At 49.8% G+C, this 144,179-nt stretch overlaps 1 protein-coding gene across 2 annotated transcripts; it reads right to left on the reverse strand.

The window, feature by feature from the left end:
- Positions 1 to 29,051: 29,051 nt before the first annotated feature.
- mrps15 (mitochondrial ribosomal protein S15) lies at positions 29,052 to 97,799 on the reverse strand. 2 transcript variants are annotated; one of them, XM_070898521.1, is made up of 10 exons: positions 97,623 to 97,799; positions 96,847 to 96,903; positions 95,715 to 95,790; positions 79,448 to 79,496; positions 73,371 to 73,455; positions 71,807 to 71,865; positions 68,587 to 68,778; positions 56,625 to 56,714; positions 32,617 to 32,783; positions 29,052 to 29,141 (listed from the first exon to the last, which is right to left on the reverse strand). In XM_070898521.1, exons 1-9 carry the CDS (start codon positions 97,744 to 97,746, stop codon positions 32,688 to 32,690), a joined length of 828 nt encoding a protein of 275 aa, XP_070754622.1. In that variant the 5' UTR covers positions 97,747 to 97,799; the 3' UTR covers positions 29,052 to 29,141; positions 32,617 to 32,687. The 2 variants fall into 2 exon arrangements, with proteins under 2 accessions (XP_070754622.1, XP_070754623.1); XM_070898522.1 differs by lacking the exons at positions 29,052 to 29,141; positions 32,617 to 32,783 and having other exon boundaries at positions 56,478 to 56,714.
- Between the last annotated feature and the right edge of the window lie 46,380 nt (positions 97,800 to 144,179).

Raw genomic sequence — 144,179 nt, forward strand, 5'->3', positions numbered from 1 at the left:
CTAGACTACACTATGCTCTGTAGGCCGGCTTCCCATCTTCCACCCACCATAAACCTGAGCTCATCAAAAATTTTGCTGCCCGTGTCCTAACTCGCACCGTGTCCCGCTCACCCATCACCCCTTGTGCTCGCTGACCTACATTGGCTCCCAACACCTCAATTTCAAAATTCTCATCTTGTTTTCAAATCCCTCCATGGCCCTTGTCCCTCACTATCTCTAATCTCCTCCAGCCCCACAACCCCCTGAGATCTCTGTACTCATCCAATTTTGGTCTCTTGTGCATCACCGAATTGCACCACCATGGTGGCTATGATTTCAGCTGCCTGGGCCCCAAGCTCTGGAACTCCCTCCCTAAACCTCTCCACCTCTCTTTCCTCCTTTAATGAGCTCCTTGAAAGCTATCTGTCCTGATATCTCCTTGTGATCTCGGTGTCAAATTTTGTTTGGTAATGCTCCTGTGAAGTACCTTGGGACGTTTTACTGTATTAAAGGTGCTATATAAGTGCAAGCTGTTGTTGTGGAGGGAAGTCTTACCCTGCGGTTTGATCCAGTGTGAAGGAAGGTGCTGAGTGGTATAACTGAGATCTTGCTCATTCATTGTGGCCCTAAAATTCAGAGTTTGGCTTTGCATGGAGCTTCATACAGACCCCGATCCCCGAGCTTCCAGAACCAGACTAACCCGACAAATTCTCATGCTGTTGTCCCCAGATCGACAGGTACTTGTTGGTGATCCTGAGAATCAGACCCTGCCCAGCATCCTTCAAATCAACACCAATCCATAAGCTCATAGGACTATTTAGGAGCAGTTAAGAATCATCAGTCTGATTGCATCATTCCTTTTTCATAGCTTAAGCCCATCCAGCCTCCACACACAGTATGGAGTTGGTGGACAATGAGCAGGAACCATGGCTGATTTCCCCCTCCCTAATACAGGGCCAGAGACCAAACTTAGCTCCCCTGGTGCCATTGGAAGTGAGGTTGGATGGTGAATTGAACCTTTGTTCCCCCGGCTCAGCCCTTCAGTACTTGTGACCAATGGATCCAACTGATTCGTTACTTAATCTGCTGTTGGGGCAATTAGAGGTGGGCTCCATTGTTCATATTGAGTGTGTGTTTACCCTGCTGCCTCTGTGTGTGGTGGGGACACAACCAACAGCTAAAACAGGTTATCTGGTCATGATCGCATTGCGGTTTGTGGGAGCTTGCTGTGCGCAAAATGGCTGCCGCGTTTCCCACATTACAACAGTGACTGCACTTCAAAAGTACTTCAATTGGTATAGGATCAGAGTCAGAGGGGGAGGGATAGGATCAGAGTCAGAGTGGGGAAAGGACATCGGTACTGAGTGCTGATGAAAATTGATTGAAGACTAATAATCACACTAATAAATGGGAATTACAACCTTTATTTTGATATGAAGCAGATTTGTACGTTGGGTGGAGAGTTGAGAAGTACTGAGACAGCCTGTGGAAAGCCCGGACAGGCAGCAAGTGTGTAGGAGGAACTGCCCTGCTGTTTGAGCCAATCTAAAGGCCAGTGGATACTTTACTGACAATGAGGTGAGCTGTGCCTGTTTATTCTATCTGTTCATTGTGGCCTCAACTTTCAACTTAGCTTTTCATTCAACTTCACAGGGATCATGATCCCAGAGCCTCCAGAATCTGAGGAACAGGAGGAGGCTGTTCAGCTCCTCGCACCTGTTAAAAACATAAGAACCTAACAAATAGGAGCAGGCCATTTGGCCCTTCGAGCCTGCTCCGCCATTTAATAAGATCATGGCTGATCTGATCATGGACTCAGCTCCACTTCCCTGCCCACTCCCCATAACCCTTTATTCCTTTATCGCTCAAAAATCTGTCTAACTCCACCTTAAATATATTAAATGACCCAGCCTCCACAGCTCTCCATGCAGAGAATTCCACAGATTTACAACCCTCAGAGAAGAAATTCCTCCTCATCTCAGTTTTATCTTGAGACTATGTCCCCTAGTTATGATTTCCCCTATGAGTGGAAATATCGTCTCTGCATCCACCTTGTCAAGCCCCCTCATTATCTTATATGTTTCGATAAGATCACCTCTCATTCTTCTGAACTCCAATGAGTATAGGCCCAACCTACTCAACCTTTCTTCATAAGTCAACCCTCTCATCTCCGGAATCAACCTAGTGAACCTTCTCTGAACTGCCTCCAATGCAAGTATATCATTCCTTAAATATGGAGACCAAAACTACACGCAGTATTCCAGGTGTGGCCTCACCAATACCCTGTACACTTGTAGCAGGACTTCCCTGCTTTTATACTCTATCCCCCTTGCAATAAAGGCCAACATCCCATTTGCCTTCCTTGCTGTACGTGCATACTAACTTTGTGTGTTTCATGCACAAAGACTCCCAGGTCCCTCTGTACTGCAGCACTTTGCAATTATAATTTGCTTTTCTATTTATGCCAAAGTGGATAACCTCACATTTACTCCCCATCTGCCAAATTTTCCTCCATGGAATGTTCCTCCATTCAATCAGATTATGGCTCATCTGTACCTCAACTTCATTCATGCGCCATAGCTCCATATCCATCGATACCCAACAAAACTCTACTGATCTCAGTCTGGAAAGCTCCAATTGTTCCCAGCATCCACGGCCTTTTGGAGTGTTCCAGATTGTTCCAGATTTTCACTACCTTTTTGTGTGATGAAGTGCTTCCTGTTTTAGTTTTAAGATTGTGTCCCCTTGTTCTGGATTTCCTCATCAGAGGAAATAGTTTCTGTCATACCTACTGAATCCTGTTATCATTTTAAACACCTCAATCAGATCACCGCTCAACCTTCTAAACTCCGGGGAATACAGGCCTAGTCTCTGCAGCCTGTGCAATGCAGTGAATGTGTGCATGGTCTGCACCGTATAAACAAACCATCAGGTTTTAGGGGCCCTGATTAAAGGCACTGCAGCATAATGTCTGGTGACTGTAAGCTCACTCAGGTGCATCCTAACCCATCTTTATGCCAGCCCAAGAGTGCCTGCATGACAAAGATACCCAGCTTATATACAGGTGACCAAGCCCACATGCGTCCAGCCCGATGACCTCCGATCATGGCGCCCTCTGGTGTCTGGTGACCCCCAAGCATTATTACATAACACACAACAACAACACTTCCTTTGGATAGTGCCTGTAATGTGAAAAAAACCTCACAACGCTTCACAGGTTGATGTCTGGTAAATGGACCCCGAGCCACGAAAGAGAGGTTAGAAGAAGTGATAAAAAGTTTGGTCAAGAAATGGATTTTGAAGAAGTTTTTAAGGACCAGAGAGACAGAGGGAGTTAGGGAGGTAATTCCAGATTCAGAACCCAGGCAGCTGATGGCTCTGCCAGCAATGCTGGAAGGGAGAGGGAATGAACAAGAGGCTGGAATCATAGAATTGACATAGAATCAACATTTCCATGCGAGAGCGAGTTCCACATTCTCACCAGTCTCTGGGTAAAGAAGTTTCTCCTAAATTCATTATTGGATTTATTGGTGACTATTTTATAATTGATAGCCCCTAGCTTTGGACTCGTTCACAAGTGGAAACATTTTCTCTCTGCCTACCCGATCAAACCGTTCCATAATCTTAAAGATATGTCAGGTCACCTCTCAGCCTTCTCTTTTCTGGAGCAAGTGTTCAACCTTTCCTGATAGCTATAACCTCTCGGTTCTGGTATCATCCTTGTAAATCTTTTTTGTACCTTCTCCAGTGCTTCTATATCCTTTTTATAAAATGGAGACCAGAACTGTGCACAGTACTCCAAGTGTCAATCAGGGGAAAGTGTTTGGTCTGTCGAGGAAGAGGGTATAGAAATGGAGATTGCCGAGGTAGAGTGGGGTAAGGTCATGGAGGGATTTACAGACAAGGAGGAGGATTTTAAACGTGAGATACTGGGAGGCGTTGAAGATTAGTGAGGATGGGGGTGATATGTAGGACAGGGCAAGATGGAGATTGTGCAGGGCAGCGGATGGGAGACTGGGATGCACAGTGATGGGGTTGCTGAATCTAGCAGATGACATAGGTGCATGTAAGAGTTTCAGCTGCAGAGAGGTTGGGGTGGAGGTGGGACCAAGCGGTCTTGCTGATGGAGAGCAGAGGAGGTGTGAAGCTCAGCTCTGGATGCCGAGGTTGTGAATAATCAGTGTGGATATGGGAGTTTACATGAAGAGTGAAATTGATGAAGTGGACAGGTTAGGGGTGAATTCAGAGACGAGGGAGCGAAGGGAATTGATTTAAAGATTGACGACACCAAGTGTGAGGAATTAAAGCCTAAGTACCGAGCTATCCAAGTGACCCAGACTGGACGGGCCCCTGTCCGCCCCGAGTTAGCTGATCTCGGCAGGGCTAGCAGTGAGGTCTAAAGTGGTGTCACCACTGGGCCAGGGTGGGGAAAAAAAATCACCCAGCATCCCGACTCCTGATCGCTCCTCAGTGCAGAGAGACTGGAGAAGCTGGGGTCGTTCTCCTTGGAGCAGCCAAGGTCAGGGGAGATTTAATAGAGGTGTTCAAAATGATGAGGGGCTTTGATAGAGTAAATAAGGAGAAGCTGTTTCCACTGGCAGTGGGGTCGGTAACCAGAGGATTCAGATCTAAGATCATTGACAAAAACGACGGGAAGCTGAGCAGAGAGTTGTTGTGATCGGGAACGCGCTGCCTGAAATGGCGGTGGGAGCAGATTCAATAGTAACTTTCAAAAAGGAATTGGATAAATATTCAAATGGGAAACATTTTCAGGGCTATGGGGAAAGAGGAAGGGATTGGGACTAATTGGATAGCTCGATCAAAGAGCGGCACAGGCACAATGGGCCGAATGGCCTCCTCCTGTGCTGTAGGATTGCGTGATATGAAGATCAGCTGAGGGCAGGATGGAGTTTGCTGTGATGTCACCAAACGTGGACATCCTGACACACTCGCTGCCACAGGAAGACAAGGCTCTTGGGGAAGGATTGGGAGTTCAGCTGCTGCCGATGGAACCCTCGCCTAATAAGAACACATTCATGGTGGGAGGATAAGAGTTTATTTACATAAGAATATAAGAAATAGGAGCAGGAGTAGGCCATATGGCCCCTCGAGCCTGCTCTGCCATTCAATAAGATCATGGCTGATCCGATCATGGACTCAGCTCCACTTCCCCGCCCGCTCCCCATAATCCTTTATCCCCTTATTGTTTAAGAAACTGTCTCATTCTGCCTTAAATTTATTCAATGTCCCAGCTTCCACAGCTCTCCGAGGCAGCAAATTCCACAGATTTACAACCCTCTGAGAAGAAATTTCTTCTCATCTCAGTTTTAAATGGGCAGCCCCTTATTCTAAGATCATGCCCTCTAGTTCTAGTCTCCCCTATCAGTGGAAACATCCTCTCTGCATCCACCTTGTCAAGCCCCCTCATAATCTTATATGTTTCGATAAGATCACCTCTCATTCTTCTGAATTCCAATGAGTAGAGGCCCAACCTACTCAACCTTTCCTCATAAGTCAACCCCTTCATCCCTGGAATCAACCTAGTGAACCTTCTCTGAACTGCCTCCAAAGCAAGTATATCCTTTCGTAAATATGGAAACCAAAACTGCATGCAGTATTCCAGGTGTGGCCTCACCAATACCTTACATAGCTGTAGCAAGACTTCCCTGCTTTTATACTCTGCAATAAAGGACAAGATTCCATTGGCCTTCCTGATCACTTGCTGTACCTGCATACTAACCTTTTGTGTTTCATGCACAAGTATGCCCAGGTCCCGCTGTAGTGTGGCACTTTGCAATCATTCTCCATTTAAATAATAACTTGCTCTTTGATTTTTTTCTGCCAAAGTGCATGACCTCACACTTTCCAACATTATACTCCATCTGCCAAATTTTTGCCCACTCATTTAACCTGTCTATGTCCTTTTGCAGATTTTGTGTCCTCCTCACACATTGCTTTTACTCCCATCTTTGTATCGTCAGCAAACTTGGCCAAGTTACACTCGGTCCCTTCTTCCAAGTTGTTAATATAGATTGTAAATAGTTAGGGCCTGGTTAAGAAGAGGTGGCCGTTTCCCTTACCAGCACTATCCAGAGTGGTTATGCAACTCACGAGCCATTCGACATTGTTCACAGGGGCCACAAAACAGCATCATCAAGGCATCGTTACAGATCGTTCCCTGTAACACGGAGAATAGGAATCAGAGACCATCCTTCTTAACAACACGTTACCTGGAAAATGTGCATGATATTGCGAATGCACCAACATCTCACCCGTGGCCAATTCTTCACAAGTATTGCTGAGCAGTTCATGCTGGTAGCTTTTGAACCATGGAAGGAATCACAACCAGGTCCAATCCCGCTTTCACTTGTCATACACACAGGGGGTACTGGATCACTGCACAGTATTAGGAGCAGCAACCCTGACTGATTTCTCCCCTCAGTAACCCAATTCCTGCCAACTCATCACAGACCAGGGAGTGAACTTGACACTTCCAGGTGTCTTTAGCCAATAAGTCATGGGTTTAACTAGCCTAATTGTTATCAGAAATGTTGAGATATATCCCAGTGATTGGTTAACCCCAGTAACAATGGCTTTGCATGAAGGGGGCTTGGTTGTTAGTCATCAATTCATGCTCTTACCCAAATCTTTCTCCTTTTCCTAACCATTAAATACAAGACTCTTCAGGAACAGGTGATGGACATTACGGTCATTAGATAGATCAACTTCAACTGTCCACCTTCTCACCCTGTCCCTCAACCCAACCTTCTCACCCTGTCCCTCAACCCAACCTTCTCACCCTGTCCTTCCACCCAACCTTCTCACCTTGTCCCTCAACCCAACCTTCTCACACCTCCCTCAACTCAATCTTCTCATCCCTCCATTAACCCAACCTTCTCACCCTGTCCCTCAACCCAACCTTCTCACCCCTCCCTCAACCCAACCTTCTCACCGTCCCTCAACCCAACCTTCTCACCCCTCCCTCAACCCAACCTTCTCACCCCTCCCTCAACCCAACCTTCTCACCCCTCCCTCAACCCAACCTTCTCACCCCTCCCTCAACCCAAACTTCTCACCCCTCCCTCAACCCAACCTTCTCATCCCTCCCTCAACCCAACCTTCTCACCGTCCCTCAACCCAACCTTCTCACCCCTCCCTCAACCCAACCTTCTCACCCCTCCCTCAACGCAACCTTCTCACCCCTCCCTCAACGCAACCTTCTCACCCCTCCCTCAACCCAACCTTTTCACCCCTTTCAACCCAACCTTCTCATTGTCTCCCTCAACCCAACCTTCTCAACCTGCCCTTCAACCCAACCTTCTCACCCTGTCCCTCAACCCAACCTTCTCACCGTCTCCCTCAACCCAACCTTCTCACTCTGTCCCTCAACCCAACCTTCTCACCCTGTCCCTCAACCCAACCTTTTCACCCCTCCCTCAACCCAACCTTCTCACCCCTCCCTCAACCCAACCTTCTCATCCTGTCCCTCAACCCAACCTTCTCACCCTGTCCCTCAAACGAACCGTCTCACCCTGTCCCTCAACCCAACCTTCTCACCCCTCCCTCAACCCAACCTTCTCATCCCTCCCTCAACCCAACCTTCTCACCATCCCTCAACCCAACCTTCTCACCCCTCCCTCAACCCAATCTTCTCACCCCTCCCTCAACCCTCTCACCTCTCCCTCAACCCAACCTTCTCACCGCTCCCTCAACCCAACCTTCTCACCCCTCCCTCAACCCAACCTTCTCACCCCTCCCTCAACCCAACCTTCTCACCCCTCCCTCAACCCAATCTTCTCATCTCTCCCTCAACCCAACCTTCTCACCCTGTCCCTCAACCCAACCTTCTCACCGTCCCTCAACCCAACCTTCTCACCCCTCCCTCAACCCAACCTTCTCACCCCTCCCTCAACCCAATCTTCTCATATCTCCCTCAACCCAACCTTCTCACCATCCCTCAACCCAACCTTCTCACCATCCCTCAACCCAACCTTCTCACCCCTCCCTCAACCCAACCTTCTCACCCCTCCCTCAACCCAACCTTCTCACCCCTCCCTCAACCCAACCTTCTCACCCCTCCCTCAACCCAACCTTCTCACCCCTCCCTCAACCCAACCTTCTCACCCCTCCCTCAACCCAACCTTCTCACCCCTCCCTCAACCCAACCTTCTCACTCCTCCCTCAACCCAACTTTTTCACCCCTCCCTCAACCCAACCTTCTCACCCTGCTCCTCCCTCAACCCAACCTTCTCACCCTGTCCCTCAACCCAACCTTCTCACCCCTCCCTCAACCCAACCTTCTCACCCCTCCCTCAACCCAACCTTCTCACCCCTCCCTCAACCCAACTTTCTCACCCCTCCCTCAACCCAACCTTTTCACCCCTCCCTCAACCCAACCTTCTCACTGTCTCCCTCAACCCAACCTTCTCACCCTGCCCCTCAACCCAACCTTCTCACCCTGTCCCTCAACCCAATCTTCTCATCCCTCCATCAACCCAACCTTCTCACCCTGTCCCTCAACCCAACCTTCTCACCCTGTCCCTCAACCCAACCTTCTCACCCTGTCCCTCAACCCAACCTTCTCACCGTCTCCCTCAACTCAACCTTCTCACCCTGTCCCCCAACCCAACCTTCTCACTGTCTCCCTCAACCCAACCTTCACACCCCTCCCTCAACCCAACCTTCTCACCCGTCCATCAACCCAACCTTCGCACCCTGTCCCTCAACCCAACCTTCTCACCCCTCCCTCAACCCAACCTTCTCACCCCTCCCTCAACCCAACCTTCTCACCCCTCCCTCAACCCAACCTTCTCACCCTGTCCCTCAACCCAACCGTCTCACCCTGTCACTCAACCCAACCGTCTCACCCTGTCCCTCAACCCAACCTTCTCACCCCTCCCTCAACCCAATCTCATTCTCACCCCTGCCTCAACCCAATCTCATTCTCACCCCTGCCTCAACCCAACATTCTCACCCCTTCCTCAACCCAACCTTCTCACCGTCCCTCAACCCAACCTTCTCACCCCTCCCTCAACCCAACCTTCTCACCCCTCCCTCAACCCAACCTTTTCACCCCATTCAACCCAACCTTCTCACTGTCTCCCTCAACCCAACCTTCTCAACCTGCCCCTCAACCCAACCTTCTCACCCTGTCCCTCAACCCAATCTTCTCATCCCTCCATCAACCCAACCTTCTCATCCTGTCCCTCAACCCAACCTTCTCACCCTGTCCCTCAACCCAACCTTCTCACCCTGTCCCTCAACCCAACCTTCTCACCCTGTCCCTCAACCCAACCTTCTCACCGTCTCCCTCAACCCAACCTTCTCACCCTGTCCCTCAACCCAACCTTCTCACCCTGTCCCTCAACCCAACCTTCTCACTGTCTCCCTCAACCCAACCTTCTCACCCCTCCCTCAACCCAACCTTCTCACCCGTCCATCAACCCAACCTTCGCACCCTGTACCTCAACCCAACCTTCTCACCCATCTCTCAACCCAACCTTCTCACCCCTCCCTCAACCCAACCTTCTCACCCCTCCCTCAACCCAAACTTCTCACCCCTCCCTCAACCCAACCTTATCACCCTGTCCCTCAACCCAACCTTCTCACCCTGTCCCTCAACCCAACCGTCTCACCCTTTCCCTCAACCCAACCTTCTCACCCCTCCCTCAACCCAACCTTCTCACCCCTCCCTCAACTCAACGTTCTCACCCTGTCACTCAACCCAACCTTCTCACCCTGTCACTCAACCCAACATTCTCACTGTCCCTCAACCCAACCTTCTCACCCCTCCCTCAATCCAACCTTCTCACCCCTCCCTCAACCCAATCTTCTCATCTCTCCCTCAACCCAACCTTCTCACCCTGTCCCTCAACCCAAACTTCTCACCGTCCCTCAAGACAACCTTCTCACCCCTCCCTCAACCCAACCTTCTCACCCCTCCCTCAACCCAATCTCCTCATACCTCCCTCAACCCAACCTTCTCACCCTGTCCCTCAACCCAACCTTCTCACCCTGTCCCTCAACCCAACCTTCTCACCCTGTCCCTCAACCCAACCTTCTCACCGTCTCCCTCAACTCAACCTTCTCACCCTGTCCCCCAACCCAACCTTCTCACTGTCTCCCTCAACCCAACCTTCTCACCCTGTCCCTCAACCCAACCGTCTCACCCTGTCACTCAACCCAACCGTCTCACCCTGTCCCTCAACCCAACCTTCTCACCCCTCCCTCAACCCAATCTCATTCTCACCCCTGCCTCAACCCAATCTCATTCTCACCCCTGCCTCAACCCAACATTCTCACCCCTTCCTCAACCCAACCTTCTCACCGTCCCTCAACCCAACCTTCTCACCCCTCCCTCAACCCAACCTTCTCACCCCTCCCTCAACCCAACCTTTTCACCCCATTCAACCCAACCTTCTCACTGTCTCCCTCAACCCAACCTTCTCAACCTGCCCCTCAACCCAACCTTCTCACCCTGTCCCTCAACCCAATCTTCTCATCCCTCCATCAACCCAACCTTCTCATCCTGTCCCTCAACCCAACCTTCTCACCCTGTCCCTCAACCCAACCTTCTCACCCTGTCCCTCAACCCAACCTTCTCACCCTGTCCCTCAACCCAACCTTCTCACCGTCTCCCTCAACCCAACCTTCTCACCCTGTCCCTCAACCCAACCTTCTCACCCTGTCCCTCAACCCAACCTTCTCACTGTCTCCCTCAACCCAACCTTCTCACCCCTCCCTCAACCCAACCTTCTCACCCGTCCATCAACCCAACCTTCGCACCCTGTACCTCAACCCAACCTTCTCACCCATCTCTCAACCCAACCTTCTCACCCCTCCCTCAACCCAACCTTCTCACCCCTCCCTCAACCCAAACTTCTCACCCCTCCCTCAACCCAACCTTATCACCCTGTCCCTCAACCCAACCTTCTCACCCTGTCCCTCAACCCAACCGTCTCACCCTTTCCCTCAACCCAACCTTCTCACCCCTCCCTCAACCCAACCTTCTCACCCCTCCCTCAACTCAACGTTCTCACCCTGTCACTCAACCCAACCTTCTCACCCTGTCACTCAACCCAACATTCTCACTGTCCCTCAACCCAACCTTCTCACCCCTCCCTCAATCCAACCTTCTCACCCCTCCCTCAACCCAATCTTCTCATCTCTCCCTCAACCCAACCTTCTCACCCTGTCCCTCAACCCAAACTTCTCACCGTCCCTCAAGACAACCTTCTCACCCCTCCCTCAACCCAACCTTCTCACCCCTCCCTCAACCCAATCTCCTCATACCTCCCTCAACCCAACCTTCTCACCCTGTCCCTCAACCCAACCTTCTCACCCTGTCCCTCAACCCAACCTTCTCACCCTGTCCCTCAACCCAACCTTCTCACCGTCTCCCTCAACTCAACCTTCTCACCCTGTCCCCCAACCCAACCTTCTCACTGTCTCCCTCAACCCAACCTTCACACCCCTCCCTCAACCCAACCTTCTCACCCGTCCATCAACCCAACCTTCGCACCCTGTCCCTCAACCCAACCTTCTCACCCCTCCCTCAACCCAACCTTCTCACCCCTCCCTCAACCCAACCTTCTCACCCCTCCCTCAACCCAACCTTCTCACCCTGTCCCTCAACCCAACCGTCTCACCCTGTCACTCAACCCAACCGTCTCACCCTGTCCCTCAACCCAACCTTCTCACCCCTCCCTCAACCCAATCTCATTCTCACCCCTGCCTCAACCCAACATTCTCACCCCTTCCTCAACCCAACCTTCTCACCGTCCCTCAACCCAACCTTCTCACCCCTCCCTCAACCCAACCTTCTCACCCCTCCCTCAACCCAACCTTTTCACCCCTTTCAACCCAACCTTCTCACTGTCTCCCTCAACCCAACCTTCTCAACCTGCCCCTCAACCCAACCTTCTCACCCTGTCCCTCAACCCAATCTTCTCATCCCTCCATCAACCCAACCTTCTCATCCTGTCCCTCAACCCAACCTTCTCACCCTGTCCCTCAACCCAACCTTCTCACCCTGTCCCTCAACCCAACCTCTCACCCTGTCCCTCAACCCAACCTTCTCACCGTCTCCCTCAACCCAACCTTCTCACCCTGTCCCTCAACCCAACCTTCTCACCCTGTCCCTCAACCCAACCTTCTCACCGTCTCCCTCAACCCAACCTTCTCACCCTGTCCCTCAACCCAACCTTCTCACCCTGTCCCTCAACCCAACCTTCTCACTGTCTCCCTCAACCCAACCTTCTCACCCGTCCATCAACCCAACCTTCGCACCCTGTACCTCAACCCAACCTTCTCACCCCTCTCTCAACCCAACCTTCTCACCCCTCCCTCAACCCAACCTTCTCACCCCTCCCTCAACCCAAACTTCTCACCCCTCCCTCAACCCAACCTTATCACCCTGTCCCTCAACCCAACCTTCTCACCCCTCCCTCAACCCAACCTTCTCACCCCTTCCTCAACCCAACCTTCTCACCCCTCCCTCAACCCAACCTTCTCACCCCTCCCTCAACCCAACCTTCTCACCCCTCCCTCAACCCAACATTCTCACCTCTCCCTCAACCCAACCTTCTCACCCCTCCCTCAACCCAACCTTCTCATCCGGTCCCTCAACCCAACCTTCTCACCCTGTCCCTCAAACGAACCGTCTCACCCTGTCCCTCAACCCAACCTTCTCACCCCTCCCTCAACCCAACCTTCTCATCCCTCCCTCAACCCAACCTTCTCACCATCCCTCAACCCAACCTTCTCACCCCTCCCTCAACCCAATCTTCTCACCCCTCCCTCAACCCTCTCACCCCTCCCTCAACCCAACCTTCTCACCGCTCCCTCAACCCAACCTTCTCACCCCTCCCTCAACCCAACCTTCTCACCCCTCCCTCAACCCAACCTTCTCACCCCTCCCTCAACCCAATCTTCTCATCTCTCCCTCAACCCAACCTTCTCACCCTGTCCCTCAACCCAACCTTCTCACCGTCCCTCAACCCAACCTTCTCACCCCTCCCTCAACCCAACCTTCTCACCCCTCCCTCAACCCAATCTTCTCATATCTCCCTCAACCCAACCTTCTCACCATCCCTCAACCCAACCTTCTCACCATCCCTCAACCCAACCTTCTCACCCCTCCCTCAACCCAACCTTCTCACCCCTCCCTCAACCCAACCTTCTCACCCCTCCCTCAACCCAACCTTCTCACCCCTCCCTCAACCCAACCTTCTCACCCCTCCCTCAACCCAACCTTCTCACCCCTCCCTCAACCCAACCTTCTCACCCCTCCCTCAACCCAACCTTCTCACTCCTCCCTCAACCCAACTTTTTCACCCCTCCCTCAACCCAACCTTCTCACCCTGCTCCTCCCTCAACCCAACCTTCTCACCCTGTCCCTCAACCCAACCTTCTCACCCCTCCCTCAACCCAACCTTCTCACCCCTCCCTCAACCCAACCTTCTCACCCCTCCCTCAACCCAACTTTCTCACCCCTCCCTCAACCCAACCTTTTCACCCCTCCCTCAACCCAACCTTCTCACTGTCTCCCTCAACCCAACCTTCTCACCCTGCCCCTCAACCCAACCTTCTCACCCTGTCCCTCAACCCAATCTTCTCATCCCTCCATCAACCCAACCTTCTCACCCTGTCCCTCAACCCAACCTTCTCACCCTGTCCCTCAACCCAACCTTCTCACCCTGTCCCTCAACCCAACCTTCTCACCGTCTCCCTCAACTCAACCTTCTCACCCTGTCCCCCAACCCAACCTTCTCACTGTCTCCCTCAACCCAACCTTCACACCCCTCCCTCAACCCAACCTTCTCACCCGTCCATCAACCCAACCTTCGCACCCTGTCCCTCAACCCAACCTTCTCACCCCTCCCTCAACCCAACCTTCTCACCCCTCCCTCAACCCAACCTTCTCACCCCTCCCTCAACCCAACCTTCTCACCCTGTCCCTCAACCCAACCGTCTCACCCTGTCACTCAACCCAACCGTCTCACCCTGTCCCTCAACCCAACCTTCTCACCCCTCCCTCAACCCAATCTCATTCTCACCCCTGCCTCAACCCAACATTCTCACCCCTTCCTCAACCCAACCTTCTCACCGTCCCTCAACCCAACCTTCTCACCCCTCCCTCAACCCAACCTTCTCACCCCTCCCTCAACCCAACCTTTTCACCCCTTTCAACCCAACCTTCTCACTGTCTCCCTCAACCCAACCTTCTCAACCTGCCCCTCAACCCAACCTTCTCACCCTGTCCCTCAACCCAATCTTCTCATCCCTCCATCAACCCAACCTTCTCATCCTGTCCCTCAACCCAACCTTCTCACCCTGTCCCTCAACCCAACCTTCTCACCCTGTCCCTCAACCCAACCTTCTCACCCTGTCCCTCAACCCAACCTTCTCACCGTCTCCCTCAACCCAACCTTCTCACCCTGTCCCTCAACCCAACCTTCTCACCCCTCCCTCAACCCAACCTTCTCACCCGTCCATCAACCCAACCTTCGCACCCTGTACCTCAACCCAACCTTCTCACCCCTCTCTCAACCCAACCTTCTCACCCCTCCCTCAACCCAACCTTCTCACCCCTCCCTCAACCCAAACTTCTCACCCCTCCCTCAACCCAACCTTATCACCCTGTCCCTCAACCCAACCTTATCACCCTGTCCCTCAACCCAACCGTCTCACCCTTTCCCTCAACCCAACCTTCTCACCCCTCCCTCAACCCAACCTTCTCACCCCTCCCTCAACTCAACGTTCTCACCCTGTCACTCAACCCAACCTTCTCACCCTGTCACTCAACCCAACATTCTCACCGTCCCTCAACCCAACCTTCTCACCCCTCCCTCAATCCAACCTTCTCACCCCCTCCCTCAACCCAATCTTCTCATCTCTCCCTCAACCCAACCTTCTCACCCTGTCCCTCAACCCAAACTTCTCACCGTCCCTCAACCCAACCTTCTCACCCCTCCCTCAACCCAACCTTCTCACCCCTCCCTCAACCCAATCTTCTCATACCTCCCTCAACCCAACCTTCTCACCCTGTCCCTCAACCCAACCTTCTCACCCTGTCCCTCAACCCAACCTTCTCACCCTGTCCCTCAACCCAACCTTCTCACCGTCTCCCTCAACCCAACCTTCTCACCCTGTCCCTCAACCCAACCTTCTCACTGTCTCCCTCAACCAAACCTTCTCACCCCTCCCTCAACCCAACCTTCTCACCCGTCCATCAACCCAACCTTCGCACCCTGTACCTCAAGCCAACCTTCTCACCCCTCTCTCAACCCAACCTTCTCACCCCTCCCTCAACCCAACCTTCTCACCCCTCCCTCAACCCAAACTTCTCACCCCTCCCTCAACCCAACCTTATCACCCTGTCCCTCAACCCAACCTTCTCACCCTGTCCCTCAACCCAACCGTCTCACCCTTTCCCTCAACCCAACCTTCTCACCCCTCCCTCAACCCAACCTTCTCACCCCTCCCTCAACTCAACGTTCTCACCCTGTCACTCAACCCAACCTTCTCACCCTGTCACTCAACCCAACATTCTCACCGTCCCTCAACCCAACCTTCTCACCCCTCCCTCAACCCAACCTTCTCACCCCTCCCTCAACCCAACCTTCTCACCCCTCCCTCAACCCAACCTTCTCACCCCTCCCTCAACCCAACCTTCTCACCCCTCCCTCAACCCAACCTTCTCACCCCTCCCTCAACCCAACCTTCTCACCCCTCCCTCAACCCAACCTTCTCACCCCTCCCTCAACCCAACTTTTTCAACCCTCCCTCAACCCAACCTTCTCACCCTGCTCCTCCCTCAACCCAACCTTCTCACCCTGTCCCTCAACCCAACCTTCTCACCCCTCCCTCAACCCAACCTTCTCACCCCTCCCTCAACCCAACCTTCTCATCCCTCCCTCAACCCAACCTTCTCACCCCTCCCTCAACCCAACCTTCTCACCCCTCCCTCAACCCAACATTCTCACCTCTCCCTCAACCCAACCTTCTCACCCCTCCCTCAACCCAACCTTCTCACCCCTCCCTCAACCCAACCTTCTCACCCCTCCCTCAACCCAACCTTCTCACCCCTCCCTCAACCCAAACTTCTCACCCCTCCCTCAACCCAAACTTCTCACCCCTCCCTCAACCCAACCTTCTCGCCCCTCCCTCAACCCAACCTTCTCACCCCTCCCTCAAATAAACCTTCTCACCGTCTCCCTCAACCCAACCTTCTCACCCTGCCCCTCAACCCAACCTTCTCACCCTGCCCCTCAACCCAACCTTCTCACCCTGTCCCTCAACCCAATCTTCTCATCCCTCCATCAACCCAACTTTCTCACCCTGTCCCTCAACCCAACCTTCTCACTATGTCCCTCAATCCAACCTTCTCACCCTGTCCCTCAACCCAACCTTCTCACCGTCTCCCTCAACTCAACCTTCTCACCCTGTCCCTCAACCCAACCTTCACACTGTCTCCCTCAACTCAACCTTCGCACCCTGTTCCTCAACCCAACCTTCTCACCGTCCCTCAACCCAACCTTCTCACCCCTCCCTCAACCCAACCTTCTCACCCCGCCCTCAACCCAACCTTCTCACCCCGCCCACAACCCAACCTTCTCACCCCTCCCTCAACCCAATCTTCTCATCCCTCCCTCAACCCAATCTTCTCATCCCTCCCTCAACCCAACCTTCTCACCGTCCCTCAACCCAACCTTCTCATCCCTCCCTCAACCCAACCTTCTCACCCCTCCCTCAACCCAACCTTCTCACCCCTCCCTCAACCCAACCTTCTCACCCCTCCCTCAACCCAACCTTCTCACCCCTCCCTCAACCAAACTTTTTCACCCCTCCCTCAACCCAACCTTCTCACTGTCTCCCTCAACCCAACCTTCTCAGCCTGTCCCTCAACCCAACCTTCTCACCCTGTCCCTCAACCCAACCTTCTCACCCTGTCCCTCAACCCAACCTTCTCACCCTGTCCCTCAACCCAACCTTCTCACCCTGTCCCTCAAGCCAACCTTCTCACCCTGTCCCTCAACCAACCTTCTCACCCCTCCCTTAACCCAACCTTCTCACCCCTCCATCAACCCAACCTTCTCACCCTGTCCCTCAACCCAACCTTCTCACCCCTCCCTCAACCCAACCTTCTCACCGCTCCCTCAACCCAACCTTCTCACCCCTCCCTCAACCCAACCTTCTCACCCTGAGACTCAACCCAACCTTCTCACCCTGTCCCTCAACCCAACCTTCTCACCCCTCCCTCAACCCAACCTTCTCACCCCTCCCTCAACCCAACCTTCTCACCCCTTCCTCAACCCAACCTTCTCACCCCTCCCTCAACCCAACCTTCTCACCCCTCCCTCAACCCAACCTTCTCACCCCTCCCTCAACCCAACATTCTCACCTCTCCCTCAACCCAACCTTCTCACCCCTCCCTCAACCCAACCTTCTCACCGTCCCTCAACCCAAACTTCTCACCCCTCCTTCAACCCAACCTTCTCACTGTCCCTCAACCCAACCTTCTCACCCCGCCCTCAACCCAACCTTCTCACCCCGCCCTCAACCCAACCTTCTCACTCCTCCCTCAACCCAACATTCTCACCCCTCCCTCAACTCAACATTCTCACCCCTCTCTCAATCCCAACCTTCTCACCCCTCCCTCAACCCAACCTTCTCACCCCTCCCTCAACCCAACCTTCTCGCCACTCCCTCAACCCAACATTCTCGCCACTCCCTCAACACAACCTTCTCACCCCTCCCTCAACCCAACCTTCTCACCCCTCCCTCAACCCAACCTTCTCAACCCTCCCTCAACCCATCCTTCTCACCGTCCCTCAACCCAACCTTCTCACCCCTCCCTCAACCCAACCTTCTCACCCCTCCCTCAACCCAACCTTCTCACCCCTCCCTCAACCCAACCTTCTCACCATCCCTCAACCCAACCTTCTCACCCCTCCCTCAACCCAACCTTCTCACCCCTCCCTCAACCCAACATTCTCACCCCTCCCTCAACCCAACATTCTCACCCCTCCCTCAACCCAACATTCTCACCCCTTCCTCAACCCAACCTTCTCACCGTCCCTCAACCCAACCTTCTCACCCCTCCCTCAACCCAACCTTCTCACCCCTCCCTCAACCCAACATTCTCACCCCTCCCTCAACCCAATCTTCTCATCCCTCCCTCAACCCAATCTTCTCACCCCTCCCTCAACCCAACCTTCTCACCCCTCCCTCAACCCAACATTCTCACCCCTTCCTCAACCCAACCTTCTCACCGTCCCTCAACCCAACCTTCTCACCCCTCCCTCAACCCAACCTTCTCACCCCTCCCTCAACCCAACCTTCTCACCGTCCCTCAACCCAACCTTCTCATCCCTCCCTCAACCCAACCTTCTCACCCCTCCCTCAACCCAACCTTCTCACCCCTCCCTCAACCCAACCTTCTCAACCCTCCCTCAACCCAACCTTCTCACCCCTCCCTCAACCCAACCTTCTCACCCCTCCCTCAACCAAACTTTTTCACCCTCCCTCAACCCAACCTTCTCACCCTGCTCTTCACTCAACCTTCTCACCCTGTCCCTCAACCCAACCTTCTCACTGTCTCCCTCAACCCAACCTTCTCACTGTCTCCCTCAACCCAACCTTCTCAGCCTGTCCCTCAACCCAACCTTCTCACCCTGTCCCTCAACCCAACCTTCTCACCCTGTCCCTCAACCCAACCTTCTCACCCTGTCCCTCAACCCAACCTTCTCACCCTGTCCCTCAACCCAACCTTCTCACCCTGTCCCTCAAGCCAACCTTCTCACCCTGTCCCTCAACCAACCTTCTCACCCCTCCCTTAACCCAACCTTCTCACCCCTCCATCAACCCAACCTTCTCACCCTGTCCCTCAACCCAACCTTCTCACCCCTCCCTCAACCCAACCTTCTCACCCCTCCCTCAACCCAACCTTCTCACCCCTCCCTCAACCCAACCTTCTCACCCTGAGACTCAACCCAACCTTCTCACCCTGTCCCTCAACCCAACCTTCTCACCCTGTCCCTCAACCCAACCTTCAAACCCCTCCCTCAACCCAACCTTCTCACCCCTCCCTCAACCCAACCTTCTCACCCCTCCCTCAACCCAACCTTCTCACCCCTTCCTCAACCCAACCTTCTCACCCCTCCCTCAACCCAACCTTCTCACCCCTCCCTCAACCCAACCTTCTCACCCCTCCCTCAACCCAACCTTCTCACCCCTCCCTCAACCCAACCTTCTCACCCCTTCCTCAACCCAACCTTCTCACCCCTCCCTCAACCCAACCTTCTCACCCCTCCTTCAACCCAACCTTCTCACCCCTCCCTCAACCCAACATTCTCACCCCTCCCTCAACCCAACCTTCTCACCCCTCCCTCAACCCAACCTTCTCACCGTCCCTCAACCCAACCTTCTCACCCCTCCTTCAACCCAACCTTCTCACCGTCCCTCAACCCAACCTTCTCACCCCGCCCTCAACCCAACCTTCTCACCCCGCCCTCAACCCAACCTTCTCACTCCTCCCTCAACCCAACATTCTCACCCCTCCCTCAACTCAACCTTCTCACCCCTCTCTCAATCCCAACCTTCTCACCCCTCCCTCAACCCAACCTTCTCACCCCTCCCTCAACCCAACCTTCTCGCCACTCCCTCAACCCAACATTCTCGCCACTCCCTCAACACAACCTTCTCACCCCTCCCTCAACCCAACCTTCTCACCCCTCCCTCAACCCAACCTTCTCAACCCTCCCTCAACCCAACCTTCTCACCGTCCCTCAACCCAACCTTCTCACCCCTCCCTCAACCCAACCTTCTCACCCCTCCCTCAACCCAACCTTCTCACCATCCCTCAACCCAACCTTCTCACTCCTCCCTCAACCCAACATTCTCACCCCTCCCTCAACCCAACATTCTCACCCCTCCCTCAACCCAACATTCTCACCCCTCCCTCAACCCAACATTCTCACCCCTTCCTCAACCCAACCTTCTCACCGTCCCTCAACCCAACCTTCTCACCCCTCCCTCAACCCAACCTTCTCACCCCTCCCTCAACCCAACCTTCACACCCCGCCCTCAACCCAACCTTCTCACCCCTCCCTCAACCCAATCTTCTCATCCCTCTCTCAACCCAATCTTCTCACCCCTCCCTCAACCCAACCTTCTCACCCTGTCCCTCAACCCAACCTTCTCACCCTGTCCCTCAACCCAACCTTCTCACCCTGTCCCTCAACCCAACCTTCTCACCCTGTCCCTCAACCCAACCTTCTCACCCTGTCCCTCAACCCAACCTTCTCACCCCTCCCTCAACCCAACATTCTCACCCCTCCCTCAACCCAACATTCTCACCCCTCCCTCAACCCAACATTCTCACCCCTCCATCAACCCAACCTTCTCACCCTGTCCCTCAACCCAACCTTCTCACCCCTCCCTCAACCCAACCTTCTCACCGCTCCCTCAACCCAATCTTCTCACCCCTCCTTCAACCCAACCTTCTCACCCCGAGCCTCAACCCAACCTTCTCACCCTGTCTCTCAACCCAACCTTCTCACCCTGTCCCTCAACCCAACCTTCAAACCCCTCCCTCAATCCAACCTTCTCACCCCTCCCTCAACCCAACCTTCTCACCCCTCCCTCAACCCAACCTTCTCACCCCGCCCTCAACCCAACCTTCTCACTCCTCCCTCAACCCAACATTCTCACCCCTCCCTCAACTCAACCTTCTCACCCCTCTCTCAATCCCAACCTTCTCACCCCTCCCTCAACCCAACCTTCTCACCCCTCCCTCAACCCAACCTTCTCGCCCCTCCCTCAACCCAACCTTTTCGCCCCTCCCTCAACCCAACATTCTCACCTATCCCTCAACACAACCTTTTCACCCCTCCCTCAACACAACCTTCTCACCCCTCCCTCAACACAACCTTCTCACCCCTCCCTCAACCCAACCTTCTCACCCCTCCCTCAACCCAACCTTCTCACCCCTCCCTCAACCCAACCTTCTCACCCCTCCCTCAACCCAACCTTCTCACCCCTCCCTCAACCCAACCTTCTCACCCCTCCCTCAACCCAACCTTCTCACCCCTCCCTCAACCCAACCTTCTCACCGTCCCTCAACCCAACCTTCTCACCGTCCCTCAACCCAACCTTCTCACCGTCCTTCAACCCAACCTTCTCACCGTCCCTCAACCCAACCTTCTCACCCCGCCCTCAACCCAACCTTCTCACCCCGCCCTCAACCCAACCTTCTCACTCCTCCCTCAACCCAACATTCTCACCCCTCCCTCAACTCAACCTTCTCACCCCTCTCTCAATCCCAACCTTCTCACCCCTCCCTCAACCCAACCTTCTCACCCCTCCCTCAACCCAACCTTCTCACCGTCCCTCAACCCAACCTTCTCACCGTCCCTCAACCCAACCTTCTCACCCCTCCCTCAACCCAACCTTCTCACCCCTCCCTCAACCCAACCTTCTCACCCCTCCCTCAACCCAACCTTCTCACCCCTCCCTCAACCCAACATTCTCACCCCTTCCTCAACCCAACCTTCTCACCGTCCCTCAACCCAACCTTCTCACCCCTCCCTCAACCCAACGTTCTCATCCCTCCCTCAACCCAACCTTCTCACCGTCCCTCAACCCAACCTTCTCACACCTTCCGACAACCCAACCTTCTCATTCCTCCCTCAACCCAACATTCTCACCCCTCCCTCAACCCAACCTTCTCACCCCTCCCTCAACCCAACTTTCTCACCTTGTCCCTCAAGCCAACCTTCTCACCCCTCCCTCAACCCAACTTTCTCACCTTGTCCCTCAACCCAACTTTCTCACCTTGTCCCTCAACCCAACCTTCTCACCCCTCCCTCAACCCAACCTTCTCACCCCTCCCTCAACCCAACATTCTCAGCCCTTCCTCAACCCAACCTTCTCACCGTCCCTCAACCCAACCTTCTCCCCCCTCCCTCAACCCAACCTTCTCATCCCTCCCTTCTCATCCCTCTCTCAACCCAACCTTCTCACCGTCTCTCAACCCAACCTTCTCACCCCTCCCTCAACCCAACCTTCTCACCCCTCCCTCGACCCAACCTTCTCACCCCTCCCTCAACCCAACCTTCTCACCCCTCCCTCAACCCAACCTTCTCACCCCGTACCTCGACCCAACATTCTCACCGTCCCTCGACCCAACATTCTCACACCTTCCGACAACCCAACCTTCTCACTCCTCCCTCAACCCAACATTCTCACCCCTCCGTCAACCCAACCTTCTCACCCCTCCCTCAACCCAACTTTCTCACCTTGTCCTTCAACCCAACCTTCTCACCCCTCCCTCAACCCAACCTTCTCACCCCTCCCTCAACCAAACCTCCCCCCCCTACCTCAACCCATCCTTCTCACTCCTCCCTCAACCCAACCTTCTCACCCCTCCCTCAACCCAACCTTCTCACCCCTCCCTCAACCCACCCTTCTCACCCCTCCCTCAACCCAACTTTCTCACCCCTCCCTCAACCCAACCTTCTCACCCTGCTCCTCCCTCAACCCAACCTTCTCACCCTGTCCCTCAACCCAACCTTCTCACCCCTCCCTCAATCCAACCTTCTCACCCTGTCCCTCAACCCAACCTTCTCACCCCTCCCTCAACCCAACCTTCTCACCCCTCCCTCAACCCAACCTTCTCACCCCTCCCTCAACCCAACCTTCTCACCCCTCCCTCAACCCAACTTTCTCACCCCTCCCTCAACCCAACCTTCTCATCCCTCCCTCAACCCAACCTTCTCACCCTGTCCCTCAACCCAACCTTCTCACCCCGTACCTCGACCCAACCTTCTCACCATATCCTTCAACCCATCTGACATCTTCTCACTGTATCTCTCAACCCCATCTTTTCATCGTGTCCCTCAGTAATAATCACTTGCATACATATAGTACCTTTAACTTAGAAAATATCCCACGGTGCTTCATTGAGGTGTAATCAAAAGAATGGACACTGAACCAAAGAAGATATTAGAGGAGGTGACCAAAAGCTTGGTCAAAGAGATAAGTTTTAAGGAGGGTCTTAAAGGAGGAAGGGGAGGTAGAGAGGCATAAAGGTTTAGAGAGGGAATTCCAGAGAATGGGATCTCGGACGCTAAAGGCACGGACGCCAATCATCGAGTATAGGGAGGAAAGGGATGCTCAGGAGCCAGAGTCAAGGATCAGAGAGTTCAGCGGGGTAGTGTTGTTGGGCTGGAGGAGTTTATAAAGATAGGAAGGGCAGTGGCCATGGAATGATTTAAACACAATCTTAGCAATTTTAAATTTGGGGCAATGTGGGACCAAGACCCAATGTAGATCAAAAGGACAGGGACCACGGGTGAGCAGGACATGGTACAGGATAGGATACATGCAGCAGAATTTTGGATGAGCTGAAGTCTACAGAGAGTTGAGAATAGGAACATTGAAAGAGTTGAGTGTGAAGGTGACAAACGCATGGATGTGAGTTTCCGCGAGAGATGGGCAAAGGCAAATGATGTTAGATGTAGAAGTAGGTGATGGAAAGCATATGGAGTCAGAAACTCAGCTCGGGCTCAAAATAGGACAGCAAGGTTATGAAGAGTCTGATTTAGTTAGAGGCAGTGGCCAGGGAGAGCGGTGGGATCAGTTTTCAAAGGGAGGGGGAGAGGACCATTTCAAATCTCAGCTAACATGGGTGCCAGGAAGGGAAGTTGGGTGGTCAGCAGTTTAGTGGGAATGGGATCAGGGGAGCAGGATACGAGCCTCATGTATGATGTGAGCTTGGAGAGTACATGAGGAGAGAGAGAGAGACGGGTTCAAGGGCTAGGCCATGGGGAGGGAGAAGGAAGGGATCCCTGGAAGTTGTGGGGGGGGGGGGTACATTTTTTGGGGGGAGAAAGGAGAAGGGAGGAAAGTAGCAGAGGCAGCTGAATGAATAGTCTCATTCTTACTGGCAAATGTGCCCATAAGCTCATCGCACTTGTTGTTGGAAATCTACCCAACCCACCCACTTTCTCACCATATCCCTCAACTCCAACTGCCTGCCTTATCACCCTTAAATAAAGGAGACGACAAAGGTATGAAGGCAGTTGGCTAAAGTGGACTGGGAAAATAGATTAAATAGTGGGATAGTTGATGAGCAGTGGCAGACATTTAAGGAGATATTTCATAACTCTCAAAAAATTTATCCCACTGAGAAGGAAAGACTAAGAGAAGGGATCACCATCTGTGGCTAACTAAGAAAATAAGGGAGGGTATCAAATTGAAAACCAGGGCACACAATGAGGCCAAGACTAATGGGAGGCCAGAGAATTGGGAAACTTTTAAAAGCCAGCAAAGAATGACTACAAAAATAATAAAAAAAGAGAGAAGATATATTACAAAAGTAAACTCGCACAAAATAGAAAAAGATAGTAAGAGTTTCTACAGGTACATAAAAAGGAAAAGAGTGGCTAAAGTAAATGTTGGTCCCTTAGAGGATGAGACTAGGGAATTAATAATGGGGAACAGAGAAATGGCAGAGACTTCGAACAAATATTTTGTATGGTTTTCACAGTAGAAGACTAAAAACATCCCAATAGGGGATAAAGTCCTTGGTAAAATAACGGGACTAAAGGCAGACAAGTCCCCTGGACCTGATGGCCTGCATCCTAGGGTCTTAAAAGAAGTGGCTGCAGAGATAGTGGATGCATTGGTTGTAATCTACCAAAATTCCCTTGATTCTGGGGAGGTCCCAGCGGATTGGAAAACTGCAAATGTAATGCCCCTATTTAAAATAGGAGGCAGACAGAAAGCAGGAAACTATAGACCAGTTAGTCTAACATCTGTCATTGGGAAAATGCTGGAGTCCATTATGAAGGAAGCAGTAGCAGGACATTTGGAAAAGCATGATTCAGTCAAACAGAGTCAACATGGTTTTATGAAATTTACTGGAGCTCTTTGAGGATATAACGAACAGGGTGGATAAGCGGGAACCAGTGGATGTGGTGTATTTGGATTTCCAGAAGGCATTTGACAAGGTGCCACATAAAAGGCTACTGCACAAGATAAAAGTTCACAGGGTTGGAGGTAATATATTAGCATGGATTGAGGATTGGCTAACTAACAAAACAGAGAGTCGGGATAAATGGTTCATTTACTGTTGGCAATCAGTAACTAGTGGGGTGTCGCAGGGATCGGTGCTGGGGCCTCAACTATTTACAATCTATATTAATGACTTGGATGAAGGGACCGAGTGTAATGTCGCCAAGTTTGCTGATGATACAAAGATGGGTGGGAAAGCAAGTTGTGAGGAGGACACAGAAAATCTGCAAAGGGATATAGACAGGCTAAGTGAGAAGGCTCAAATGTGGCAGATGGAGTATAATGTAGGAAAATGTGAGGTTAACCACTTTGGCAGAAAAAAATAGAAAAGCAAATTATAATTTAAATGGAGAAAAATTGCCAAGTGTTTCAGTACAGAGGGATCTGGGGGTCTCCTTGTGCAGATACAGCAAGGAAGGCAAATGGAATGTTGGCCTTTATTGCAAGGGGGATAGAGTATAAAAGCAGAGAAGTCCTGATACAACTGTACAGGGTATTGGAGAGGCCACACCTGGAGTATTGCGTACAGTTTTGGTCTCCGTTAAGGAAGGATATACTTGCATTGGAGGCAGTTCAGAGAAGGTTCACAAGGTTGACTCCGGAGATGAGGGGGTTGATTTATGAAGGTAGGTTGACTCGGTTGGGACTATAATCATTGGAGTTCAGAAGAATGAGAGGTGATCCTATCAAAACATATGATAATGAGAGGGCTCGACAAGTTGGCGCAGAGAGGATATTTCCAATCATAGAGGAAAATAAACATAGGGGATATGATCTCAGAATAAGGGGCCGTCCATTTAATACTGAGTTGAGGAGGAATTTCTTCTCTGAGGGTTGTAAATCTATCGAATTCTCTGCCCCAGAGAGCTGCGGAGGCTGGGTCATTGAATATATTTAAGGCAGAGATAGACAGATTTTTGAATGATAAGGGAATAAAGGGTTATCGGGAGCGGGCAGGGAAGTGGAGCTGAGTCCATGATCAGATCAGCCATGATATTAAATGGCGAAGCAGGGTCGAGGGGTCAAATGGCCTACTGCCCCTATTTCTTATGTTCTTTGTCCCTCAATCTGTCTTCTCTCCAGATGTAATTGGATTGATCCTTGACCCCACTTACAGGGTCTGCTTCACAGGTAATTTATTCCACAACTCCATTACCCTCTGGGTGTAAAGGTTGCTCTTGACTTGCCATTCTCCACACATGCTTCATTCATCCCCTATCAGTGTGAATTACTCCACATTTAAATGTCTACTTCACAGATTGGAATTTTGGAGCTGGTGAAAGAATTAACAAAATACACCCCAGCAAATTGTTCACTGTGGCTAAGGGTTAAAGTATCCGGTACAGATTAGGAAGTGAGACTTGCATTTATATAGTGCCTTTCACGACCACCTCAAAGTGCTTTACAGCCAATGAAGTACTTTCAGAGTGTAGTCACTGTTGTAATGTGGGAAACACGACAGCCAATTTGCACACAGCAAGCTCCCACAAACAGCAATGTGATAATGGCCAGATAATCTGTATTTGTTATGTTGATTGAGGGATAAATATTGGCCCCAGGACACCGGGGATAACTCCCCTGCTCTTCTTCGAAATAGAGCCATGGGATCTTTTACATCCACCTGAGAGAGCAGACGGGTCCTCGGTTTAACGTCTCATCCGAAAGTGAGCAGTAAGAAGGGAATCAGCAGAGCTGGATCATCCAATGATGTGGAAGAAGGGAAAGCAGACAGTATAAAGGGATGAGGGGAAATTGGGCTGAGGTTCTGGAGTGTGAGAGGCTGGAGGGAACGTGCGGGGGGCGGTGGTACGTGGCTTGATCCATCAAATAGATAGGTCACTTATGTGCTAATAGGCCAATCTGAAAGCAGGGTCTGGCAAACTAAGGCTCACTGGGACATGGGTGAGAGCCTCCACCAAAGTCTTCGAGGTTGGGGTTGGCCAATTTAAACTTATTTTTAATAGAAAAATTACTAACTAAATCTAAGCAGTACAATTGTGGAAAGATTGGCACAGAAGGCACTCTGAGATTGGTGAGCATTGAAAGATCTGGGTGGTCCTGGATATCAAGGCCCCTAAACATTCCACTGTCAGAGGTTACCTGCCAATCGTTGGCCCATTCTGTACCGATAGCACTCAGAGGCACCCTGACCAATCTCCCATGTGCGATCCAATCCCAATCAAGGCCAATTTACACCCAAATTCAAAATCTGAACAGCCATTAATGCAATGATAGGAGCTGGACACGGTCAGTTTGTGAAGTGCTTCATCATCCCTCAGAATGGACAGAGTTCTGTGATGAGCCGAATCACAGGTCAGCACCTATGACTGCAGCATTGGAACATTTCCACACAGGCATGGGCAAATATGCATTTGCACGGGGCTTGCGTCAGTCGGTGTGTGGGTCCGGTCCAGTCAGTGGGTCCGGTCCGGGCCGGTCAGTGAGTCCGGGCCGGTCAGTGAGTCCGGGCCGGTCAGTGAGTCCGGGCCGGTCAGTGGGTCCGAGCCGGTCAGTGGGTCCGAGCCGGTCAGTGGGTCGGGGACGGTCAGTGAGTCCGAGCCGGTCAGCGGGTCCGGGCCGGTCAGCGGGTCGAGGCCGGTCAGCGGGTCGGGGACGGTCAGCGGGTCGGGGACGGTCAGCGAATCCGGGACGGTCAGCGAATCCGGGACGGTCAGTGAGTCCGGGCCGGTCAGCGGATCGGGGCCGGTCCGGGCCGGTCAGTGGGTCTGGGCCGGTCAGTGGGTCTGAGCCGGTCAGTGGGTCTGAGCCGATCAGTGGGTCCGAGCCGGTCAGTGGGTCCGGGACGGTCAGTGGGTCCGGGACGGTCAGTGGGTCCGGGACGGTCAGTGGATCGGGGCCGGTCAGCGGGTCCGGGCCGGTCAGTGAGTCCGCACCAGTCAGTGGGTCGGGGCCGGTCAGTGGGTCCGAGCCGGTCAGTGGGTCGGGGCCGGTCAGTGGGTCGGGGCCGGTCAGTGGGTCGGGGCCGGTCAGCGGGTCCGGGCCGGTCAGTGGGTCCGAGCCGGTCAGTGGGTCCGTCTGAGCCGGTCAGTGGGTCTGAGCCGGTCAGTGGGTCCAGTCCGGGCCGGTCAGCGGGTCCGGTCCGGTCAGTGGGTCTGGGCCGGTCAGTGGGTCCGAGCCGGTCAGTGGGTCGGGGCCGGTCAGTGGGTCCGAGCCGGTCAGTGGGTCGGGGCCGGTCAGTGGGTCCGAGCCGGTCAGTGGGTCGGGGCCGGTCAGTGGGTCCGAGCCGGTCAGTGGGTCGGGGCCGGTCAGTGGGTCGGGGCCGGTCAGTGGGTCTGGGCCGGTCAGCGGGTCCGGGCCGGTCAGTGGGTCCGGGCCGGTCAGTGGGTCCGTCTGAGCCGGTCAGTGGGTCTGAGCCGGTCAGTGGGTCCAGTCCGGGCCGGTCAGCGGGTCCGGTCCGGTCAGTGGGTCTGGGCCGGTCAGCAGGTGTGTGTAAGGCACTTTGGGAGGACCTGAGGTTGAGAAAGGCGCTATATAAATGCAAGTCTTTCTTTCAATATTAGGACAGGTAACCAAATGCTTGGTCTAAGAGCTAGGATTTGAGGAGAAAAAAGGACTTGCATTTATATAGCGCCTTTCAGAGGCGGGGAGGTTTAGGGAGGGAATTCCAGAGGTTAGGGCTCAAATAGCTGAATGCACGGATGCCGATGGTGGAGTGAAGGAAGTGGGGGTTGCACGAGGGGCCAGAGTTGGAGGAGTGCAGAGATGTCGGACGGTTGTAGAGCTGTTGCGCCTCACATTCAGTCCACATTGAGATGAGATCATCCAGTCATTCCACACTGACAGCAGAGTGAGGACACCTTCATACATTCAGCCTGAGCTGCATACTAACCCAGGCCCCAGAGGTGAAAGGGCACTGCAAAATAGTTTGCGTCACCTCAGCAACAGAACGAGCTGGGGAAGAGTGCAAGGAGCACTATCACCTACCTCAATGTTGTACGAAAGCCTCATGTGAGTTCTCAGGGCAATCAGACCTCCAGGCAACATGCCCAGGCAGCAATTCTCTCCATAATTATGGGCTAAAGTACAGCTCAGAATGGCGGGGCAGAAGGCACCAAGGAGACCTGTGGGAATAGACATTCCTCGTTGAGTATACAGCGACTTTTGAAGCCTTTTCTTAACCTGTCTCCAGATTCAGCCAATATCACAGGTCCTTCCCCACATGCCTCTGTTAGGGGCAGGAGGGGGCCTTCCCCTCCCGGAAAGCATCTCGGTGTTTAGAGATGGTCAACGAGAGAGTGTCAGTATTTAAAGAGGGTGCACAGGAGTGTGTCAGTATTTACAGAGGGTCCATAGGAGAGTGTGTCAGTATTTACAGAGGGTCCACAGGAGAACGTAAGAAATAGGAGCAGGAGTGGGCCATTTGGCCCCTCGAGCCTGCTCCGCCATTCAACAAGTTCCTGGCTGATCTGATCATGGACTCAGCTCCACTTCCCTACCCGCTCCCCATAACTCTTTACTCCCTTATCGCTCAAAAATCTGTCTATCTCCGCCTTAAATATATTCAATGACCCAGCCTCCACAGCTCTCTGGGGCAGAGAATTCCACAGATTTACAACCCTCTGAGAGAAGAAATTCCTCCCCATCTCAATTTTAAATGGGCGATCCCTTATTCGAAAACTATGCCCCCTAGTTCTAGATTCTCCCATAAGTGGAAACATCCTCTCTGTATCTATCTTGTCGAGCCCCGTCATTATATTATGTGTCTCAATAAGATCACCTCTCATTCTTCTGTACCCCAATGAGTACAGGCCCAATCTGCTCAACTTTTCTTCATAAGTCAACTCCTTCTTCTCAGGAATCAACCTAGTGAACCTTCTCTGAATGGCCTCCAATGCAAGCATAACCCTCCTTAAATAAGGAGACCAAAACTGTTGTGTATCTGTAAAGCATGCACTCCCATGTTCTGCCACCAGGGAGCTCATCCCCTGAAATCCCAAGGGATCCCACCATCCCTTGGGAGCACTGTATATAAGCTGGCCCCTAAGGCCTGTTCCTCACTCTGGAGTGTCTTAATAAAAACTGAGGTCACTGTTACTTTAACCTCCCTGTGTGCAGTCTCATCTGTGTTAGGAACACAATAAAAACTGTACACAGTACTCCAGGTGTGGCCTCACCAATACCCTGTACAGTTGTAGCAGGACTCCCTGCTTTTATACTCTACCCCCTTGCAGTAAAGGCCAACATTCCATTTGCCTTCCTGATTACTTGCTGTACCTACATACTAACTTTTTGTGTTCCATGCACAAGGACCCTCAGGTCCCTCTGTACTGCAGCATTTTGTAATTTTTCTCCATTTATATAATAATTTGCTTTTTTATTTTTTCTGCTAAAGTGGATAACCTCACACTTTCCCACATTATACTCCCTTAGCCTGTCTATATCCCTTTGCAGATTTTGTTTGTCCTCACAACTTGCTTTGCTTTCCCACCCATCTTTGTATCATCAGCAAACTTGGCTACATTACACTCGGTCCCTTCATCCAAGTCATTAATATAAATAGTTGAGGCCCCAGCACTGATCCCTGTGTTTACAGAGGGTCCGGGGGAGTGTGTCCGTGTTTACAGAGGATCCGGGGGAGCGTGTCAGTGTTTACAGAGGGTCCGGGGGAGTGTGTCAGTGTTTACAGAGGGTTCGGGGGAATGTGTCAGTGTTTAGAGGGTCCGGGGGAGTGTGTCAGTGTTTACAAAGGGTCCGGGGGAATGTGTCAATGTTTAGAGGGTCCGGGGGAGTGTGTCAGTGTTTAGAGGGTCCGGGGGAGTGTGTCAGTGTTCAGAGGGTCCGGGGGAGTGTGTCAGTGTTCAGAGGGTCCGGGGGAGTGTGTCAGTGTTTACAAAGGGTCCGGGGGAGTGTGTCAGTGTTCAGAGGGTCCGGGGGAGTGTGTCCGTGTTTACAGAGGGTCCGGGGGAGTGTGTCAGTGTTTACAGAGGGTCCGGGGGAGTGTGTCCGTGTTTACAGAGGGTCATGGGGAGTGTGTCAGTGTTTACAGAGGATCCGGGGGAGTGTGTCAGTGTTTACAGAGGGTCTGGGGGTGTGTGTCAGTGTTTACAAAGGGTCCGGGGGAGCGTGTCAGTGTTTAGAGGGTCCGGGGGAGTGTGTCAGTGTTTATAGAGGGTCCAGGGGAGTGTGTCCGTGTTTACAGAGGGTCTGGGGGAGTATGTCCTTGTTTACATAGGGTCCGGGGGAGTGTGTCAGTGTTTACAGAGGGTCCGGGGGAGTGTGTCCGTGTTTACAGAGGGTCTGGGGGAGTGTGTCAGTGTTTACAGAGGATCCGGGGGAGTGTGTCCGTGTTTACAGAGGGTCCGGGGGAGTGTGTCAGTGTTTACAGAGGGTCGGGGAGTGTGTCAGTGTTTACAGAGGATCCGGGGGAGTGAGTCAGTGTTTAGAGGGTCCGGGGGAGAGTGTCAGTGTTAATGCCCGATTAGTAAAACAGCAATTATTCCATTACTAATTTTGAAAGAGAAATGCTTAGTGACAACTTGCAGCGAATGTGGTGTTGATGTGCAGGATTCCTCGCCCTGTGTCACACACAATCTTACATTCTGGGGCTGGAGGCCCTTCCTGTTGAGGGGGTTTCCTGTGGGAGTTCAGTGAGGCCCTCACTGCTACCCCGCTGTGACACCGCACCGGCTGAATTCAATGCCCCGCGGAAAAGTGTAAGAGCCACCCGATCAATGCACATGCTTAAAGTTGCTGTCTCCATAGTAACCGAGGCAAATCTAGCTTACCCTGCAGCTCCCCCTCCTCTCGCCCCACCCCTCCACCACCTCTCATCCTGCTCCTCCACCAGCCTGCCCCTCCCCCTAATTCTCACCATGCCGCTCCCCTGACCCACCCCCCATCCCTCCTCCTGCCCCTCCCCCTTCCCCACCCTGACCCCTGGCCATGGCCTGACCCTCGCACTGACCCCACCCTGACCCCTGGCCATGGCCTGAGCCTCGCTCTGACGCCACCCTGACCCTCGCAGTGACCCCACCCTGACCCATGCTCTCTCCCCCTGCCCTGATCCACGGCCATGGCCAGACCCCCGCACTGACCCCACTCTGACCCCCTGCCCTGACCCACACACTGACCCCCTGCTCTGACCCCCGGCCATGGCCTGACCCACGCACTGACCCCCGGCCATGGCCTGACCCTCGCATTGACCCCATCCTGACCCCCTGCCCTGGCCTGACCCTCGCACTGACCCCACCCTGACCCCTGGCCATGGCCTGACCCTCGCACTGATCCCACCCTGACCCTCGCAGTGACCCCACACTGACCCCCTGCCCTGACCCATGCTCTCTCCCCCTGCCCTGATCCACAGCCATGGCTAGACCCCCGCACTGACCCCACTCTGACCCCCGGCCATGGCCTGACCCACGCACTGACCCCCGGCCATGGCCTGACCCTCGCATTGACCCCATCCTGACCCCCTGCCCTGGCCTGACCCTCGCACTGACCCCAGCCATGGCCTGACCCTCGCACTGACCCCACCCTGACCCGACTCCCTGCCCTAACCCCCGCCCTCCCCGGCCCCACACCATATCTGGTACTTACAGATGGGCACATTGTCGCATATACTAAACAGTGGCGTGCTCCATGATCCGGTCCCTATCAGTGGGGGACGGTCAGTCACAGGCTGGTGGGTGATTACGTTTGCCATGTTCACGACCCCTGATACCTAAGGGTACTTGCAGGAAAGAGCGGACAGGGTCTCCAGCGGGCTGCAAAATCAATATGAATGGTTACACTGGGCGAACGGCACAGATAACAGCAGAATAACACCGTTCATTTCCAGAAGGAACATTCACAGGTTCTCAGTTCCTTTTGTTTTAGCAGGACAAGATGACCAATGCAACAACCGCGTTGATGAACAAGTCAACGAGCAATAGGTTTTGACACCAAACACAGAACGAAAGGAGAAGAAGTTTTGCCACAGATCGTGCAGTCAGCCCCTGGAGTGGACTGGAGCAGGGCAGCTGCTGATTGGTGCTCTGGCTGGTCCAATAGTATGACACGTCAAAGGAGATACCCTGGGCTCCGCCCTCATTAGTGACACCATCACAGGAACCAGAATGCAAGGTCACCCAACCCAAGAATGTTCTGAGAAATCTGTTCACCTTTTAAACCATCTCGGTCAATATTTCTACTGGGGTTTATAAATAGGGGCACAGAGTACAAGAAATGGCCAATTTGTACAGGGCACTGATTGGGCCACAGTTAGATCACTGCGTGCAAGTTCGGGAGCCCCATTCGAGAAAGGACACTGAAGCCACAGAGAGCGGACAGCGGAGATTCACCAGGATATGGCCAGAGACAGGATACTAGTGTTCTGAGGAGAGACTGGAGATACTGGGACTGTTTCCGCTGCAGCAGAGAAAGATAAGGGTGATTTAAGAGGTATTTAAAACGACGAAGAGTTTTGATAGAGTGAATTGGGAAAGCCTATTTCCTCTGGTTAGGGAGTCAGTGATGAGGGGTTAGCTAGTTAAATTGTCACTGACAGAATGAGGCGAGAGACTAGGAGAAATTTCTTTACAGAGATTATGGAGTATGGAATGGTTTCCTACAATCAGTAGTTGAAGCAGTGTGTTATATGTTTTTTTTTGAAAAATTGGATAAATATTTGAAGCAATGGAAGATACAGGAATTTAGTTTGGTATTGATACAGGGCTCTGCAGTCCGTGTGGTGAAGGTGCTCCCACAGTGCTGTTAGGGAGGGAGTTCCAGAACTTTGACCCAGCGATGATGAAGGAGCGGCGATATATTTCCAAGTCAGGATGGTGTGTGACTTTGAGGTGGTGGTGTTCCCATGCGCCTGCTGCCCTTGTCCTTCTAGGCGGTAGGGGAGGTGGTTTGGGAGGTGCTACCAAAGAAGCCTTGGCGAGTTGCTGCAGTGCATCTTGTAGATGGTGCACACTGCAGCCACGGTGCGCCGGTAGTGGAGGGAGTGAATGTTTAAAGGGGTGGATGTGGTGCCAATCAAGCGGGCTGCTTTGTCCTGGATGGTGTTGAGCTTCTTGAGTGTTGTTGGAGCTGCACTCATCCAGGCAAGTGGAGAGTGTTCCATCACACTCCTGACTTGTGCCTTGTAGATGGTGGAAAGGCTTTGGGGAGTCAGGAGGTGAGACACTCGCTGCAGAATACCCAGCCTCTGACCTGCTCTTGTTGCCAAAGTATTTATGTGACTGGTCCAGTTAAGTTTCTGGTCAATGGTGAACCCCTGGATGTTGATGGTGGGGGATTCGGTGATCGTAATGCCTTTGAATATCATGGGGAGGTGCCTAGATTCGCGCATGTTGGAGATGGTCATTGCCTGGCACTTAGGTGGCGTGTAACATTCGCGCCACACATCAGCCCAAAGCTTGAATGTCATCCAGGTCTTGCTGCATGGCCCAGTCTGGCAGCTATGTCCTTCAGGACTCAGTCAGTAGTGGTGTTACCAAGCCACTCTTGGTGATGGACATTGAAGTCTCCGCCCAGAGTACATTCTGTGCCCTTGCTACCCTCAGTGCTTCTTCCAAGTGGTGTTCAACATGGAGGAGTACTGATTCATCAGCTGAGGGAGGGCGGGAGGTGGTAATCAGCAGGAAGTTTTCTTGCCCATGCTTGACCTGATACCATGAGACTTCATGGGGTCCAGAGTCAATGTTGAGGACTCCCAGGACCACTCCCTCCCAACTGTATACCATTGTGCCACCACCCCGATGGGTCTGACCTGCTGATGGGACGGGACACACCCAGGGAGGGTGATGGAGTTGAGGAGTAAAAGCAGTGGCAGCAGCAAGAGGACAAAGAGTGGCCCAAGACTGGACTTGAATTAAGGCAGCAGGGAGGCTTGGATTCAAAAACAACAACAGGAAATACAGGAGAGCATGCAGGTGATTGGTTGGTGAGTATTACAGCTTTTCTTTGCTATCTAAGTTAGAGAAGGGGGTTAAGTTAAGAGCTGAGAAACTGTAACTTGCTAGTACAGGTTGAACCTTACTAATCCGGCACCCTCGGGACCTGGCCAGACAAGAGAATATTCCGGACCATGGGAGGTCACGCTGACCCCCAGACTTAACGGGTATTGCTGAGCTGGGGCTGGCTGCTCCTCCTCCTCTTCCCGATGCCTCCAGCGCTCCCTCCAGGGGCCGGTCACTCCGCCCTCCCCCGATCGGGTCGGCGCAGAGAGGGAATGAGATGCGGCGACCGACTGAGGCACATGCACTGTGCAGAAGGCTACTGCGGGAATGATGCCGGACCAAAGAGTCCCGGACTAGAGGTTCCTGTAATTACTAAATTAATAATGTAAAACTGCTAAAATAATTGAATAAAACTAAAATATTGATTGAATAAAAGCTTTAATTAATGAATTAATAAATAAGACAAGGTTAGACATGGCCGGGCAGGTGGTGTGTGGTAACTGTAGCATGTGGGAGTTGGCAGAGAGCATCGTGATCCCGAGCGACCACATCTGCAGTAAGTGTCTGCAGGTCGAGGAACTTCGGCTCAGAGTTGACGAGCTGGAGTCTGAGCTTCAGACACCGATGCATCAGGGAGGGGGAGAGTTACCTGGACACTTTGCTCAGGAGGTAGTCACACCCCTTAGGTTAAGTAGTACTTTAGAGTTAGTCGGTGGTCAGGGACAGGAGGGTGTGACTGCGAGTCAGGAAGGTATGGGGACCCAGGATGCAGTGATGGAGGAGCCTGAGCCCTTGACCCTGTTCAACAGGTACGAGGTATATGGTACCTGTAAGGATGAAGAAAGGGACTGCAGGAAGGATGGGCAAACTGACCATGGCACCATGGTACAGAGGGCCATCCAAATAGGGAGAGAAGGAAGGAATGTCATAGTGGTCGGGGACGATATAGTCAGGGGGATAGATACTGATCTCTGCAGCCGCGACAGGGAGATCCGGAGCTGGGTTGCCTGCTCAGTGCCAGGGTTAAGGACATCTCCTTGCGGCTGGAGAGGAACTTGGAGTGGGAGGGGGAGGATCCAGTGGTCGTGGTCCACGTAGGAACCAAGGACACAGGTAGAGCTAAGAATGAGGTTCTGCTGAGGGAGTTTGAGGAGCTAGGGTCTAAATTAATAAGCAGAACCTCAAAGGTAATAATCTCTGGATAACTACCTGAGCTGCACGCAAATTGGCATAGGGTCAAGCAGATCAGAGAATTAAATGTGTGGCTTAAAGAGTATTATGGGAAGAAGGGGTTTCAATTCATGGAGCCAGTACTGGGGAAAGAGGGAGCTGTTCGCGAGGACGGCTTTCACTTGAACCGGGCTGGGACCAACGTCCTGGTGAATTGAATAACTAGGGCTGTAGATAATGCTTTAAACTAACGATGTATCCATTTACACTGCACTTTGTTTGACAGACAAGCGACAAGCCCCGCCCCTGTCAAGCTCCCCCCCCTGGCCGAATCATTTCATGCATGTGATGCCGAGAAGCAGGACCTAAGGCCCCAACTCTGTCCTCCCCGGCTGGCACGAGAGCGGTCCTGGACCCGATAGCGAGAGAGACGCTGTGGGGGTGGGGAAGAGAGGGAGAGAGGCTGGGGGGGGGGGGGGGGGTGTGGGTGGAGGGGAAGAGAGGGAGAGGCTGGGGGGGGGAAGAGAGGCGCTGGGGGGGGGGGGGGGGGAAAGAGAGGCTGGGGGGGGGGAGGGGAGAGAGGCTGTGGGGGGAGGGGAGAGAGGCTGGGGGGGGAGGGGGGGGAGAGAGGCTGGGGGGGGGGGGGGAGAGAGGCTGGGGGGGGAGGGGAGAGAGGCTGGGGGGCGGGGGAAAGGAGAGAGGCTGTGGGGGGGAGGAGAGAGAGGCAGAATGGTGAAGGGGGGTGGAGAGGGGCGTTTAGCCCTGATAATAAAGGATGGCATAAGGGCAGTGGAGAGAAAGGATCTCGACTCGGAAGATCAGGAAGTGGAATCAGTGTGGGTGAAGATCCAGGAATAACAAGAGGCAGAAAACACTGGTGGGAGTAGGATATAGGCCGAACAGTAACTATACCGTTGAACAGATTATTAATCAGGAAATAGTAGGAGCTTGTAACAAAGGTAATGCAATAATCGTGGGGGATTTTAATCTTCATATAGACTGGACAAATCAAATTAGCAAAGGTAGTCTGGAGGATGAGTTCATGGAATGCATTCGGGACAGTTTCCGAGAACAATACGTCATGGAACCAGCCAGGGACCAGGCTATTTTAGATCTTGTATTGTGTAATGAGACAGGGTTAATTAGCAATCTCATAGTAAGGGATCCTCTGAGGCAGAGTGATCAGAATACGAAGAATTTCACATTATGTCTGATAAGTGACTTGCCTAAGCCCAAAACTAGAGTCTTAGACTTAAATAAAACCAATTACATAGGTATGAAGGGAGAGTTGGATAAGGTAGATTGTAAAAATAGATTAAAAGGTATAGCAATAGATAAGCAGTGGCTAGCATTTAAAGAAATATTTCATAATTCTCAACAAAAATACATTCCATTAAGAAACAAAAACTCCACAGGAAAAGTGAACCATCCGTGGCTAACTAAAGAAGTTAAGGATAGCATTAGATTGAAAGCAGAAGCTTATAATGTTGTGAAGAATAGTAGGAAGCCTGAAGATTGGGAGAGTTTCAGAAACCAGCAAAGGGTGACCAAAACATTGATAAAAAGGGAAAAAATAGACTATGAGAGAAAACCAGCAAGAAATATAAAAACAAATTGTAAGAGCGTCTACAAGTATGTAAACAGGAAGAGAGTAGCAAAAGTAAACATTGGTCCCTTAGAGGCTGAGGCAGGAGAAAGTATTATGGGGAATAAGGAAATCGCAGAAACGTTAAACAAATATTTTGTATCTGTCTTCACAGTAGAAGATGCAAAAAGCATACCTGAAATGGTGGGGAACCAAGGGTCTAATGAGGGTGAGAAACTTAATGTAATTAATATAAGTAGAGAAAAAGTTTTAGAACAACTATTGGGACTAAAAGCCGACAAATCCCCTGGACCCGACGGGCTACATACTTGGGTTCTAAAAGCGGTGGCTGCAGAGATAGTGGACGCATTGGTTTTGATCGTTCAAATTCCCTAGATTCTAGAATGGTCCCAGCGGATTGGAAGGTAGCAAATATAACACCGCTATTCAAGAAAGGAGGGAGAGAGAAAACAGGGAACTACAGGCCAGTTAGCCTGACATCAGTTATTGGGAAAATACTGGAATCCATTGTTAAGGAAGTGGTATCAGGGCACTTAGAAAATCATAACATGATTAGGCAGAGTCAACATGGTTTTATGAAAAGTTTTATAACAAATTTATTAGAGTTTTTGAGGATGTAACTAGCTGGGTAAATAAAGGGGAATCAGTGGATGTAGTATGTTTGGATTTCCAAAAGGCATTCGATAAGGTGCTGCATAAAAGATAATTACACAAGATAAGGGATTGGAGTTAATGTATTAGCATTGTGGAAGCAAGTCATCCTCGTTCGAGGGACCACCTATGATGATGATTAGCATGGATAGAAGATTGGTTAACAAACAGAAAACAGAGAGCAGGGATAAACGGATCTTTTTTAGGTTGGCAGGCTGTAACTAGTGGGGTACCGCAAGGATCGGTGCTGGGGTCTCAGCTATTTACAATCTATATTAATGACCTAGATGTACCTAAGTTTGCTGATGATACAAAGCTAGATGGGACAGTAAGCTGTGAGGAGAACACAGGCATATAGATAGACTGAGTGAGTGGGCAGTAAGGTGGCAGATGGGGTATAATGTGGGGAAATGTGAGGTTAGTCACTTTGGTAGGAAGAATAGAAAAACAGAATATTAAATGGTGAGAAATATTTAAATGTCGGTGTTCAGAGAGATTTGGGTGTCCCTCGTGCAAGAAACACAGAAAGCTAGCATGCAGGTATAGCAAGCAATAAGGAAGGCAAATGGCATGTTGTCCTTTATTGCAAGGGGGTTGGAGTATAAGAGTAAGGAAGTCTTGCTACAATTGTACAGGGCCTTGGTGAGACCGCACCTGGAGTACTGCACACAGTTTGGGTCTTATCTAAGGAAGGATATACTTGCCTTGGAGGCGGTACAACGGAGGTGCACTAGATTGATTCTTGGGATGAGTGGGCCGTCTTATGATGAGAGATTGTGTAGAATGGGCCTATACACTCTGGAGTTTAGAAGAATGAGAGGTGATCTCATTGAAACAAACAAGATTCCAAGGGGGATTCACAGGGTAGATGCTGAGAGGTTGTTTCCCCTGGGCTGGAGTGTCTAGAACCAGGGGGAATAGTCTCAGAATAAGGAGTAGGTCATTTAAGACAGAGATGAGGAGGAATTTCTTCACACAGAGGGTTGTGAATCTTGGGAATTCTCTCCCCCAGAGGGTTGTGGATGCTCAGTCTCTGAGTGTCTTCAAGGCTGAGATAGATAGATTTTTGATGTCTAGAGGAATCAAGGGGTATGGAGATCAGGCAGGAAACTGGAGTTGAGGTCGATGATCAGCCATGATCTTATTGAATGGAGGAGTAGGCTCAAGGGACCGTATGGCCTACCCCTGCTCATGTTTCTTATGTTCTTATGATAGATACTGGGGAGAGAGTGGGGCAGTGGGATTAGTTTGGGATTGATACAGGGCTATGGGAAGAGAGTGGGGCAGTGGGATTAACTTGGGATTGATATAGAGCTATGGGGAGAGAGTGAGGCAGTGGGATTAGTTTGGGATTGATACAGGACTATGGGGAGAGAGCGGGACAGTGGGATTAGTTTGGGATTGATACAGGACTATGGGGAGAAAGCGGGACAGTGGGATTAGTTTGGGATTAGGCTAGCAAAGAGCTGCACAGACACACTGGGCCGAATGGCCTTCTGCTGTGCGGTAAGCGTCAAAGGTTCTTTGGCTCTCTGTTTATATTTTTCAGTGCACAATTGAGGGGAGTGGGCACTTTCCCACCTCCTTTCTCCGTCCTGTTTATTGAGTGGGAACAGTAGGTGAATAAAGCGGCTTACGCCATCTCTGAGCACACGGCCATCACACAGAAGGGCGGGGCATCGGCAGAAGGGCAGAGGAGAGGACAAAATGAGACAGAACCTAACAGGGAAAGTCCATTAGCATTCCCCACACCCCTGCTGGGTCCTGTACACCCCCCCCCCCCCCCACTGCCACAGGGTCCTGTCCCCCACCGCCCCCCACTGGTACTCTGTTCCACGATTCGATCACCCTCCTATTAAATGTCTAAATTCCATATTTTCCATTGACACCTTTAACTTTAAACTGCCCCTGGTCCACCAGAAGACTATCTTCGATCCATACTGCTGAACATGTTCTCTGGGGTAGACTATCTTTACTCAGTGCTCTATGCTCAGGAACCAGCCTTGTTCTCCTTCTCTGGTGTCCTGCCAATAACTCGATAGTCTTTCTGTAAAACGGAGCCCTGCTGATGTGACAAAGGCAGGTGGATCTGAAAGCTGAAAGCTCAGCTCCTTGAGCCGTGTCACAGCCCGAGCTCTACATCCCCACAGCACAGCACCGTGGTACAGAGTCGCTTCTCTCTGGGGAAGTCATTGATATGAGGAAGGAGAGAGGGCGAGAAGCAGAACCCGCAAACACTGAATTACAGTGAGGAGGAGGAAACGCACTGCAATCAATCGCCAGATGACAGGATGCAAATTAAGACCAACCGGTGACAGCAATTCAACAAGGGCCGTTTAACCTTTCACAATATTTTAACCACAGACCTCCTAAAAGGACTTAACATGACAGCTAATTTGCACACAACTCTTTTTGTTGGAAACAATAAATTAAACAATTACATCAAGTGCCCCCTGATCTGGGGGACACTCAAAACATTTCTCAATGCCTTTTTGTGTTTTTTTTGTTTTGTTTTGTGTTTTTTGTTGGGCACTAAAACACATATATATATATATATCTACACAAGTGCCCCCTATAAAAGGGGAGGACACTAAAACCTGGCAATTAAAACAAGTTAAACTTTAAAACATATAAAATCAAATTAAAATTTGTTTGCCGGGGGTGATGATGCACTCCAGTCCCTCCGGTGCCCAACTCTCGCGGAAGGCCACGAGCGTACCGGTGGACACCACGTGCTCCATCTCTAAGGACACCCTGGCCCGGATATACGCGCGGAAGAGAGGCAGACAGTCGGGCTGAACGACCCCCTCGACCGCCCGCTGCCTGGACCGGCTGATGGCACCCATGGCCGTGCCCAGGAGCAGTCCTACGAGGAGGCCCTCGGACCTAACCCGGTCCCTTCCGCACAGGGTGCCCAAAGATCAGGAGTGTGGGACTGAAGTGCAACCAGAAATTGAGGAGCAGCCCCTTTAAATAATGAAACAGGGGCTGCAACCTCGCACACTCCATAAAAACATGGAACACGGACTCTTCCAGACCACAGAAATTGCAGGCGACCTGGGAGCCCGTGAACCGGCTTAAAAATTTGTTGCACGGGACTGCTCCGTGCACCACCCTCCAAGCCAAGTCCCCGATAAATAGTGGGAGGACTCCCGCGTAGATTGCACTCCATCAGGGACCTCCGCCTCCTCCGGACGGCAAGATGGTATGCCATGGCGTGTCTGGACGGCAGACGAGGATGGCAAGGTGGAGAGTGTGCAGGAGCAGCCCGTATAGGAAACCCCTCCGCGCAGAACTGAAAGGCATGGGGGGATTTCCCCGAGGCGGCTCAAGTTGTGAGGCGCTGGCTCCCGAGGGAGGTTTCGGGGCTTGGCGCCGATGAGGAATTGTGTCTGGATGGGGGTCAGTTCGGACGGGATCTCCCCACGTGCCTGAGCCTCCTCGACACACATAACGGAGTCAGGGCCCAGCGCCGTTTTTAGCGACTCGATGGCATCGGCCGCACAGCAGACATCGGCCCAATTTAGACGCTGTGCCAGCACGTCTTGCGCCATCCAGCCCGCTCCTCCGCCATCGAACAGGTTCCTGACCCTGGTCACCTCGCCAGCCACAGCCCTCTCGTCCGCCTGCCACCTAAAACCTCGGTCGTGGAGGTATGGATTCCCGAGCAGTGGCTCCTGCAGGACAGCCGTCACTCCAGCCGGTGGAGAGCTGCGCTTGGTGGAGACTTTGTTCCAGACCCTGATGAGTTCCTGGTAAAAGACAGGCAGCCCCTGGACGGTGGTCCTGACGCCCCCCCAGGCTCACAAACAGGAGCTGCGTGTCGTAATTGAGGCTGTATTGCTGGCGGAAGAAATACGTCGCCAGCGCACGCCACCTAGGAGGGGGCTCGACGTAAAGGTATCTCTGCAGGGTCTGAAGACGGAAAGTCGCTAGCTGGGTGCTGACGCACACCAACGACTGACCGCCCTCCCTAAGCAGGAGACTCAAGACCGCGGCAGAGACCCAGTGCTTCCTGTTGTTCCAGAAGAAGTCCACCAGCTTCTTCTGTATCTTGACGACAAACGCAGGGGGAGGGGTCAAAGTAACCAGCCGGTACCACAACATAGCGGCCACCAGCTGGTTTATGACTAGCGCTCAACCCCTGTAGGACAGCACTCGGAGCAGTCCTGTCCAGCGCCCGAGGCGAGCGGCGACCTTGGCCTCCAGCTCTTGCCAGTTCGCCGGCCAGGCTTCCTCGTCGGGGCTAAGGTAGACTCCCAGATAGAGGAGATGGGTCGTGCTCCAGGCAAAAGGCCTGAGCTCCTCCGCCACTGACCCACCAGGAGTCCGGAACATTTCTCCCAGTTGATCCTGGCGGAGGATGCAGCCGAGTAAATCTCCTGGCACGCACACATCCTCCGCAGGTCAGCGGGATCCTCTACCGTGAGGAGCACGTCATCGGCGTAAGCCGAGAGGACTACCTCCACACCCAGCCCTTGCAGAGCCAGTCCCGTCAACCTCGTCCGCAGGAGGCGCAGGAAAGGCTCCACGCAAATGGCATATAAATGGCCGGACATGGGGCATCCCTGGCGCACCCCTCTCCTAAAGCGAAGGGGCGCAGTCAAGGACCCGTTAACCTTAATCAGACACTCCGCGGCAGCGTACAAAAGTCGGATCCGGGCGCCGAAATGCGTCCCAAACCCGAAAGCACGCAGAGTTCTGAACAGATAATCGTGATCCACCCTGTCGAACGCCTTCTCTTGGTCGAGAGATAGGAAGGCGACCGACAGACCAGCCTCCTGGGAATAATGGATCAGATCCCGGACCAGATGGCTAATTTGCACACAGCAAGCTCCCACAAACCGCCAGGTGATAATATGGTGTAGATATAAAAACAGAGAATACTGGAAATCTCAGCGGGTCAGGCAGCATCTGTGGAGAGAGAAACAGTTAACGTTTCGGGTCGATGACCCTTCGTCAGAACTCAAGTATTAAGTATATGTTTTAAATGTTGGTCGAGGGATAAATGTCCAGGACACCAGTATTAAATAATATTAATACGGATGAACAGACACAAAAGCAACAATAACACATTGCAAGAATGTGCAGGTGGTGATCCAGCAACAGCTCTGGCTCCCCTACATTCCTGCCTTCACTGTTGTTCCTACTCACACCCAGTGCACTCTGCCTATTGAATAATTCGCCATTCAATGAGCAATCAAACTGCAGCAAGTCAAGCAAACATATCACTCCCATTGATCTAAGAACATAAGTCGGCCATTCAGCCTTCTCCGCCAATCAATTCCATCATGCTTGATCCTAACTCCAACTACCCGCCTTGGCTCGGTAACCCTTAATGCCCTTACAGAACAAAAATCCATCAATCTCAGATTTGAAATTATTAATTGAGCCCCAGCTTCAGCAGCTTTTTGGGGGAAGAGTTCCACATTGCCACTGCTCTTTGTGTGAAGAAGTGCTTCCTGACATTAACTACTTAACAAATGGTTAACATTTTCTCTGCAAATGTCACTATCCACTAAACAGGATTGAAGCGGACTGCCGATCCAATCCCTCTCGCCACACGTGCTGACGAGCCCACACATCAACATCAGTGGCTCCGTTTTCATATATAGCGTCAATTGCTCATTGGATCGAGCCACATCCGTGCTCGCGCCTCATTTAAACCCCCCGAAGGGGCGCAGAGCTTGGTGATGGCGTCAAAGAATGCTGAAAATGGCCGCATCCCGCCGTAGCTATGTGTGTGGTAGGCAGGAACTGGCGCTAGCCCTGGCAGGACTGATGGTCTGTGCCAGGGTTTATACTCCACACCAACCTCTTCCCACTTTAATTACCACTCCCCACCCAGCATTCCCTCACCACTCCTGGCACTAAAAGAAAGATTTGCATTTATATAGTGTTTTTCACGTCTACCAGATGTCCCAAAGTGCTTTACAGCCCATGAAGTAATTTTCAAGTGTAGTCACTGTTGTAATGTAGGAAATGTGGCAGCCAATTGCGCACAGCAAGCTCCCACAAATAGTAATTTGATAATGACCACATAATATGTTTTTGTTATGTTGATTGAGGGATGTATATTGGCTCAGGACACTGGTGGTAACTCCTCTGCTCTTCTTCCAAATAGTGCCATGGGATCTTTTACATCCAACAGAGAGCAGACAGGGCTTTGGTTTAATGCCTCATCTGAATGATGGTATGTCCAACAGTGCAGCACTCCCTCAGCACTGCACTGGAGTGGAGTGTCAGCCTAGATTTTTGTGCTCAAGTCCCTGAAGTGTGTCTTGAACTCACAACCTTCTGACTCAGAGGCAAGAGTGCTACCCACTAAGCCACGGCTGACCAGATCAAAACTGGCCTGGGAATTGGGATGGACAGAGAGCTTTGATCCCTACGCAATATTAGTCCCTCAACAGCCTCATTTTTAGGTACAGTAGGGACACAAAGACAGGGCTGGGTTCGGCTGCGATGTGCTCATGGTTAAATAGCCTAGTAATAATCTTGGGTTTGGGAACAAGATCCCAGCAACGGGTCCATAGTTATAGTGTCTGTCATGGCTCAGTGGGTAGCACCCTCACCTGAATCAGAAGGTTGTGAGTTCAAGACACACTTCAGGGATTTGAGCACAAAAATCTAGGCTGACACTCCCAGTGCAGTACAAAGACTACTGCACTGTCGGAGGTGCCGTCTTTTGGATGCGAAGTTAAACCAAGGACCCGTCTGCTCTCTCAGATGGAGGTAAAATATCCCATGGCTCTATTTTGAAGAAGAGCAGGGGAGTTATCCCTGGTGTCCTGGCAAATATTTATCCCTCAATCAACATAACAAGAACAGATTATCTGATCATTATCACATTGCAGTTTATGGGAGCTTGCTGAGCACAAATTGGCTGCCGTGTTTCCCACATTACAACAGTGAATGCACTTCAAAAAGTATTTAATTGGCTGTAAAACACTTTGGGACGTCTGGAGGTCATGAAAGACGCTATATAAATGCAAGTCTTTTCAGGCAAGGAGGGGAGATATTGAGACATAAGTAAACCTTACACAGCAAACAATTGTAACAACAGATTCTTAATCTGTAAAACAAAGTAAATCACTCACTTGTCAGAAACAGGAATTATTTCTGTGAGCCAGAAGCCTGTGATCAGGTCGTTTAAATGTAGGAAAATGGAAGTGAGAAGGAGAAGTAATGTGATTGCATATGGGCAGCAAAACACCGCCCTCACTAACCCCGCTCACGGGCTACTGACTGACTCCCAGCATGTGATTGAGCAATACTCAGTCCCACTCTCTGCTCTTACTGCTGACTTAAGAGTATTGGGCAAAGGCTACAGGACACAGAGTGAGACGGAGTGAAACAGAGAGAGACACAGAATGAGACAGAGGGAGACACGGAGTGAGTGAGAGAAAGACACGGAGTGAGGCATGGAGTGAAACAGAGAGAGACAGAGGGAGACACGGTGAGAGACAGAGTGAGACTGAGAGTGAGACACAGAGGGAGAGAGAGACACACAGAATGAGATGCTGAGAGTGAGACACACAGTGACACAGTGAGAGTGAGACACACAGTAAGATACGGAGTGACAGAGGGAGACACACAGAGACAGAGTGAGACAGAATGAGATGCAGAGACTGAGAGTGAGACACACAGAGTGAGAGTGAGACAGAGACACAGAGGGAGACACAGTAAAACTCAATCCATGACACACTGTAAGGATCAGTGTAAAACAGTGTAAGATACGGTGCAAGATGCTCCAACACACTTCTTTCTTTCTCAATGGACAAGGTGACATTAAACAGTAGGCAGGAGGCTGGCCACGGTGAAGGAGCAATGCATCTCCACCTTTCCCACAATGCGGAGACATTGCTGGCCATCGTGGGAAGGGGCATTGTGGAGGACATGGCCACTGGCAGGGCTGGACCCATCACTGAGCATGATTTCTTCATACCTCATCCACCTGCTCATTTTTCCTCACCCCACACACACTGCATGACAAGCTGCAGATGCTGTCAACACATACAGTTCCCTCTCTCCTCTCCCCACACCACAACCTAATCCTTGTCCCTTTTCCATTTCCGATCACCAGGGTGTGAAGGCTCCTCATCCAGTGGAGGAAGATGACGAGAGTCATGATGAAGAGTCTCCATCACTTGATCTTACACTCACAGCTCAGATGCTGACACTCCACGTATTTTAGAGGATAGGATAGAGGACAGGATATGGGAGTGTTCTGCATGTGGTGAGACACCGGGCACAAGTGCACGAGCCAGGGCGTGGGGAAAGGATATTGTTGATGTCAGCTCGTTGGAGGGTGAGGTCGCGCACGAGTTCCGCTGCAGAGGAGTCAGATGAGGACTTCGATGGGCTAGGCTGCAGCAGAAGGTTGACGGGTGAACATAACCAAATGCTTGGTGCATTGGGAAACCTGCGTCAAGAGCATGGAGGAGTCGGGCATCAACTTGGCACAGGGCTTTGTACAGAGCTTGGAGCCCATCCTTTCCTGCATGGAATGGGTGGTCATCTTCATCAGCACAGCCGTGGAACCAACGATGATGCAGTGTCTGATGGCCGATGTTACAGCTTCCATTGCAGCTCTGACTGCTGCCTTAGAATCTCAGATTACTGCCTTGGAAGCTCATTCCAATCCACCCTGGCTACAGGAGTGGTGCCGGAGGACTGCTAACATTGTATCTCTGTTTAAAAAGGGAGAAAGGGATAGACCGAGGAATTACAGGCCAGTCAGCCTAACCTCGGTGGTGGGAAAATTATTGGAAAAAATTCTGAGGGACAGGATAAATCTCCATTTAGAAAGACACGGATTAATCAAGGACAGTCAGCATGGATTTGTTAAGAGAAGGTCATGTCTGACTAACTTAACTGAATTTTTTGAGGAGGTAACCAGGAAGGTTGATGAGGGTAGTGCGTTTGATGTAGTATATATGGATTTTAGCAAGGCTTTTGATAAGGTTCCACATGGCAGATTGGCCACGAATGTAAAAGCCCATGGGATCCAGGGCAAAGTGGCAAGTTGGATCCAAAATTGGCTGAGAGGCAGGAAGCAAAGGGTAATGGTTGATGGGTATTTTTGTGACTGGAAGGCTGTTTCCAGTGGGGTTCCACAAGGCTCAGTACTAGGTCCCTTGCTTTTTGTGGTTTATATCAATGATTTAAACCTGAATGTAGGGAGTATTATTAAGAACTTTGCAAATGCTACTAAAATACGCTGTGTGATTGATAATGAAGAAGAAAGCTGTAGACTGCAGAAAGATATCAATCAACTGGTCAGGTGGGCAGAACAGTGGCAAATGGAATTCAATCCAGAGGTAATGCATTTGGGGAGGACTAACAAGGCAAGGGAATACACATTAAAAGGTAGGACACTAAAAAGTGTAGAGGAACAAAGGGATCTGGGAGCGCATGTCCAAGGTAGCAGGGCAGATAGATAAGGTGGTGAATAAGACATACGGAATACTTGCCTTTATTAGCTGAGGCATGGAATACAAGAGCAGGAAGGTTATGCTTGAACCGTATAGAACACTAGTTAGGCCACAGCTAGAGTACTGTGTGCAGTTCTGGTCATCACATTACAGGAAAGATGTGATTGCACTCGAGAAGGTACAGAGGAGATTTACAAGGATGTTGCCTGGACTGGAGAATTTTAGTGATGAGGAAATATTGGATAGGCTGGGTTTGTTTTCTTTGGAGCAGCGGAGACTGTGAGGAGATCTTATTGAGGTGTATAAAATTATGAGGGGCCTATATAGGGTGGATAGGAAGAACCTATTTCCCTTAGCAGAGGAGTCAACAACCAAGGGGAATAGATTTAAAGGTTGGAGGTTGGTTGGAGGTTTAGAGGGGATTTGAGGGGACATTCTTTCAGCCAAAGAGTGGTGGGGTCCAGAGCTCAATACCTGAAAGGGTGGTAGAGGCAGAAACCCTCACCACATTTAAGAAGTACTTGGATGTGCACCTGAAGTGCCGTAACCTACAGGGCTAGGGACCAAGAGCTGGAAAGTGGGATTAGGCTGGGTAGTTCTTTGTCGGCCGGTCTGGGCACCGTGGGTTGAAATGGCCCCCTTCCTTCCTGTTAATTCCTATTCTATGATTCCATACTGCCATGCAAGCGGTCCCTGAAGACTGTCTGTGGGTACAGGCTCCTGAGGTCTGAGAAATGGTCCACGTTGTCCAGGGCTGCGCTGTGGATCTTGATGACTGGAGTGAGCGGTTCCTCCTGCACCTCGGAGGTGTGCAAACGCACCGTAGGCGCGAGTCTGGCTCGTTGGGTAGCCATGTAGCGCCTGAAACACGGGAGCTACGCAGCCTATTGAAACAAGCAGAGCTCAGAGTATGAATATAAAGGAAAGTATTAATGAAAATAGTGATTTAATAAAGTTTGTTAATATAATATCGCTAATGATTTGTCTTTATATTGCAGTCAAGTACACCAGCTCCAAGTAAAACTCCTCGCCTCTGAGTCAGAAAGTTTTTAATTCAAGTCCCACTCTAGAAACTTGAGTACAAAATCTAAACTGACAGCCAGGTGCAGTATTGAGGGAGTGCTGCTGCACTGTCAGAGGTGCCACCTTTTGGATGAGACGTTAAACCGAGTGTCTGCTCTCTGACGTGGACGTAAAAGATTCCATGGAACTAATTTGAAGACGAGCAGGGGAGTTATCCCAGGTGTTCTGGCCAATATTTATCCCTCAATCAACATAACAAAAACAGATTATCTGATCATTATCACGTTGCTTTTTGTGCGAGCTTGCTGTGCCCAAATTTTCTGCCGAGTTTCCCAGATTACAACAGTGACTACACTCCAAAAGCAACATACTGCGGATGCTGGAATCTGAAATAAAAACAGAAAATGCTGGGAATCTCAGTGGGTCAGGCAGCGTCTGTGGAGAGAATGAGTTAACGTTTCAGGTCGCTGACCCTTCGTCAGAAAGTATTTAATTGGCTGGTCAACACTATGGGTCCTCCTGAGGTCATGAAAGGCGCTATAAAAATGAAAGCCTTTCTCTCCTGTTAACTTTTAACCTTTGTTTTTTAAGTAGGAAGGTATGAATCTTAAATTGTAACGCCTTAAAATAACTAATTGAGATTACAATTGTACAGCCAGAGCCATACAGCAATCCTAAGATGGTGATTATTGAACTTTTGAACTGAGAACTGACCCTTACAGCTGATAGAAAGTGTGCCTTAATGGGATGAGCTAGTTGGAGCTGTGCCAATGTATGCCGATCTCCGAGGCTGAGGGAAGTGTAATCACTGAACTGTGACTGCAAAGAAACTAGTTAAAGAAAAACATCTGTGAAGTCATTATCTTTCTAATTGAAGAGCATGTAGGGGAGGAGAGGATCAGGCTGGTGCTGATGGATGCAGATTCACATGACTGATCAGCAATTAAATGTAACAGGAACACAATGAGCAATAGGATTACAAGAATAAGGAGTCACACTGATCTCATTAGCTCAACGGAGAAGGAGCTGGTTCGTGAGGAACTCTGCTTATAACCCAAATTATAGATACATTGTAGGTTTCTTGTTAGTTTCTCTTTACATGAGGTGGAACCTGCACTGTGGAGAGGTGCTGATGGCGAGGTCGGATGGGTAGGAGAAAGGGATAAAAAGCATCAAATTGCAATGGGATTTTGGATTTGACCTGGGAAGATTGAGTTCAAGAAATTGTAACACGAGAGGGCGTTTTCTCAGATAAATATGTTTGGCTGTAAATACTTTACCTTATTTGGAGTATTAAACTTTGAATCAGTGAAACTTTGCTTCAACTCATTGAAACATATCTACCCAATTGATGTACAGTGCAACAATATGAGCTCTCGCTGCAACTCTCATTTTTTTTTTACTAAAAGCATAAATTTACAAGTGCCCCCTATAAAAGGGGAGGGGGGCACTAAAAACGGCATTTAAAACAAATTAAACTTTAAAACATATAAAATCAAATTAAAATTTGGTTGCCGGGGGTGATAATGCACTCCAGTCCCTCCGGCGCCCACCTCTCGCGGAAGGCCGCAAGCGTACCGGTGGACACCGCGTGCTCCATCTCCAGGGTCACCCTGGCCCGGATGTAAGCACGGAAGAGAGGCAGGCATTCCGGCTGAACGACCCCCTCGACCGCCTGCTGCCTGGACCGGCTGATGGCACCCTTGGCCGTGCACAGGAGCAGTCCTACGAGGGGGCTGCAACTCTCTCATTACCCCCCTCACTCCATCCCCATGGGTCTGTGGGATCAGCACTGATCGTGCGGAGGAGAATCAGCGACACGGACTGGTTGAGCCAACGGCCTGTTTCGGTAATGAGAGATTTCAGTCCGGCTTTCTAATGTGTGGCTGTTAGTGAAGGGGGGAGGATTGCCTGATTGTCTTTGATTAATATCAATTATCTACCAGGTTTTCGGATTCAATAGCCCAGACTTTCCAACTGGGGCAGGTCCCCCAACTGCCAGAGATGTGCCCCTGGCCCATGCCCATCCTCTAGCCCAGTAACATACACAAGGCCTGTTTACAGCCTGCCCTGAAGCCGGGCCCAGACTGACTGCGCCAGACTCCAGACGCCCGCACCTCAGGAGGAAGCAGGCAGCCTGAACAGTTTGGGGTATCACAGGTTTCGGGCACTCTCACTGGGTAAGGTTCCCAACAAGAACTTTCGTACAAGTCACGTGATCAGAGATCACATGGCAGATGTCACATGATCATACCTCCAGGAATGCCTCCAATCAGACCTGGCGCCCCGACTCCGCAACACAACCTCCGAGGTCCTGAGGCTAACCTTCGGGGCAGGACTCATCGGGCAGACCCACCTCCAAATATGGGGCAAATGGTGGGGAATATAGTGGAGGCCTGCACCTGCCCTTGGGTAACAGGGGGAAGTGGGACATAGCCGAATGTACCTCCAAACCTTTCCCTGGCTGTCTGCCTTGGCGGGGGGCAGGAGGAGCAGACCTTCCATGCCAATATTTCTCATGTTCTGCCAAGTTTAGCAATCAACAGTCGATCAGTTGGCAGGGTTCCTCATTTCACCCTGTGGTGAGGGTAGCTGATGGCCTCAGCTCCCCATGTGACAGATTGCTCAACCTCTGCCTGCACATCAGTTCTCTACAGTTACTGTTCATATTTGTCTCCTCAATAAATTGTTGCTGTGAATTTATGCCGAGCTGGGTTCACCGACAGAGCCTCTCTCAGCACGGGTCTGATGATCGGGGGTGTGCACAGGTCAGGTTGCAGAATCCTGCTCCACACCCACTCCCTCTTCAAAACCTCATTAGAAATTGAAGCTTGTTTTCCACCAGGCATTCCCCAGGGGCCCTACCCCGAGCCCATTTCATTCTGTGGACTCCCTCCCTGAACCTTCACTCTGCAGAGGTGTGTCTTCTGCCAGTTTGTTCCCGTGTCCCCTTACTCTACAGTTATGGTTTAACTTTAAAGTGTCCAGGATTAACTTTTCTATCCCATTTAGTAGCCTCCCATTGTCTATAAAGACTCCTCTCATTCATCTTTCAAGGTTCAGAAGTCCATATTTTTTCTAACCTTGTCTCATACCTCAGACCCCAAGACATTTCAACTCATCCAAAACTCCAATGGTCAAACCCTGTCTCACCCATCACCTCTGTCCTCACTAGCTCCCCTTGCACAGAACCATTGAATTCAAAATCCCCCATGGTCTCGCCCCAATCCACCCCTGCAACCTCCTGTGGCCCGGCAAGCCAGAGTCTTGTGACACTGGACCCCTCTGTATCTGCTTCATCGCTGGCAGCAGAGCCTTCAGCTGGTCATCTATGGACTCTTTCCCTAAACCTCCCACCTTACTATCACCCTCCCCAGTCTCTGCCATCGGCTTTTCCCCATCTCCCCGGGCTCTTCCATCAGTACTCGCTCTCCATCTGCTCCTCTCCGAAACACTTGGCTAGTTTGCATTACAGCCACTATATAAATGCAAGTTGTAGAAGTATTTAATGCTATATATAAACAAATCCAGTGTGTTTGTATATTACCATGCCCAGCAAATTATTCCAAGTAATTGGAGTCAAATTTCCACCATTTCTGCCGGTTTAATCGGCAATGTTACAGAGGGAGATCGGAATGATCCGTGGAATTTCTGTGGCTTCTGTTCTGAGACTTTACTGGCCTAACTTACTTTGAAGTGACAAGCTGGGTTCACTTCATTTACATTATATAACATTTTATACACCTCAATGACGTTCCTCCTTTAACCTCTCTCACTCTATAGACTAGAAAGTATTTTCAATCTTTCTTCAACCCGTATACATAGGATCACTGCTGTGTTCGCCATGGCTCAGTGGTCTGAGAAGGTTGTGGGTTGAAGTCCCAGTCCAGAGATTTGAGCACACAATCTAGGCTGACATCCCATGCTGTGCTGAGGAAGTGCTGCACTGGCAGAGTTTCAACTTTCCGATGAAATGTTAAACTGAGGCTCCATTTGCACTCATGTGGACGTAAAAGATTCCATGGACCTATTTCAAAGAGCAAGGCGTTCTCCTCGGTGTCCTGGCCAATATTTACTCATCCAACATCTACAATAGATTATCTGGCCTTTTATCTCATTGCTGTTTGTGGGATCTTGCTGCACAAAAATTGGTTGTCGTGTTTCCTGCATTACAACAGTGAGTACTTTCCAAAAAGCACTTCATTGGCTGTAAAGTCCTTTGGTCGTCCTGAGGTTATGAAAGGCTCTACATAAATGCAAGACGTTCTTTGAGCTGCTGTCTGCACTGTTTGATGTACATACTTTTTATTAAAACACAAGGGTGTAAACTCATGTGCAGCCATCCCTGGCTTGTGCTGAGGAAGCAAATCTATCACCGATTCAGGGTCTATATTCTGCAGGTACTGAGGAGCTTCAATTTACTCAGTCTTTAAAAACACTAAGGATTCAATTCAATGTGCCTGCTACTCTCCAAACTCCCTCAATCAAGTTTCCACAATTTTGGCAAAAAGGTTCTGGCTTGATCCTTGAATATTTTGGTCACAAAATTCCCTCCTTGGGCAATATTGGCCAATTACTCGCTGTAACCCATTAAGCACAGTGCAGATTCTCACTGCACATTAAGTCTTCTGCCTGAGTGGAATGGCGTTTTCTACAGAGTCCTGAAGTCAGTGAGGTCTCACGGACAGATTCTCTGCTCATTATTACATTGTTGTTTGTGGGAGCTTGCTGTGCGCAAATTGGCTGCTTCGTTTCCTACATTACAACAGTGACTACACTCCAAAAGTACTTCATTGGCTGGAAAGTGCTTTGGAACGTCCGGTGGTGGGGAAAGGCTCTATATAAATGCAAGTCTTTCTTTCTTTCATTGAATGGATGGCTCACCTCAACGCTAGTCCAAAGCCTCAGTTGCTATAACTTATATTTGTAGAACACCTTTCACGACCACCAGACATCCCAAAACGCTTTATAGCCAATGAGGTACTTTTTGAAGTGTAGTCAGTTGTACCGTAGGAAACGCGGCAGCTAATTTGCGCATAGCAAGCTTCCACAAACAACCAATGTGATAATGACCAGATAATCTGTTTTTTTTTTTTAAAAAAGTCATGTTGATTGAGGGCACCAGGGAGAACTCCCCGCTCTTCTTCAAAATAGTGCCATGGGATCCATACGTCCACCTGGGAGAGCAGACGTGGCCTCTGTTTAATGTCTCAACTAAAGGACGGCACCTCCGGCACTCCCTCAGCACTGCACTGGGAGTGTCAGCCAAGATTTTTGTGATCAAATCCCTGGAGTGGACCTTGAACCGTCTGACTCAGAGGCGTGAGTGCTACCCACTGAGTCATGGATGAAATGGCCATGAATGAGATGTGGTCCAGAAACATGTGGCAGGGGTATCTCCTTTTACTGGTGCTGTCTGAGTGAACTATTAGTCACTCTGATACGTGCTCACCTAGGAGTCAGTGGAACCTCAGTCGATAGCACAGAATACAACTACTTTCATCTGTATCGCACCATCAATGTAGGAAACATCCCAAAGTATGGCAGAAGGAAAAATGGACACGACACAGTAGTAGCGCTAGAGGCAATCAAAGAGATGGTCTCTTGAGGTTTAGTGCGAGTCCCAGAATGTGAGCTGATGACAGCTGAAGGCTCTGTCACCAAAGATGGTGAAGGGGAGGATACACAGTACATGCGGAGTGCGAGGTGGTTGTAGGGATAGAGTGAGCAAGGCTGCAGAGGTACAAAGGAGCACACTGACTCTGAACTCAATGCACTGAGATCAGCAAGGGCAGGGGTAATATGGACATGGGATGCAGATGCTGGGGTTTTGCACATAGTGGGGTTTATATAGGGTCCAACCTAGGGGCCCAGTGAGGAGAGCTCAGGGTTAATCAGAATTGCAAGGCTGTGCACTCTCCAACTCAGCCTGACGGATGCATGGACACAGCCCTCTCAAATTGGCCGTGCTTGAACTAACCAGAGAGTTTCCACAACGAGATGCATCTTTGCTGCCCTTCCAACCTCTGATTGGCCCTGCTAGACCAGCTAATCCTAGCATTGAACCTCGAACCTCGCGAGTGTGTATGGGCTCAGCTGTCTTTACCAGTGGAACCATTGTTGGTAAATAATGGGTCAAACCCTAGGCAGGGACTTCAGACATCCAATGCTGCACATTACACCCTTATTGTTATTGCTGGGACAAGCACATTCAGTACCCGCATTATTCATTCTGCGACTTGCTGGAAATGTTACTGCATTGGGTTTCTGCAGCTGGCTGTGGGCTGGGCACGGAGGCAAACCGCTGCTCTGATTGTACCTCTGGTCTGCAATGGTCTACTGACGGGGTACTGAGAGGATGAGCCAGGCTGGTGACAGTGACAGCTCAAGGTGGAGAGAGAGGCGGCAGCAGGTCGGAGGGGGGCAGGAAGAGGTGGCAGTTATCCAACTCACTTCATTGCTCTGAGAAGCATGGGCGTTTAAAGAACCAGATCCATTTATTGGCATCAGTAGGCTTTTCCATACATAGAATCATAGAAAATTACAGCTCGGAAGGAGGCCATTTGGTCCATCGTGTCCGTGCCAGCTGACAAAGAGCTATCCAGTCTAATCCCACTTTCCAGCTCTTGGTCCATAGCAAGGTTACAGCACTTCAGGTGCACATCCAAGTATTTTTTTTAATGTGGTAAGGGTTTCTGTCTCTACCACCCTTTCAGGCAATGAGTTCCAGATCCCCACCACCCTCTAGGTGAAGAAATTTCCCCTCAAATCCCCTCTAAACCTTCTACCAATTACTTAAAATCTATGTCCCCTGGTTGTTTGACCCTCAGCTAAGGGAAATAGGTCCTTCCTATCCACCCTATATAGGCCCCTCATAATTTTATACACCTCAATAAGGTCTCCCCTCAGCCTCCTCTGATACAAAGAAAACAAACCCAGCCTATCCAGTCTTTCCTCATAGCTAAAATTCTCCAGTCCAGGCAACATCCTTGTGAATCTTCGCTGCACCCTCTCCAGTGCAATCACATCTTTCCTGTAATGTGGTAACCAGAACTGTACACAGTACTCTAGTTGTGTTTTACAGTTCAAGTATAACCTCCCTGCTCTTATATTCTGTGCCTCGGCTAATAAAGGCAAGTATTCTGTATGGCTTCTTAACCACCTTATCTACCTGGCCTGCTACCTTCAGGGATCTGTGGACCTGCACTCCAAGGTCCCTTTGTTTCTCTACACTTCTCAGTATCCTACCATTTAATGTGTATTGCCTTGCCTTGTTAGCCCTCCCCGAATGCATTACCTCACACATCTCCGGATTGAATTCCATTTGTCACTGTTCTGCCCACCTGACCAGTTCATTGATAACTTCCTGCAATCTACAGCTTTCTTCTTCATTATCAGCCACACAGCCGATTTTAACATCATCTGCAAACTTTTTAATCATACCCCCTACATTTAAGTCTAAATCATTGATATATATACCACAAAAAGCAAGGGACCCAGCACTGAGCCCTGCGGAACCTTACTGGAAACTGCCTTCCAGCCTTTCTTTATCTTACCTCATCTCATGGTGACCAATACGATTCGGTTTGTTTCAAATAAGTTGTTTTAAAACAGAGTGCAAAGGAGATTGAAAGAGGTAAATATTTATTAATCTGACACAGGAGTTGGTTGTCTTCTATGAAGTACAGTTGCTGTGTACGACAGACATACCCGGCCCAGCAGTGGCCACTCCACATCCCCTCCACGTCACACTGGTGTACCTTCACTCACTTCCTTGCTGGTCAACTGGGCTTTCTCTGCAGCCACGGCCTTCTGCTTCTGTCGCTTGGCAGCACGCAGCTTCTGCACCTCCTGAAACACCTGAAACAAAGCAAAACACTGTGAGCGCGAGTGAGTGAGTGAATGCATGTGAGCGAGTGTGCGAGCGCCCGGGAGTGAGTGTGAACGAGCGTGAGAGCGCCCGAGAGTGAGTGTGCGAGCGCCCGAGAGTGAGCGTGAGAGCGCCCGAGAGTGAGCGTGAGAGCGCCCGAGAGTGAGCGTGAGCACGCGAGCCCGAGAGTGAGTGAGCGAGCATGCGAATGCACGAGTGAGAGCGTGCGAGCAACTGGGTGTGAGCGAGCGTGAGAGCACCTGAGAGTGAGCGCAAATGTGAGAGTGTACAAGCACCCGAGAGTGAGTGCGAGAGTGAGAGTCAGCGTGCGAGCGCCTGAGAGTGTGAGCACGTGAGTAAGTGTGAGCGTGCGAGCGCCTGTCAGTGAGTGTGAGTCAGCGTGCAAACGTCCAGCCTTTCCCATCAATTATAATCCAGTTTTTAAGTTCATGGGTTCCCTCAGTTGGCACTCTCGACTCCTCTCTTCATTTCCCGACAGAGGCTTTCCTCATTGCCCAAACTGGCTCTGATTAAAGATCTCCACCCAAAAAACTAAACCCTTCAGACTTGCTGTGCATTTCCAGCATTTTGTGATGTCTTTTCATCCAAAACCTTTGCAGCAAAAATTATTACAAGACTTCCACTAATTCTACTTTCATTATGGCAACATTCTGTTAGATGGGGAGCTGGCTAATTACTCAAACTGGGCTTGTCCTTATTCCTTTCCATCGGCCCATAAACATCAGAGAGTTTCATCCCTTTCTTCTCGGGGCATCATCTCTTGCTGGGCTGTAGTTCCACTGGCAGCCACCAGATCTCATCTAAGTGACCATTCTGCATGCACGGGTCTAGACAATGTCTGTCGACAAGCTATTCAACTGTGGGGGCATCACAGCCGAGCCCAATTCCATCTGCACCAGATATCACAATTTGTACTTTCTACAATCAGTAAGGGGGGGGGGGGGGGGGAAAGAGAGGGGGAATAGGGAACTGAATTTCTTTCTGGATGGAGCGCCGAGGATGGCCAACGTGGCCTCCCCCAGCTGCAGCCGCTGTGTGACCAGAACCTCCCAGACTCTCCACAGCCTTTTCTCAAATCAACTTCCTAATGTTCAACAACTTGCATTTATATAGTGCCTTTAATGTAGTGAAACCTCCCAAGGTGCTTCATAGGAGCGATTAACAAAGAAAATGTGACACCAAGCCACACAAGGAGATATTAGGATTGGTGACCAAAAGTTTGGTCAAAGAGGTAGGTTTTAAGGAGCGTCTTAAAGGAGGAAAGGTGGCGAGCTTTAAGGAGGGAATTCCAGAGCTTACGGCCTAGTTCTACAGCAGGAAGACAGTAATGAGGTAGCACCCTCCATACTGGGAGGGTGGGGTAAGGGCCTTGGAGGTCATTATATAAGAACGTAAGAAATAGGAGCAGGAGTAGGCCACCTGGCCCCTTGAGTCTGCTCCGCCATTAATAAGATCATGGCTGATCTGATCATGGACTCAGCTCCACTTCCCTGCCCGCTCCCCATAACCCTTTACTCTCTTATTGCTCAAAAATCTGTCTATCTCCACCTTAAATATATTCAATGATCCAGCCTCCACAGCTCTCTGGGGCAGAGAATTCCACAGATTTACAACGCTCATGAGGAGAAATTTCTTCTCAGTTTTAAATGGGCAGCCCCTTATTCTGAGACTATGTCCCCTAGTTTTAGTTTCCCCTACAAGTGGAAACATCCTCTCTGCATCCACCTTGTTGATCCCAGTCATTATCTTATAAGTCTCAATAAGATCACCTCTCATCCTTCTGAACTCCAATGAGAAAAGGCCCAACCTACTCAAAATATAAGTCAACCCCCTTAACCCCCTCAACCTAGTGAACCTTCTCTGAACAGCCTCCAATGCAAGTATAATCCTTCCTTAAATACGGAGACCAAAACTGTACGCAGTACTCCAGGTGTGGCCTCACCAATACCCTGTACAGTTGTAGCAGGACATCTCTGCTTTTATACTCTATCCCCCTTGCAATAAAGGCCAACATTCCATTTGCCTTCCTGTTTACTTGCTGTACTCACTTTTTGTGTTTCATGCACAAGGACCCTCAGGCCTCTCTGTACTGCAGCATTTTGCAATTTTTCTCTATTTAAATTATAATTTGCTTTTCTATTTTTTCTGCCAAGTGGATAACCTCACATTCCCATCTGCCAAATTTGTGCCCACTCACTTAGCCTGTCTATATCCCTTTGCAGATTTTCTGTGGCCTCCTCACAATTTGCTTTCCTTCCCATCTTTGTATCATCAGCAAACTTGGCTACATTACACTCAGTCACTTCATCCAAATCATTAATATAGATTGTAAATGTTGTGTACCTGTAAAGCATGCACTCCCATGTTTTGCCACCAGGGCGCGCATCCCCTGAAATCCCAAGACATCCCAGCATCCCTTGGGAGCACTGTATATAAGCTGGCCCCCCTAAGGCCTGTTCCTCACTCTGGAGTGTCTCAATAAAGACTGAGGTCACTGTTACTTTAACCTCCCTGTGTGCAGTCTCATCTGTGTTAGGAACACAATAACTGGCGACGAGTATACGAATCCAACGCAAAGATGCAGCAAACTGTGGGCATCCTGGAGAAGTTCTCGGAGGGTGAGGACTGGGAAGCCTGTGTCGAACGGCTAGACCAGTACTTTGTAGCCAACGAGCTGGACGGAGAAGGAAGCGCTGCAAAAAGGAGAGCGGTCCTCCTCACGGTCTGCGGGGCACCGACTTACAGCTTCATGAAGAATCTTCTGGCTCCGGTGAAACCCACAGATAAGTCGTATGAGGAGCTGTGTACACTGGTTCAGGAGCATCTTAACCCGAGGGAGAGCGTGCTGATGGCGAGGTATCGATTCTACACATGCCAACGATCTGAAGGTCAGGATGTGGTGACCTACGTCGCCGAGCTAAGGCGACTTGCAGGACAATGTGAGTTTGATGGCTACCTGGAGCAGATGCTCAGAGACTTTTTTGTACTGGGCATTGGCCACGAGACCATCCTACGAAAACTTTTGACTGTAGAGACACCGACCCTCAGTAAGGCCACTACGATAGCACAGGCGTTTATGTCCACCAGTGATAACACCAAACAAATCTCTCAGCACACAAGTGCAAGCAATGCTCATACATTAACTGGAACTGTGTTTGCGAGCAGAAATGTACAGGGCAGAAACCACGAGTCTGCAACTGCCAGCAGGCCTCAGGTGACCTAGATGACTCAGAGCCCGCAACAAAGGATAAATGCAAGGCAATTCACACCTTGTTGGCGTTGTGGAGGCTTCCATTCAGCCTATTCATGCCGCTTCAAAGGGTATGTTTGCAAGAGCTGTGGAACAATGGGGCACCTTCAACGAGCTTGCAGACGAGCTACAAGCCCTGCAAACCTGCTAACCACCACGTGGCAGAGGAAGATCGGTCCATGGTGGATCAAAGCAACTTCGAGCCTGAGAGAGGAGGCAGATGCTGAAGTACACGGGGTGCACACATTTGAGACGAAATGTCCACTTATAATGCTAAATGTAAAATTGAATGGCATACCCGTAGCCATGGAACTGGACACTGGCACTAGCCAATCCATCATGAGTAAAAAGATGTTTGAGAGACTGTGGTGCAACAAGGCACTAAGACCAGCCCTGAGCCCCAACCACATGAAACTGAGAACGTACAGCAAAGAGCTCATCACTGTCCTGGGCAGCGCCATGGTCAAGCTCACCTATGAGGGCATGGTGCACGAACTGACACTCTGGACTGTCCCAGGCGATGGCCCCACACTGCTTGGAAGGAGCTGGCTGGGCAAAATCCGCTGGAACTGGGATGACATCCGAGCGCTATCACATGTCGATGAGGCCTCATGTACCCAGGTTCTTAACAAATTTCCTTCCCTTTTTGAGCCAGGCATTGGAAACTTTTCCGGGGTGAAGGTGCGGATCCACGACCCATTCACCACAAGGCACGAGCGGTACCTCACATGGTGAGGGAGAGAGTGGAAATCGAGCTGGACAGTCTGCAACGCAAGGGCATCATCTCCCCAGTGGAATTCAGCGAGTGGGCCAGCCCGATTGTTCCAGTGCTCAAAAGTGATGGCATGGTCAGGATTTCTGGCGATTATAAAGTAACTATTATTCATTTCTCGCTACAGGACCAATACCCGCTACCTAAGGCAGATTACCTATTTGCGACGCTGGCAGGAGGCAAGACGTTCACCAAGCTCGACCTGACTTCGGCCTACATGATGCAGGAGCTGGAGGAGTCTTCGAAAGGTCTCACCTGCATCAACACGCACAAGGGACTGTTCATCGACAACAGATGCCTGTTTGGAATTCGTTCGGCTGCAGCGATCTTCCAGAGAAACATGGAGAGTCTACTCAAGTCGGTACCACGCACGGTGGTTTTTCAGGACGACATATTGGTCACGGGTCGAGACATCATAGAAACACAGAAAATAGGTGCAGGAGTAGGCCATCCGGCCCTTCGAGCCTGCACCACCATTCAATAAGATCAAGGCTGATCATTCCTTCAGGACCCCGTTCCTGCTTTCTCTCCATACCCCTTGATCCCTTTAGCCGTAAGGGCCATATCTAACTCCCTCTTGAATATATCCAATGAACTGGCATCAACAACTCTCTGCGGTAGGGAATTCCACAGGTTAACAACTCAGTGAAGAAGTTCCTCCTCATCTCAGTCCTAAATGGCTTACCCCTTATCCTAAGACTATGTCCCCTGGTTCTGGACTTCCCCAACATCGGGAACATTCTTTCTGCATCTAACCTGTCCAGTCCTATCAGAATTTTATATGTTTCTATGAGATCCTCTCTCAACCTTCTAAACTCCAGTGAATACAGGCCCAGTCGATCCAGTCTCTCCTCATATGTCAGTCCTGCCATCCCTGAATCAGTCTGGTGAACCTTCGCTGCACTCCCTCAATAGCAAGAACGTCTTTCCTCAGATTAGGAGACCAAAACTGAACACAATATTCCAGGTGGGGCCTCACCAAGGTCCTGTACAACTGCAGTAAGACCCCCCTGCTCCTATACTCAAATCCTCTCGCTATGAAGGCCAACATACCATTTGTCTTCTTCACCACCTGCTGACCTGCATGCCAACCTTCAATGACTGATGAATCATGACACCCAGGTCTCGCTGCACCTCCCCTTTTCCTAATCTGCCGCCATTCAGATAATATTCTGCCTTCGTGTTTTTTCCCCCAAAGTGGATAACTTCACATTTATCCACATTATACTGCATCTGCCATATATTTGCCCATTCACCTAACCTGTCCAAATCACCCTGTAGCCTCTTGGTGTCCTCCTCACAGCTCATACCGCCACCCAGTTTAGTGTCATCTGCAAACTTGGAGATATTACACTCAATTCCTTCATCCAAATCATTAATATATATTGTAAAGAGCTGGGGTCCCAGCACTGAGCCCTGCGGCACTCCACTAGTCACTGCCTGCCATTCTGAAAAGGACCCGTTAATCCCGACTCTCTGCTTCCTGTCTGCCAACCAGTTCTCTATCCACGTCAGTACATTACCCCCAATACCGTCTGCTTTGATTTTGCACACCAATCTCTTGTGTGGGACCTTGTCAAAAGCCTTTTGAAAGTCCAAATACACCACATCCACTGGTTCTCCCTTGTCCACTCTACTAGTTACATCCTCAAAACATTCCAGAAGATTTGTCAAGCATGATTTCCCTTTCATAAATCCATGTTGACTTGGATCAATCCTATCACTGCTTTCCAAATGCGCTGCTATTTCATCCTTAATGATTGATTCCAACATTTTCCCCACTACTGATGTCAGGCTAACTGGTCTATAATTACCCGTTTTCTCTCTCCCTCAGTTTTTAAAAAGTGGTGTTACATTAGCTACCCTCCAGTCCATAGGAACTGATCCAGAATCGATAGACTGTTGGAAAATTACCAATGCATCCACTATTTCTAGGGCCACTTCCTTAAGTACTCTGGGATGTAGACGATCAGGCCCTGGGGATTTATGAGCCTTCAATCCCATCAATTTCCCCAACACAATTTCCCGCCTAATAAGGATATCCTTCAGTTTCTCCTTCTCAATCGTCCTTCGGACCCCAAGTACATCCGGAAGGTTATTTGTGTCTTCCTTTGTGAAGACAGAACCAAAGTACTTGTCCAATTGGTCTGCCATTTCTTTGTTTTCCATTATAAATTCACCTGAATCTGATTGCAAGGGACCTACGTTTGTCTTCACTAATCTTTTTCTCTTCAAATATCTATAGAAGCTTTTGCAGTCATTTTTTATGTTTCCGGCAAGCTTCCTCTCGTACTCTATTCTCCCTCCAAATTAAACCCTTTGTCCTCCTCTGCTGTATTCTAAATTTCTCCCAGTCCTCCGGCTTGCTACTTTTTCTGGCTAATTTGTATGCCTTTTCCTTGGATTTAACACTATCCTTAATTTCCCTTGTTAGCCACGGTTGAGCCATCTTCCCCGTTTGATTTTTACTCCAGACAGGGATGTACAATTGTTGAAGTTTGTCCATATGATCTTTAAATGTTTGCCATTGCCTATCCATCGTCAACCCTTTAAGTATCATTTGCCAGTCTAATCTAGCCAATTCGCGCCTCATACCATCAAAGTTACCTTTCCTTAAGTTCAGGACCCTAGTTTGTCACTCTCCATCTTAATAAAGAATTATACCATATTATGTTCACTCTTCCCCAAGGGACCTCACACAACAAGATTGCTATTAGTCCCTTCTCATTACACATCACCCAGTCTAGGATGGCCAGCTCTCTGGTTGGTTCCTCGACATATTGGTCTAGAAAACGATCCCTAATACACTCCAGGAAATCCTCCTCCACCGCATTGCTACCAGTTAGGTTAGCCCAATCAATACGTAGATTAAAGTCGCCCATGATTACTGCTGTACCTTTACTGCACACATCCCTTATTTCTTGTTTAATGCTGTTTGGTGGCCTGTACACAACTCCCACCAGCGTTTTCTGCCCTTTGGTATTCCGCAGCTCCACCCATACCAATTCCACATCATCCAGGCTAATGTCCTTCCTTACAATTACATTAATTTCCTCTTTAACCAACAACGCCACCCCGCCTCCTTTTCCTTTCTGTCTATCCTTCCTAAATGCTGAATACCCCTGGATGTTGAGTTCCCAGCCTTGGTCACCCTGGAGCCATGTCTCCGTGATGCCAATCACATCATACCCGTTAACTGCTATCTGCGCAGTTAATTCTTCCACCTTATTCCGAGTACTCCTCGCACTGAGGCACAGAGCCTTCAGGCTTGTCTTTTTAACACACTTTGACCCTTTAGAATTCTGCTGTAAAGTGGCCCTTTTTGTTTTTTGCCCTCCACTTTTACTATTCTCCTTTATATCTTTTGCTTCTGCCTCCATTTTATTCCCCTGTCTCCTTGCATAGGTTCCCATCCCCCTGTCATATTAGTTTAAATCCTCCCAAACAGCACTCGCCAACACTCCCTCTGGGACATTGGTTCCGGTCCTGCCCAGGTGCAGACCGTCCGGTTTGTACTGGTCCCACCTCCCCCAGAACCGGTTCCAATGTCCCAGGAATTTGAATCCCTCCCCTCTTCACCACTGCTCAAGCTACGTATTCATCTGAGCTATCCTGCGATTCCTACTCTGACTAGCACGCGGGCACTGGTAGCAATATTGAGATTATTACTTTTGAGGTCCTACTTTTTAAATTTAACTCCTAGCTCCCTAAATTCGTCTCGTAGGACCTCATCCCGTTTTTTTTACCTATATCGTTGGTACCTATGTGCACCAAGACAACTGGCTGTTCACCCTCCCTATTCAGAATGTCCTGCACCCGCTCCAAGACATCCTTGACCAGGGAGGCAACATACCATCCTGGAGTCTCGGTTGCGGCCGCAGAAACGCCTATCTATTCCCCTTACAATCGAATTCCCTATCACTATTGCTCTTCCACTCTTTTTCCTGCCCTCCTGTGCAGCAGAGCCAGCCACAGTGCCATGAACTTGGCTGCTGCTGCTCTCCCATGAGTCATCCCCCTCAACAGTACCTAAAGCGGTGTATCTGTTTTGCAGGGGGATGACCGAAGGGGACCCCTGCACTACCTTCCTTGCACTGCTCTTCCTGTTGGTCTTCCTTTCCCTATCTGGCTGCGGACCCTTTACCTGCGGTAAGACCAACTCACTAAATGTGCTATTCACATCATTCTCAGCATCGTGCATGCTCCAGAGTGAATCCACCCGCAGCTACAGTGCCGCAACGCGGTCAGTCAGGAGCTGGAGGCGGATACACTTCCTGCAGGGACGTAGTCGTCAGGGACACTGGAGGCTTCCCTGATTTCCCACATGGTACAGGAGGAGCATAACACGTGCCCGAGCTCTCCTGCCCTGACTTAACCCCTAGATTAACTTAATTTGGCAACAACAATGCTAAATGTTACTTACTGAAATAGAAAAGCTACTTACCAATCACCAGCCACTTACCCCCTTGGCTGTGACGTCACCTTTCAATTTCTTTCTACTTCTTTTTTGCCTTTTGCCCCGCTGCAGCTGCACAAGCCACGCCTTTATAGACCTCTCGATGTTCCGACCCCGGAACTCCCGCCTCTCCGAGCTCCTGGTTTCACTGGCCTCTCGACGCATCGCTGAGCACCTACAAAACCTGGAGGAGGTCCTCCAGCGACTGGATCCCATAGGACTGCAGTTGAAGAGGTCGAAATGCGTCTTCACGGCAACAGAAGTGGAGTTTTTGGGGAGAAAGGTCACGGCGGACGGCATTCTGCCCACAGACGCCAAGACAGAGGCTATCAGGAATGCGCCCAGACCACAGAACGTCATGGAGCTGCGGTCGTTCCTGGGACTCAACTATTTTGGTAACTTCCTACCGGGGTAAAGCACCCTCTTAGAGCCCCTACATGTGTTTTTGCGTAAAGGTGAGAACTGGGTATGGATAAAAAAAACAAGTAATTGCTTTTGAGAAAGCCAAAAACATTTTATGCTCCAACAAGCTGCTTGTATTGTATAACCCATGTAAAAGACTTGTGCTAGCATGTGACGCGTCGTCATACGGAGTTGGGTGTGTATTACAACAAGTTAACGTTGTGGGGAAGTTGCAACCTGTCGCCTATGCCACCAGGAGCTTGTCTAAGGCCGAGAGGACCTACAGCATGATTGAGAAAGAGGCATTAGCGTGTGTGTTCGGGGTAAAGTAAATGCATCAATACCTGTTTGGCCTCAAATTTGAGCTTGAAAATGATCACAAGCCCCTCATATCCCTGTTCGCTGAAAACAAGGGGATAAATACTAATGCCTCAGCTCGCATACAAAGGTGGGCACTCGAGCTATCAGCGTATAACTATACCATCCGCCACAGGCCAGGCACCGAGAACTGTGCGGATGCTCTCAGTCGGCTACCATTGCCCACCACGGGGGTGGAAATGGCGCAGCCTGCAAACTTGTTGATGGTGGCGCAGCCCGCAGACTTGATGGTCATGGAAGCGTTTGAAAATGATAAATCACCTGTCACGGCCCGCCAGATTAGGAATTGGAACAGCCAAGATCCTCTGCCGTCCCTAGTAAAAAAAAAAAACTGTGTACTGCATGGGAGCTGGGCCAGCATCCCCGTTGAAATGCAAGAGCTAATCAAGCCGTTCCAGTGGCGAAAAGACGAGTTGTCCATTCAGGCAGACTGCCTGTTGTGGGGTAACCGCGTAGTGCTACCCAAAAAAGGGCAGGCAGACGTTCATCTCGGATCTCCACAGCACACACCCGGGTATAGTAATAATGAAAACGATAGCCAGATCCCACATGTGGCAGCCCGGTATCGACTCTGATTTAGAGTCCTGTGTACTTCAATGCAGCGTATGTGCTCAGTTGAGCAACGCGCCCAGAGGGGCACCACTAAGTTTGTGGTCCTGGCCCTCCAGACCATGGTCGATGATCCATATCGACAATGTGGCCTGTTTCTCGGTAAAATGTTCCTGGTGGTGGTGGATGCTTTTTCAAAATGGATTGAATGTGAAATAATGTCGGGAAGCACCGCCACCGCCACCATTGAAAGCCTGAGGGCCATGTTTGCCACCCACGGCCTGCCTGACATACTGGTCAGTGACAACAGGCCATGTTTCACCAGTGCCGAATTTAAAGAATTCATGACCCGCAATGGGATCAGACATGTCACCTTGGCCCCGTTTAAACCAGCCTCCAATGGGCAGGCAGAGCGGGCAGTACAAACAATCAAACAGAGCCTTAAACGAGTCACAGAAGGCTCACTCCAAACCCGCCTGTCCCGAGTACTGCTCAGCTACCGCACGAGACTCCACTCGCTCACAGGGGTGCCCCCGGCTGAGCTACTCATGAAAAGGACACTTAAAACCAGACTCTCGCTGGTTCACCCCAACCTGCATGATCAGGTAGAGAGCAGGCGGCAGCAACAAAATGTAAACGATGGTCGCGCCACTGTGTCACGGGAAATTGATCTGAATGACCCTGTGTATGTGCTAAACTGTGGATCGCGGGCACGGTGATAGCTAAAGAAAGGAGTAGGGTGTTTGTAGTCAAATTAGACAATGGACAAACTTGCAGAAAGCACCTGGACCAAACGAGGCTGCGGTTCACAGACTGCCCTAGACAACCCACAGCAGACACCATTTTTTTCAAGCCCACAACACACACCCAAAGGATCAATGACACCACCCCGGACCAGGAAATCGAACCCTTCACGCCCAACAGCCCAGCAAGGCCAGGCTCACCCAGCAGCCCTGCAGGGCTAACAACATGCCAGCCTAGCGAGGACACAGCCAACACATCAGAACAGACATTTGTACCGAGGCGGTCCACCAGGGAAAGAAAGGCTCCCAACCGCCTCACCTTGTAAATAGTTTTCACTTTGACTTTGGTGGGAGTGATGTTGTGTATCTGTAAAGCATGCACTCCTATATTCCGCCACCAGGGAGCGCAACCCCCGAAGTCCCAAGACATCCCAGCATCCCTTGGGAGCACTGTATATAAGCCGGCCCCTAAGGCCTGTTCCTCACTCTGGAGTGTCTCAATAAAGACTGAGGTCACTGTTCCTTTAATCTCCCTGTGTGCAGTCTCATCTGTGTTAGAAACACAATAGTAAATAGTTGAGGCCCCAGCACCGATCCCTATGCCCCCACTAGTTACTATTTGCCAACCGGAAAATGACCCATTTATCCTGACTCTCTGTTTTCTGTTAGTTAGCCAATCCTCTATCCATGCTAATATAATACACCCAACTCCGAGAACTTTTATCTTGTGTAGTAACCTTTTATGTGGCACCTTATCGAATGTCTTCTGAAAATCCAAATACACCATATCCACTGGTTCCCCCTTATCCACTCTGCTCGTTACATCCTTAAAGAACTCCAGCAAATTTGTCACAAACGATTTCCCTTTCAAAAAGCCATGCTGACTCTGCCCGATTTATTATATAATTGTAATGTAAGATTGGGCTCAATCTGAAAGCTGTGTGGAGCACTCACACTGCCCATCTATTGATATTCGGGTTTCTCACTGCGGTACCAACTGATGCTGGCCTAGTGTCCTGTGGGCAATGGCCATCCACCAGTACCTCGGCCACAGGATCCGGCTCAGTGTGTTAATCAACTTGTGATCACCGAGCCATTGCACTAGGGAGCTCATCCCAAAACAGCCTGATCCAGCCCTCACCCAACATCCACACGGGTTGGTGATCAGAAGAAGGGCTCCAGGACTTATCAGGGAACCCGTCCTTATCAGGGAGCAGCAGCTCCCAGACGATATTGAAGATTTCGCCCTCTCCCCCGGTGAGGTTTGGCCGAGCCCAGTTCAGATCCTTACCTTTATGCACAGAGCTTTCTTGGCAGCCCATCGTCGTGTCACCCTCCTGTAGTACTCGGGGGGGAAGGTGTACTGAATGCCCAGCTGGGTGCAGACATTCTCAAACACCTCGTAGCGTGATCGTCGCAGATACTTCAGCAGCTTCTTCCGCCTGTCCATCGCCAGCAGCATGTAACGTTTGTTGGTCTTGTCCTGGCCAAGGAAACACATGTCTCTGAGCACCTTGAAAACGGCTACTGGAGTACGGAACTGCCACATGACCCAGCAAACTACAGAATACCCAGCAACACCGCAGTCTGCTACCAAGTTTGTGTTTGGGGGAAGGCAAAGGTCCCGTGATTGGTTTAGATTTTCACTTCCACTCAATAGTCACAAATAACAGTATGGCGCCCCCTCCATTTTAACCAGTGTGTGACAGGATGTTAATATACAGCCTTTTCATGCGGAGGATTGTTAAAATACAGAATCCATTACAAGAGGCCAGTAAAACCCAATCGATCGCAACATTTAGCTAAACACAAGGAAAAATATTAAAAAGGACATGAAAAACGAGCAGGGAACTAGGACTAGAGTACAGAATTTCTTTGTGAAGATAGAACAATCCAGTTGGCCTCCTCCTGTCCTTAGGTTTCAGTGAGTTAACACAATCTTTAAAACCCACCTGTACTAACCTCGTATAAATTTTATGTAGGTTAAAAGTGAAGCTCCATCTACACTGTCCCATAAAACACGCCCGGGGCAGGTACAGCACAGGGTTAGATGCAGAGTAAAACTCTCTCTACACTGTCCCATCAAACACTCCCAGGGCAGGTACAGCATGTGGTTAGATACAAAATAAAGCTCCCTCTACAATGCCCCAAACACACAGGTAGTTTTTACACCCACTGGTGAGACAATAACGAGAGGCACAACAGATTAAGACAACCACAAAGAATGGTGAAGTTAGCAAAAAAAGACTTCAGAGTGTGGTTGGGGGTGGAATCACTTGCTACAAATTGTTACTGAAACAAAGCCTATAAATTCTTGAAAATATTTTTTCGCAGCTTTGAAAAGAGAATAATTAAAGGGTATGGGGAGTGAGCAGGAGAATGCGATTAGAGCAGGTGGTCGGGGCTCAGATGCTTGAAATTGATACTAGATTTTACAGAGCTGTGCCCCTCAGTCACATCAACCTTTTGCCTCTGCTTTCCTCTAGACCCTTTGGAGACTAATTCAGCAAATGGCACGCAGCCTACTGCACTTCCCCATTGCCTCCCATGGGCCTGGTGTGGACGGAAGATACAGGATCTGACATGGAACCTGTGGCACGCTTGTGGTGCGGTGCGATTCCACGAGCCAACGCAAACATGCTTCAGAGTTTCAGGGACCGATCGGAATGCAGTAACCCCCGCTGTCCTGAGCGGAATCGCATTGCTGTTGCCTGAGCCAGTTCTGGAAGTTATGAACAATGTGTCTGGAGATTTCATGCAGGCCACTCGCCGGCTTTTAAACGCCAAAAACCACGCAGGCGCGATAATTTGAATGGCCGTGCATCCAAATAAACTTAGTGTGAACATTGGCTATCAAGAGGGGAAAATATCAGCCAGGGTTTCTGTAAACCCTACATTGGAGTTGATTTCTAGAGGAACTGAATTGAAAACCAGAGAAGTTATGTTAAATTTGTATCGAACCTTGGTTAGACCACACTTGGAGTACTATGAACTGTTCTGGTCTCCATATTATAAAAAGGATATAAAGGCACTGGAGAGGGTGCAAAAAAAATAAAATCATAAAAATCAGAAGTGAGAGGTTCGAATTCTCAGGAAAAATTGAAGAAGATGGGGCTCTTCTCTCTGGGAAAGGGAAGACCAAGGGGTGACGGGATAGAGGTCTTTAAAATTATGAAGAGGTTCAATAGGGTAGACGTGGAGAAAATGTTTCCAGTTGTGGGGAGTCCAAAATTAGAGGTCGTAAATATAAGACTGTCACTAATAAATCCAGTAAGGAATTCAGCAGAAATGTCTGTACCCAGAGGGTGGTGAGAATGTGGAACTCACTGCCACAGGGAGTGGTTGAGGTAAATAGCAGAGATGTGTTCAAAGGAAGGCTGGATAAGGGCAGGAGGGAGTGAGGGAGGGAAGGGTATAGGGATAGGGGGAGGAGGAGGCTGGTGTGGAGCATAAACACCGGCACAGAGCGGTTGGGCTGAAAGGCCTGTTTCTGTGCTGTAAATACTGTGTAATACTATGGTTGCCTGATCCCTGCGAGAGGGGAGTGTGTAAGCAATGAGCAACGCCAGGCTTGGTGGAGCAGGCTAACACTCTCTGCCCTCATTTGCTGCACATGAAGAGCAGACACCTGACCGAGGATCGCGAGTGCCACTGCCACCGGCACAATCATACGCCAGCAAGGAATCAAGGCCTCCCCTTGGAAAGTGCAGGGAAATTGGTAGAAAAGGAAGACTTCTTTAAAATGTGTGTGTGTAAATTGAGACATCAGTCAGGCTCATTGTGCCAGCACCTTTCCCAACATACTTTCACAAGCCATGGTGGTGAAGCAAGCCTACAGGAAACAGTTCATCCAGAAGAAACTTCTTTACCCAGAGAGTGGTGTGAATGTAGAACTCGCTACCACAGGGAGTGGTTGAAGCGAATAGTATAAATGCATTAAGGGGAGACTAGATTAGCATACGAGGGAGAAGGGAATAGAGGGTTTTGCAGAGTCTGATGAAGGAAGACGGGAAAAGGCGCGAGTGGAGCATAAAGGGCAGCCTGGACTGGTTGGGGGGTACAGTTCCCCAGCTCCATACAGGGGTACAGTTCCCCAGCCCCGGGTTCATACAAGGATTAGCACTGGGGACCCTGGCTCATTGCCCGGCCAGCAGAGGAATCGAAAGCAGGTCCTCCCTCGCCTGTTGTGAGTGGATCCAATTTAAAGCAGCACACCAGCCACTGAGCAAGCGCTGCTTACCTCAACTAGACACAGGCCTAGCAGCACTGAAAGCAATGACAAGGTACAGCTTGGCCCTGTGCCCCCGAATAAATCCTCCACCCCAGCACCTCGCTTCCCACTCACCCTTCAATGGCTGGGGGGGGGGGGGGGTGGGGGGTGAGATGGCAATTTGCCCGGCTGTTCGAGGAGGCAGAGAGAGCCTGAAATGGAGCTGGAGGTGGGATTGTCCCGGTGCAGCGTTAGAACCCCACTCATTGTGTGAGCCACTCTCGCACGCTGTGCCACTCACCTTCCTGTGAATCTGCAGGTGCTCCTGGTAATTCCGAATCTTAGCTGTTAAGATGGCAACTGTGAGGAGAGAGAGAGAGAGAGAGAGAGAGAGAGAGAGAGAGAGAGAGAGAGAGAGAGTTAGACTCCGATAATTTAACACATTATGGTCATGCAGAACCATTTCAGGCATCAGAGAACTCCCAGTCCATCCTTTGCTTCCGTGACACTGCCCCCCGGGGGTCCCGGGACGCTCACTGCCCCCAGGGGGTCCCGGGACGCTCACTGCCCCCAGGGGGTCCCGGGACGCTCACTGCCCCCAGGGGGTCCCGGGACGCTCACTGCCCCCAGGGGAGCCGGTATCTGCTTCATGGTGTCATGTTTAGGTGTTAAAGGCACAGGCCAGGTTAAAGCCACTAGTCAGGAATTACCTGGGAGAAAAGTGGTCTATAAGGACAGAGATCAATACAGGGCTACGTTTGTTGAAAGTTTCTCGATCGGCAGCTGTTTGGCTCCTATTAGGATATTAGGAGAGGTGCCAAAAACGTGGTCAAAGAGATAGGTTTTAAGAACATAAGAAATAGGAGCAGAGTCGGCCATTTGGCCCCTCGAACCTGCTCCGCCATTCAATAAGATCATGGATAACTTGATCTTGGCCTCAACTCCACTTCCCTGCCCGCTCCCATAGCCCTTGACTCCCTTATCATTTAAAAATCTATCTCCACCTTAAATATATTCAATGACCCAGCCTCCACAGCTCTCTGGGGCAGAGAATTCCACAGATTCACGACCCTCAGAGAAATTTCTCTTCATCCCCGTTTTAAATAGGCAACCCATTATTCTGAAACTATGCCACCTAGTTCTAGATTCTCCCACGAGGGGAAATATCCTTTCTGCATCTACCCTGTCAAGCTCCCTCAAAATCTTGCATGTTTCAATAAGATCACCTCTCAGTCTTCTAAACTCCAATGAGTATAGGCTCAACCTTTCTTCATATGAAAACCCCTTCATCTCAGGAATCAATCTCGTGAATCTTCTCTGAACTGCCTCTTAATGCAAGTATATCCCTCTAAAGGAGACCAAAACTGTACGCAGTACTCCAGGTGTGGTCTTCCCAATGCCCTGTACAGTTGTAGCAGGACTTCCCTACTTTTATACTCATCATTGGTTCCTGACTGGGGCAGAGATCGTATCATAGTGTAAGCATCTTTATAGAGAACTGGGTCCGTGCAATCTCCCGGACCAGCTTCCATCGCCCGAAAGGAATTTTCCAGAGTATATTTTCCCTTATTGGCCCTGGGATTTTCCTCTGGCTTTTTTGCCTCACCCAGGAGATTTATGGCTGTGGGAGCTGGGGAGAGGAGGGAAGAAGAGTTCAGTCGTGATGCTCCAGCTATCATGGTGTGGGGCAGGCTTGATGGACCAGCTGCTCTTTTCCTGGCCGTCAATGTTGTATGCTACAACGCTGCCCCATGCTGTACAACATTAGATGCATATCCCCTTATGTACAGGATTATAGGGAATTGAATAGCTGTAAGCAAACGCAACAATGTGAGCAGGAGCATGTGATGGAAAAGCAAACTCACTTTGCACTTCTGTGGAGCCGATGTCACTGGGACTCCTCCGCACCTTCTCCACCAACTGGCTAGTTTTCAGTTTCAGCTTCTCTCTCTGAAAGTGAGTCATGCACAGAATCAGTTCAGTATCAACATCGCAGGATAGTCAGCAGCACGTTAAAGAACCAGACCCAGGGGAGGTCCCCGCCCCGACCCCACCCCCCGACCCCATGCTCCAGCTCGAGGTGCTTTACACAAAATATTACAGGGAACTTGGATAAGATGGGCTAACCCTTCAGCACGGGCCCCACATTCACTTAAAAAACAAGTACATTGAAACTTCTGCAGGCAGCTGCCATCTATGGACACTGACCGGCTCTTTGCTACTCAGCGGCAAGCGAGTTTCAACACATCACCCAAGCCACCAGTCTTCACACGCTAGTCGAGAGTATCAACAGCCAGCTGCTTAAACCCACAGGAGGATTTTGACCCCATTTGTTTCCGAGGATCAGATCACATTTGGGTAACAGAAACACTCAAATTTAAAACACGGGAGATAAATCTGTGCTCGCCAGCAAAGGTGCCGTTGCTACCAGCAACTGCAGTTAATGGCCGCAACACTAACCGAGTGAGATTGGTCTGGGGGCACGGAGATGGGTAACACAGCGCCCACCTGCCATACAACGCAGTCCTGGTGGCGTTGCTGGAGGGATCCGGGACAAAGTTCCTGTCCAGGTCCAGCGTTGCAGCTTCCCAGTTTCTGTGAGCGAAGCTGTGGCGCTCACAGGGAATTGTGGGCAATGAAGAGGTGTGAGAATTAAAGGGGCCATGCACACTGAACCAATAAAATCAAATACAGTGAATCAACACATTTTTCAGCACTTTCTGCCTTTTAATATTCCATTTTTAAAAGAAGTTTCAAATGTGAATCTTCAGCTGTTAAAGCTGAATTACCTTCCTAACCTCAACAAATGGGAAACTGTCTCAGCACTAACACAAACGGCTCAGCGATCCAGGGAAGGGGCACCCAGGGTCTCGCACACAGCACTCCAGCTTTGTACAGGGGCCAACACTGCAAGAGCAGCCCTCTACCCACAGGGGCCAGGAGGCCCTCCAGAAAGAACGACGTGGGACCACATCATCGAGGCTGTCACTGCCAGCAGTGTCAGCCCCACCACCCGGCTCCAGTGCCCAAAGAAGCTCCATGACCTCAGACCACAGGCCAGGGTCAGTGAATGCATCTTCAGAAGCCGTCTCCTACCACCAACTGCACCACTAGCCTCACACACTGCTAAATCCACGACCCCCACCTCCAATCACTAGGCATGTCACCCATTCCTAGCCTCACCTCATCCCCTTGGAGGAGACAGTGCAGGCCATCTTGGCAGAGGCAAGGAGGAGCCCTTGGCCAGCAGTGGGGCTGAAGGATAATAGATGCTGCTTTCCTCCTTCTGGTACGGAACTCTGGACTTCCCGCCCTCCCCTCACAACTCCACCATGTGGAGGCGGAGGAGGAAGTGGAGGCGGAGGAGGGCGAGGAGAGGCGGAGGAAACAAAGGGAAGGTGTGGGTCAAATGTTGAAAAGGGGATTGGCGATGTGACGACTGGTACCACAGGCAGCCGATTCCATCCCGGATATCCCGGCCAGAAAGGGGCTCTCTGGGTTGCATCCTTCCTTCTGCTTCCTCTTCTTTGACTTCTTACTCTTCTGTGTCTTCCTCTTCCCTCTGTGAGCGGATGCTTTAAATCTGAAATCATAAAACGCTGGAAATACTCAACAGATCAGGCAGCATCTCGACCCGCGACGTGGACTCTTTCTTTCTCCATGGATGTTGCCTGACCAGCTGAGTATTTGCAGCATTTTCTGTCTTCGCAGAGGACTTCCTTTACCGAGGCTTTGCAAGCGTCCAGCAGTACTCCCTATGCACTTAAAAAAAACTTTTAACATCTATTGCAGCAAGCCACTACTTCAATAAAACATTTTTAAGCGCCCAAAAGCTTAATTGCAAACTTACCTGAAGGATGTGTGTATCCCTTTAAGAGGTTAACCTGGCGTGCTTCGGACCCAGTGCTGAATTCAGTGCGAGTGTCAAAGTTCGCCGTGGTGACGGTAAGTCAGCGTTGCATGCCGATTGACATACCATGCCACCATTTCTTTATTTCAGAGCACCGCTGGTTACTGGCAGTGCAAAGAGGGACTCGAATATGGTGGCCACCGTGAGCCCGGCCACCAGCCGCCATCCATTTTATCGTCATTGCATGGTGCGACGGAGTGGTGCTCAACAGATTAATTTCTAGACCAAAGTTCCCCACCATTCCTGAAAATGCTGACTCATGCTGAGTACCATCTTAGTGTGTCACCAGCCATCTGGAACTATCCATTTCCTTCTACCTTTTAAAATATTTCTACTTGACCGTTCAGTTACCTTTGACCTCCTCATTCAGCCACCGTGGTCTAGGTCTTATGTCTCTGTCACTCTCTCTTTCCTTCACTGTTTCCGCATCCCTTTACATAACTTTACTAAGCCACGCAATTTCAATCTCCAGTCCTACTTCCCACTTGCTCCTTCCCAGATCCTTTCTTGTTGTACTACCAATCATTTGCTGTGCTGAAGTCTCGTATTAATTTCAGCCAAGTCTTCATTCAGTGGGTAGCACTCTCGCCTCTGAATCAGAAGAACATAACAACATAAGAAATAGGAGCAGGAGTGGGCCATTTGGCCCCTTGAGCCTGCTCCACCATTCAATAAGATCATGGCTGATCTGATCTTGGGTTCAGCTCCACTTCCCTACCCACTCCCCATAGCTCTACAGTTCTAAAATCTGTCTATCTCCATCTTAAATATATTCAATGACCCAGCCTCCACAGATCTCTGGGGTAGAGAATTCCACAGATTCACGACCCTCAGAGAAGAAATTCCTCCTTATCTCCGTTTTAAATAGGCGACCCCTTATTCTGAAACTATGCACCCTAGTTCTAGATTCCCCCATGAGGGGAAACATCCTTTCTGCATCTACCCTGTCAAGCCCCCTCATAATCTTATACGTTTCAATAAGATCACCTCTCATTCTTCTAAACTCCAATGAGTATAGGCCCAACCTTTCTTCATTAGACACCCCCTTCATCTCAGGAATCAACCTAGTGAACCTTCTCTGAACTGCCTCCAATGCAAGTATATCCCTCCTTAAATAAGGAGACCAAAACTGTATGCAGTACTCCAGGTGTGGTCTCACCAATATCCTGTACAGTTGTAGCAGGACTTCCCTACTTTTATACTACATCCCTCTGGCAATAAAGGCCAACATTCCATTTGCCTTCCTAAATACTTACTGTACCTGCATGCTAATGTTTTGTGTTTCATGTACAAGGACCTCCAGATCCCTCTGTACCGCAGCATTTTGTAATCTCTCCCCATTTCAATAATAATTTGCTTTTTTATTTTTCCTACCAAAAGTGGATAACCTCACATTTTCCCACATTATACGCCACCTACCAAGTTTTAGCCCACTCACTTCGCCTATCTATATCCCTTTGCAGATTATTTGTGTCCTCCTCACAACTTGCTTTCCCACCTATCTTTGTATCATCAGCAAACTTGGCTACATTACACTCGGTCCCTTTATCCAAGTCATTAATATAGATTGTAAATAGTTGGGAATCCCAGCATGGATCCCTGCGGCACCCCACTAGTTACTTTTGCCAACCAGAAAATAACCCATTTATCCCAACTCTCTCTTTTCTGTTAGTTAGCCAATCCTCTATCCATGCTAATATATTATCCCCAACCCCGTGAACTTTTATCTTGTGCAATAATCTTTTATGTGGCATCTTATCGAATGCCTTCTGGAAATCCATATGCATGACATCGACTGGTTCCCCTTTATCTACCCTGCTCGTTACATCCTCAAAGAACTCCAGCAAATTTGTCAAACATGATTTCCCTTTCAGAAAACCATACTGACATTGCTTGACTGCATTATGCTTTTCCAAATGTCCTGCTACTACTTCCTTAATAATGGACTCCAGCATTTTCCCAATGACAGATATTAGGCTAACCGGTCTATAGCTTTCTGTCTTCCTCCTTTCTTAAATAGGGGCGTTACATTTACGGTTTTCCAATCCGCTGAGACTTCTCCAGAATCCAGGGAATTTTGGTAGAGCATCCACTATCCCTGCAGCCACGTCTTTTAAGACCCCAGGATGCAGGTCCAGGGGACATGTCCACCTTTAGTCCCATTAGTTTGTCTAGTACTTTTTCTCTAGTGATAGTGATTGTTTTAAGTTCCCCCCTCCCAATAAGCCCATGATCATCAATTATTGGGATGCTTTTAGTGTCTTCTACCGTGAAGACCAATACAAAATATTTGTTCAAAGTCTCTGTCATTTCCCTGTTTCCCATTATTAATTCCCTAGACTCTTCCTCTAAGGGACCAATGTTTACTTTAGCTACTCCCTTCATTTTTATATACCTGTAGAAGCTCTTACTGTCTATTTTTATATTTCCTGCTAGTTTACTCTCATAATCTCTTATTTTTTTAATTGTCCTTTGCTGGTTTCCAAAAATGTCCCAATCCTCTGGCCTTCCACTAATCTTTACAACAGTGTATGCCTTTGTTTTCAATTTGATACCATCCTTAACTTCCTTAGTTAGCCACGGATGGTTCATCCTTCTCTTAGAGTCTTTCTTTCGCACTGGAATATATCTTTGCTGAGAGTTATGGAATATCTCCTTAAATGTTGTGGGTTCAAGTCCCACTCGAGAGACTGGAGCATAAAAATCTAGGCTGACACTCCAGTGCAGTGCTGAGGGTGTGCTCCAGTGTTGGAGGTGCCTTCTTTTGGATGAGACATTAAACCGAGGCCCCGTCTGCCCTCTCAGGTGGACGTAAAAGATCCCATGGCACTATTTTGAAGAGCAGGGCAGCTTTCCCTGGTGTCCTGGCCAATATTTATCCCTCAATCGACCTCGCTAAAACAGATTATCTGCTCAGTATCAGTGCTGTTTGTGCGAGTTGCTTTGTGCGAATTGGCTGCCACATTTCCTACATTACAACAGTGACTACACTTCAAAAGTACTTCATTGATTGTGAAGCGTATTGGGACGTCCTGTGCTCGTGAAAGGCGCTATATAAATGCAAGTCTTTCTTTCAAACCACAGTGCCCCCACCCACGTTGCCCATTCCTATAGAGAAAATCCTGGCCTCCGTGAAGCCCCTTATGGCTAAGGGGCTTGTTGTTGCCCTTCAATTTCAGTCACTCTGCAACCTATTTTGTGTCGTTTGCCCTGGTGTTACTCAAGAATAAAGGGAAGGGAATTTGCAGTGCAGCAACTTTCCCTTTCCAGTCACCCAAGAGGTTTTTGAAAGCCCGGGTTTGTATTACAGAATAGTTACAGATGAGGTAATTCTGCTCCTCTTAGCTCATCGTTCCAGAACGACAGCCCTATACTCGCTCCCGCACATACTCTTACTGACTCTTCATATCCCAGGTTTTCGCCTCCACCGCCTGCCAGGAGTTCTGGTGTCACCAGCTCATAGGTAGAAAATGGCAACTTGTACCAGGTAATGCAGGGCAGTTGGCAGTGTGTAATCATAACCCAGCAACAGGCAGCGTGGAACTGTAACCCAACAGGCAGTGTGGAAGCGTAACCCAGCAACGGGCAGCGTGGAACGGTAACCCAGCAATGGGCAGTGTGGAACCGTAACCCAGCAACGGGCAGCGTGGAACCGTAACCCAGCAACGGGCAGCGTGGAACCGTAACCCAGCAACGGGCAGCGTGGAACCGTAACCCAGCAACGGGCAGTGTGGAACCGTAACCCAGCAACGGGCAGCGTGGAACCGTAACCCAGCAACGGGCAGCGTGGAACCGTAACCCAGCAACGGGCAGCGTGGAACCGTAACCCAGCAACAGGGAGCGTGGATGAATAACCTGGCGATGCGCAATGCCTTTATTGGGGGGGCGGGCAGGGAAGAAGACAGAATATCGGTGCAGAAATGACACAGGCCCTCATTACAATATCAGGAAATGATGTTGTGGGAAATCCTGGGGTCCACAACACTTTTTTCTTCAATGTAATTACATGATCTGACAAGGAGAGAGACTTACATGACTTGCCATTTCCAGTGAGAGCAGCCTTCGAACCACCTCATTGGTCCTGCAGAAAAATCATATCACAATCCAGATATACGGGAGAACAGTCCGACACCTTTATATTCTCTCTCTTTTTCTGCCGTTGTCATAGAATCATAGAAAAATTACGACACAGGAGACCATTTGGCCCATCGTGTCCCTGCGCAACACACCAGCTATAGTCAGCACCTGCTCCACAGATCAAATGATCATCAATAATATGTGCTGGGGAGTTACTGAGCAGTTTAAGACCCTCAACACTCTCCCCATGGGGAACCTTCTCTCTCTCCCAAAACCCTCCCCATGGGGAACCTTCTCTCTCTCTCCCAAAACCCTCCCCATGGGGAACTGCCCTCTCGCTCTTTCTCTCCCTCAACACCCTCCTCTCATTCTCCCCCAACGCCCTCCCCATGGGTAACCTTCTCTCTCTCTCTCTCCCAAAACCCTCCCCATGGGGAACTGCCCTCTCGCTCTTTCTCTCCCTCAACACCCTCCTCTCATTCTCCCCCAACGCCCTCCACATGGGTAACCTTCTCTCTCTCTCTACCCCCCCTCCCCACCCAGGTAACCTTCCCTTCCCTCTCTCTCCCCAACCCCTCCCCCCCCCCAAACACCCTCCTCATGGGTAATTGCCCTCTCCCCCCACCCCCAACATCCTCCCCATGGGTAACCTTCCCTCTCTCTCCCCCCGGGTAACCTTCCCTCTCTCTCCCCCCAACATCCTCCCCATGAGTAACCTTCCCTCTCTCTCCCCCCGGGTAACCTTCCCTCTCTCTCCCCCAAACATCCTCCCCATGGGTAACCTTCCCTCTCTCTCCCCCAAACACCCTCCCCGTGGGGAACCGCCCCCCTTCTGTATCCCCAAACCCCTCCCCCATTCACGTTTTCCCCGCTCTTTGGGATCACTCTATGCCTTTAGGCACAGCTTTCCTGAAGAGACCTGGCTACTGCAGGAATTCAGCGACCCGTGAGGTGACATCATCCCTGAAACCCACAGGGCTCTCAGATCTTGTCACCCATTCAAAAGCATTCTACACCAATTTAAAATGCAAAGCATTCAGCAATTTGATATTCAGACTGCGTGTATAAGGATTTCCTACGTTCATGGACAATGTACCGAAGAATATCAGTATCAGGTAACTAGATTTGCATCAGTTTTCTATGCTCAGTATTTTAGCAATGCCAATTTGTTCAAATTAAACGGTGGCCGGGTCGGAGCCACACGGGGACCAGGGCAAATTGGCATAGGGTCAATAGAATCCGGGAGATGAATGCGTGGCTCAGAGGTCGGTGTGGGAGAAGTGGGTTTCGATTCGTGGGGCATTGGCACCAATACTCGGGAGAGAGAGAGCTGTTCCGTGGGGACAGACTACATCTGAACTATGCTGGGACCAGAGTTCTAGCGAACCGAATAACTAGGGAGGTAGATGGGGCTTTAAACTAAATAGGGGTGGGAAGGGAAAGAGAGGACAGTCACAGTGGAGAGAAATCTAGAATGCTAAAGAGAAAAGAAAAGAAAGCAATGCAGGAAAGTGATTGTGGTAAGGATAACCAGATTATGTCAGGGACAGAGCATACAAACAAAAGAGTGCACTAACAAAAAAATAGCGATAAGACAAATAGGGCTACAGTACTAAATAATGTTAAGGTGTCTAATAATGTTAAAAAGACAAATTTAAAAGCACTGTATCTGAACGCCCGAAGCATCCGTAATAAGGTAGACGAATTAACAGCGCAAATAGATGTAAACAGATAGTTGCAATTACGGAAACATGGTTGCAGGGTGACCAGGGTTGGGAACTAAATATCCAAGGATATTCGATATTTAGGAAGGACGGGCAACGAGGAAGAGGGGGTGGTGTGGCATTGTTAGTAAAGGATGAAATCAGAGCAATAGTGAGAAAGAATATTGGCTCAGAAAATCAAGATGTAGAATCAGTCTGGATGGAGCTAATGAGCACCAAGGGGCAGAAAACATTGGTGGGAGTTGTCTATAGGCCTCCAAACAGTAGTGGTAGTGTAGGGGACGGCATCAAACAATTAGAGATGCATGTAACAAGGGTACTACAGTAATCGTAGGTGACTTTAATCTACATATAGACTGGCCAAACCAAATTAGTAATAATACTGTGGAAGATGAATTCCTGGAGTGTGTACAAGATGGTTTTTTAGACCAGTATGTTGAGGAGCCGACAAGGGAACAGGCTATCCTGGATTGGGCATTGTGTAATGAGAAAGGGTTAATTAACAGTCTTGTTGTGTGGGGTCCTTTAGGGAAGAGTGACCATAACATGATTGAATTCTTTATTAATTTGGAAAGTGAAGTAGTCCAATCCAAAACTAGGGTCCTAAATCTAAACAAAGGAAGCTACGAAGGTATAAGGAATGAACTGGCTATGATAGATTGGGAAGATTCATTAAAAGGCATGACGGTGGATAGGCAATAGCTAATATTTAAGGAACGAATGTATGAATTGCAATAGTTATACATTCCTTTCTGGCGTAAAAACACAAAAGGAAAATTGGCCCAACCTTGGCTAACAAAAGAAATTAAGGATAGTATTAGATCCAAAGAGGAGTTATACAAAGTTGCCAGAAAAAGTAGCAAGCCTGACGATTGGGAGCAGTTTAGAATTCAGCAAAAAAAGGACCAAGGGATTGATTAAGAGGGGAAAAATAGAGTACGAGAGTAAACTTGCAAGGATCATAAAAACCGACTGCAAAAGTTTCTACAAGTACATAAAAGGAAAAGATTTGTGAAGACAAATGTAGATCCTTTACAGTCAGAATGGGGGAATTTGTAATGGGGAACAAGGAAATGGCAGAACAATTAAATAAATACTTTGGTTCTGCCTTCACAGAAGAGGACACAAATAACATCCCAGAAATGCTAGGGAACCAAGGGTCTAGTGAGCAAGAGGAATTGAAGGAAATGATTATTAGTAAGAAAATAGTGCTGGAGAAACTAATGGGACTGAAGGCTGATAAATCCCCAGGGCCTGATGATCTGCATTCCAGAGTACTAATAGAGGTTGCCATGGAAATAGTAGATGCATTGGTTGTCATCTTCCAAAATGTCATAGATTATGGAACTGTTCCTACAAATTGGAGGGTGGCAAATATAACCCCACTATTTAAAAAAGGAGGGAGAGAGAAAACGGGGAACTACAGGCTGGTTAGCCTAACATCATTAGTAGGGAAAATGTTAGTCTATTATAAAGGATGTGATAACGGCACACTTAGATAATATCAACAGGATTAGATAAAGTCAATATGGATTTATGAAAGGAAAATCGTGTTTGACAAACCTACGGAGTTTTTTGAGGATGTATCGGATGGAATAGATAAGGGAGAACCAGTGGATGTAGTATATTTGGATTTTCAGAAGGCCTTTGATAAAGTCCCTCATAAGAGGTTGGTGTGCAAAATTAAAGCACATAGGATTGGGGGTAACATACTGGCATGGATTGAAAATTGGTTAACTGATAGGAAACAGAGTAGGAATAAATGGGTCTTTTGCGGCGTGGCGGGCAGTGATTAGTGGAGTACCACAGAGATCAGTGCTTGGGCTCCAGCTATTCACTATATATATATATACATATACACATAAATAAATGATTCGGATGAGGGAACCAAATGTAATATCTCCAAGTTTGCTGACGGCACAAACTAGGTGGGATTGTGAGTTGTGAGGAGGATGCAATGACGCTGCAAGGCGATTTAGATAGGTTGAGTGAGTGGGCAAACACATGGCAGATGCAATATAAAGTGGATAAATGTGAAGTTATCCATTTTGGTAGGAAAAACATAAAGACAAAGTATTATTTAAATGATGATAGCTTGGGAAATGTCGATGTACAAAGGGACCTGGGTGTCCTTGTGCACCTGTCATTGAAAGCAAACATGAAGGTGCAGCAAGCAGTTAGGAAGGCAAATGGTATGTTGGCCTTCATTGCAAGAGGATTTGAGTACAAGAGCAAGGATGTTTTACTACAGTTATACAGGGCCTTGGTGAGACCACACCTGGGGTATTGTGTGCAGTTTTGGTCTCCTTACCCAAGAAAGGATATACTTGCCATAGAGGAAGTGTAGTGAAGGTTCACCAGACTGATTCCTGGGATGGCAGGACTGTTGTATGAGGAGAGATTGGGTCGACTAGGCCTGTATTCACTAGAGTTTAGAAGAATGAGAGAGGATTTCATTGAAACATAAAATTCTGACAGGGTTGGACAGACTGGAAGTGGGGAAGATGTTTCTTCTGGCTGAGAAATCTAAAACAAGGGTCACAGTCTCAGGATACGTCGTAGGAAATTTAGGACGGGGAAATTTTGACAGCAAGAATTTAGATGAGGAGAAATTTTTTCACTCAGAGGGTGGTGAACCTGTGGAATTCTCTACCACAGAAGGCTGTGGAGGCCAAGTCATTGAATGGATTTAAGAAGGCGATAGATAGATTTCGAGACACAAAAGGCATCAAGGGGTATGGGGAAAAAGCGGGAACATGATGTTGAGATAGAGGATCAGCCATGATCATACTGAATGGTGGTGTGGACTCAAAGGGCCGAATGGCCTACTACTGCTCATATTTTTTATGTCACAGCCAGACGGGGGCACCTTTGATTAAACAATGGTCACATAAATTCCACAGGAACATGTTAAACCATTTATTACTGGTATCATTCTGCCTAATTTCAAGACAGTAGCTCTTTCATGTAACTTAGTTGTTAGTGAAGTTTAGACTGAGCTGATAGTAAGTTAATGCCGAGTGAGACAGATCTTACACACTGGCCGAGTTGGCTGGCAATGAAATCGTCGAAGCAGGGTCTCCAAAATGTACGTTGTGTGTTGAGTCAGATCTGTTCATTGTTTAAGGAAGTAATTCAATGAAATAGGTCTGAAGTAAGACGCATAAATAGCATAGTTACTTAGAAACTGCAATAAGATACAACCCTGCATGTAAATTTGATTCTGAAATGGGGTGGTTAGCAAAGAACCTCGTGCAGGAAGAGTCACGCAAGTTTCACAATCTTCACTAACACTGCGATTAGTGATCCTGGGTATGCTGCAGACTGCCCGGAAAGTTGGAGAAAAGCCCATTGAAGCTCCGGGGATTAACGGGACAGTGGCAGCGTGGATACGGAATTGGCTAAGGGACTGAAAGCAGAGAGTAGGAGTGAACGGTTGATTTTCAGACTGGAAGGAAGTATACAGTGGGGTCCCCAGGGGTCAGTATTAGGAACACTGCTCGTTTTAATATATAATATATAATGGACTTGGGTATACAGGGCATAAACTCAGAAATGTAGTAAGCAGTGAAAAGGATAGCAGCAGACTTCAGGTGGCTATAGACAGACTGGTGTAATGAGCAGACACATGGAAGATGAAATTTAACGCAGACACGTGCGAAGTGATATATTTTGACAGGAAGAAGGGGAGAGGCAATATAAACTAAATGGTACCATTTTAAAACAGGATGCAGGAAGAGAGATACCTGGGGGTGTATGAACACAAATCTTTGAAGGTGGCAGGACAAGTTGATAAGGCTATAAAAAAAAACATACGGGATTCTTGGCTTTATTAATAGAATCATAGAATGCAAAAACAAGGAAGTTATGCTAAACCTTTTAAATCACTGGTTAGGCCTGAGCTGGAGCTTTGGGTCTAATTCTGGGCACCACACTTTAGGAAAGATGTCAAGACCTTGGAGAGGGTGCAGAAGAGATTTATTAGAATGGCACCAGGGATGAGGAACTTCGGTTATGTGGAGAGACCGGAGAAGCTGGGATTGTTTTCTTTTGAGTAGAGAAGATTAAAGTGAGATTTAACATAAGAAATAGGAGCAGTAGGCCATTTGCCCCCTCGAGCCTGCTCTGCCATTCAATAAGATCATGACTGATTCATAAAGGTGTTCAAAATTATGAGGGCTTTTCAGAATAAATGAGAAACTATTTTCAGTCGCAGGAAAGTCAATAACCAGAGGACACAGATTTAAGGAGATTGGCAAAGGGTCCAGAGAGATGAGATGAAGAGAATATGTTTTTACTTGTTGAGTTGTTGTGATCTGGAATACACTGTCTGAAAGGATGGTGGAAGCAGATTAAATAGCAACTTTCAAAAGGGAATTGAATTAATATTTGAAGAGAAAAAAATTGCAGGGTATCAAGAGTGGGATGAGCCGGCACAGGCATGATGGGCCAAGCAGCCTCCTGTTGTGCCGAATGAGTCTATGATTAAAGTCGGGGAGAAATTCTGATGTTCAAAACCAGATATAGGTAGAATTTAAGATATAGTTGTAACTACAGAAATGCAGCAGCTTCCATGGTGGAGATGAGGAGACTGTTATTGCTCCTATAGAGAAAATGGATGAGAGATATTTACCCAAGGGATTTTGAGACATCTAAATCTAATGGTTTTTTAAATTAATTTTCAGGATGTGGAACCGCTGACATTTATTAAAAGTTAACACATTGGTGTGGGACTGGAGTCACCTATAGACCAGATCGGGAAAGGCGGCAGGTTTCCTTCCCTAAAGAGAACCATTGGGTTTTTACGACAATCCAACAACGTCACAGCCACCTTCACTGATACCAGCTTTTATTAACTGAATGTCTGCCCACATTTCCTGCCAGCTGTCCCAATTATAAACTGTTGCATCTGCATTTATCATGGGAACCGTGTATGTAAACTTGTCACACTGTAGTTACACACTTCCTCCAGCAGAGGCACTGAAGCGCCACTACTGGCAAGTGGGTGCAAGTTCAGTGCTGTCCAAAAGTTACCTTCAACAAGATTGACCCTCAGCTCCTTGGTCCAACTCAATTTATTTTTCCAAATTTACCTTTTCTATACCATTTACAATCTTAGAAATCTCGAAATAAGATCATCTCTCAAACACCACATTTCCAGACTGAAAAGCCCAGGTCTCTCCTCATAACTAGGCCCTGACACTGGGGTACAGCCATGTGGCCCTGCTCCGTAGTGAAATTGCCATAAACTTGTCCTCAAAGTAGAGTTTTCAGCAATCAGGCTGACCTTTGGGAACAGATTGAAGTAATGCTAACATTATAGATGGGAGAAACTCTTCAAGAGGTCTCAGCTGGCAGGGTCACACTTAGAGATATTGTGTCAGGAAAATGAAAACTCGGTTACTCACAAGTGGGAACAGTGTAGCTTCTTTGCTATAAGGAGCCAAGAGCTTACGTGAGCACAACTGCCACCTGACGTGACTAATTGTTCTTCCATAGCGGACCAGAGATCATTACCATTTCCCACCGTGATTGTTTAAGCTGACTTTGACCTGCAAAAGGGCGCATCCTTGCATTACAGGTGCATCACTTCAGACAGGCTCATGATCAATTTAAGATGTGCGTATCTGCAAGCATCTCAAGGCAATCCAAAAAGGATGTGAGGGGCGAGTTGCAGAAGTTTAAAGACTTACAAGAGGATTCAGAGAGACGTTAGTTCCGCTTGGAGATCCTGGAAGATTCCAGGAGATTTGAACCAAATAGCAAGTAGCAAGGGCCAAGTAACAAGTAGCAGAAGATCCAGGAGACAGCGGATGTCATATCTAGACAGAAGGGTATCCCTCTGATCCCAGGGAGTGGATATTACATCTACAGAGGGGCAGTAACACTGACCCCAGGGAGTGTACCGAGTGCCTTCACACTGATGCCATCATGGCAACTAAGATGGATAAGATTGGACAGGTTCCTGAATCAGTTCTAAATCTATGAGCGTATCTGTAATCTGCTGACTTTGACTTTTAATAAATTCAATAGACGGGCTATTTAATCCTGCTGATTTCTTAGATGTATAAGGAGTCTAACCAGAAATGAACCTCATTAAATTATATTAGTCTCACACATTGACTTAATATCAACTGATAATCAACAAAACTAGTCAATGCTGAATTAATGCGATATATCTGAATGACTTTTTAAACTTTAATGATTAATTCTGTTGGTTAAAAATTGACACTAAATTATTTTCATACTTCAATGTTTAATATCTAAATTGCAAGATACTAAGAAAGAAATATAGTTTCCAGTCCATGCCAGTGTTTATGCTCCACTCGAGCCTCCTCTCATCCTACCTCAATTAACAATCAGCATAACCCTCTATCCCCTTCTCGAGCCTCCCCTTAAATGCATCGATACTATTCACCTCAACCACTCCCTGTAGTTCCACATTCTCACCACACTCTGGGTAAAGAAGTTTCTTTTGAATTCCCTATTGGATTTCTTGGAGACGATCTTATCTTGATGGCCTCTAGTTATGCTCTTCCCCACAAGTGGAAACATTCTCTCTGTATCCACTCTATCTAAATCTTTCATAATTTTAAAGACCTCTATTAGGTCACCCCTCAGCCTTCTATTTTCAAGAGAAAAAACAGCCAGCCTGTTCATCCTTTCCTGATAGGTATACCCTCGCATTTCAGATATCATCCTTGCAAATCTTCTCTGTACCCTCTCCAGTGCCTCTATATCGCTTATACAAGGCAACCAGAACTGTTTCCACAGTACCCCAAATGTGGTCTATCCAAGGTTCGGTACACATTTAGCATAATTTCTCTACTTTTCAATTGTATCCCTCTAGAAATAAACATAAATCATTAATATAACTTGTGAGCAACAGTGGTCCCTGCACTGATCCTTGTGGAACAGCACTACCCACCTTCTGCCCCTGTGAATAGCTGCCCTTTACCCCTACTCTCGGCTTTCTGTCTTGCAGCCAGCTAGCTATCTATCCAATCTGCTACTTGTCCTCAGACTCTGCATGCTCTGAATTATTCATTAGTCTATTATGTGGTATCTAATCGAAGGCCTTTTGGAAATCTAGATATATAAAACATCTACTGTATGACCCTTGTCTACTCTCTCTGTTACCTCTTCAAAGAATTCAATGAGATTGGTCAAGCAAGATTTTCCTTTTTGAAATCCATTTGACTATTCATTATTGTGTTTTTGGTTTCAAACTTCCTTTTAGATGAACTGACAAGAGGAGATTAATTCATTCCATGGTTTATACATATTCTAATTAGGCTAGTAGTGTAAATGTTATCATCCAAACTGGTTGGACAAGCCACATTTAGGCATCTGGTATTTTCCTAGATGAGGAATGGTGGTGAAGTTCTTTGATGAGGAATTAAACTGAAAGAGTTACAGATTCGTGTGGCGCCCTGTGATCATTTAATTAATTAAACATTTTCAGATCGTAAATAATTATACACATACACTGAATCAAATGAGTTTCTGCAAATATTTGTCCAGAGTACAGTTTTATTGATGTCTAAAACCATCAAGAAATAACATTTTCTAGTGAGGTTGGTGGAATGATGGTACTTACGAATTAAATTCCAATTCTGTAAATTGTAATGATTAGATTTCAGGATTCCATTCCATCTGATTACAGGATTCCCTTCAGAAATAATTAAAATGGAATTCTGCTTTATGATTGGAGGATCAGGCCCACGTGATCCCAGGTATGCTCTCACACCGCCTGCGTCCCTGGGATCCGTGGTCCATTCCGCTGCCCGCCACAAGGCATCCTCAGACTGCATGTTTCCACAGCCTCGTCACCAGCAGGTAGCTCCGTAATTCTTTCGCTGGTCGGAGGCTGACTCCAGAGGTATGCCTCCGACTGCAATTTGTGGTCCACTTTGTTCTTGCAACCCCTTTAAAATTATACTATTTCGTGTGTATGGTCTCTCCTCATTCTTCCTACCAAACTGTATCACCTCACACTTCTCTGCACTGAATTTCATCTGCCATGTGTCCGCCCATTTCACCTGTCTATATTTGAGAGCTTGCTGTGCACAAATTGGCTGCTATGTTACAACAGTGACTACACTTCTTCAAAAAGTTCTTCGTTGGCTGTAAAGCATTCTGGGATGTCCCGAGGTTGTGAAAGGTGCTATATAAATGCAAGTCTTTCTTTTTGTGTGTCACGCATTGTCCTTCCTGTGTGCAGTACTTCACCTTTGTCCGTATTACTTTTCCAGTTTGGCCCAGTCTCATAGAGAAACACAGAAATCTATAGCGCAGGAGGCCATTCTAGACCATCGTGTCCACACCAGCCGACAAAGAGCCGCACGGCCCTCGGTCAGCAGCCCTGAAGGTTACATGTAAACCTATGAACAATGACGGAAAGGTAAAGAGCATCCAGCCCAACTAGTCGCCCCACACAACTGCGACACCCATTCTACACTCCACCCTAACTGGAGCCTGGGAGAGGCAAATAAACAGATAAAAACCCAGGCCAATTGGGGAAAAATAATTGCGAAAAATTCTCTCCAACCTATCCAGGCGATTGAAACTACTCCAGGAGATCACCCTGGCCGTATTCTATTCCCTGAAGTACTTACATTGTATCTGTGCCAGCCAACAAGAGGTTATCCAGTCTAATCCCACTTAAAAGCTCTAGGTCCATAACGCTGCAGGTTACGGCACTTTAAGTGCCCATCCAAGCACCTTTTAAATGTGGTGAGGGTTTCTGCATGCACCATCCTTCCAGGCAGTAAGTTCCAGACACCCACAACCCTCTGGGTGAAGAAGCCCCCCCCCCCCCTCAAATCCCCTCTAAACCTTCCACCAACCACCTTAAAACTATGCCCCCTCTAACTTGACCCCTCCACCAAGGAACATATTCTATCCAACTCATTCTATAATTTCTGAGCTGCCTCCCTGGTCCCTCCTAGTTTTGAATATCTGCAAATGTGACCAATTTGCACTGGGTTCCTAGCCCAAAGCATTGATGAAAATTAGAAACAGTTGCAGTGCCAACACGGAGCCCTGGGGCATCCCACTCCATACCCCTCCCCACACGCACACAATTCCGGAGAGAAATATCTGCCCTTTTCTTTCCTTATCCATTCCCAAGATTTACCCCGAATCCTCACAGCTTTGAGCTTTATGAACAGTCTTTTATGTGAAACTTTGTCAAATCTCTTCTGGAAGTCAAGTTACATCACGTCACAAGGACCACCATTGTCACTTCTAAGATATCACGGAGGTCAGTCGGACAGGATCTTTCCTTCTGGATCCCTACCGACTGTGATTTGATAAATGATGTTCTTTAACTTGTTCTTGGGATGTGGGCGACACTGGCAAGGCAGCATTTATTGCCCATCCATGTTGCCCTGAGATCATCAAGGGCCAAGTGCACAGTACAAGACTAGAGTCACATGTAGGCCCGACCAAGGCAAGTTCCCTTGTCTGAAGGACATTAGTGAACCAGTTGAGTTTTTACAACAAAACATTAGGTTCATGATGGTTTTTACTGGTGCCAGCCCACAAATCACCAGTTTCACAACTTGGCATCGTGGGATTTGAACCCAAAACTCTGGGTTACTCATCCAGTACCAGAACCAACCATGAAGTGCCCTGGAGTACTGCAGACATGCCTAGTTGAAGTATTGAGTCTGCAAGACAGCGTTCATTTGGCCCCCAAACTTCATCTGGGAGCCCCCTTGATCGGAGACCAGTTCCCCTTCCTGCCAAGAGGAGCATCACAAGTTGGTCATTAGACAACTGGCAAAGTGAGGGTTTGAGGCTTCAGTAGGCAGACAGCAGATAGCACAATCTCATCAGCAGCATAGGAACAGGAGCCATTCAACCACGAGAGCCTGTTTTATTAGATCAGCAAGTAATAATGAAGGCAAATGGCATGCTGGCCTTTATTGCCAGGTGATTGGAGTAGAAGAGTAAGAAAGTCTTGTGGCAATTGTACAGGGCCTTGGTGAGACCACACCAGGAGTACTGTGCACAGTTTGAGTCTCCTTATCTAAGGAAGGATATACTTGCCTTGGAGGCGGTGCAATGGAGGTTCACTAGACTGATTCCTGGGAAGAGAGGGTTATCCTATGATGAGAGATTGCGTAGAATGGGCTGGAGGTGATCTCATTGAAACATAGAAGATTCTGAAGGGGATTGACAGGGTAGATGCTGAGGGGTTGTTTCCCCCGGGCTGGGGAGTCGAGAACCAGGGGGCACAGTGTCAGGATAAGGGAAGGCCATTTAAGACAGAGATGAGGAGGAATTTCTTCATTCGGAGGGCTGTGAATCTTTGGAATTCTCTGCCCCAGAGGGCTGTGGATGCTGAGTATTTGAGTATATTCAAGGCTAAGATAGATAGATTTTTGGACTTTAAAGGAATCAAGGGATATGGGGATCGGGCGGGAAAGTGGAATTGCGGTCGATGATCAGTGTAAGAAATCGTGGATTGTAAAAAATAGTCTTATTTCCTAGCTCATGAATGAGATATGAAGGGTAATTAGTGGGATGTGTAAAATGGAGAAGTGAGAGGGGAAATGATTGAGGGTGCAAGACAGAAACAGGAGAATTACACCACCAAATGGAATTTTCGAAACATTCTGGTGAAAGTCAGGAAAGTCTTGTTACGAATAGTAAAGTGATAGCTTTCTCTTAGAGACATTTGTGTCCCTGCCTATTATGAACTTTTTAACAAAATTTAATTTGATAGCCTGGCCACTACCCAAGACATCGGGACCAATGCAGTGGGAGATGAATTAAGATCAAAAGATTGTAATTGTCTGGCGATAAGGTCACCCGAAAGCCCGAGAATGGCTTGTATCGGATGGCACGTGTGGCATGAGATACCGGTATGAGCCTGCAAATGAATTTGTACTGAAGAACGGGTCTCAGACATGCTCAGTTACTTGACAACAGCAAGATGATGAAATAGTTAATGTGGCTCAGGGGACTGAAACAACTTTTAAAGCATTGACACATACTCCATCGAGAAACTTTCCAATTAATGAAACAATCAGGATAGAATTAAACACACTGTTGGAGGGATTGAAAGTGAAGTTGAAGTGAGAGTTACATGGAATTTGAATTGGGACCACTGAAGTCTAGGGAGAATTAAATTTTGCAACAATCATCCACAAGATGGATATGAGTAAAAGTGAGATCTGGAGAATCCTTTCAGTCCATGACTTGTTGATTAGATGTTAAACTGTAGTGTCGCTTAAAATGATTGTAAGACCGAATGTAACTGTGACTATAATTATTGTGTTTAAGGAACAGAGTGTAGGAAAAGCCAGTATGAATCCAGTAAGAGGTGGTGCCTCCTGTGTCACTACTACCACAACAACCATGTTCTACAGGTCTAACAGGGTCTGTCCCATTCATAGCCCCAGTGTCTCCTCATACTACATCTGTTTTGGAGCAAAACAACTTGAGAATAGATGTTGAAGCATAGGGGACTGCTCACATTGATGGGATATTGGGCTTAATATATCAGCACACCCTTAGGTTTGTATTATTTCACATGCTCTGGTAGTTCTCCAACTTGTAATGCTAGTACATGTATCAATACACTATGTGTTGTAAGACTTTGATGCATAAGCCAATTGTGTACTCATGTCTACGACTAACCAGCACTAAAATGATTAATTGAGCACAGCGAAAGAGAAGATCCAAAGCAATATAGAGAAGACCCCAGGCAGGGTAAAATCAGGAAAGGTAGAAGAAAGAGAGGAGACCCCAGGCAGGGTAAAATCAGGAAAGATAGAAGAAAGAGGAGACCCCAGGCGGGGCAGAATTGGAACACCGCAACAGTGAAATGAACTGGAGTAAGAGGTCGGAGGTTGCTCCTCCCCCTCAAAAGGAATGGACTGCCAGAAAGGGGAAATCTTCATTTCTGCGTCTCCCCAACCCCCAAGCTGAGAAAGCAATAAGGGACCACAAGTGGTGGGAAGTAGCTTATAATTCCAGCCAGCATCCCTGAGCACGAATGGTATCAGCGGGATTAATTAGAACGAGCTAGATTAGTCAAAAGGCGATTGTGAGAAGTCAGTAAGGTAGGGAGATGTAAGAAATAGTCTTATACAAGTTCCCTAGCTCAGCAGTTTGCCTAATTTTAATGACACTGAAGGATTCCAATCACATCAGATAAGGAATTGTACAAACAGCTGAGTTACAAGGGCATAACGCAAAACAGACCTTGACAGGTAGTATAGCGAGGAACCTTGAGATAATAAAACTGTCCAAGGGAAGGTGTGATCTCATGGGAAGGGGAGGGTTTTTCACCTAAAAGTTGAGACAAAGAATTCAACATATCATAGGTTAAATGGTACTGTCTATTATTTTACCCCAGGCCCACCCCAAAAAGAGAATAAAGAGATATCTTTTTAGCACAGACAGTGCAGAGAAGAGAGGTTCGTGCCACTAGCTATCTGACCGATCAGGACTAATACCAGCTGGTAGTCTACGATGTCTATCCCGATTGTATGTTAAGTTTGACTATATTTGAACTACCGTTCCCTTAATAAAATGCCTTGACTCCTGCGACCCTTTGGGTAATGTGTGTGTGATTCGTGATCCAAATTTTACAACAGCTATGATCTTATTGAATGGCGGAGCAGGCTCGAGGCGCTAAATTTGGCCATCTTTAATGCATATCCCTTGATACACTTGCATAACAAAAATCTATCAACCGCAATCTAATTTTAAGATTGTGCCTCTTGTTCTGGACTCCCCACCAGAGGAAAGAGTTTCTCTCTATCTATCCCATCATCTACTATCACCATTTTAAACACCTCGATCATCACCCCTGAATCTTCCATACACAAGCCATCAGCTGGAGGTGTGCAGCTCCCGCAGAGGTTGCTCGGCTCTCGGCCATAGCACCCCTGGATATACAGATGTGTGCTATCAAACCGGACATTAGCAGCTGTCAGCAAGTCTCAGACATTTTACATGTCAAACATCGGCCTTCAGTATGCTGGAAGGGCGAACTGGATATTCTAGGCATCAAACAACAACTTATATTTATATAGCACCTTTAATGTGGCAAAATGTCCCAAGGTGTTATAAGACAAAACAAATAAATTTGACACTGAGCCACATAAGAAGAAATTATGACAGATGCCCAAAACCTTGGTCAAAGAGATAGGTTTTAAGGAGTGTTTTAAAGGAGGAAAGAGAGGTGGAGAGGTTTAGGGAGGGAGTTCCAGAGCTTAGGGCCCAGATACTGGAAGGTAGGGCCACCAATGGATGAGAATTTTGAAATTGAGACGTTGCTTAACCAGGAGCCAATGTCGGTGAGCGATCACAGGGGTGATGGGTGAGCGGCATCTGCACAGCCCCCAGCCTGCGAGCACCATCGGAGCAGGCCGGGGAGCGGAAGGAGAGCGTGGAGGCGTACCACTCCAGGGAGCAGCACGTGCTGGAGCAGGAGAGCAACGGCAGTGAAAAGGGACGTCACCAAGATCCAGGTCTGTGATTGGAGCGTGGGCAGGTACAGCAGGAGCAGCGAGGTCGGGGCGAAGGAACGGCGAGACATTGTAAAGGGATGTGATCGGGGCCCAGAAGAGGCGAGGGCCCAGGGGCAGCACGGGCCAGCCCACACTACGATATGTGTGCGTACTAGGTCCGTGCAGCAGAGCAGGTCTCCAGTCGTCTTGGTTAACCCTTGCTACTGGACCAAGACCTAGCTCTGTCAAGCCTGTGTGGCGGCTAGTGTGCAACGACCAGCCACGTTAAAAAATCCACGCACAGGCATCTTCCACCCTCAAGATTTCCACACTTCAAGATTTAGTTCAGCTGTGGAATTTTAGGTTCATCATTAAAACACCTGTGAACTTTTTGACATGGAAGCAAGTCATCCTCGACTCGAGGGACTGCCTATGGTGATGACTTGGTGTGAGTTAGGACACGGGCTGCCGAGTTTTGGATCTCCTCTGGTTTGCGTAGGGTAGAATGTGGGTGGCCAGCAAGGAGTGCGTTGGAGTAGTCGAGTCTAGAGGTAACAACGGCATGGTTGAAAGCTCCAGTAGACCCCAGCATCCATAGCCCTATGGGAGCGAGTTCCAGATGGCTCGGTTTCCCCCATCGAGCGGAGGCCAGTGGAAGGTCTGTAACACCACGGGGCTCGGATCTGTCCAGCTGACGTTTTAAACTGCCCCCTGGCTCCAGGTGCTCTGCAGTGGCTCAGCTTTATTCCCCTTTAGTTTAGCTCTCAAACTCGGTGTATTCATCACCAATGGCTGAATCCGAGCCTTCTCGTGAGGAAAGAGACGAGTGCACGAGGGTGACTCCCCTCCAGAGGGCTAAGTGACCGATTGCTGGAGTACACCATCTCCCGACCTGTATTCGTTCCCCCTTCTACAGCAGGAGCTCAGTGGAGGAATTGCAAGTAGGAAAAGTGGCAGGTAGGGGATTAACAGAGCGACAGCGTTTGAACACTGGGCAGCAGCAGTTAGGAAACTCTGGGTACGTACTTGTTTACTATCTCCAAGTCTCTGTAATCCTTCTTCAGCATGGTTGGTGACAGATCATCCAGCTGGCTGGGAAATTCTGCAAACAGGAAAAAGAACATTTAAATGTAATGAATTTAGGACTTCATAGAATCATACAGCACACAGGGAGGCCATTTGGCTCATCGAGCTTGTGCCAGCTCTTTGAAAGAGCTTTCCAATTGGTGCCACTCCCCTATTCTTTCTCCATGGCCCTGCAATTGTTTTATTTAAGTATTGATCCAGTTCCCTTTCGAAAATTACTATTGAATCCGCTTCCACCACCCTTTCAGGCAGTGCATTCGGGTTTTTTTTCAAAATTATATTCCCTTCCTTTCCTGCAACACTGACTCTTGCTGGGGTACAGCTCCACTCACTGGCAGCACTGACTGTGTCTACACATGTCCACTCCTTGTGGGGAGGGAGCCAAGCCCAGGCCCGTCCCATCCCACCACCAGTCTCACCTGCTCTTCCCACTGGGGTCACTGGGCAATGATCAGGAGTTGGAACTGGGCCCGGTGTCCTCCATCGAGCAGAGGTCAGTGAAAGGTCTCCAACTCCACTGGGCTTGGACCGGTCAGATGGGGTTTTAAACTGCCTGCTGGCTCCTGGCGATCTGCAGTGGTCAGCTTTATCCCCCAGTTAGTTCAGTGTCAGCTGTGGCTCAGTGCGTAGCACACTCACCTCCGAGTTAGAAGGTTGTGGGTTCATGTCCCAGCACATAAATCCAGGCTGACACTCCCAGTGCAGTGCTGAGGGAGCGCCGCACTGTCGGAGGTGCTGTCTTTCGGATGAGACGTTAAAGCCCTCTAATCTAAGTTGGACGTAAAAGATCGCATGGCACTATTTTAAAGAACAGGGGAATTTTCCCCGGTGTCCTGGGGCCAATATTTATCCCTCAATCAACATAATTAAAACACACTATCTGGTCAATATCATACTGCTATTTGTGGGAGCTTGCTGCCACGTTACAACAGTGTCTACACTTCAAAAGTACTTAATTGGCTGTAAAGCGCTTTGGGACATCCGGTGGTGGTGAAAGGCGCTATATAAATGCAATTTTTTTTTATAGGCAGCAGCAGGAGCCCCGCTTGGCCCAAGCCCAGTCGGTACGTACCTTGAGATTTCCTGGAGACAGCGGCATAACCGCGCGCGGCCTGCACCCACCCGGCACCTGCAAGGCAAACACAGCGAGTGCTCAGCGAGGCCCTGGCTTCCCACCGCCCGGCCCCGGGTTACCCTCACCCCCCGGCCCTGGGTTACCCTCACCCCCCCCAGCCCCAGGTTACCCTCACCACTCGGGTTACCCTCAGCGCCCAGCCCCGGGTTACCTTCACCGCCCAGCCCCGGGTTACCCTCACCCCCCAGTCCCAGGTTACCCTCACCCCCCCGGGTTACCCTCACCGCTCGGGTTACCCTCAACGCCCAGCCCTGGGTTACCCTCACCCCCCCCCAGCCCCGGGTTACCCTCACCCCCCCGGGTTACCCTCACCCCCCGGGTTACCCTCAGCGCCCAGCCCCGGGTTACCTTCACCGCCCAGCCCCGGGTTACCCTCACCCCCCAGTCCCAGGTTACCCTCACCCCCCAGTCCCAGGTTACCCTCACCCCCCCCGGCCCCGGGTTACCCTCACCCCCCGGGTTACCCTCACCCCCCAGCCCCACACTCCTCACCTCGCCCCTGGGTCACCCCCCACTACCCTGGGTTGCCCCAGCCCGGCCCGGGACCCTGCGGGGAGGCCCCACACCCGCCCCTGAGGCTGGGTGGCCGCTACAGCCCCTCACGGCTGAGCCCCGCACTCCCGGCCCGGCCGGCCCTGCCCCGGGTGCCCCACACTCTCCCCCCGAGGCCCTAGGCCGTGTCTGGGTCCCGCTCCCGGCCGCCTCTCACTCACCAAGCCGGGACCCAGGCCGGGGTGCGGCCGCCCAGCAGTGCAACGAGCGGGCGGCCCAGCCCCCGGAGAGGATCAGGCTGCGATCCCCGGGCCCCAGTAGCGCGCACACCGCCTTCCGCAGCATCGCCCAGCACTCACTGCCCGGGGCCCGTCACCGCACGGCAACCGTCCCCATAGCAACCCACATCCCATAATACCCAACCACACATCCCATAGTAACCCAGGCCCACACAACAACAACTGGTATTTATATAGCGTCTTTAACATCTCAAGGCACTTCACAGAAGTGTTAGAGACAAAACAGATATATTTGACACCGAGCCAGATAAGAAGAAATTAGCGCAGGTGACCCTTGGTCAAAAAGGTAGGTTTTAAGGAGCGTTTTAAAGGAGGAGAGAGGTAGAGAGGCGGCGAGGTTTAGGAAGGGAGTTCCAGAGCTTGGGGCCCAGGCAACAGAAGGCACGGCCACCAATGGTTGAACGATTATAATCAGGGATGCTCAGGAGGGCAGAATTAGAGGAACGCAGACATCTCGGGAGGTTGTGAGGCTGGAAGAGTTTACAGAGATAGGGAGGGGCGAGGCCATGGAGGGATTTGTAAACCAGGATGAGAATTTTGAAATCGAGGCGTTGTTTAACCGGGAACCAATGTAGGTCAGCGAGCCCAGTGGTGATGGATGAGCTTTCGTATGCCTCAGTAAATACGTCGACTATGTCCTGGAGTTCAGCCTCTGAATGTGCGCAGACGCAGGTATCGTCCGCGTACTGTAGCTCGACAACAGAGGTTGGGGTGGTCTTGGACCTGGCCTGGAGATGGCGAAGGTTGAACAGCTCCCTGATAAAGTGCAACATCCCTGTCATGTATCCTACATGTTTACTGCTGGCACCATTATATATGATGTACCACCAGAGGGCACTGCAGTGGGAGACCTGTAGGTTACCTGTACAGGTGTGCCAGGCCGAGTATAAAAGACAAGCCACCATATGTGATCCTCACTCTGGAGTTACCAATAAAGGACTAAGGTCATTACAGTTCAAGTACAATACATTGCCTCGTGGAGTCATTATCAGAGCATCCAAAGACATAACAATTGGCAACGAGATTACAGACCTTCACGCAAAAATGGCTAACCTTGGTATGTTGCAGCAGTTCGCCGATGGTGATGATTGGAACGCCTTTGTGGAGAGGCTCGTCCGTTTCTTCACAGCAAACTACCTGGCAGGCGACAATCCGGCTACACTGGCTGATAAGCGCAGAGCTATCCTGCTAACCGGTTGTGGGCCCACCGTCTATGGCCTCGTCAGGGACTTGCTGGCACCAGCAAAGACAATGACTAAGACGTACGAGGAGCTTGTAACGCTGATTCAAGAACAACTCAAGCCCAAAGAGAGCATCATCACAGCCAGACACCGGTTTCATACCCACCGGCAGCCCGAAGACCAGGAAATCGCAAAATATGCTGCAGACCTCAGGAAGCTGGTGGCACCGTGTGATTTCGGCAACCACCTCACCGAAACGCTGTGGGACATTTTTGTCATCGGAATCGGCCACGAGGGCCTTCTTCATAAGCTACTGTCTGCAGATACCACAGTCACACTGCAGAAGGCTATCTCTGTGAGCCAGGCATTCATGACCTCGACCTGTGGCTCTAGGCGGATTACTCATCCTCAGGACTCAAACCCGGCAAGTAGTGTGCACAGAATGGTGCCTTTTAGAGGCTGGACTGTAGATCGTGAATCTCCTCAGGGGAGAGAGAACAGGCCTCCGAGTCCCTTAACTCAGAGTCTGCCGAGGAGGGCTAATCGAGTAGCACCATGCTGGCGTTGCGGAGGGAATCACAGGGCTCACCAGGGCCGCTTTAAAGACTATGTATGCAAGGGCTGCAGCACAAAGGGCCACCTCCAGCGAATGTGTAAAAGAAATATGACTCACTGTGTTGATGAAGAGTCTGCTGATGGCCATGAATCCAGCGTGGATTATGAAACTATAGTCAGAGAAGCAGCTCAGTCCCACGATGAGGTCTATGGCATGTTTATCTGCACCACCGAGTGTTCCCCGTTGAGGATGGAAGTCGAGATAAATGGCGTTCCACGGGGGTGAGCCAGTCAGTAATGAATCAAGAAGCCTTTGAGAGGCTATGGGACAATCAAACTGAATGACCCAAGTTGGTCCCGGTTCAGGCAAAACTGCTCACCTACACCAATGAACTTATCCCAGCCGTCGGTAGTGCGGATGTAAAGGTACTCCATGATGGCGCGGTGCACAAGTTAACCCTGTGGATTGTTGCAGGTGATGGACCAACGCTACTCGGAAGAAGGTGGATGGAGAAGATCCATTGCAGCTGGGAAGGTTTCATCCCTCCAGCGACCGACGTCCTCCACGCTCAGAGGCAAAGCAAACCCTCACCTGAGATTGGACCTGGCACCAGAGAGCAGACCAACACAGCACCCGAGGCACAGACCGCTCAACACGACTGTGTGGAGATGATCCAGCCGAGACGACCCAAACGCACCTTCCAGGCTCCAGTGGCAAGAATCCGGAGGAAGAAAATCGGACCCAGAGGCGACTTCCCAGCCTCGGTGGCAGAACCCGGGGAGAAGAGAATCACAGCAGTCGACATCGTGGATGGAGGAAAGATGGCGTCCAGACCACGAGGTGCAGCGCTGATGGAGCAACTCGTGGCACCAAATGGAGAAGAGGATTGGGGTAAAGATCGCAAGGCTCTCTTAAAGGAGGCCTGCAACCCACCACAATTAAAGGGACCACCCACATTTTCAATCAATGTAAGAGCAACTGTGAGTTCGATGTAAAATGTGTAATTGATGATCAGAGCTGTGTACATACAATAAGCAAAGAAAAGTTGCATGATCGCGATCGGAGCTATGGGTTATTTACAATGAGTAATGAAGTGTTGTGCGATGTAGGAGTTCAACTGTATTCTGATTATGTAGCGGGCAAACATCCATCGGGAGTACACAGGCCCAATGCTGTAGCCTGCGTCCCTGGGACCAGAGTTATGCACCATGGAGTGTGGCCACAAGTAGCCAATATATACAAGCTGCCGAGCAAGTGATCGCAGGAGGGCAACGGCACCGGTATCGATACCCTGCCCCTGATCGGCTCCACCTCTCAGGCACCCGATGGCACCAACCGCCACGAGCCTGAAAGAGCAAACTGTGCTAAAGCGCAGCCACCAGACCCTATCGCCACCAAGGCCATACCCGGGAACGAAGGGTCACCCGCTACAGTCCCCCCAAAGGGGACCGGGACCAGCCTGGATCCCAAACCAAATAACGCCCAGGCAAGCGAGTCAGCAGTTCCCTGTGCACTGCCAGACGACTGCTCCTCAGGGAGCAGCAGCGACCCGGGGCACAAGGAGAGGACAGGGAGGTCACAGGCATCTGTGAACCTGCCCGACATTAGGAGCAACGGCAAAGGCCCCGAGAGCAGGCAACTTGAGCCAACCGGGTTCCCACTGCCAGCTCTGGGCACCGCGCCGCCACCAGACTACCTGGACACCATCCAGCAGTTCTGGCACTAGCTTATCATTACGCACCAGTACTGACCCCAGCACTGACTCCAAGTGTACACCAAGTATGTAACTCACCAGTCAAAGGTACTTGTGAGGCTGCCAATGCAAATCTTTCTATTTGGACTGGAAGGTAGATGAATGTAATGTGCCCCTGACACAAGGTAGGAGGGGGGAGAGAATGGAGTGGCCATGGATGCACAAACAGAAACCACCAGCGTCTCTTCTGCCAACGAAACACCACCCACTCGCCCAAGATGGAAGCGACCCTCGAAGGGTCAAACAGATAGAGTTAAGCCCAGAGCACAGTCAATGCGGAAGGCGATTTGCACTAAGGCCTTGGGGGAGAGTGATGTCATGTATCCTACATGTTTACTGCTGGTACCATTACATATGATGTAGCACCAGAGGGCACTGCAGTGGGAGACCAGTAGGTTACCTGTACAGATGGGCCTGGCCTAGTATAAAGGGCAGGCCACCATGTGTGATCCTCACTCTGGAGTTACCAATAAAGGACTAAGGTCATTACAGTTCAAGTACAATACATTGCCTTGTGAAGTCATTATCAGAGCATCCAAAGACATAACAATCCCCACTGACACCTGGGAGTCCCTGGCCAAAGACTGCCCTAAGTGGAGGAAGTGCATCGGGAGGGCGCTGAGCACCTCGAGTCTCATCGCCGAGAGCATGCAGAAATCAAGCGCAGGCAGCGGAAGGAGTGTGCGGCAAACCAGTCCCATCCTCCCTTACCCTCAACGACTGTCTGTCCCACCTGTGACAGAGACTATGGCTCTTGTATTGGACTGTTCAGCCACCTAAGGACTCATTCTAAAAGTGGAAGCAAGTTTTCCTCGATTCCGAGGGTCTGCCTATGATGATGATGATGATGGGTAAGTGGGACTTGGTGGGAGTTAGAACACGGGCTTCTGAGTTTTGGATCACCTCAAGGTTATATCGAGTAGAATGTGGGAGACCAGCCAGGTAACATAGTGGAGTAGTCAAGTCTAGAGGTAACAAAGGCATGGGTGAGGGCTTCGGCAGCGGATGAGCTAAGGCAGGGGCGGAGACAGGCGATGTTACGGAGGTCGAAATATGCTGCGGATATGTGGTCAAAAGCTCATTTCGTCCCATAATAACCCAGCCCCTCATGTCCCATAATAACCCCCCCACACACATCCCATAATAACCCAGCCACTCACATCCCATAATAACCCCCCCCACACACATCCCATAATAACCCAACCCCTCACGTCCCATAATAACCCCCACACACACATCCCATAATAACCCAGCCACTCACATCCCATAATAACCTCCCCCACACACATCCCATAATAACACAGCCCCTCACATCCCATAATAACTCCCCCACACACATCCCATAATAACCCAGCCCCTCACATCCCATAATAACCCCTCCACACACATCCCATAATAACCCAGTCCCTCACATCCCATAATAACCCCTCCCCACACACATCCCATACTAACCCAACCCCCCCATACTAATCCGCCCCTCTCTCAGGTCTGTGTTGGAGGACACCAGTAGACTTGACCAGTCAGTGGAATTGTTGCTTGAAGATTGCAAGGATCTGCTCTATGAAGGCTCTTGTGCACTTGCGGATCTGAAAGTGGCTGCCTCGCATCTTACAGCACCCATGTAACAGAAGGAGGCCACTCAGCCCTTTGTGCCTGCTCCACTATTGAATTAGATCATGGCTGATCTGTATCTGTATTTCTTTTTGTGTCAGCTGTGGCTCAATGGGTAGGCCACTCACCTCTGAGTCAGAAAGTTGTGGGTTCAAGTCTGGCTGACACTCCAGTGCAATGCTGAGGGAGTCGGAGGTGCCATCTTTCAGATGTGACATTAAACCGAGGTCCCGCCTGCTCTCTCAGGTGGACATAAACGATCCCCTGGCACTATTTTAAAGAAGAGCTGGGGAGTTCGCCCTGGAGTCCTGGCCAATACTAATCACTTTATCCAGCCCTACCAGCTTGCGTATTTACCTGCCCCATTCCCATTCTGACAGAGAGCTGCTTAGAAATATTAACCTTCCCTTTCCCTGTATGTTCAGGTCTCGTCCCAGATATTGCGTGCCGGTGTAATGAGCATCTCCTGCCAGGGGGTGAGGCTGCAGGACTTGGGTTATAGTTTACTACTGATATCCGGCTCAGTCTGTCCATTTCATACATTCATTTTAAAAATAAACACAGAAGCAGGCAGGCAGAGTTGACAGGTGCAGTTAGCCTCTATGCAATTGCAGACAGTGAGGAGGTAACGTTTGTGCTGCCGATAGCCTTAATGCTGACACTGAGATTCTGTGTGAAAGTTGGCTGTACAATGCCTGATGAAATTTAACAGACAAGTGTGAAGTGTTGCACGTAGTCAGCACCTGTACTTCATGGATGGTGTAAGCTCATTAAGGATGAAGCTGAAAGGGATCCAGGGAGTGTGAGTAACCTCAGTGTCAGCATTAAGGCTATCGGCAGCACAAACGTTACCTCCTCCCTGTCTGCAATTGCATAGAGGCTAACCAATGTAGATCAGCAATCAGCCAAGCTGAGAGGATATTAACCTACAACAGCTAGAACAGGAGAGTGTGGGTCAGAGGAGGTGTTGGTCAGTGACAGCGAAGTGGGCAACTGGATTGGACGTCACCAAGGTCCAGGTCGGTGATTGGAGCGTGGGCAGGTACAGCAGGAGCGGCGAGATCGGGCGAAGGAGCAGCGAGAGATTGTAGAGGGATGTGAGCGGGACCAGAAGAGGTGTGGGCCCAGGGGCAGCATGGGCCAGCCCACACTGCGATATGTGTGCACACTAGATCCATGCAGCAGAGCAGGTCTCCAGTCGTCTTGGTTAACCCTTGCCACTGGACCAAGACCTAGCTCTGTCAAGCCCGTGTGGTGGCTGGTGTGCAACGGCCACCCCACGTTAAAAAAATCCACGCCCAGGCATCGTCCACCCCACACTCTGTAATTCAGAACCAGAAATATCAGGTCCCTCATTGAAACACCTGTGAACTCATCCTTTTTTGGCCTGGAAGCAAGTCATCCTCGTTTCGAGGGACTGCCTTTGATGATGATGTTGGTCAAACTGTACAGTATCTGGTCAGATCAGTCGTACCCTGAGCACCGGGTACTGTTACAGGCACCAAGGAACGAGAGGAACCACGGGCTGGTTCCAGGGTCGGGGCTCTGGGTTATGGGGAGAGACCGGAGAGTATTGGACTTTTCATCCATGGGATGTCTGAGAACAGGCCTTATAGAGGGATTGCAGATAGTATATGGTATAGAAAAGGTTTATCAGTGAATTTACTTTAAAGTAATGTGTGAGAGCTGAACCAGGGGACATCGGATCAAATTAGAGCAAGGGAATTCTAGGTCTGAGACCAGAAACTGCTTCACACAGAGAGTCATCAATACATGAATACACTCCCAGAGAGAGGCGTAGAAGCAAGATGCCAGGAAGCATTTACTAAGCAATCGGATGTGGCAAGAGAGGATTGTTCAGGTCTGTTCAAAAGGATAAACAGGGAGATGTCAGTTCTACTCTGTCAACATCTTGTGATCTGCTCACATCGACTGGATCTCATAACAACATAAGAAATAGGAGCAGGAGTCGGCCATTTGACCCCTCGAGCCTGCTCCGCCATTCAATAAGATCATGGCTGATCTGATCATGGGCTCAGCTTCACTTCCCTGCCCGCTCCCCATAACCTTTGACTCCCTGATCTCATGTACTTCCATCCCTAAATCAAACTGGAGCTTTGTCCCAGTAAACCATCAGAGAATCAGCTGGGATTGGGAATTGACCCAGTCACCCTCAGGGAACCAGCATAGACCAGTGATCCATCAGGGACTCAGCACATACTGGGGAATGGAACGTATATTCAGACTTTTGTTCCCCGCAGACTAAATTATTGAAATGCTCTCCTAGCCATCTTGCACTCTTCATAAACTTGAGTTCATCCAAAACCCTCTGCTGCTTGTATCCTAGCTCACACCAGGCCCTATTCACCCATCACCCTTGTGTTCGCTGACCTACATTCGCTTCTAGTCCCCCAACACCTCAAACTTTAAAACAAAGCCCTGCATTGCAATCCCTCCATGGCCTAGCCTCTCCCTTTCTCTGTAACCTCCTAAAGCTCCACGGTGATGGGGGGGAGGGGGGGTCGCTGGGCGGGGGGGGGGGGGGGGGTGGGTCTGTGATTCCCCACACGGTGATGGGATGGGAGGGGGGGTTCTGTGATTCCCCACACGGTGATAGGATGGGATGGGAGGGGAGGGTCTGTGATTCCCCACACGGTGATGGGATGGGATGGGAGGGGGGGGTCTGTGATTCCCCACAGGGTGATGGGATGGGATGGGAGGGGGGGGGTCTGTGATTCCCCACATGGTGATGGGATGGGATGGGAGGGGGGGTCTGTGATTCCCCACACGGTGATGGGATGGGATGGGAGGGGGAGTCTGTGATTCCCCACATGGTGATGGGATGGGGGGGGTCTGTGATTCCCCACACGGTGATGGGGGGGGAGGGGGGGCCTGTGATTCCCCACACGGTGACGGGATGGGGGGGAGGGGGGGTCTGTGATTCCCCACACGGTGACGGAATGGGGGGGGGGGGTCTGTGATTCCCCACACGGTGACGGGATGGGGGGGAGGGGGGGGTCTGTGATCCCCACACGGTGACGGGATGGGGAGGGGGTTCTGTGATCCCCACACGGTGACGGGATGGGGAGGAGGGGGGGGTCTGTGATTCCCCACACGGTGATGCAATGGGGGAGAGGGGGTTGGTCTGTAATTGCTCCCACATGGTGGTTCTTTTTTTATTCATTCTGGGGATGTGTGCGTCGTTGGCAAGGCCGGCATTTATTGTCCATCCCTAATTGCCCCTGGAGAAGGTGGTGGTGAGTCGCTGCCTTGAACCGCTGCAGTCCGTGTGGCGAAGGTACTCCCACAGTGCTGTTAGGGAGGGAGTTCCAGGATTGTGACTCAATGACAATGAGGCAACAGTGATATATCTTCAAGTCAGGATGGTGTGTGACTTGGAGGGGAACGTGGAGGTGGTGGTGTTCCCATGTACCTGCTGCCCTTGTCCTTCTCGGTGGTAGAAGTCGTGGGTTTGGGTGGTGCTGCCGAAGAAGCCTTGGCGAGTTGCTGCAGTGCATCTTGTAGATGGTGCACACTGCAGCCACGGTGCGCCTATGGTGGAGGGAGTGAATGTTGAAGGTGGTGGATGGGCTGCCACTCAAGGGCTGCTTTGTCCTGGATGGTGTCGAGCTTCTTGTGTTGTTGGAGCTGCACTCATCCAGGCAAGTGGAGAATATTCCATCACACTCCTGACTTGTGCCTTGTTGATGGCAGAAAGGTTTTGGGGAGTCAGGAGGTGAGACATTCGCCGCAGAATACCCAGCCTCTGACCCGCTCTTGTTGTCACAGTATTTATGTGGCTGGTCCAGTTAAGTTTCTGGTCATAAGAACATAAGAACATAAGAATTAGGAACAGGAGTAGGCCATCTAGCCCCTCGAGCCTGCTCCGCCACTCAACAAGATCATGGCTGATCTGGCCGTGGACTCAGCTCCACTTACCCGCCCGCTCCCTGTAACCCTTAATTCCCTTATCGGTTAAAAGTCTATCTATCTGTGACTTGAATACATTCAATGAACTAGCCTCAACTGCTTCCTTGGGCAGAGAATTCCACAGATTCACAACCCTCTGGGAGAAAAAATTCCTTCTCAACTCGGTTTTAAATTGGCTCCCCCTTATTTTGAGGCTGTGCCCCCTAGTTCTAGTCTCCCCGACCAGTGGAAACAACCTCTCTGCCTCTATCTTGTCTATCCCTTTCATTATTTTAAATGTTTCTATAAGATCACCTCTCATCCTTCTGAACTCCAACGAGTAAAGACCCAGTCTACTCAATCTATCATCATAAGGTAACCCCCTCATCTCTGGTATCAGCCTAGTGAATCGTCTCTGTACTCCCTCCAAAGCTAGTAGATCCTTCCTTAAGTGAGGTGATCAAAACTGCATGCAGTACTCCAGGTGTAGCCTCACCAATACCCTGTACAGTTGCAGCAGGACCTCCCTGCTTTTGTACTCCATCCCTCTCGCAATGAACGCCAACATTCCATTCGCCTTCCTGATTACCTGCTGCACCTGCAAACTAACTTTTTGGGATTCATGCACAAGGACCCCCAGGTCCCTCTGCACCGCAGCATGTTGTAATTTCTCCCCATTCAAATAACATTCCCTTTTACTGTTTTTTTTCAAGGTGGATGACCTCACATTTTCTGACATTGTATTCCATCTGCCAAACCTTAGCCCATTCGCTTAACCTATCTAAATCTCTTTGCAGCCTCTCTGTGTCTTCTACACAACCCGCTTTCCCACTAATCTTTGTGTCATCTGCAAATTTTGTTACACTACACTCTGTCCCCTCTTCCAGGTCATCTATGTATATCGTAAACAGTTGTGGTCCTAGCACCGATCCCTGTGGCACACCACTAACCACCGATTTCCAACCCAAAAAGGACCCATTTATCCCAACTCTCTGCTTTCTGTTCGCCAGCCAATTCTCTATCCATGCTAATACATTTCCTCTGACTCCGTGCACCTTTATCTTCTGCAGTAACCTTTTGTGTGGCACCTTATCGAATGCCTTTTGGAAATCTAAATACACCACATCCATTGGTACACCTCTATCCACCATGCTCGTTATATCCTCAAAGAATTCCAGTAAATTAGTTAAGCATGATTTCCCCTTCATGAATCCATGATTGCACTATTCCTATCTAGATGTCCTGCTATTTCTTCCTTAATGATAGCTTCAAGCATTTTCCCTGCTACAGATGTTAAACTAACCGGCCTATAGTTACCTGCCTTTTGTCTGCCCCCTTTTTTAAACAGAGGCGTTACATTAGCTGCTTTCCAATCCGATGGTACCTCCCCAGAGTCCAGAGAATTTTGGTAGATTATAACGAATGCATTTGCTATAACTTCCGCCATCTCTTTTAATACCCTGGGATACGTTTCATCAGGACCAGGGGACTTGTCTACCTTGAGATCCATTAGCCTGTCCAGCACTACCCCGCTAGTGATAGTGATTGTCTCAAGGTCCTCTCTTCCCACATTCCCGTGACCAGCAATTTTTGACATGGTTTTTGTGTCTTCCACTGTGAAGACCGAAGCAAAATAATTGTTAAAGGTCTCAGCCATTTCCACATTTCCCATTATTAAATCTCCCTTCTCATCTTCTAAGGGACCAACATTTACATTAGTCATTCTCTTCCGTTTTATATATCTGTAAAAGCTTTTACTATCTGTTTTTATGTTTTGCGCAAGTTTACTTTCGTAATCTATCTTTCCTTTCTTTATTGCTTTCTTAGTCATTCTTTGCTGTCGTTTAAAATTTTCCCAATTTTCTAGTTTCCCACTAACCTTGGCCACCTTATACGCATTGGTTTTTAATTTGATACTCTCCTTTATTTCCTTGGTGACCCCCAGGACGTTGATGGTGGGGGATTCGGCAATGGTAATGCCGTTGGCGGTGGTTAGATGCACTCCTGTTGGAGATGATCATTGCCTGGCACTAGTGTGGCACGAATGTTAGTTCCCACTTATCAGCCCAAGCCTGAATGTTGTTCAGGTCTTGCTGAGAATGGGAATGGAACTGAACACTGTGCAGTCATCAGCGAACATCCCCACTTCTGACTTTATGGTGGAGGAAACGTCATTGATGAAGCAGCTGAAGATGGTTAGATCTGAAACACTACCCTGAAGAACTCCGACAGCGATGTCCTGGGGCTGTGATGATTGCTCTCCAACCTCCACAACCATCTTGCTTTGTGCTGGGAGTGACTCCAGCCAGTGGAGAGTTTCCCCCCTGATTCCCATTGACTTCAGTTTTACTCGGGCTCCTTGATGCCACACTCGGTCAAATGCTGTCTTGCTGTCGAGGGCAGTCACTCTCGCCTCACCTCTGGAATTCAGCTCATTCGTCCATGTTTGGACCAAGGCTGTAATGAGGTGTGGAGCGGAGTGGTTCTGGCTGGACCCAATCTGGGCTTCGGTGAGCAGAATGGGTCAGGGGTCTGTGATTCCCCCACATTGTGATCTCCGGATTTCAATCTTACTGCTCTGGGTTGGGGCTAAGTTCGGACCGGGCACTCCCCTCAAGAAGAGCAAAGTACAGGATGCACCATTCTAATTATTAGGGCCTCTTCATTCAATGTCAGCCCGAACAAGAAAATGAGATGGGATAGCACTGAACCTGAACTCAGTCACCAAATCTCAGTCCCAAAGCAAGCGCTCTACTCGGGACGCCTTCACGGCAAACGAGCCAAAGGTGGGCAGCGGAAACATTACAAGGACACCCGCAAAGCCTCCCTGATAAAGTCCAATATCCCCACTGACACCTGGGAGTCCCTGGCCAAAGACCGCCCTAAGTGGAGGAAGTGCATCCGGGAGGGCGCTGAGCACCTCGAGTCTCGTCGCCGAGAGCATGCAGAAATAAGCGCAGGCAGCGGAAGGAGCGTGCGGCAAACCAGTCCCACCCTCCCTTTCCCTCAACAAGTATCTGTCCCACCTGTGACAGGGACTGTCGTTCCCGTATTGGACTGTTCCGTCACCCAAGAACTCATTTTTAAAGTGGAAGCAAGTCTTCCTCAATTCCGAGGCACTGCCTATGATGATGATAATATATACAACCCGGCAGGCTGGAGAGGAGGCAGTGCGGACAGGGAGACACTGGGCAGGCTGGAGGTGAGGCAGTTTGGACAGGGAGACACGGGGCAGGCCTGGAGGTGAGGCAGTGTGGACGGGGAGACACCATACAACTGGGGCCTGCAGGACCTGTGCTCTGGAGTGAGAGTCGCTGTTCCAGGTGACCGGGAGTTGCTTAGATTAGTTAGAATGAACAGGACCACATTAAACATTTTGTAAGAATGCCAACAGCTCAGGCACTCTTTCGGGTAAACAAAGCAAAGCAGCTGGATGGGGAGGAAGTACCTCATTAACTGGGCCCAGGGTCTCACCTGCTCGATGCAGACAGGCAGGAGGAGGATCGCAGGGAGGCTTTACCCGCCCAGCCTTTATCTCGGTGAACAGGCTGCAGCAGGCCCAGACTCAGCTGCTGTCTGTTTCCTGAGATACTGGGACTTGAAATCCCTGAAGGAGAAGCGATTGTTCAGAAACAACATCGCCCTGACTGGGGTGCTGGCTGATGTGGAAAATTCCAAAGCTGTGTCCCCTCACTGCATGGGGAATGGAGGAAGGCCGGAGTTTATACAACGAGGGTGTGCTCAGTGTCTGCACACCACGCACAGAAACAAAAACACAACAATTCCTGCTGACTGGGAACACGGAAACCCGATGATGCAACAACATCAGTGCAGGAATTCCCCAGGAACTCGGAGATGAGGCTGACAGAGGGGCTTAGATGTAGTGACTGGGAGCTGTGGTTGGAGAAGGGTTTCTGGATATTGGGAGTTACTGCAACTGAATAAGCATCTTTACTCCCTAGATATCACCATGTCTGTTGTGAAGGTAGTGGCTCGTGTAATGGGGTCCAGTAAGAAAGAAAGACTTGGATTTATATAGCGCCTTTCACAATCACCGGACGTCTCAAAGCACTTTATAGCCAATGAAGTACTTTTGGAGTGTAGTCACTGTTGTAATGTAATGGGGTCCTGGGCTCATGTATTGGGGTCCAGGCTTGTGTATTGGGGTTCTGGGCTCCTGTATTGGGGTCCTAGGCTCATGTATTGGGGTCCTGGGCTCGTGTATTGGGGTCCTGGGCTCGTGTATTGGGGTCCTGGGCTCATGTATTGGGGTCCTGGGCTCGTGTATTGGGGTCCAGGCTCGTGCATTGGGGTCCAGGCTCATGTATTGTGGTCCTGGCTCATGTATTGGGGTCCAGGCTCGTGTATTGGGATCCAGGCTCGTGTATTGGGGTCCTGCGCTTGTGTATTGTTGTTCCGGTCATTGGAGCTTGCAGATTAAATCGAAGTATGCTTCAACACAGCTTCCGGTCATTGACAGCAGTCACTCCGTTCATTAAAATACAAATTAGATAGAATTTTTGAAATCCAGTATTATTGAATAATTTGAGAGAGGTGAGATTTATTTTTTATTCGTTCATGGAAGGTAGGGAACCACAGGCAAGGCCGGCATTTATTGCCCATCCCTATTTGCCCCTTGAGAAGGTTGTGGTGAGTCGCCTTCTTGAACCGCTGCAGTCCTGAAGGTGCTCCCACAGTGCTGTTAGGGAGGGAGTTCCGGGATTGTGACCCAGCGATGATGAAGGAACGGCGATATATTTCCAAGTCAGGATGATGTGTGTGACTTGGAGGGGAACGTGGAGGTGGTGGTGTTCCCATGTATCTGCTGCCCTTGTCCTTCTAGGTGGTAGAGGTCGCGGGTTTGGGAGGTGCTGCTGAAGAAGCCTTGGTGAGTTGCTGCAGTGCATCTTGTAGACGGTGCACACTGCAGCCACGGTGCGCCGGTGGTGGAGGGAGTGAATGTTGAAGGTGGTGGATGGGGTGCCAACCAAGCGGGCTGCTTTGTCCTGGATGATGTCGAGCTTCTTGTTGGAGCTGCACTCATCCAGGCAAGTGGAGAGTATTCCATCACAATCCTGACTTGTGCCCTGTAGATGATGAAAAGGCTTTGGGGAGTCAGGAGGTGAGACACTCGCCGCAGAATACCCAGCCTCTGACCTGCTCTTGTACCCACAGTATTTAAGTGACTGGTCCAGTTACGTTTCTGGTCAATGGTGACCCCCAGGATCTTGATGGTGGGGGATTCAGTGATGGTATTGCCATTGAATGTCAAGAGGCTGTGGTTAGACTCTCGCTTGTTGGAGATGGTCATTGCCTGGCACTTGTGTGGTGCGAATGTAACTTGCCGCTTATCAGCCCAAGCCTGAGTGTTGTCCAAGTCTTGCTGCATGTGGGCATGGACTGCTTCATTATCTGAGGAGTTGTGAATGGAACTGAACACTGTGCAATCATCAGCGAATATCCCCACTTCTGAACTTATGATGGAGGGAAGGTCATTGATGAAGCAGCTGAAGATGGTTGGGCCTAGGACACTGCCCTGAGGAACTCCTGCAGCGATGTCCTGGGGCTGGGCTGATTGACCTCCAACCACCACAATCATCTTCCTTTGTGCTAGGTGTGGCTCCAGCCAGTGGAGAGTTTCCCCCTGATTCCCATTGACATCAGTTTTACTAGGGCTCCTTGATGCCACACTTGGTCAAATGCTGCCTTGATGTCAAGGGCAGTCACTCTCACCTCACCTTTGGGATTCAGCTCTTTTGTCCATGTTTGGACCAAGGCTGTAATGAGTTCTGGAGCCGAGTGGTCCTGGCGGAACCCAAACTGAGCATCGGTGAGCAGGTTATTGGTGAGTAAGTGCCACTTGATAGCACTGTCAACAACACCTTCCATCACTTTGCTGATGATTGAGAGTAGACTGATGGGGCGGTAATTGGCTGGATTGGATTTGTCCTGCTTTTTGTGGACAGGACATACCTGGGCAGTTTTCCACATTGTTGGGTAGAGCCAGTGTTGTCACTGTACTGGAACAGCTTGGCTAGAGGTGCGGCTAGTTCTGGAGCCCAAGTCTTCAGCACAACAGCCGGGATGTTGTTGGGGCCCATAGTCTTTGCTGTATCTAGTGCACTCAGCCACTTCTTGATATCACGTGGAATGAATCGAATTGACTGTGTTGTGTATGCAATAACTGTTAGACTGAGTACTGTTTAACTCCAAGAGGTATGACCTTGGCTCTGCTTTATTAAGGCCCAAAGTGACTAATATACAAAGTGACTAATATACAATACGTGCGTGCAGCCCAATGGCCTCCAACAGTGACGCCATCTAGTAGCTAGTGATCCCGAAAGTACATACATGACATTCTGAAGACTGGCTTCTGTGATGGTGGGGACCTCAGGAGGAGGCCAATATGGATCATCCAGTTGGCACCTCTGGCTAAAGATGGTTGAAAACGCTCCAGCCTTGTCTTTTGCACTCACGTGCTGGGCTCCGCTATCAGAGGATGGGGATATTCATGGAACCTCTTCCGTTAGTTTAATGCCATTCACAACTGGATGTGACAGGACTGCAGAGCTTTGATCTGATTTGTTGATTGTGGGATCACTTAGCCTTGTCTATAGCATGCTGCTTCCATTGTTTAGCATGCATGTAGTGTTGCAGCTTCCCCAGGTTGGCACCTTATTTTTAGGTACGCCTGGTGCTGCTCCTGGCTTGCTCTTCTGCACTCATTGATCCAGGGTTGGTCCCCTGGCTTGATGGTAATGGCAGAATGAGGCATATGCCGGGCCGTGAAGTTACAGATTGTGGTGGAATACAATTCTGCTGCTGCTGATGGCCCATAGAGTCTCCTGGAGGCCCAATTTTCAGCTGCTAGATCTGTTCTGAATCTATCCCACTTAGCACAGCGGTAGTGCCACACAACACAATGGAGGGTGTCCTCAGTGTGAAGACGGGACTTTGTCTCCACACTGTGCGGTTATCACTGCTAGTAATGCTATCATGGACAGATGCATCTGCGACAGGTAGATTGGTGAGGACGAGGTCAAATAGGTATTTCCGCTTATATTGGTTCTCTCTCCACTTGTCGCAGGCCCAGTCTGGCAGTTATGTCCTTCAGGACAGTAGTGTTATGTTCAGAATAACTCCACAAGACTGTATTGTAAGCTCAAACTGTTGTCACCTTGGTCTCTTTAATGTAGCTCCAGAGTGAGGAAGCAGCATGGTAGATTATCTTTTATACATGCTTGCCCAGGGTGCACAGGTGACCCTTAGGTCTCCCACAGGTGTGCCCCCTGGTGGCAAGTCTTACATATTGGTGAGGTTTACATACATACATAACATCACTCCCCCCCCCCCCCCAAACACTTATGTACAAGTTATTTACAGGTTGAGGTGATCTGGTGCTCTGCGTTCCCGGGTCGATCGTCTGAGTTGTAGTCCTGGCCTGGGTGAGTCGGTCGGATTGTTGCTGCATGGCCGCGTGGCTGGTCTGATCGGACTGTCGGGCATGGAGGGTTCATCCTCGTGGTTGGCAGCGGGTCGATTGTGTTAGTGGGTCGCTGGGGGCCAGGTCCTTTCACAGTGGTTCCTGGTTAGCTGTAGTTCGCAGTTTGGTCTGGTCCAAATGCTTTCTGTGTTTGCCCATTACATGGTTTTACAACAAACACTCCATTTTCATCACAAACACTCCATTCCCCTCTTTGGCTAATACAGTGCTAGCAGCCCATCTGGGGCCATGAACATGGTCTACATCATTTATTCTGATGTCGCGTGGAGGAGCCGTACGATCATGGTACATTCTCTGCTGATAGCACATGGAAGGCTCGGTTCTGAGTGATTCTGTCTGGTGACTGCGTAGCACCCGGGATAGCCGGGTCTGTAGGGAGTCTACCGTGACACATGTGGTGCTTGGCTTTATGATTTGGGCTGCCCACTCCGTACTATTGTTGCTGACCCAGAGGTCTGGCAAGCCAAGGATGGCCGATGTGGCCTTGAGACTTTCAGTAGTGGCGGTAGACCGCGTGGTCCCTGTGGATCCTGGGCCATGGTATGGAGGCCCCGGACCACCGACTGTGTGTAGCCTCTCTGCCTTTCTTTGCAACGTTGCAGGGTTGCCCCATAGGGGGCAATCTGATGGGATGAGCATTTCGTCTTTGCGATGGATAGGCTGCAACATCCCGTCTAGCGGTTCGTCGTTAGCAGGCGGGATCCTGGCTGGTCCAGGTCCTAAACTGGGGGACCGTTATGGTTGACCCCTCGCTCTCTAGCAGTTCCATAACAACGAGCAGGTCTGTGAGCTGCGCCGTTTCCACCCCGGTGGTGGGCAATGGTAGCCAACTGAGGGCATCAGCGCCGTTCTCAGTGCCTGGCCCGTGGCGGATCATGTTACAGGGCATAGACAGTGGACATATTCGAAACAAAGCATTGATAATGGTGCCTCTGCTCTCCAAAAACTGTGAGATTGGCAGCTTGTCTGACTCAAGCAAATGTTGGGACACTCTTTGGTACGTCTCTTTTGTCCCGTGAACGCAGGCTACTGCCTTGGTTAACTTATTGGATGCATGTACAACCGGTTGGGACTCGCCCGCAACTTTGGCTTGTTGTAAGGTACCCCCGACCCCATTTGATAATGCATCATTAGCCACGAAAGAGTGCTCACATGGGTTACATAGTGCAAACAACTTATTGGAACGTAGTGGGTTCCTGGCCTTCTCAGCGGCCGCCCCTTTACCTTTGCCCCAAGCCCACTCGCCTCCCTTGTTGGGCAACACATGTCTCTGTTTTGTTGCGGTGACATCCCATGGTCTGGACGCTCTCTCGTCCCGTGGTCTGGATGCAGCGTTAGCCCAATCACCTGAAACAATCCACAGTGGTAAATTGTGCACCGCTCCCTCATGGGATACTCTTATGTCCGCACTACCAATAACTGGTATCAGTTCCTTGGTGTAGGTGCGCAACTTTGCCTGAATCGGGATCAGCTTGGGTCGTTGTGCTCTGTTGCCCCACAGCCTCTCGAATGCTTTCTGGCTCATAACTGATTGATTCGCCCCCGTGTCCAATTCCATGGAGACTGGAGTGCCATTGAGTTTAACTTTTAACATTATCGGAGGGCTTTTGGTGATGAAGGTGTGTATCCCAATACTTCCTCTTCATCCTCAGGTTCAGTTGCCTCTCCTGTTCGTTCAGCGTGATCCTCGCTGGATCAGTCGTCCTCTCCTGACTCTGCCACGTGGTGAGTCAGAGATCATTTGCACATTCGCTGGAGGTGCCCCATTGTTCCACAGTCCTTGCACACAGAGGGCTTGAATCGACATTGATGGGCTCTATGACTGCCCCCGCAGCGCCAACATGGTGTTAATGGATACACATTCACGCTCCACGGCGGACTCTGAGCCTAGCTCTGGCCTCTGCGGTCGTGTAGGCCCTGCCATGTACAGTTCTGCCTGCTGAAAGCATTATTTTATGCCGGTGAGCTTCGATTATGTGAAGATATCTGTTTCGTGTTGTCGCTCGTGGATATGAAAGCCTGGGCTATCGTGATGGCCTTGCTCAGATCTAGGGATTCGACAGACAGCAGTTTGCGAAGAATGGCCTCGTGGCCGATTGAAAGCATGAATAAGTTCCGCAACATTTCCCCCAAAGGTCTGGCGAATTCACATTGTCCCGCAAGGCGTCTTAGGTCGGCGACAAAGCTCGCCACGTTCTGGCCCCCGGAGCGATGGTGCGTGTAAAAGCGATACCTGGCCATTAAGGTACTCTCCTTCGGCTTGAGGTGTTCCCGAACCAGCATGCACAGCTCTGTGTAAGACTTGTCTGTTGGTTTGTCCGGTGCCAGCAGATTTTTGAGGAGGCCATATATCGAAGACCCACATACGGTGAGGAGAATTGTCCTGCGCTTGACCACCGTCTCAGCCTTGTCCAGTTTGTTGGCCACGAAGTACTGGTCGAGGCACTCAATGAAGGCTTTTCAATCATCACCCTCAACAAATCTCTCAAAAATACCAACAGCAGCCATTACTGCGTGAAATTTCATGATCCGTTACTCTTCGCCAATTGTTACGTTACAGAATAACTGTATTGTAAGCTCAAACTGTTGTGACCTTGGTATCTTTATTCAGACTCCAGAATGAGGAAGCAGCATGGTGAATCACCTTTTATACCTGCTTGCCCAAGGTACACAGGTGACCCTTAGGTCTCCCACAGGTGTGGCCCCTGGTGGCAAGTCTTACATATTGGTGAGGTTTACTTACATACATAACAAGTAGTGGTGCTACCGAGCCACTCATGGTGATGGAGTACTGATTCATCAGCTGAGGGAGGACGGGAGGTGGTAATCATCAGGAAGTTTCCTTGCTCATGCTTGACCAGAAGCCGTGAGACTTCATGGGGTACGGAGTCAATGTTGAGGACTCCCAGGGCCACTCCCTCCCGACTGTATACCACTGTGCTGCTACCCCTGGTGGGTTTGTCCTGCTGGTGGGACAGGACATACCCAGGGATGGTGATGGTAGAGTCTGGGAGATTAGCTGAAAAGTATGATTCTGTGAGTATGGCTATGTCAGGCTGTTACTTGACTAGTCTCTGGGACAACTCTCCCAATTTGGGCAGAAGACCCAGATGTTGGTGAGGAGGACTTTGCAGGGTCGACTGGGCCGCTGTCGTCCGAAGCCCCTGCCGAGGTCGTTGCCGGGTGGTCCATCCGGTTGTATTCTTATTGTTTCTTGTAACGTTTTTTTTTACAATGTAGTGGCCTGCTGTGCCATTTCAGAGGACAGTTAAGAGTCAACCACATTGCTGTGTTTGACACATCTCTGGTTTGATGTGAATGACCAGGAGATCCAAGAGCTAATAAATCTGAAGTGCAGGGCATTTCTGAACCTAAAACAACAACCCAACTTGGGAGCAGCAAAGCAGCTCTACAGATGGCTCAAGGCTGAGTTCCAACAAAAAACCCGTGACCTAAAGAACAGGTGGTGGGTGGAGAAAGCACAGGAGATACAGCAGCTGGCCGACAGCCATGATGTGCAAGGATTCTTCATCACAGTCAAGGCCACCTACAGCCCAAACAACAAAAGCCCCACCCCACTGCTGGTCAAGAACGGGGAGACAGTCATCAAGGACACCGAGGCAGTCAGGAGCCGCTGGAAGGAGCACTTCGAAGATCTCCTTAACCGAGACTCTGCCTTTGACACGAATGTCCTCGATTCCATCCCGCAGCATGCTACCCGCCACCATCTCAACAAAACCCCAACACTGCATGAGGTAGAAAAGGCCATCCGCCAGCTTAAGACCAACAAGGCATCAGGAGCAGATGGAATCCCTGCTGAAGCAATAAAGTATGGCGGAGAGGCACTATTGGCACGAATGCACGACCTCATCTCTCTCATCTGGAGGGAGGAGAGCATGCCGGGAGATCTCAGAGATGCAGTAATCGTGACCATCTTTAAAAAAGGGGACAAGTCCGACTGTGACAACTACACAGGAATCGCTCTGTTATCAGCCACTGGGAAAGTCATCGCTAGAATCCTCCTCAACCGTCTTCTCCCTGAGTCACAGTGCGGCATCCGTCCACCACGGGGTACAATGGAAAAGACCTTTACGGCACGACAATTGCAAGAGAAATGCAGGGAACAGCACCAACCCTTGTACATGGTCTTCTTCGACCTTACAAAGGCCTTTGACGCTGTCAACCGCGAGGGACTATGGAGCGTCCTCCTCTGTTTCGGCTGCCCCCAAAAGTTCATCACCATCCTCCACCTGTTCCACGACGACATGCAGGCCGTGATCCTGACCAGTGGATCCACCACAGACCCAATCCACGTCCGGACCAGGGTCAAGCTGGGCTGTGTCATCGCGCCAACCCTCTTTTCGATCTTCCTTGCTGCAATGCTCCACCTCACACTCAACAAGCTTCCTACTGGAGTAGAACTAAACTACTGGGGAATCTGTTCAGCCTTCGTCGTCTCCAGGCCAGATCCAAGACTGTCTCATCTTCTGTCGTCAAGCTACAGTACGCGGATGACGCTTGCGTCTGCGCACATTCAGAGACTGAACTCCAAGTCATAGTCAATATCTTCACTGAGGTGTATGAAAGCATGGGCCTTACACTAAATATCCGTAAGACAAAGGTCCTCTACCAACCTGACCCCACCACACAGCACTGTCCCCCAGTCATCAAGATCCACGGCGCGGCCTTGGACAACGTGGACCATTTCCCATACCTCGGGAGCCTACTATCAGCAAGGGAAGACATTGACGACAAGGTCCAACACCGCCTCTAATGCACCAGCGCAGTCTTCGGCCGCCTGAGGAAGAGAGTGTTTGAAGATCAGGCCCTCAGATCTGGCACCAAGCTTATGGTCTACAGAGCTGTAGTGATACCCGCCCTCCTGTATGGCTCAGAGACGTGGACCACATACAGTAGATGTTGTGTTTCTGTAAAGCATGCACTCCCATGTTCCGCCACCAGGGAGCTCATCCCCTGAAGTCCCAAGGGAGCACTGTATATTAGCCGGCCCCTAAGGCCTGTTCCTCACTCTGGAGTGTCGTATTAAAGACGGAGGTCACTGTTACTTTAACCTCCCTGTGTGCAGTCTCATCTGTGTTAGGAACACAATAACTGGCGACGAGTATACAAATCCAACGCAAAGATGCAGCAAACTGTGGACATCCTGGAGAAGTTCTCGGAGGGTGAGGACTGGGAAGCCTATGTCGAATGGCTAGACCAGTACTTTGTAGCCAATGAGCTGGACGGAGAAGGAAGCACTGCAAAAAGGAGAGCGGTTCTTCTCACAGTCTGTGGGGCACCGACTTACAACCTCATGAAGAATCTTCTGGCTCCTGTGAAACCCACAGATAAGTCATATGAGAAGCTGTGTACACTGGTTTGGGAGCATCTTAACCTGAGGGAGAGCGTGCTGATGGCGAGGTATCGGTTCTACACGTGCCAGCGATCTGAAGGTCAGGAAGTGGCGAGCTACGTCGCCGAGATAAGGCGACTTGCAGGATAATGTGAGTTTGATGGCTACCTGGAGCAAATGCTCAGAGACTTTTTTGTACTGGGCATTGGCCACGAGACCATCCTACGAAAACTTTTGACTGTAGAGACACTGACCCTCAGTAAGGCCATTGCGATAGCACAGGCGTTTATGTCCACCAGTGATAACACCAAACAAATTTCTCAGCACACAAGTGCTAACAATGTTCATAAATTAACTGGAACTGTGTTTGCGAGCAGAAATGTACAGGGCAGAACCCATGAGCCTGCAACTGCCAGCAGGCCTCAGGTGACCCAGATGACTCAGAGTCCCCAACAAAGGATGAATGCAAGGCAATTCACACCTTGTTGGCGTTGTGGAGGCTTCCATTCAGCCTATTCATGCCGCTTCAAAGGGTATGTTTGCAAGAGCTGTGGAACAATGGGGCACCTCCAACGAGCTTGCAAATGAGCTGCAAGTTCTGCAAAACCTGCTAACCAACACGTGGCAGAGGAAGATCGGTCCATGGTGGATCAAGGCAATTTCAAGCCTGAGAGAGAGGAGGCAGATGCTGAAGTACACGGGATTCAGACATTTTTGACAAAATGTCCACCTATAATGCTAAACGTAAAATCGAATGGCTTATCCATAGCCATGGAACTGGACATTGGCGCGAACCTATCTATCATGAGTAAAAAGATGTTTCAGAGACTGTGGTGCAACAAGGCATTCAGACCAGCCCTGAGCCCCATCCACACGAAACTGAGAACATACACCAAAGAGCTCATCACTGTCCTGCCATGGTCAAGATCACCTACGAGGGCACGGTGCACGAACTGCCACTCTGGATTGTCCCGGACGATGGCCCCACACTGCTTAGAAGGAGCTGGCTGGGCAAAATCTGCTGGAACTAGGATAACATCCGAGCACTATCACATGTCGATGAGGCCTCATGTACCCAAGTTCTTAACAAATTTCCTTCCCTTTTTGAGCCAGGCATTGGAAACTTTTCCGGGGCGAAGGTGCGGATCCACTTGGTCCCAGAGGCACGACCCATTCACCACAAGGCGCGAGCGGTACCTCACATGATGAGGGAGAGAGTGGAAATCGAGTTGGACAGGCTGCAATGCGAGGGCATCATCTCCCCAATGGAATTCAACAAGTGGGCCAGCCCGATTGTTCCAGTACTCAAAAGTGATGGCACGGTCAGGATTTGCAGCGATTATAAAATAACTATTAATCATTTCTCGCTACAGGCCCAATACCCGCTACCTAAGGCAGATGACCTATTTGCGATGCTGGCAGGAGGCAAGACGTTCACCAAGCTCGACCTGACTTCGGCCTACATGATGCAGGAGTTGGAGGAGTCATCGAAGGGCCTCACCTGCATCAACACGCTCAAGGGACTGTTCATCGACAACAGATGCCCATTTGGAATTCGGTCGGCTGCAGCGATCTTCCAGAGAAACATGGAGAGCCTACTCAAGTCGGTATCACACACGGTGGTCTTTCAGGACGACATATTGGTCACGGGTCGGGACACTGCCGAGCACCTACAAAACCTGGAGGAGGTCCTCCAGCGACTGGATCGCGTAGGGCTGCGGCTGAAGAGGTCGAAATGCATCTTCATGGCAACGGAAGTGGAGTTTTTGGGGAGAAAGATCGCGGCGGACGGCGCTCGGCCCACAGACACCAAGACAGAGGCTATCAGGAACGCGCCCATGCCACAGAACGTCACGGAGCTGCAGTCTTTCCTGGGACTCCTCAACTATTTTGGTAACTTCCTACCGGAGTTAAGCACCCTTTTAGAGCCCCTACATGTGTTATTGCGCAAAGGTGAGAACTGGGTGTGTGGAAAAAAACAAGTAATTGCTTTTGAGAAAGCCAGAAACATTTTATGCTCCAACAAGCTGCTTGTATTGTATAGCCTGTGTAAAAGACTTGTGCTAGCATGTGATGAGTCGTCATACGGAGTAGGGTGTGTATTACAACAAGCTAACGTTGCGGGGAAGTTGCAACCTGTCGCCTATGCTTCCAGGAGCTTGTCTAAGGCTGAGAGGGCCTACAGCATGATTGAGAAAGAGGCATTAGCGTGTGTGTTCGGGGTAAAGAAAATGCATCAGTACCTGTTTGGCCTCAAATTTGAGCTGGAAACCGATCACAAGCCCCTCACATCCCTGTACACTGAAAAAAAGGGGATAAATACTAATGCCTCAGCCCGTATACAAAGGTGGGCACTCGCGCTATCAGCGTATAACTATAACATCCGCCACAGGCCAGGCACCGAGAACTGTGCGGATGCTCTCAGTCGGCTAGCATTGTCCACCACGGGAGTGGAAATGGCGCAGCCTGCAAACTTGTTGATGGTAGCGCAGCCCGCAGACTTGTTCATCGTCATGGGAGCGTTTGAAAATGATAAATCACCTATCACGGCCCGCCAGATTAGCCGCTGCCAGAACCAGCGAAGATCCTCTGTCGTCCCTAGTAAAAAACTGTGTACTGCATGGGAGCTGGGCCAGCATCCCTGTTGAAATGCAAGAGCTAATCAAACCGTTCCAGCGGCGAAAGGACGAGCTGTCCATTCAGGCAGACTGCCTGTTGTGGGGTAACCGTGTAGTGCTACCCAAAAAAGGGCAGGCAGACGTTCATCTCGGATCTCCACAGCACACACCCGGGTATAGTAATAATGAAAACGATAGCCAGATCCCACATGTGGCAGCCCGGTATCGACTCTGACTTAGAGTCCTGTGTACTTCAATGCAGCGTATGTGCTCAGTTGAGCAACGCGCCCAGAGGGGCACCACTAAGTTTGTGGTCCTGGCCCTCCAGACCATGGTCGATGATCCATATCGACAATGTGGCCTGTTTCTCGGTAAAATGTTCCTGGTGGTGGTGGATGCTTTGTCAAAATGGATTGAATGTGAAATAATGTCGGGAAACACCACCACCGCCACCATTGAAAGCCTGAGGGCCATGTTTGCCACCCACGGCCTGCCTGACATACTGGTCAGTGACAACTGGCCATGTTTCACCAGTGCCGAATTTAAAGAATTCATGACCCGCAATGGGATCAAACATGTCACCTCGGCCGCGTTTAAACCAGCCTCCAATGTGCAGGCAGAGCGGGCAGTACAAACCATCAAACAGAGCCTTAAACGAGTCACAGAAGGCTCACTCCAAACCCGCCTGTCCTGAGTACTGTTCAGCTACCGCACGAAACCCCACTCACTCACAGGGGTGCCCCCGGCTGAGATACTCATGAAAAGGACACTTAAAACCAGACCCTCGCTGGGTCACCACAACCTGCATGATCAGGTAGAAAGCAGGCGGCAGTAACAAAATGTGCATGATGGTCATGCCACTGTGTCACGGGAAATTGATCTGAATGACCCTGTTATGAGCTAAACTATGGACATGGTCCCAAGTGGATCGCGGGCACGGTAATAGCTAAAGAAGGGAGTAGGGTGTTTGTAGTCAAACTAGAAAATGGACAAATTTGCAGAAAGCACCTGGACCAAACGAGGCTGCGGTTCACAGGCTGCCCTGAACAACCCACAGCAGACACCACCTTTTTCGAGCCCACAACACACACCCAAAGGATCAACGACACCACGCCGGACTAGGAAATCGAACCCATCACGCCCAACAGCCCAGCAAGGCCAGGCTCACCGAGCAGCCCTGCAGGGCCAACAACACGCCAGCCCAGCGAGAGCACAGCCAACACACCAGAACAGACATTTGTACCGAGGCGGTCCACCAGGGAAAGAAAGGCTCCCGACCGCCTCACCTTGTAAATAGTTTTCACTTTGTCTTTGCGGGGGCAGTGATGTTGTGTATCTGTAAAGCATGTTCCGCCACCAGGGAGCTCATCCCCTGAAATCCCAAAGGATCCCAGCATCCCTTGGGAGCACTGTATATAAGCCGGCCCCTAAGGCCTGTTCCTCACTCTGGAGTGTCTCAATAAAGACTGAGGTCACTGTTACTTTAACCTCCCTGTGTGCAGTTTCATCTGTGTTAGGAACACAATAGTAGAGACCTCAAGTCGCTGGAGAAATACCACCAACGATGTCTCCGCAAGATCCTGCAAATCCCCTGGGAGGACAGACGCACCAACGTTAGTGTTCTCGACCAGGCCAACATCTCCAGCATCGAAGCGCTAACCACACTCGACCAGCTCTGTTGGGCAGGCCACCTTGTTCGCATGCCAGACACGAGACTCCCAAAGCAAGCGCTCTACTCGGAACTCCTACATGGCAAGCGAACCCCAGGTGGGCAGAGGAAAGGTTACAAGGATACCCTCAAAGCCTCCTTGATAAAATGCAACATCCTCACCGGCACCTGGGAGTCCCTGGCCAAAGACCGCCCTAAGTGGAGGAAGTGCATCCGGGAGGGCGCTGAGCACCTCGCGTCTCGTCGCCTAGAGCATGCAGAAACCAAGCGCAGGCAGCAGAAGGAGCGTGCGGCAAACCAGACTCCCCACCCACCTTTTCCCTCAACGACTGTCTGCCCCACCTGTGACAGAGACTGTAATTCCTGTATTGGACTGCTCAGTCACCTGAGAACTCACTTTTAAAGTGGAAGCAAGTCTTCCTCAATTTCGAGGGACTGCCTATGATGATGTGGGTTTGGAGTCACATTTTGGCCAGACCAGGTAAGGACGGCATATTTTCTTCCCTAAAGGACATCAGTGAACCAGATGGGTTTTTACGACAATCCGATAGTTTCCTGCTCACCATTATTGATACTAGCTTTTTATTCCAGATTTATTTAATTAACTGAATTTAAATTCCCCAGCTGCCGTGGTGGATTTGAACTCATGTGTCCAGATCATTCGTCCAGGTCTCTGGGGTTTTCCTCACCTCGTGCTTCAGTCTGTTGCAGACTGACTGATAGAGATTGATTCCTATGAACATAAGAACTAAGAATTTGGAGCAGGAGTAGGCTGTACGGCTCCTTGAGCCTGCTGCACCATTCAATAAGATCATATCTGATCTTCAACCTCGACTCCACTTTTCTGCCCTATCTGCAGATCCTTTTATTCTCCTAGAGTCCAAAAATCTATCTATGTCAGCCTTAAATAGCCAATAAATCTCTTATCGTCGTACAATAAGAACAGGAGTAGCCCATTTAGCCCCCCCAAGCCTTTTGCACCATTCAATTAGATCACGGCTGATTATCTTAACTCCTTTACCTGCCGTGGTTCCATATCCTTTAATATCCTTACCATCAAACATCTACCAATCTCAGTTTTAAAATGTTCACTTGAACCCCAACCTCAACCATGTGACTATGAGGATGGTAGAAATTCCTGTGACCGTGACATAGCTGAAACTCTCAATTTGCTCATTCTCAAACTCGCCCGTCTCTCAATTACAGGGACAATGACACTCTCACTTCAGGGTGTGTAACAGACCGCCCTACAAAGAGTTAACAGCTCGGTCAGGTAGCAGGCCGGTGAAGTCACGCTGCATTGAGGTAGGATGTGGCCTGTTGAGATGACGAGTGTGGAATTGCTGATGCCTTAGTGCACTTTTACTGCCTGCAATGTACGAGAGGCAGCCCGAGAGCATTTAGGAAAGTTCGCCCCATGGAGAAGGTTCCACTGGGATGGATTGGGAAGGGATGGAATGGAAGGAGAAGGATGCACAGTTTAGGGGGCTGGGGAAGCCGTGGGAATGCAGCTGGACCGAGCACTTGGGCGAGTTGCCGCTGCTCTGGGGATGTTTTGCTCTGTGTGTTGTCACAGCTGCAAGTTTTGGAGGCAGAGATCAGATTTATTTTTATCCAAACAAAATACAGGAATGTAACAGAATATTCTAGCATGTTCTTATCTCCTCATCAGTTATTCCTCATCGCACGTGACTCAGTCCAACAGGCCAAAGATAACTGAAAACAGTAAATCTCAGAGCGATCCAGCCAATAGCCTTCAGCCTTCCCCCTCGACCACCCCATCACTACATTGAGATGGGCCATGTGACCTGTCCCTGTTCGCCTGCTCTGACCCCTCTTGGAATTATTTCTCCAACACAGAGCCCCGAGCCCGAATCAATAAATGACAGGGGGTTCCATGAGAACTGTTTGATTGATTGCAGAACTCGTGGACCTGAACGTGCACCACTGGCCACCAGGCCAAGATTCTTCCCTCCACCAGCCTGCTCTGTGAGGCATCGGAGACTCCAGTCACCGATTGGAATATGTGGCTCCAGGACTCGGCTCGCCAACCCTCCAGGATTGCCCCGGAGTCTCCAGGAATGAAACACCAATCTCTCGGCCACTGCTGGGAGCAACCGGGGAGAAGAAAATCACAGGGGCATTAAAAGAAATGAATGCCGGGAAATTGACCCTCGCCCCGATTGGGGGCGGTAACTTTCCGGGGTCGCGACCTCCTGCCCCTGGTCCGGAAGTCCTGCAGCAGATGGAGAATTGGGCCATACGCCACTCAAAGGGAGTGGACGCTATCCCTGGTCCTCCGTTTCCTTTGAGGGCTGCTCCCGAGGCGGTAGCACGGTGCTGAGTGTAGTGCCACGTTGAGGAGGCCAGCGCAACGTGGATGTTCTGTGCAGCGATGCTGACGTGCTACAATGCCCCTCCCCTTCAAATAAAGGGGAGGGCTGCTACGCACTTTGCAGGGCTCTTTGGTGGCCGCCACTGGGCCACTAGGGGTGTGATCAGTCGGGCCAGTGTCCCGGCACCCAAAATGGAGTGCCACGCTACACGCTGGCAGCCTGATCGATGCGAGGGCTGCCATTGTCGGGCCGCGCAAGAGTCGGTTGACAAATAAAGATGGCGGCCCGAGGCGTTAAAGGCCTCCTCTTTAAGGGGCACCCGGCGGCAGATGTTCGGCAACTCTGTGACCTGCTGCACTGGCGCTGACACCCACCCGTGCCAACCTCGCGGGCTGCGGGGCAATTTCCCCCCGTGGGGCGCTAAGTGGTGTCGGGGCAGGGTGGTAAGGGGTCGGGGTGGTGAGGGGTTGGGGCGGGGCTCTAAATGGTCGGGGCGGGACAGTGCGGTGTCGGGGCGGGTGTGTGAGGGGTCGGGGCGGGGTGTGAGGGGTCAGGGCGGGGTGTGAGGGGTCAGGGCGGGGTGTGAGGGGTCGGGGTGGGGGGGTGAGGGGTCGGGGCGGAGACTGGATAAGAGCAGTCTAAGCTTCCGCTGCAGCACTAAGACATTGAATTGTCTCCGCCTATGCTGCAGTGGAAGCTGCGACATTGCCCATTATGCACGGCATCAGGTCTGGGTTGCCACGGAGTCTCTAAGAGTCTACCACCCTTTACAGACTGGAAATGATGGACTCCATGATGTGTGCATATTGGCCCACCTGTTGAGCGTTAGCCAACGAGCAGCAGTTTAATGCTGAAATCACGGCTATAATCATGGCAATGAAGAGTAAGCACGAGTTTTGCATGCTACCGAGACCATTTCCCAGGTGGCGCAGCTTAACATCGTTTGGCCTTAACACTGCCTGTTCCGTGGCTATATCCAATTTCTGGGCCATGCTTTCTTAACTGTGTTGCATTTTATGAATGAAATTCAATGAGGATTCCAGGAGAATTAAATTATTCTCAGCAGTAACAGCACACAAAAGCTGCATTCAGAGACAGGCTGTCGGGAGCCAGGGAAGAGCGCAGCTCTGAGTATTTACCCGACTGGGACCAATCTTTGAAAAGGTTAAACGGAGCTGGGGGCAAGTTCATTTGTGACTGCGGCGGGGGTTATTGAAGGGCACGCCTGGTTTTTATTAAAAAACATTTTTATTGTGTACAGAAGACAGTTTCTGCAACTAGTGAAACACACTATGGTGCACAGACATGGGAGAAGCATCAGTAAGGATTTAAGGAGTCGGAAAGTTAGGGGTTCAAGCACAAAATCTAGGCTGTACTGTCAGAGGTGCCGACTTTCAGATGGGACGGTAAACCGAGGTCCCATCTGTCCTCTCGAGTGGACATAAAAGATCCCGTGGCAGTATTGGTGTTGACGTGAGTTCATAGAATCAGAGATTGCTACAGCACAGAGGGAGACCATTCAGCCCATCGAGTCTGTGCTGCTCTTTGACAGAGCAATCCAAACAGTCCCACTCCCCTCCTCTTTCCCCACAGCCCTGTAAATTTGATCTTTTCAAGTTTTTATCCAATTCCGCTTTGAAAGTACTATTGAATCTGCTTCCACCGCCCTTTCAACCAGCGCGTTCCAGATCACAGCCCGCTGTGTAAATCTTTTATCCTCATGGCCTCTGGTTCTTTTGTCAATCACCTTAAATCTATGTCCCCTGGTTATCGAAACTCAACACTTTCTCCTTATTTACTCTATCAAAACCAGTCATGATACTGAACACCTCGATCAAATCCCCTTAACCTTCTCTGCTCCAAGGAGAACAGTCCCAGCTTCTCCAGTCTCTCCATGTAACTGAAGACCCTCATCCCTGGAACCATTCTGGTAAACCTCCTCTGCCCCCTCTCCCAGGCCACGATGTCATTCATTCACAATTGGACACAATTGGACGGGAAGCCCAGGAGGAAAATGATAATGAGGTGGCTGACCCATTAAGCGACACATTGAACATACTGCGACAATTCCCAAGTGCTATCAGAGCCCCCCCCCGCCCACTCCCTCCCATCACCCTGCCCTCTCCCACCCCCTGCCCTCTCCCATCCCCCCACCTGCTCCCCCCCGCCCACTCCCACCCCCCCACCCGCTCCCATCCCCCACCCCCACCCGTTCCCTCCCATCTCCCTGCCCTCTCCCACACCCCACCAGCTCCCACCCTCCCACCTGCTCCCATCCCCACCACCCGCTCCCACTCACCTCTGCCCGCTCCCACCCCCCTGCCCACTCCCAGCGCGTCTCCCAGTTAATGTCAGGGCCATATGTTTCCGGGGCCAATGTCTGAGTGCCCTCTGTGGTCCCTTTAAGAGCTGCTGGTGAGGCCGCGCCATGCTCGCTTCTAGTGGGCGGAGCTTCCACGGCACCAACTCCACCCATTTGTGCCAACAATTGGTTTCAGGATTCTGCAACTGACATTGGCCTCCAACCTGCTTGTTGGCAACCTTCGGCCTATTCCAGGTGGGCGGCCGGGGGGGGCTAGAACCTTTCCAGGCCCCTCTGATCGGTGGATCTCAGCAGTCGATGGGAGGGGGAAGAATGAGAGAAAAGGACCAGCTCGCTATTCTTGTCTGTTGTCCTTACATCTGCGCAGGTTTCAGTTTGACTATCAAGTGGCACAGTGGAGCTCCCCGTGTAACCTTTTGCTGCCTCCACGACAGGAGAGGATTGGGCCCACGTTGAACAGGGCCAGCATGCTGTTACAGCGTTGTGTTAAGACATGCTACAAATGGCGTTCTCCGCTGGAATTGGTGAGGGGCTTTGGCCACAGGCGTTGGGATGGAGTTTCACTCCAAACCTGAGAATCCCCTCACTGGGAGAGTGAGTAGCAGAGTGCCAGAGTACGACAGGAAGCTCCTGCTAGCACAGGTTGTGTGGAGGGTCACACAGCAACCTACATAAACAATATACATGGCCCCTTCTCCCCTGACCCTCCATTCATCCTTTAACCCCGATGAAGATGAGAGTTTACATTTTTATTTCTACTATGTTCAGCTCCAATCAGTATTATTTAAAGTAGGATTGGTTTGGAGACTCTGACGGGGAGGTTCGATTACTGACCCTCCGACAGTGCAGCACTCCCTCAGTACTGCCCCTCCAACAGTGTGGCGCTCCCTCAGTACTGCCCCTCCGACAGTATGGCACTCCGTCAGTACTGCCCCTCCCACAGTGCGGTGCTCCCTCAATACTGCCCCTCCGGCAGTGCAGCGCTCCCTCAGTACTGCCCCTCTGACAATGCAACGTTCCCTCAGTACTGCCTCTCCGACAGTGCAACGTTCCTTCAGTACTGCCCCTCCCACAGTGCGGTGCTCCCTCAGTACTGCATTGATCGGTCAGCCTGGATTACTTGTTCAAGTCTGTGGACTGGGGCTTGAAAGCACAACTCCGTGACTCAGTGGTGAGGAAGCTGCCGCTGTTGGATCAGTGCTTGATGTGAAGGGACAGGGATGGTGGAACACTTGACGCTTTCTTTGGACTAAATGCAAAAACTGAATCATCTGCTGAAGAACATTAAACAGAGGAAGGAAGTAAGATTGTTGCAACAAAGACTTAAAAAAGCCCCACAGTGTAAATAGAGGCAGCGCAGTAAAAATGGAAACAATAATTCAGGAAAGGAAAACAGGAAGTTGGCAGGGAAGGTTAGATGGAGGTATAGCTGCAGGAGGGAAATCCCAGGTCAATGTTCTATCTGCCAATAATCCACAGTGAGCCATCTCAGCACCTCAGCAGCTCTGGCTCTCTCGTTCGGACTTCAGTATTTGATCGCATCCCAATTTCCTCCCTCCCATCACTATTACTGTGCCTTAGTCCATGGGTTTCTCCAGCCCTCCACGAACCTCACCCAAATGGTCATTCTACATGTGTAACTCCAGATAATTACACCTTGGAGGGAATCATATAAGAGCCTGATCCTGCCCTCCCGCAACACCCAGACGTGGCCATCCCAGCAGAGGTCAGTGACTGGGATTGGGTAGGGTGAGCCCTCACTTCGGTGCATTGCAGCCAATGGTCCCACTGACTTGGATCTCTCAACTCGTCACAAGCCAAGGATTGGACCTATGACCTCCTCAGCTCTAAGCCTCAGTTCTGGACTCTTTGGTAAATTTACCCATTGGCTCTTCATGGAGGTTTGCCCTTTTCAAATGGACAAAGAAATGGCGGACCAGTTAAACAAATACTTTGGTTCTGTCTTCACAAAGGAAGACACAAATAACCTTCCGGATATACTAGCGGACCGAGGATCCAGTGAGGGCTCACCCTACCCTATCTCAGTCACTGAAGGAAATCCTTATTAGGTGGGAAATTGTGTTAGGGAAATTGATGGGATTGAAGGCCGATAAATCCCCGGGGCCTGATAGTCTGCATCCCAGAGTACTTACGGAAGTAGACCTAGAAATAGTGGATGGATTGGTGATCATTTTCCAACACTCTATCGACTCTGGATCAGTTCCTATGGGCTGGAGGATAGCTAATGTAACACCACTTTTTAAAAAAGGAGGGAGAGAGAAAACAGGTAATTATAGACCGGTTAGCCTGACATCAGTAGTGGGGAAAATGTTGGAATCAATTATTAAAGATGAAATAGCAGCGCATTTGGAAAACAGTGACAGGATCAGTCCAAGTCAGCATGGATTTATGAAAGGGAAATCATGCTTGATAAATCTTCTGGAATTTTTTGAGGATGTAACTGGTAGAGTGGACAAGGGAGAACCAGTGGATGTGGTATATTTGGACTTTCAAAAGGCTTTTGACAAGGTTCCACACAAGAGATTGGTGTGCAAAATTAAAGCACATCGTATTGGGGGTAATGTACTGACGTGGATAGAGAACTGGTTGGCAGACAGGAAGCAGAGAGTCGGGATAAACGGGTCCTTTTCAGAATGGCAGGCAGTGACTAGTGGAGTGCTGCAGGGCTCAGTGCTGGGACCCCAGTTATTTACAATATACATTAATGATTGAGATGAAGGAATTGAGTGTAATATCTCCAAGTTTGCAGATGACACTAAACTGGGCGGTGGTGTGTGATACGTCCTTACTACACAGTATAAATGCACACGAGGCCCATGCTTGAGAGAAGGTCAGTCTGTGACCTGTCCTTTATTCCTTAGCACTCAAGTGATGAAGATGGGTGGAGCTTCCCCTTTTATACCTGAAGGTCCAGGTTAGGAGTGTCTCCCACCTAGTGGTCATTGTTCTCACAGTGTACAACTTAGTTTATACATGGGTTACAATGCTGGTTGAATACATGACATCACCTCCCCCCCCAAAGCCTTATTGGGATCACAGGTTGAGTCTCTCTGGTGGTTTACGCTCCCTCGTAGAGTGCCTGAGTTTGGACTCCAGTTGTTGGGCGCTGGCCTGAGTGTCTGCTGTTAGCGGTGCCTCAGGCCTGTTCGGACTGCCCACAGTGACTGGGCTCTCCTCCCTTTGGTTCCGGTGTTCGGTCACCTGTGGTGGAGTGAACTCTATATCGTGTTCTTCCTCTGCTTCTTCTATGGGGTTGCTGAACCTCCTTTTTGTTTGATCCACATGTTTGCGGCAGATTTGTCCATTGGTAAGTTTAACTACCAGAATCCTATTTCCCTCTTTGGCAACCACAGTGCCTGCAAGCCATTTGGGCCCTGCAGCGTCGTTGAGGACAAAAACAGGATCATTTACATCAATACATCGCGCCCTCGCATTCCTGTCATGGTAGTGACATTGTGACTGGCGCCTGCTCTCGACAATTTCTTTCATGGTGGGGTGTATAAGGGATAATCGGGTTTTGAGCGTCCTTTTCATTAGTAGCTCTGCGGGTGGAACCCCTGTGAGCGAGTGTGGTCGGGATCTATAGGCCAACAGGAGGTGTGATAAGCGGGTTTGTAGGGAACCCCCTTGGAATCTAAGCATCCCCTGTTTGATTATCTGCACTGCTCGTTCTGCCTGGCCATTTGAGGCCGGCTTGAACGGTGCCGTTCTAACATGGTTAATTCCATTGCCTGCCATGAAGTCCTGGAATTCAGTGCTTGTGAAGCACGGGCCATTGTCGCTGACCAAGATGTCCGGTAGACCGTGGGCGGCGAACATTGCCCGTAGACCTTCTACCGTGGCAGAGGATGTGCTTGAATTTAAAATGTCACACTCGATCCATTTGGAGTAGGCATCTACTACAACCAAAAACATTTTCCCCATGAAAGGACCTGCGTAGTCCACATGGATGCGTGACCAAGGCTTGGCGGGCCATGGCCAGGGGCAAAGGGGGGCTTCCCTGGGCGCATGGCCCAGCTGGGCACACGTGTTGCACCTGCGAACACAAAGTTCCAGATCTGCGTCTATCCCTGGCCACCAAACGTGTGACCTGGCAATTGCCTTCATCGTGACAATGCCCGGGTGCCCATTGTGGAGTTCTCTGATGAACACCTCTCTGCCCATCTGGGGCATGACTACGCGGTTTCCCCACAGTAGGCAATCGGCCTGAATCCTTGCGCCTGTGAAATGGTTTAAATTTCTCAGGGCATGCCCTGTACGTGGCTGCCCAGTCCCCATTCAGGACATATTTCTTGACTAGAGACAATAGCGGGTCTCTGTTTGTCCAGACTTTAATCTGACGGGCTGTCACGGGTGAGCCTTCGCTTCCGAAAGCTTCAACAGCCATGACCATCTCAGCACCATGCTCGGTAGCCCCCTCAGTGGTGGCTAGTGGGAGCCTGCTGAGTGCATCGGCGCAGTTTTCGGTGCCCAGTCTGTGCCGAATTGTGTCATCATAGGCAGCTAACGTGAGTGCCCACCTCTGTATGCGGGCCGATGCGTTTGCATTTATGGCCTTGTTGTCGGCCAAAAGGGACGTTAGGGGTTTGTGATCTGTCTCCAGCTCAAATTTCCTGCCAAACAGGTACTGGTGCATTTTCTTTACCGCATATACACATGCGAGCGCCTCCTTTTCTGCCATCCCATAGCCCCTTTCTGCCTGGGACAGACTCCTGGAGGCATAAGCTACTGGCTGTAACTGACCCTTGGCATTGACATGCTGCAACACACACCCGACACCATAGGACGACGCATCGCACGTTAACACAAGTTTCTTACATGGGTCATATAGCGTTAACAGATTGTTGGAACATAACAAATTGCGTGCTCTATTAAAAGCCCTTTCCTGGCTGTCCCCCCAGACCCATTCGCGACCTTTGTGTAGGAGCACGTGTAGTGGCTCTAGCAGCGTGCTCAATTTGGGAAGAAAGTTACCAAAATAGTTCAGGAGCCCCAGGAACGAACGCAGCTCCGTCGTGTTACGGGGTCTGGGTGCTCTCTGGATCGCTTCCGTCTTGGATGCAGTAGGGCTGATCCCGTCTGCTGCTACCCTCATCCCCAGGAATTCTACCTCTGGAGCTAGGAAGACGCACTTCGCCTTTTTCAGTCGCAGACCTACCCGGTCCAGTCTGCGTAGCACCTCCTCCAGGTTGTGGAGGTGTTCTTCAGTATCGTAACCCGTAATGAGGGTGTCGTCCTGAAAAACCACCGTCCCTGGAATCGACTTGAGGAGGCTTTCCATATTTTGTTGGAAGATCGCGGCGGCCGAGCGAATCCCGAACGGACATCTGTTGTACTCAAACAACCCCTTGTGTGTCGAGATGGTGGTCAGCTTCTTCGACTCACTCGCCAGCTCCTGGGTCATGTAAGCTGAGGTCAGGTCCAATTTTTTTAAAAGTGTCGCAAAGAGGTCCTCCGCTCTCGGTAGCGGGTACTGGTCTTGGAGTGATACCCAATTGATGGTAGCCTTGTAATCGCCACATATCCTGACCGACCCATCCGCCTTGAGCACCGGCACAATCGGGCTCGCCCAGTCACTGAATTCAACTGGCGAGATGATGCCTTCCCTCAACAGGCGGTCCAATTCACCTTCTATCTTTTCCCGCATCATGTACTGCACTACTCTGGCCTTGTGGTGTACTGGTCTGGCGTCCGGGTTTATGTGAATCATTACTTTGGCCCCCATGAAAGTGCCAATGCCGGGTTGAAATAATGAGTCAAATTTGTCCAGGACCTGTGAGCATGATACTCGCTCCACAGAGGAAATTGCATTGACATCGCCCCATTTCCAATCATGACAGCAAGCCAACTCCTCCCCAGTAGTGCGGGACCGTCCCCTGGGACAATCCAGAGTGGCAACCTGCTCTCCGAATCTTTGTGGGTCACGACTACCGTGGCGCTGCCTAGCACCGGAATGATCTGCTTTGTGTATGTCCGTAGCTGTGCGTCAATCGGCGATAATTTTGGCCTCCTGGCCTTGGATGCCTACAACTTTTGGAACTGTTTGATACCCATCAGGGACTGGCTGGCACCCGTGTCTAACTCCATTGATACTGGGATGCCATTGAGGAGCACTTTCATCATTATCGGTGGCGTCCTGGTGTATGAACTGTATACGTGTTCCACATGGACTCGTTGAGCTTCAGCTTCCAGCGATTTCCCCCAGTGTCCATTTCTGCAATTTCTGCAGGTATTTTGCTCAACTCTGCAAACTCCGGCTGAATGTATGCCTCCATGCCTCCAGCATGAGTTGCGGTTTGAAACAAAAGGTCCCTTGCCAGTCGATCGTCCCTGACTGCCCCTGTTATTGTCTTTGAGTGCACCATTAACAGGTGTTGATGGCCCCATTACTGGCAGCATTGTTCCTTGCAATGGAGTGAATCGCTGTTCAGCTTGCCATTGTCTCTGTCGAACTCCCCCTCTGGGTTCGACTACATGTTGGGGCATGCCTGACTGCCCTTGTCTGCCTGGAGAATTGTGTGCTGCTTTAACAATGTTGAATCTCTGTCCCAACCATTCCTTAACACAGTACCTCTCGTCTGTTCTGCTAGTGGCCATGCTCACATGGTTTAAATCCCAGTTTCTTGTCGCCATTGATACGTCCTTACTACACAGTATAAATGCACACGAGGCCCATGCTTGAGAGAAGGTCAGTCTGTGACCTGTCCTTTATTCCTTAGCACTCAAGTGATGAAGGTGGGTGGAGCTTCCCCTTTTATACCTGAAGGTCCAGGTTAGGCGTGTCTCCCACCTAGTGGTCAGTGTTCTCACGGTGTACAACTTAGGTCAGTTTATACACGGGTTACAATGCTGGTTGAATACATGACAGTGTGAGCTGTGAGGAGGACGCGAAGAGGTTGCAGGGTGACTTGGACAGGTTAGGTGAGTGGGCAAAATGCATGGCAGATGCAGTATAATGTGGATAAATGTGAGGTTATCCACTTTGGTGGCAAAAACATAAAGGCAGAATATTATCTGAATGGCGGCAGATTAGGAAAAGGGGAGGTGCAACGAGACTTGGGTGTCATGGTACATCAGTCATTGAAAGTTGGCATGCAGGTACAGCAGGCGGTGAAGAAGGCAAATAGTATGTTGGCCTTCATAGCTAGGGGATTTGAGCATAGGAACAGGGAGGTATTACTGCAGTTGTACAGGGCCTTAGTGAGGCCTCACCTGGAATATTGTGTTCAGTTTTGGTCTCCTAATTTGAGGAAGAACGTTCTTGCTATTGAGGGAGTGCAGCGAAGGTTCACCAGACTGATTCCCGGGATGGCACTACTGACATATGAGGAGAGACTGGATCGACTGGGCCTTTATTCATGGAGTTTAGAAGGATGAGAGGGGATTTCATAGAAACATATAAAACTCTGATGGGACTGGACAGGTTAGATGCAGGAAGAATGTTCCCGATGTTGGGGAAGTCCAGAACCAGGGGACACAGTCTAAGGATAAGGGGTATGCCATTTAGGACTGAGATGAGGAGAAACTTCTTCACTCAGAGAGTTGTTAACCTGTGGAATTCCCTGCCGCAGAGAGTTGTTGATGCCAGTTCATTGGCTATATTCAAGAGGGAGTTAGATATCGCCCTTATGGTTAAAGGGATCAAAGGGTATGGAGAGAAAGCAGGAAAGGGGTACTGAGGTGAATGATCAGCCATAATCTTATTGAATGGTGGTGCAGGCTCGAAGGGCCGAATGGCCTACTCCTGCACCTATTTTCTACGTTTCTATGTTTCTATGTTTCTCCTCCCGCATTGTGACTTGTATATTGCATTTGGTGAAACCCAGGAATGGTCTTGTGTTGTGGCGGAGAGAGTTAGCTGAGGTCACTGGGAGATTTTTCATTCTAAGCCGAGACCTGTGTGGTACATGTTGCTCAAACACCAGCCCCACATCCCAGCTCCTGCCCAATCCAATCTGCCGCACTGGCCAATGGGTTTATAACAGGGTATCAGCACCTAAAGAGGTAGCACACTCACCTCTGAGTCAGAGGTTATAGGTTCAAATCCCACTCCAGAGAATTGTGCACAAAATCCAGGCTGACACTCTAGTGTAGTGCTGAGGGAGCGCCGCACTGTCGGAGGTGTCGTCTTTTAGATGAGATGTTAAACTGAGGCCCTGTCTGACCTCTCAGGTGGATGTAAAAGATCCCACGGCACTATTGAAAGAAAAGAAGGGGAGTTCTCCCGGTTTCCTGGGCCAATGTTTATCCCGCAACCAACATCACTGAAACAGATTATCTGGGTCATTATCACATTGCTGTTTGTGGAGCCTTGCTGTGCGCAAATTGTCTGCCGCGTTTCCTACATTACATTACACAATGACTACACTTCAAAAATACTTCCTTGGCTGTAAAGCACCTTGGGACATCATGAGCTGGTGCTATAGAAATGAAAGTCTGTCTCCCTTTATAAAGGCAAGCCAGGCTGTAACAGGATCAGTGACATCATCAAATTGTCCAACCCGATCTTCCCCAAGGGAAACAATTTAGTTGCAGATAAAGCATGGATATTGCAAGGCACTTCCCAAAGTGAGGGTCAGGAAAGACCAGCTGGTCCATGAAGCCTGCCCCAGAATGGGCAAGGTACCTGGCTGTGGCAGCATTGCCTACTTATGTTCATGATCTTAGCCTGAGGGCTGCAGAGAGTGGAGTTAGTATTCCCCCCATCAAATCAGAGGAGGAGAGCCCTACCCCCCGCCAGCCTCTCTTGTACCCCGTAACCAGTTGGAGCATAGTCCTGGCGGAGATTGGGGAGTGTGTGGTGCTTTGGGCCAAGACGCGGTGTATGGCACTCAGTGAACCTCTGGTATGGTGGGAGAGGAGGTACAGAAAGAACACACAGGCCAGAAAATAGTTCAAAAACTTGGAACAAAATGATTCTTGTAATTAATCATTTGCTCTACTCCCCCTTTAAGCGGAGGCCCTTGAATCCTGATTCATTTCCCATGGGGGACAGTGAAAACCTGGCCTCTGATACAATATTTCCACTCCATTGTACCCCTTGGAACGGAGATTGCTTCATCGGGCAGTTCCTGTTATTCTGTTCCTTGGAACACTGCACTCTTCCAATTACTTATTTCCAGAATTTATTTGTGTTTAGGAGGCTATAAAAAAACTCAGGAGACAGGTGAGGAGTCTCAAACTAGACTTGAATATCCAGGTGAGGTCACCTTGAGAGCAAGTGTTGCACGCATGACTCTAAATCTGAGTTGATGCCAGGCCACCACACGTGGGATCTGGCTATGGCTTTCATCATTACGATGCTTGGGTGGATGTTGTGCAGTTCGCAAATAAATGTGTCTCTGCCTTTCTTGGGCAAGATTACGCGATTGCCCCACAAAAGACAGTCTGCCTGCAGGGACAACTCACCTTTGCGTCTGTGGAACAGCTTGATCACTTCCTGCATCTCCACTGGGACACTGGACCAGCTCCCAAGGAGCACACAGTTTTTTTTACCAAGGTCAGTAAAGGATCCTTGCTGGTCCAGGTCCTGATCTGGCGGGCCGTAATGGGGACTTCTCGTTCTCAAATGCCTCCATGACCATGAGCAAGTCCTCTGACTGCGCCATTTCCACCCCAGTGGTGGGCAATGGTAGCCGACTGAGAGCATCTGCGCAGTTCTCTGTGCCCATTCTGTGACGGATTACATAGTTGTACGCCGACAGCGTGAACGCCCATCTTTGGATGCGGCAGAGGCATTGGTAGAATCCCTTTGCTCTCCGAGAATAGCGATATGAGCGGCTTGTGGTCAGTTTCGAGCTCGAACTTGAGGCCAAATAAGCACTGGTGCATTTTTTTAACCCCATAAGCGCATGCCAGAGCCTCTTTTTCAACCATGCTTTGGGCCCTTTCGGCCTTGGACAACTCCTCGATGCATACGCAACCGGTTGCAAAACTCCCGATTCATTAGCCTGTTGTAACACACACCCGACCCCGAATGACGGTGTATCGCAAGCTAACACTAATCGTTTACATGGGTTATACAGGACCAGCAGTTTGTTAGAACACAACACGATTCTGGCTTTCTTAAAGGCAGCCTCTTGTGAATTCCCCCATACCCAGTCATCTCCCTTGCGCAGTAGCGCATGTAGGGGTTCTAGTAGGGTGCTTAACCCAAGTAGGAAATTATCGAAATAATTAATTCTTCCTAAGAATTCGACGTCCTATGCCAGGAAAACACACTTCGAGCGTTTCAACCTGAACCCCATGCAATCCAACCGATTAAGTACCTCCTCCAGATTCTTCAAGTGCTCCATGGTGTCCTGACCTGTAACCAATATGTCGTCCTGGAAGACCACTGTACAAGGAACCGACTTTAGCAGGCTCTCCATGTTCCGCTGGAAGATCGCTGCGGCCGACCAAATCGCGAACGGCACCGGTTGTAGATAAACAGACCTTTGTGCGTGTTGATGCAGGTGAGGCCTTTCGAAGACTCCTCCAGCTCCTGCGTCATGTAGGCTGAGGTCAGGTCCAGCTTGGTGATTGTCTTCCCTCCAGCCAGGGTCGCGAATAGGTCATCTGCCTTGGGTAGCGGGTACTGGTCCTGCAGCGAAAAACGGTTAATCGTTACTTTATAGTCTCCACAAATTCTAACCGTACTGTCCTCCTTGAGTACCGGAACAATCGGATTGGCCCGGTCATTGAATACCACTGGCGCGATGATGCCTTCACGTTGCAGCCTGTCCAGCTCGATTTCCACTTTTTCACACATCATGTATGGTACTGCTCGAGCCTTGTGGTGGATGGGTTGCGTATCGGGAATCAAATGGATCTGCACTTTCGCCCCCGAAAAGCTTTCAATGCCTGGCTCGAATAATGAAGGGAACTTGCTTAGAACCTGGGTACATGAGGTGTCGTCGACAGGCGAAAGCGCTCGGATGTCATCCCAGTTCCAGCGGATTTTCCCCAGCCAACTTCTGCCAAATAATGTGGGGCCATCCCCTGGCACAATCCACAGCGGGAGTTTGTGTATTGCTCCATCACGGAGACTTTGACTTCTGCACTGCTAATTACAGGGATTAGTTCCTTGGTGTAAGTCCTTAGTTTGGTGTGAATGGGGCTGAGCTTGGGCCTGTGTGCCTTCTTTCCCCACAGCCTGTCGAAGGCCATTTTACTCATTATGGACTGACTTGCCCCAGTGTCCAGCTCCATAGACACTGGAATGCCATTCAGTTCAACTTTAAACATTATTGGTGGGTTTTTCGTCGTGAATGTGTGTACCCCGTACACCTCTGCCTCCTCAGTACGAGTTTCCAATTCCATCTGATCCACTGTGGATCGATCTTCCTCATGCAATGTGATGGTTTGCATGGTTTGCAGCTCACCTGCACATTCATTCGAGGTGTCCCATTGTTCTGCAGCCTTTGCATGCATAGTGCTTAAAGTGGCATTGATGGGGCCAATGATCACCCCCGCAGCACCATCCGGGTGTTAACTGCCTCGCATTAACAGATGATGGCGAACTCTGGGTCATTTGAGGGCGAGCCACAGCAGCCGGCGTGTATGTTCTGCCCTGTACATTTCTGCTCAAAATCTGTATTACTTTATGCACAGTACTGGCCAAAACTTCTTTGTTCTGCGAAATCTGCTTGGTGTTGTCGCTGGTGGACATAAATGCCTGGGCTTTCGTTATGGCTTTATTCAGGTTTGGAGTTTCTACAGTCAACAGTTTGCGAAGGATTGTCTCATGTCCGATGCCCAGTACAAAAAAGTCTCTGAGCATTTGTTCTAGGAATCCCTCAAACTCACAATGTCCTGCAAGGCGCCTTAGTTGGGCGACGTAGCTCGCCACTTCCTGGCCTTCCGATCGTTGACACATGTAGAATCGATATCTCGCCATCAAAACGCTTTCCTTAGGATTTAGGTGCTCCCGGACCAGCGTATGTAATTCCTCGTAGGATTTCTCTGTTGGTTTTGCCGGGGCCAGGAGATTCTTCGTGAGGCCATAGGTTGTTGCCCCACAGACATTTAGGAGGATCGCCCTGCGTTTGGTAGCATTCTCCTCCCCTTCCAGCTCATTGGCCACGAAGTATTGGTCGAGTCTCTCCATGAAGGCCTCCCAATCGTCCCCTTCTGAGAACTTCTCCAGGATGCCGACCATTCTTTGCATTTTCGCGTGGTTGTTCTTTACCTCGTCGCCAATTGTTACACTCTTAATAAATGGTCAGACTGAGTACTGTGTGTAATGAGCAAGTGTGACCTTAGCTCCTTTTATTAAGATTCCAGAGTTCAGGTACCTCGTGGGTGGCCTGCTTATATACTGTGTTCCCAAGGGACTCCAACAGGTAGGCCCTCTGGTGGTGATATAACACAGGGTGCAAGGGGTTAAATACATAACATTCCCGATTACTAATTCCCCGGTCTCATCCTGTAAGGGACCAACATTTACCTTAGTCACCCTTTTCCTTTTTATATACCTATAGAAACTCTTGCTATCTGTTTTTATATTTTGTGCTAGTTTATTTTCATAGTCTATCTTCCCTTTCTTAATCATTTTTTTAGTCGTTCTTTGCTGGCTTCTAAAAGCTTCCCAGTCTTCTCTCCTCCCACTAGTTTTGGCCACTTTATAAGCCCTTGTTTTTAATTGGATACCGTTCTTTATTTCTTTAGTTAGCCACAGATAGCTATCTTTTCTCTTACACCCTTTTCTCCTCACTGGAATATATTTTTCTTGAGAGTTGTGAAATATCTCCTTAAATGTACACCACTGTTCATCAACCGTCCTACACTTTAATCTATTTTCCCCGTCCACTTTACCCAAATCTGCCTTCATACCTTCACAGTCTCCTTTATTTATGCTTAGTACGCTGGTTAGAGATCCAACTTTCTCACCCTCTATCTGAATTTGAAATTCAACCATGCTATGATCACTCATTCCGAGGCGATCCTTTACTGGAAGATTGTTTATTAATCCTGCCTCATTACACAGGACCAGATCTAAGATAGCTTGCCCCTGGTTGGTTCCGTTACATACTGCTCAAGGAACCCGTCCCTTACGCACTCCATGAACTCCTCCTCAAGGCGACCCTGACCAATTTGATTTGTCCAATCAATATGGAGGTTAAAATCACCCATGATTATTGCTGTTCCCTTTTTACAAGCCCCCACTATTTCCTGGTTTATGTTCCGACCAACAAAGTTGCTAATGTTAGGGGGCCTATAGACTACGCCCACCAGTGACTTTTTCCCCTTATACAGGAGGGCGTTGAGCACCTCGAGTCTCATCGGCGAGAGCATGCAGAAAACAAGCACAGGCAGCAGAAAGAGCATGCGACAAACCAGTCCTACCCACCCTTTCCTCCAACCACTGTCTGTCCCACTTGCGACAGGGACTGTAATTCCCATATTGGACTGTACAGTCACCTGAGAACTCACTTTTAAAATGGAAGCAAGTCTTCCTCGATTTTGAGGGACTCCCTATGATGATGATGACCTGCCCTGGGTGTGTTTGATAGGACAGTGTAGAGGGAGCTTTACTCTGTATCTAACCGGTGCTGTACCTGCCCTGGGAGTGTTTGATGGGACAGTGTAAAGGGAGCTTTACTCTGTATCAGGGCAGTGTCAGTCGTGGGGGTGAGAGGTCACTGAGTGTCAGTCCTGCGGGTGAGAGGTCACTGAGTGTCAGTTCTGGGGGTGAGGGGGCACTGAGTGTCAATCCTGGGGATGAGGGGTCACTGAGTGTCACCCTGGGGGTGAGGGATCACTGAGGGTCAGTCCTGGGGAACAGCTGACCTGAAGTTTGGGCTTGCTGAGTTTCACTATGTACCTGGGTGCTGCTGAGTCTTCAAGCTATTCTGGCTTTCTAAATCCTTATGTAGGAATTGTGCTCAACCAATGCCCATGTGTGTTTAGATGAGTTGACCTCTATTTATGGCAGGTTCAGTGTTGGAGTGGATTGGAGCGGGAAGTCCCATCCGAGGAGTTATCATCAGGGCAACTGGCTCCAGGAAATTTCAGTGCCAGTGTTTGTTACCCTCATCGCTCTCGCCCCTCGCCAAGCACTCAGACCCATGAGTCATATACACCCAGACTGCACCACACCAACGTGCCAACTCCCAATCTGCGTGTGCTGGGATCCAACTATCAGGGCCGAAGGTGGAGCAGTGAGAGCTGAGACTGATCGCCAATCAATGCAGGTCAATCAGGGCACCCTGACTTTGCAGCAACAATGCCAGAAACACAGGCCCAACCACAGGGAACAGGATTGGCGTGTCGCGCTTCACCCCTACAGGGAGCCTGGGACAGGCGATGAGAAAGTTTATCGGATTGAACGTGGAGGTGAGACAGCGGATAACAAAGGAGTACAGTCTGTATCAGGAATGTTGATCCCTGCACTAGAGAGAGGTAATGGTTGTCAATGGTCCATGTAACCACACTGTGGGAGTACCATCACAGAGCAGACTGCGGTAGTTCCAGTCAATGGCCTCTTCAGGGCAACTAGGGATGGGCAATGAATGCTAGCAACACCAACATCCCAAGAATGAATAAAAATTATTATATAATGGGATTATTATACAATTGTTTTCAACACAATTGTAGCATAAAGTCACATCACACAACACGTTCAGACCAGTTCATCTCCAGCTCAGCCCCGCTAGTGGAAGCCAGCCCAGACACATGCTTGCACTCCCCGAGAGTCAGACAGTGAACTCATCTTATTACAGCCTGCCAAAGCTACCAGCATCACCATACTTTATTGATGAGTGTGTAAACAGTTCTCTGGCTGGGAGTGAGATCGAGAGATACCACTGCATGCCTGAAGGTGATTGCGAGATTAACACAGGCCAGGACACAAGACCCCAATTGTTTCCTCTTTTCTCTCATTAGGTGCGACTGATAACTGGGAGCTCAGCAGGTCAGCACTCTCTGACACCTCAGTTCAAATCCAGGCAGATGTATTCGCTGTTCTGGTGGGCTTCAGGGGACTATGTGGACAGGGTTTGACCATTCACAGTCCAAATCCGAACACATCTGCTGCGCAGAGCAGTTATCAGTTCGCAACATCACTCAGGGAGAACAAGTGGGAATGGACGTGTCACATTCGTAAAGCCAGAGGGGTCCTTCTTACTCTGGGCCACATTTCCACAGGCATCTGGGAGTTCCTGGCTAAAGACCGCCCTAAGTGGGGGAAGAGCATAAGAACATAAGAAATAAGAGCAGGAGTAGGCCATACGGCCCCTCAAGCCTGCTCCGCCATTTAATACAATCATGGACTCAGCTTCACTTCCCCGCCCGCTCCCCATAACCCCTTATCCCCTTATCGTTTAAGAAACTATTTCTCTTAAATTTATTCAATGCTCCAGCTTCCACAGCTCTCTGAGCAACAAATTCCACAGATTTACAACCCTCTGAGAAAAGAAATTTCTCCTCATCTCTGTTTTAAATGAGCGGCCCCTTATTCTAAGATTATGCCCTCTAGTTCTAGTCTCCCCCATCAGTGGAAACATCCTCTCTGCATCCACCTTGTCAAGCCCCCTCATAATCTTATACGTTTCGATAAGATGACCTCTCATTCTTCTGAATTCCAATGAGTAGAGGCCCAACCTACTCAACCGTTCCTCATAAGTCAACCCCCTCATTCCCGGAATCAACCTAGTGAACTTTCAC

Source organism: Pristiophorus japonicus, chromosome 14 (genome assembly GCF_044704955.1).
Source record: "Pristiophorus japonicus isolate sPriJap1 chromosome 14, sPriJap1.hap1, whole genome shotgun sequence".
Classification (NCBI taxonomy): domain Eukaryota; kingdom Metazoa; phylum Chordata; class Chondrichthyes; family Pristiophoridae; genus Pristiophorus; species Pristiophorus japonicus.

Bases quoted from the DNA above. Each gene is read 5' to 3' on its own strand.
- mrps15 (XM_070898521.1), bottom strand. From the start codon at position 97,746: ATGCTGCGGAAGGCGGTGTGCGCGCTACTGGGGCCCGGGGATCGCAGC. The intron at 96,904-97,622 runs GTGAGTGAGAGG...TTTGCCTTGCAG, and splicing joins CCGGCCTGGGTCCCGGCTTG to GTGCCGGGTGGGTGCAGGCC. The intron at 32,784-56,624 runs GTGAGTGAAGGT...TTGATTTTGCAG, and splicing joins CCCAGTTGACCAGCAAGGAA to CCCGCTGGAGACCCTGTCCG.